General features: G+C 36.0%; 3 protein-coding genes and 2 long non-coding RNA genes across 5 annotated transcripts; 3 read left to right on the forward strand and 2 right to left on the reverse strand.

The window, feature by feature from the left end:
* The first annotated feature begins 4,348 nt into the window (after window positions 1-4,348).
* Window positions 4,349-53,452, forward strand: LOC129264222 (dipeptidyl peptidase 3-like). Its single transcript, XM_064102669.1, has 16 exons — window positions 4,349-5,053; window positions 8,733-8,822; window positions 10,277-10,414; window positions 12,805-12,879; window positions 15,551-15,650; window positions 16,149-16,267; window positions 22,085-22,215; window positions 23,644-23,702; window positions 26,584-26,778; window positions 33,165-33,271; window positions 38,164-38,319; window positions 41,455-41,579; window positions 44,131-44,251; window positions 47,112-47,291; window positions 48,765-48,930; window positions 50,959-53,452. The coding sequence occupies exons 1-16, from the start codon at window positions 4,784-4,786 to the stop codon at window positions 51,102-51,104; spliced, it is 2,178 nt and encodes a 725-aa protein (XP_063958739.1). The 5' UTR covers window positions 4,349-4,783; the 3' UTR covers window positions 51,105-53,452.
* A 4,588-nt stretch (window positions 53,453-58,040) lies between these two features.
* LOC135154780 (N-acylneuraminate-9-phosphatase-like) lies at window positions 58,041-62,409 on the reverse strand. Its single transcript, XM_064102670.1, has 2 exons — window positions 62,243-62,409; window positions 58,041-61,333 (listed from the first exon to the last, which is right to left on the reverse strand). Exons 1-2 carry the CDS (start codon window positions 62,321-62,323, stop codon window positions 60,701-60,703), a joined length of 714 nt encoding a protein of 237 aa, XP_063958740.1. The 5' UTR covers window positions 62,324-62,409; the 3' UTR covers window positions 58,041-60,700.
* Window positions 62,410-72,525: 10,116 nt separating this feature from the next.
* On the forward strand, window positions 72,526-96,944 carry LOC129264424 (DNA repair protein RAD51 homolog A). The gene is made up of 10 exons (XM_064102671.1): window positions 72,526-72,684; window positions 77,150-77,242; window positions 78,327-78,464; window positions 84,453-84,570; window positions 86,928-87,019; window positions 88,103-88,197; window positions 89,285-89,398; window positions 90,629-90,758; window positions 92,666-92,787; window positions 94,396-96,944. Exons 1-10 carry the CDS (start codon window positions 72,532-72,534, stop codon window positions 94,517-94,519), a joined length of 1,179 nt encoding a protein of 392 aa, XP_063958741.1. The 5' UTR covers window positions 72,526-72,531; the 3' UTR covers window positions 94,520-96,944.
* Window positions 96,945-100,708: 3,764 nt separating this feature from the next.
* Window positions 100,709-107,864, forward strand: LOC135154781 (uncharacterized). Its single transcript, XR_010294219.1, has 2 exons — window positions 100,709-100,986; window positions 105,391-107,864. It is a non-coding gene; the product is annotated as an uncharacterized LOC135154781 (long non-coding RNA).
* Window positions 107,865-117,075: 9,211 nt separating this feature from the next.
* Window positions 117,076-121,686, reverse strand: LOC135154782 (uncharacterized). The gene is made up of 3 exons (XR_010294220.1): window positions 121,208-121,686; window positions 120,469-120,526; window positions 117,076-119,529 (listed from the first exon to the last, which is right to left on the reverse strand). It is a non-coding gene; the product is annotated as an uncharacterized LOC135154782 (long non-coding RNA).
* Window positions 121,687-125,977: the final 4,291 nt, after the last annotated feature.

The following is a 125,977-nucleotide window of genomic DNA, read 5'->3' on the forward strand; positions in this document are numbered from 1 at the left end:
GGGCCATAAGACAAGTGTCTTCCAAAGCATTTTCCGTCTTTAGTCTGTACAATCAACAACTTGCCTACAACAGCAATGCCAAGACACCACCTAAGTGAAACAGATGTAGCCAGAGCCCTAGGGATGCTGGAAGCTGGCCTCAGTCAGCGAAGAGTAGCCAGAATGATGGGCGTGTCACACAGTGTCATTAGCAGAGCAAATCAAAGACACCGAGAGACAGGGCTATACTCCGAGAGACCCCGCAGTGGCCGACCAGTTTCGACAACCCCTAGAGATGATCGCTACTTGACGAATCTCAGCCTCCGCAACCGCTTTCACAGTGCACGCCGCCTCAACAATGACTTCGCTGCAGCAACTGGAATGATTGTTTCCACTCAAACAATCCGTAACCGACTTCACAGAGCCAATATGCATGCCAGACGGCCAGCTCAGTGTGTCCCACTCACCCCTGCTCACAGAAGAATTCGTCTCAACTGGGCCTGGGAGCATGTCAGATGGACCAGACAGCAATGGCGTAGAGTTCTGTTCACAGATGAGAGCAGATTTTCCCTTGACCACAATGATGGACGTTCGAGAGTCTGGAGGCGACCAGGAGAGAGATTTGCAGACCCCTGTATTGCAGAACATGACCGTTATGGGGGAGGCAGTGTCATGGTGTGGGGAGGCATCACCTACGCCAAACGTACTCGTCTCTACGTGGTCCCAGGGGGAGCAATGACAGGAGTGAGGTACAGGGATGAGGTCCTTGAACCTATAGTGGTGCCATTTGCAGAAAATGTGGGACAAAACATCATTTTCATGGATGACAATGCCCGTGCCCACCGAGCTAGGGTGGTGACCGAGTTCCTTGAGGGCCAGGGGATTGAGCGTATGGAGTGGCCAGCGAGGTCCCCGGACTTAAACCCGATAGAGCACGTCTGGGACATGATGGGGAGGAGTCTCGAGCAGCTCAAAGCCCATCCACTTGGACTGCAGCAGCTGGGTGTGGCTCTGGAGGCTGCATGGGATGCACTGGACGTCAGAGACATCAATCGCCTCATCAGCTCCATGAGACAGCGCTGTGAAGCCGTTATTGCTGCAGGAGGTGGTCACACTCGTTACTGAACTGCCTGAAAGACACTCAGACATTCGTTTTTACCACTTCATGTCGGTAGCTGATACCCCTCGGGGCCCACTTTTCAGGATGTGCAGTGATGCGAGAGACATTGTGCAACAACTGAAACCACCCATGCGTGAAATTGATTACAGCGTGTTTAAGGACATTTAGGACAGTTGTACTGAGGTATTTCCAGAAATAAAACACCTTGTATAAAATCTTTATGTACGTTTTAAAAAGTGGTCCTTAACTTTTTTTGAGTAGTGTATTAGAAGAGGTCGAGGGTCGCCAGTCATATTAGCAGAAGAGGTTCACCAGTCATAATAGTAGATGGGGTTCGCCAGTCATAATATTAGAAGAGGTCGAGGGTCGCCAGTCAAAATAGCAGAAGAGGTTCGCCAGTCATAATTAATAGTATAGATGGGGGTCGCTAGTCATAATATTAGAAGAGATCGAGGGTCGCCAGTCAAAATAGCAGAAGAGGTTCGCCGGTCATAATAGTAGATGAGGGTCGCTAGTCATGAACAAGATGCGTATGTAGCTGAATAAGCACTGCAAGCGCGAAGAGCGAGCAAAATTTTCTAATCTACATTAATTTCTAGCCTGATCGAAAAGGGACCTGTTAAGAACTGTTTGCAGTTAGCCATGAAGACGATAAATATTTCAAATAATGCGACCGTGGATCACGAGCTGAAAATTTTAGTAATTACGACCTAAAAAATGACATTCTAAGCACTTTTTGTATTCGTGAACAGGAAAGGTAGTATCACAAAACAATGCGAGCGCGAAACACCAGCAGAAAAAAAAATTGAGGTTTATAGACTTAAAAATGATATACGCTATTCATGTTTTGTAAATCATGAAAAATAATGATTGGTATAATTGGTTATATTTTTACCATAGTAAAACGAGAGCGAAACGCGAGCAAATTTTTTTTTGATATTCTGATATGAAAATTTGATAATTTACGCATGTTTTGAATAAAGAACCAGCTGCGTATTAGAACATCAGCGTGATTTATATTTAGACCTAGTATATGGGCATTCTAAATACATTTTTTATCATGAAAATGAATAATGCGAGCGCGAAGTGCAAGCTGAAAACGTTTAATATTCCAAACTGAAAAAAGGGTCAATTTAAGCATTATTTCAAGCACCGCATAGGAAAAATAATTGTAAAGTGAATATGGATCGCAGTTAATAAATGAGGCGAGCGCGGAGCACGAGCTGATGTTTGTTGGTTATTATTTTGACCAAGGACCGGAACATATAAGGACAGTTTGTCATCATGACTGTCTTCATATTCCTCTACCTAAGCGTGAGATGAAACTTGTCCATATATCCTGAAAAAGGGACAATTTAATTATATGGAATTCATGAAAAATTAATCTTATATATTAATCTAATGAGCCTAATGATATCGAGCGCGAAATTTGTTGATATATTAAGGTCTGAAATTGGACATTCTAAGAAATTCGTAATCCTGAATACTATAGGATGCATGGGTGAATATATTTTCAATAATATTAATGCAAGCGCAAATCGCGAGCCGAATGTCATTAAAATGGGATTTTGAGTATATAATAAAAATACAGAGGTATACATATCTCACCATTTAAAATACGAGCGCGCAGTGCTAGCTGATAGGTTTTGACAATCAGACCTGAAAAGGGAAAGGCATTTTGAGAACTTTATGGAATACACTTATTAGATAATAGCTACTTAACTAACCAAATAATACGAGCGCCCAGCGTGAGCTGAAAATGTTGACACTCAGACTATAACGGACGTTTTACACAACACTTTTTTAAAATCAATTCGTAAGTCCAAAAAAAATGAAAGCTCGTTGTCCGAGCTGAAATACATTTTGTATATTGACTGCAAAAAATAATAAGCAGCCTATTGAGCAAGATTATGTATCTCATCACATGCAATGCGAACGCGAAACGCGAGCAATGAAAAATTTTCCATACTTTTTCATTAAATTTTCCAAGGCATCCCCTCACCTTATTTTATTCACTCGTTTCCTCCTCTTTTTTTCCTCTTCCTTTTTCTCCTCTCTTCCCCCCTTTTTTGCTCCACCCCCTGGATCGGCCTATAAATGGCAACCCTCTGCTAATATTATGGCTGGCAATCTTCTTTTCCCGATATGACTGGTGACCCTACACTGTTAAAAAAATTATCCTTGAAATAAAAGAAGTTCCTGCAGCAGAGCCGCGAGAACACCTGTAATCTTACCAGATTGCGTAATCTTACAGGAAATTGGTATTTGGTGTATGGCCTTTTCCCCTTTTTAAACAGACCTGTTCTGTTAAATTGCAGAAAAATTCCTGTTTATGAATTTAAAGAATGATTCTGTTATTGCTTTCTGCAAAATCTTCTTTTTTTCCCTGTAAAATCTGGGTTTTTTAATAGTGTATATTCTTATTATATTGTAGGGTCAATTGGTCTCAATTGGGCAAACTGGCCCCAAATTCAATGGGGGACCAATTGATGTCTAATGAGGCCAATTGGTCCCAATGTGTCTTGGTCCCCAATGGAATTAAAATGGGACCCTGCAAATGCCCAATTGGTTTCTGACTCGTTTTAAGTGGACCCACTCACTGGGCCACTTGGTCCCGAATCGGTTTTAGTTGATGGGAACGATAGCCAATTGGTTTCAATTGGGACAACTAACCAATTGGTCCCAATGGGTACCCATAGTTTCATTTTTCATGCTTCCAAATTCAAACCAATTGCCAATTGATATTCAATTGGTATTTAATTTGGATATTCAATTGGACAATTTTGTCCTGGGATGGTAGTAAACGTTCGACCCTCTTATTTTATGTTTATTTTTTTAATGAATTTAAAATAAATGCCATTTTAACACACAAGTCTATGGTGAATGTTTTACGTGCTTGGCACCTATATGTAATATAGGGGAATCCCCTAGTGGATGGAATACCTGCCCAAACTCTTCAGTAGCAAACAATTTCTCACTTATATCAATATGCTCAGTCCTCAAGTGGTGCAAAAAAATTGATTTAATGGCTTAGCAAGGCTCTATTGGGTAAAGTAAGTAGGTCTGTGCATAATTATGTAAACTACAAGAATCATGATTACTTTTTGTCTTTAATTTTATTTTAAATACAAAATACTTCAATAATATTATTTAACATATTTTCTTGGAGGTTAAATTATCCATAAAAAATAGCAAAATTGAACAAACGAAGAAAAACCAACTCTACAATCTTTAAAAAAAAGTGCTCTGGGAGAAAATGGTCACAAAATCTGAGCGAAGTGTACCAGTGTTGCTTCCCTCTACGTTCGTTGGATGGAACTTGCATACCGGTACGGTACACATGTGAGTTGGGTACTAAGACAATCGAGACCGTGCAATCTTTGTTGACATTATTTGTTTGTTTATTTGTTCTAACAATTACCGGTTACACACATCATCTCATCTGTAATCTTCAGCACGCAACGTCCAAAATAATTATATCGCAAGAGTTACTATTTTAGACGTTCATCAAATTTCTCGAAATCGACTCAATCGGGCACACAAGTCAACGTACGGTACGGTACTTCGATCGACGCCAGCAGTTCCGGGGTGGTTGATTATCCGTTAATCGGCGCTATTCATCCTGTGTTTCATTTCCTGGAGTGCAGTGTTACTGTTACTTGTTAATGTTACTTATAGAGAGACATGGCAACCTCCCAGTTCATCATTCCAAACGAAGTACCTTTTGTGAATCTAGAATGCAAGACGGCATTCGAGTGTCTGTCGAGCAAGGAAAAAAAATATGCTCACTACATTGGGAAAGCGGCATGGAGTGGTGGCCTTATCTGTCTTTTCCAAACCAGTCCAGAGTCTCCATTGATATTTCTGCTATTGCAGAAACTGTTTAAAGGGCAACCAGTAAATGAATTGAAGTCAGCTGCCATAGAGAAAGGGATCATAAAAGATGAAGTAGAGGTACAGTATTCAGCCATTTGCATGATTAGTGTCAGTGATATTAACTTTACTCTTTAGTTAAATAAGGGCAGTTCTCCAACTTCCAGGGTAAACTGAGTGACATTCAGAAACAAATTTTTGCATTCAAACAAAGATATCACCAAAATTTGAATAGTTATTGGCAAAGAAATTGTAAATGACATTAGTTGCTGAAACCTACTTTTCAAAATAATAGCATTTGTTATTTTGATCCACTGAATTAATGAGATGAATATTCATAAACATGGTTACGGAGTGACGCAAAATGGACATGGATATTTGAGGAGAAAACATATTGCTCAAACTCTGAACTTTAAATTGCTATCACAATTTTGATTTATTGATTGGATTCTATGTTGTTCTAGCTTTAATATGCTGCATTACTTTTAAAAAAGTGTGTTGGTGTGTTATTTCATTAATTACGACTTAAAATGTAAACCCTTACCCGGTCATGGAGTGACGGTTACAGAGTGACATCAGAAATATCCACACACAGGCAACTTAAAATGGCTAAAGTGGCTAATTATGTTCCCCTTTTGTATTTATGAAATTCCATATGAGTTTTGATAGAAAAATTTGATCCAGATTTGAAATAGAGCCAATATAATTTTTTGGAAAATGTCCACTTTTGCTTGGAATTGCCCTTAAATTACTTGCAAAGTGCAACCACCTTTCAGATCACATGATCAAGATCAAGGGTCATTTAGGGTCCATGAACTTTATTCACGTTTTGGTATTGGAACTGAAATCGTGACCAGGGTTAAGTTTTTGAAATGTTAGATCTTTGATTGTAAATGGATATTGCATGTGCTACCGCTCATCAAGTATCAATCATTTTGCATGAGTTTTAGGTCACATGATCTAGGTCATAGGTCATTTAGGGTCAATGAACTCAGTTAAGGCGCCGCTTTTCGACGGCAGAATGGCGGCATCAACATTAAAATCTTAACCAAGATTAAGTTTTTTAAATGTCATCATAAGTTAGAAAACATATGGACTTAGTTCATGAGACTTAGACATAAGGGTAATTAAATATTGCTAAACATCCTGCCCGACTTTCGGGTCACCTGACCAAGGTCAAAGGTCATTTATTTAGCGTCAATTATCTTAGACCATGTCGGGGGAATCAATATCGAAATTTTAAACAAGGTTAAGTTTTTGAAATGTCATGATAACTTAGAAAGTGTATGGACCTAGTTCATGAAACTTAGACACAAATTGTCAACTTAATTTTTATGGATCTATAATAATAATGCAGTTCTTGTATAGCACATATCACATGTCATAACGTCCCAATGCGCTTTCAAACGACTTAGATATTATCTAGTCCATGAACTTTGGACATAAGAGCAATCAGTTATCCCTGAACTTCCAGTGAGTGTTTCAGGTCACATGACTAAGGTCAAAGATCATTAAGAGTCAACAAACTGGTAATGGGGATATTTGTGGAATTGTCATAACTTTAATGGATGTACATGTAGTTCATGAAACTTGGACATTAGATCAACCATGTATCCGTGAATATCGTGTGCGCATTTCAGATCACATGACCAAGATTAAAGGTAATTTTAAGGTCAATGAACTTTGGCCGTGTTGGGGGTATTGAATTTGCATCATACATGTATTTAAAAAGTTTATGGATCTAATTCATAAAACAAACATTTTTAAGTGTGGATGATTGTTTTGCACACGTCGCAGGTCACATGACATGGCACTAGGAAGCGGGGGTTTTCCCCAGGGGTGCTGTCGCCTGCGTGTATTATTTTCCATTGGCTGCACCCTTGGAATTCTTGTAGGTGTGTCAAATTAGAGAAATGTATTGAAAATGACCACCATTTTGTTTTGTTTTTGTTGAGGTTGAAACCCTTTATATTTGTCAAATTGTCAAATTTCTTGGACCAAAATGACCTTAAGGGGATGATCCAGGCTGGAGATATCTATATCTCAATAAATGCTGAAAAGTTGATTAAAATCCGATAACAAATAACAAAGTTATTGAATTTTAAAGAAATATATGCATAATTCCGGTGAAACAGTTCTAGGCATGTCTGCATGAATATTCATTAGATGGGCTGATGATGTCATATCCCCACGTGTTCTTTTGTATTTTATTATATGAAATTAGGTTTATTCAAAATTTTTCTATCAAGAACTAAAACAATTGGATTGACAGCTGATTAAGTGCATTAGTTGTTTATTGCCGTAACTTATTTCATCATAATGGAGACACATCATTTACACATGTATGAAAAAATGAAACAATTATGATTTCATGTAATAATATAAGAAAAAGGAAAGTGTGGCTATGACATCACATCAGTCCACCTAATGAATATTCATGATGATGTGCATAAACTGTTTTCACAAAATATTAATTAACTTTAAAATTCAATAACTTTGTTATTTGTTATCCAATTTTGATGAAATTTTCAGCATTTTGCTCTGTGAACTTTACTCTATTTATTTAGGTTAAAAATATTTTCAGCCCGAACCATCCTTTTAATTTCTTAGTGAAACTCTTTATTTTATTTTTCTTTTTGCTTGTCAAATTTCTTTGGACCAAAAAAAATCCTCATTGTATAGTGAAAACCTTTTTTTTGTCAAATTTACTTCAGCACCCCCAGCAAAAAAATAGTTCTCAGGGCCCTGTCACATGATCAAGGTCAAAGGTCATTTTGGGTCAATGGACATACATGTGTAGTATTTTATTATCATATGAATGTGTTTTTTAAAATAATTATTCAATAGCAGTTTTCAAAGTCAGCACTGCTGCTGTATCAAATTGCGTACTGCAGGCGAGACTGCCAGACGCATTCCATTTGTTTTTATAATTGTCACTTCTGTTTACCAATTATGCCACTTACATGTAGGTGCCTCAAATAAGCATAAATTTGCACATCATTCAATTTTTCTTAATGGGATTTTAAATTTCAATTTGGGCTTTCTTATCCTAGCAAAGATTACTTCATGAGTTGAAGGGGAAGATCACCCTAACGAAAAGTTTATTGTAAAATAACAGAAAAAGTGATATAAAATATTGGTGAAGGTTTGAGAAAAATCCATCAAAGAATAAAAGTTTCGCCTACATTACAAAATCTTGAAATCAATCAAAACACATGACCTGAAAGAATGATTCTTCTTCTTTACAATGATACCAAAACTTGAAATTTGATGAATATTTAGAGCAGCAATGACTGAATTTAAAGAGGTGTTTTGGTCCGCATCAAGCTCATTAAATATGCAAAATCTCTCTAGTCATGAATATCACTTGTCCCATAGACTTTGTTTACAAGTACTGCTTCCCCCTCCGCTCTCCCGGCACCCCTCCCACCACCCTTGCCGTTTTTTATTCTATCAAATTGTATTTCATGACAATATCTGCCCATTCAACCGAGAAATTGTATGTTAAACGGAATGAAAATTGAAAAAGCGTAACAACACCGCCTTTTTGTGGGATGAATTCAAGACTCGTGGCTGTATAAATGGAATTACTTTGCTCCTTGCACACGATGCAAAGTTGTCTTCGGAAAATACAAAAGGTAGTTTACTAATGTTGGTTTTTAGGTAGATGTCCCAGATAGTATGACTATGATATTCACAATAGAAGGGAATTATGATTATAATCTATCTAACACTGATAACCTGTCTTATTTTTTAATAGGCTGTCCTGACATTTGCTGCAGCCTTTTACTCTAATCTTGGAAACTACAAGTCATTTGGAGACACCAAGTTTGTTCCTAATCTTCCTCAGGTATGATCGAAATATGACAATTACTAGATGAGTTTTATTGTAACAATTTTTAACCACAAGAAAATGAATAAAAAGAAAACTAGCGTTTTCATATTAAAATTGGCAATTGAAGTACATGTACACTCCTTATTGAATATCAAGTTCATCTTGAGTGCAGATCTGTACTGCAAATTTACCCACCTATTTAGGCAAAATGCGTTTTCTTTGTCACACTCTTGTTACTGGTCCTTTATTTGATTTGAATTGATTTCATTTTCACATTCTAATGACAAAGGTATGTACAAGTATAATAACTTTTAACAAGCATAATTGATATAAATAACATAATTATTAACATAATAAACATAAATAATGATTTACATAAATAACATAACCTATTAATTACAATAGAATATATATTTTTTTGAATTCTTGAAACATGTATATAATCTACAGGTTGCATGGGCCTATTACTAACGGGAAACAAAAGGATATTCATTCAAGCCAATCCATTCTCATTTTTTGGGAAGTGGTGGATTAAGAAAATCAGAAATTGTAATATATTATTTCTCTGAGAGTCATAATTAAAGTATTTCTATGATTTTGATCGAATATTTTTGTTGAACCACAAAGACTGACATGAGCCCAGTTCAGAAAATAGAAGATCAACAATATCCAAAGTAGCATATTCTCGATACATAAACCTAACAGGCAAACAATCTGCTGAAGAGTGTCGAGTTTAAATAGCAACTTCATCTTATAGATTCTGAATGTCAAATCTCATTGTATCATGCTCCTCTTTGCAGCTAGCACATTCTGCGTTGATAGCTTCCAGTTGTGCGTTTTCAAGATTAGATTCAAAGATGATGAAATGGCTTTCAAAAGCCGCAAAATGCTTGTCAAAGGCACTAAACCATGCAGATGGGGCTCGGCTCTGCGGCTCACTCGAGGCTGCATTGCGATTGCCAGATCGATGGCAGTCCTCACCAGGAATCACTCTCGTCAGGATGAAGTAGAGCGGCGAAATCTTTCAGAGCTTCAAAGCGATTTTTTGTCTTTCTTATGAAGAGAGGTCAACCAATCACTCACTGAATCTGACTCTCCCATATTTTTCACACATTTCATGATCAGCGAGTCACTAAAAACGGGATATGATTGCAAAATTTATTTCTTTTAATCATTACGCTGACGACTTACACGTGAATGTTAAACTGGATACCGCCATCTTGAGTCTCCATCAGTTTTTGTTTCTGACGAGTAATTAAGCTAGTTCTTTTTTTTTGTATTGGAGACAACAGAGAGACTTGCTGAATGAAGATTGTTTTGTTTTATTGTTTATTTCCCATTTGAAATAGACTAGGAAGTTAAAATGAAAAAAAAGTAAGAAAAACTGGACTATACTTGTACCTTATACTATAGCATGGTTACAGATTATTCATTTTGAATGTTACATCTACTACTTCTTGATTTTCCAGGATAAGTTTGAAGCTGTTATTCATGCCAGCAAGGCCTATGCTGAGGATCCTAAAAGTATGCAGACACAATGGGATCGTTGTAAGCATTCATTGTACTCCGTAGAGAAAAGAGAACAACAACTAGGTCTTGGTGATGAGGTAAGTTTTAGATTATCTATTCTATCAGTAACTACAATAACAATTTAAATTCCAACACCTAATTTTATCTATAGAAACCTTGATCAAATCACAGTGATAAAATTATTAAATTACAGGAAAGTGATCTGATTGATATATAGCATCAATTCCAGTCACCTTTTAGCAAGAGCAGTGTCTGCATCGGGGGGGGGGGGGGGGGGGGGGGCCATATCCCGAGATATGGGTCTTGCTATAGACCAGTTCGTAGTTACTCATGGACAATTTTCGGTCTAATGACCTTTCATTTCTTTCATTAAGATAGGCAGATTTCAAAGCAAGATATTACGTATGCATGCCTTACATAGCAGGATAAAGAAATTGAATAGATCAGGTGACTAGAATTGCACATCAATGAACACTCTTTGAAGGTATTTATTGCATTTCTACTTTGAATGAATGCATATTAGAGGATATTGTACAATTTACTTGGCAAACTGTGAAATATACCAGTCATTTGTGGATGTGAATGAAAAACACAATTCAAAAGAATATATGAATAATCAAGACATCGAAGTTGGTGCTTATCTCATTAAATTTTAAACCACTTAAGTACAAATGACCTTCCTCTGATCATGCGCAGAGTGGAACTACGAACTGGCTTATTACAGGAAAGTGATCTGATTAATAGCCTAAATTCCAGTCACATTTAGCAAGAGCAGTGTCTGCATCCGAGGGGGGGGGGGGGGTACTCGTGTGCATAACGCATACGGGGAAGTGTCGCTCGAGTGGGTCGTTTTTTGACAAAATATCCCTCGACATGGATCTTGCTATTGCAAGAAATCCTTAGCCATGGGTCCTATTTTGGGGCTACTGTATGTTCAACTGATAATCCTTAGACATGGGTCCGTTTCTGAAAAAAAAAATACTTATAAGAAACCCCAGGAAAAGCCCTGGAGATGTCTGTGTTAGTGGCCGCCGAATGTTTAGCACATATACAAAAGGAAAAACAACATGTCATACATGTAGATATTGGCTTGGCATGCAACATATGTATTTAAATGAAATGTGTTTCATGCAATTACAGACTTCATATTTCATAATGTATATTTCTTTTTTAATGTGATGGTCTCATTGCTAAAAAAAGCAGAATTAATCTGGAATATACATGTATATGGGTCGATATCTTTTTTGGGAAATCCTTAGGCATTGGTCTCTATTTTGAGAAAAATCCTTTGACATGGGTACCTGTTCACAGTCAAATGACCCTTTGAAATGGGTAAGGGTTTCAAGCCCCGAGCCTCATTCAGGGACAAATTTGCTTTTAGCCCCCATCAGGGTGCTACATAACTTTTTAGAAGCACTTGCCCTATTGGGCAAGTGAATTTTTATATAATTGGAATATACTTGCCCGAAAACCTCTTTCACTTGCCTGAAAAAATCCTTGTAAAAAAAAAGTTTTACCTCTTAAAAGAAAGTTTTGTGGGATTACAAACCATTGACCTTTTTTTTTTCTGTTATGACATGAACTGATGTACCTTGTTATGCATTTCTTTTTCCAAAGTGATTTTATCTTGCCCGCCATGACCAAATTTAGGGTTGATAAATCTTATCGACCCTAATTTTGGTCATTCTACTCTGAGAATTTTGCTTGCCCAATTCGGGCAAGTAGTGGTGTTCTTTACTTCAAAACACTTGCCCGACTCTAACTTTTACTTGCCCCGGGCAATCGGGCAAGTGCTTATGTAGCACCCTGCCCATTCCCTCTGATTCTGCCTAGGAAGGTGATTATGAAGGTGAAGTGTAGAAGAGCCATGGTGTAGTGGTTCTGACTCTCGCCTTGTAAACAGAGGGTCATGTGTTCGAATCCCACCGCAGTCTAGCATCCTTTGGCAAGGCGTTAATCCACACTTTGCCACTCTCGACCCAGGTGCTAAATGGGTACCCGGTAGGGTGCGAAAGATATTGTATGTTTGAATTTGCCAGCGCCATAATGAGGCTGCGATGAATGCAAGGAATGCTCCCCAGGGAGTGGAAATTGTGCACTTTTTGTGCGGGTTTGAAATGAATTCAATGAAAGGGGTAATAATATGCTGTAAAGCGCTTTGAGCCGTTCTGGGAAAAGCGCTATATAAAAATTGGCTATTATCATCAATACATGTAGGTAGTGGTCGAAGTGGCTAGTGTAAATGTCATGATTGGTGTTTGATAAACACACTTTTGTTAATGGAATTATCATAATTACTAAAGAAGTTGAAGGGTTTTCTTTCACTATTCAAGATACAAGTGGGTATTCGATGAAGAACCCCTTCAACATATATTCAATACATTTAAAACTCCCTAGACATCTATTATGATTTTTATAAATCACAACAGTTTTATTTCCTTAAATTCATTATTTTTTTTCATTTTAGGGTATTACTACATACTTCTCAGACAACTGCACTCAGTCGGATGCAGAACTTGCAAAGAAGTTCATGATTTCAGAGGTATGTATGACTTCAATGATGGTTATGACATTGATTCCATAGTTCAATAGCATTCCTTTGTTATTTTCACTTGATTTTGGTACTACTCAGTATTACATTTCCTTCTAGAAATTCTTTCACTACTAAACTTGTCAATTCATTTGAGAGACAGGATTTTTTTAATGGCACCTTTTATATACTGTATTTTTGTGTGACAATATGTAATATTAGGAAGGAAGAAAATATTTCAAAATGCAAGGCTCAACAGTTTATAGTGGTTGCCCAGTGGCCCAGGGCCACCAGAAATTCACCAACCGTTATTGAAAAATGCCATGTTTTGGTGTCCCAAATTTCTCCCAATGTTGCACACATTTCATCAACACAGAGTTGGCACACTATGATATTTCAGGTGGTCGAGGGTAGTCTGCAGGCACAGACCCTGATTGAACTTTGATTAACAAGTGTGTCTCCACGCAAAGACTAGCACATACAAAACTTGCTGTTCAGTACACAAGGCATGGTTAGGCTGCAATCCAGACCCTTTACTCGAGTGAAAGGTTTGCACAGCAGACTAGGTCTAGGGCGTCTTCAAGTCATAAGAGCAGCATGCGCAGCCGGATAGGCTATGGGCAAGCAAAGCCCGCGCAGTGCAGTAAGCAACTCCAGGACCATGGAGCTGGGATGCAAAATCCCATAGAACTTTGAAAATCTATGTAAAATTTAAAATTTGCACCATTGAAATGCCCGTCTAAAGTCCATATTTGCTAAAATGTAGTGTATCCTGGTCATTTGCAAGCAATAAAAGGAGGAATTATCGCCTCTTGTTTGACTAAAAAAGATCAAGTTTCAAAGAATCATTACACATTCATTGCCTCATGTGCATTTCAGCCATTCCATTGTGACTCGCGTGATATTTACACAAAATTTCAACTTTAAAGGTTAATTACTTGAAAATCATATATTGTAGACTTGTTTTTCAAATTTATTTCAATCAAAGTATTGATAATAGACATTGTCCGACAAAAAAATTGAATTTACAGTGGTTTTTTATGAGATATTTCAATTCGTTTGTTTTGACTCGCCCGACGCCACACTATTGAAGAATCCTGACCTTCCTGTGTTTGTCTGTAATTTTCTCAGAAGTTACCCGTCAGAATTTCATAAAATATTCTGGAGAGTATTTTGAAACATTTGGAAATATGATGTTAAAGATCTATTAACGCCTGACTTTTTTATTTGAGTCGATTGCCATTTGAATATGTGACTCGCGTGACACAAGAGTGTGACTTGCGTGACAAGTATCATATTGGACTATAACGTCGCCTTCCTGCAGAAAGGCCGTTAACGTATATTGGCGCCAAAAAATATCAAATTTTGTTTTATTGCTGAAATGGAAAAAGCATGTCATGAACTTTCTTCTGGTACCATTCTCGAACCTAAATGTGACGTCATTATGACATAATAAGCAAAAACATTCCCACATGCTTTAGCACATAGACGAGTCCTTAGTCTGGGAACAAGACGCTTCTCGTTCAACGTGCATGTGCGCATAGACCAATTTGCGTTAGCGGCCTTTCTGCCGTCACTGGATCAGCGGCTTGCGTATTTTTCTACCCGGAAAAAGGGCGTAAGGTATTTCTTCTTAAGATTAGAAAGCGTTTAGAGTGTTATGAAAATAAAAACAAACGAAATATCAATGAAGAAAACATCTTGCTTTGTCAGAAACTATGAGAATTAGGACAGACAATAATACACAAAATAAGGTCAAAACATAATTTTCATTTTCTCTAAAATGTACTTTTTGTGCATGCGCGCTTTAACAGCCTTTCTGTGGGAAGGTGACGATAAGTTGAACAAATTATCATGATTTTATACAGTAAAATTGGCCAAATTTCATTCCAACAGAAAATGGTCGTTTGCATCCCATTTATCTTTAAAATAAAGGAATTTTAAAGTTAAGCTCTGATACATCTACTTACATGAAAGTTCACTTGTGGGACTAGATATGGTTTTCCCATATGTGTTATTAATAGCATTTAATGACATTTTTCTGAATAAAAATAATTATTCAGGCCTAAAAAATTGGCAACTGCCAAAAAATCCCAATCATTATCCTTCTAAAAATATCACTTGTTTTGTGATATGTGACTCGTATGACATACCCTAAATAAACCTTAATGTAACTCATGTGACAGCACTTTAGGGTCATTTTTTTCATAATTAAGGGGTTTACAGTTGGCAATCTTGTTTGCTGGTTTGATTTAGGACCTTATGCTCCTTTCTTTTTATCAACTACAAACTATACTTCCTAACACTTTTTAGTAAACTAAAATATGGATGTATTTTTGTAAGTCGTGTGACACACTTCGAGGGTGTTTTTAACTTGAAATATTTTCAAGCTGGGTAAAAAAAGTGCAAAAAACAATAATAGGTTGAAATGGCTATAAGATTAGACAGAATACAGGTATGTTTACAGACAACAGAACTCATTTTCATTGGTAGATGTTTTGGTGGCCCGGTTGCACCATCACCAAAAAGGTTAAATGTGGAGCCTTGTATACTGAAATTTAAATTTATGGAGTGCATAAAAGCTATTTTCCTAGGAATGTAGTTGATTTTAGGACATAGATATGTCACTTTTTGTTGTTGTAAAATTCAATTATTAAGGATTATTATGTATTGTTTGGAATAGGATATCAGTGCCTACAACACCCGTCTGATGAAAACTGTAGATGACACACAAAGAGTTACTTATGAAGTTAGGCTAGCCTCTGCACTAACCACGTCTGAAGGTGAGTAGCAGTTTTCATTTTTTTATTGAGGAAAAATGTATTTTGCTTTTGTCTTTTTTGTTATTATTTATGTATTTATTTATCAATTAACTAATCAATTAATTTATTTACTAAAATTTTAGTATTTATACAGGATAAAAACAATCACCACTTAGGCTGTTTTACATTATTGTCGTGTGACATAGTACCAGGGTTGAAAATACACGGGAGCGACGAGCGATTCCGCCCTCGTGTGCTTTGAAATCGCTCTCGCTCGCAACTGCCTGTAACTGCCAAGTACCTTATAAGTGATGTTTGAAAATATTGAGTGAAATTTTTGGGAAATTTTGGAGTATGGAAACTGCGTGCTTCAAAATAACCTGGTCTTGGACACGGACTCGTCATCGTGTCCGAGACCGAGTCATTCCAAGTCCGAGACCGGATGAGAGTCACACATCACTGTTAGAAACTGAGAAGTATCCTTTTTTTATTTCTTTTATTTTTTTGTTTATTTATCAGATGGAGAATGTGATATCAAGTTAGGCTCTTATGACTTTCAAGGAACAACCTTTAATGTCACAAGGGGCGATTATAGTCCCCTCATGGCTCGTGTTGCAGACAACCTCAATAGAGCAAAGGTAAGGTGAATTAAATATTTAGTTTAGTTGTAATTTAAATGAAGGATAGTGTTTTTAATATCAACATTTGTTTTTGGACGAGTTTTCAGATTTAACAATTTTCCTTGATTTTGATTGGCTGAGAAGCACAAATTCTATGGTGTCAGATAAATCATTCTTTGTTGAATAAAATCCGACAAGTCCTTTTTTTTAAGCGCTACCCAACCTCAACATACAAATTACAAAGTTGTCTTTGTCTTTGCCTGTTATTACACATGTTATTGTGAATACTGATATCTATAGAACAGAGAGAAGAGAACTAGCAAACAAATATACCAGGTATTCATTAAAAAGTTTAGGTGGAAATTATTTATCAGACGATGGAAAAGCAATCACTTATTTTTTTGCCGAGATCCAGAGGAAAAGTTTCAATTGCCATTCTATCCAAAGGTAGATATTTTCCACTGTTATATGACACAAACACCTATAAAAATGTAAAAAACTCCTCTTTGATCTATACTTCTAAATGATTTGGACCCAGTTTTGATGACCAAGTGCCAGAAGAATTCTTACCAATTACTGATTACCGTATTTACCGAAAAATAAACAGTGGCCGTGAATGAACCGCATCCTCAAATCAGGAAATGAAAAAAAAAAGAATTAGCAAATCAAAGTTAACAGCGATTTGAATAAGCCAATTCAACTGAATAATCATTGAAAGATCAGAAGATATTCTACTACTTTTTGAATTCTTAAAAAATGGTTACTATATTCTTTAACTTCATTTTTTGTCTCACCTGCATAGCAGAGTGAGACTATAGGCGCCGCTTTTCCGACGGCGACGGCGGCGGCGGCGTCAACACCAAATCTTAACCTGAGGTTAAGTTTTTTAAATGACAGCATAACTTAGAAAGTATATGGACCTAGTTCATGAAACTAGGCCATAAGGTTAATCAAGTATTACTGAACATCCTGCCTGAGTTTCATGTCACATGACCAAGGTCAAAGGTCATTTAGGGTCAATGAACTTAGACCATGTTGGGGGAATCAACATCAAAATCTTAACCTAAGGTTAAGTTTTTGAAATGTCATCATAACTTAGAAAATATATGGACCTAGTTCATGAAACTTATACATAAGGTTAATCAAGTATCACTGAACATCCTGCATGAGTTTCACATCACATGACCAAGGTCAAAGGTCATTTAGGGTCAATGAACTTTGGCCGAATTGGGGTATTTGTTGAATTACCATCATAACTTTGAAAGTTTATGGATCTGATTCATGAAACTTGGACATAATAGTAATCAAGTATTACTGAACATCCTGTGCAAGTTTCAGGTCACATGATCAAGGTCAAAGGTCATTTAGGGTCAATGAACTTTGGCCAAATTGGGGTATTTGTTGAATTACAGCCATAAATTTGAAAGTGTGTTGGTCTAGTTCATAAAACTTGGACATAATAGTAATCAAGTATCACTGAACATCCTGTGCGAGTTTCAGGTCACATGATCAAGGTCAAAGGTCATGTAAGGTCAAAGAACTTTGGCCACGTTGGGGGTATTTGTTGAATTGCCATCATATCTCTATAAGTGTATTGGTCTAGTTCATAAAACGTGGAAATAAGAGTAACCAAGTATCACTGAACATCTTGTGCGAGTTATAGTAGTTTTCAAAATCAGCACTGCTGCTATATTGAATCGCGTGATGCAGGTGAGACGGCCAGAGGCATTCCACTTGTTTTAAATATAAATCATTTTTTGTAGAATAAAGAAAAAAACCATGAAATGGTAGTATTGAATATCAAAGTTATAGTATAAATAGGGAAAAGTAAATAGTTCAACATTGAGAGAAAAAGGAGGAAAATCAATGAAGAATAAAGGACATTTTTATTGCCTATTTAAATTTATAAACGATTACGATAACGATCAATTACGATAACATGCAATCGTAGAGCATTTTCCATGCATATTTAGCTGTGAAAATGACAAGTTTTCATCACAAAACAACTATTTTTGTCTCGCCTGCATGGCAGAGCGAGAATATAGGCGCTGCTTTTCTAACAGCAGCTTGTCGTCAACATCAAATCTTAACCTAAGGTTAAGTTTTTGAAATGACATCATAACTTTCAAAGTATATGGACCTAGTTCATGAAACTTACTCATAAGTGTAATGAAGTATTACTGAACATCCTGCCTGAGTTTCAGGTCACATGACCAAGGTCAAAGGTCATTTAGGGTCAATGAACTTTGGCCATGTTTTGGGGGGTATTTGTTGAATTACCATCATAATTTTTAATGTTTATGGAGCTACATGTAGTGAATAAAACTCGGACATAAGAGTAATCAAGTATCACTGCACATCATGTGCAAGTTTCTGGTCACATTTAGGGTCAATGAACTTTGGCTATGTTGGGGGTATTTGTTGAATTACACAATTTGGAAAAAGTCTTGCAGACAATATACCATTAACACAAAAGAAATTTACGGATTTCATTCACCAACCAAACGCTAATTCTTTATTTTTAGTGCCAGTACATAGGAATGATATAATAGAAATAATGAACAACTTAAAAAAATATAAAAAAGCCGTTGTCACGATGCACAGTGGGCCAGAATGAGTTGAAAGTGCGCCAAAATTATATTCCGTGTTATATTTTTACTTTAACATGTTGATTAAGGGTAATTTTGGGCGTAGAATCGACTGAACATAATTTAAAGCCGATATAACGTCACTTTGATACCAAATTTTGATTGGCTACTTAAAACCTATCTGTGAAAAGACAAATTACGCTAAACAATGTGTAGTATATAAACTTTGTATTATGTGTTACTTTAAGATTGACCAGAGTGAATGTTGCTTTATGCTTCTCACATGCCTAAAAAGTGTGGATGAGATCCTCAAAATAATGTTATGGCATCAAAATGATCATTAGATTAAAAAAATACTTTAAAATCTGAAAAATGTTAACCGTGCTTTATCAAGCGGCGTAGACTTGGGTAAAACGCAGAGTATATAACACCACGAATGTTTTACTATGAGGAGGGTTTTTGGCTGAAATGATTCTACAAGTAACTTTTATCTCTGGAAGAGGGGGGGGGGGTAGCCCTAATATGCGTGATCAACCTTTATTTTGTTTGCATTAAGCCCGGAATTCATGTCATTTTCATGAAATGGAAGGGGAATCGTCCTCGCCGTGCAAAAAGTAACGGCAATGTACACCCCACACGGTGCGCTGCAATGACTGCGCGGTATAAAAATGACCGTTTTTGAACAGGTTTTGGGGGTGTTGTGTCAAGTAAAATCGGCTCTAACATGAAAACGGTCAAAAACGGGCAGCTAAATTTGGTATCGCCTTAAAGCTTAGACATCTAGCAAAATGATGATGATAGAATTTAAACGGAAATCCACGGAAATCCAAACGTTTCTAATGTAAATGCAAAAAACATGGATTATCATCCTATTTCGAGGAACAATTATCCTATAAACCTCCTGAAATGTGTCTTTTATCTAATTTGAACCCTTTCACACGAAAAAAAGAATATATCACGATTATGTGGGTGCCATTTCAGATTCCTACATGAAAAACCCCCTGTGAAATGGCCTGTTTTTCAACTAGGTTGTCATATGCATGGCATTTCGCAAAATGTCACATTTTACGATTTGAGGTAGAAAATTAACAACCTTTATGCAAATTCCCGAATGAAATATTTTGCTGAAGTATTCTTCAAAGTGTTGTCTTTCAGCTGGGCATGACAAAAATTAAAAATCTGAAATTGCCCAAAATGACTTTTGGCGCACTTTTGTTTCGCCCCGGCCCACTGTGCGATGGTATTGACAATATTTTATTAAAGAATGTTACAGAATATATTGTTGATCCATTAGTATACATGTACATATTTAATCTGTCTTCAAGAAATGGTGTCGTGCCTGACAATATGAAAATATCTAAGATAATACCAGTGCACAAAAAAAGAGAGAAGATTAATGTATGTAGCTATAGACCGATAGCTTTATTGCCCACTTTGTCTAAAGTTACGGAAAGGGTGATCTATCCAAGATTATTAAAATTTTTGAATGAATATAAAGTAATTTCTGATTTTCAAATTGGATTTCGCAAAAAATGTAGTACATCTCATGCCACACTCGCATTTATTGACAAAATATCTAAAGCTATTAATAACTTTGAACATACAATAGGTGTTTTTTTGGACCTCTTCAAGGCCTTAAAATCATGAAATACTTCTCTACAAACTTGAAAATTACGGAGTTCGTGGGAAGGCCTTGGAGTGGTTCAGAAACTACGTCACAAATCGTAAGCATAAATGAAAAAAATTATTCTCTACAAAATGTTAACTAGGTTGTTCCCCAAGGCAGCGTCCTGGACCCACTTTTATTTATAATCTATATTAATGACAGCTAGAACTCTTCTGAAATATTATCTTATGTCCTTTTTGCTGATGATTCAAATGTGCTCTAATCTCATCGTAACCCCGATATTTTACTTAATGTACTGAACACGGAGCTGGGTAAGTTGGTACAATGGATTAGGGCTAACAAATTTTGCGATGAATGTACAAAAAAACTAAATGCATGCTTTTTAGCAATTCTTTAGAAAAATTGCCATTTACTATTAAACTGGACAATATAGACATTGAAGTTATTACTACAACAAAATTTTTAGGTCTCATAATAGACAAATTATCTTGGAATACACACATTGACTTTATATGTCGTACATGCTTTATTCAACATTAATTTTACCATATCTAAATTATAGGACGGTTGTCTTTGGAAATACACACTCAACCTGCCTTGATAGAATAATTGCATTTACAAAAGAAGGCGCTGCGTGTTATTTTGAACTTGTCCTAGAGATCCCATACATATCACTTGTCTTTCAAAAATAAAATTCTAAAAATTAAAACTCTGTACCAATATAACCTAGGTCATGGAGCTATTAGCACATGGAGATCTGGCTCTCTTGTACACTTTGCCCCTTTCGCATCGCTAATCCCCTCACAGCAGGGTGGTCCATCAGGGCACTTTCAAATCATGATAATGGTAATTTTTGGTCAAAACATTGTGATTTGGCAAATGAAACCACTTTATCTGGAATCTGGGTGATTTTTACTTAGGATCGACCCATTTAATTTGATGTGGTTACAAAAGCATTCTGTTAAGGGACCATTTTCCAAAGAGTGGTCAAAATAGGCATTTTGGTCAAAAATTGGCCAAAATGGCCAAAACGGCGCAAGGACGGTCAATAAGAGTCACATTTTCTGAATCAGCACACAATTTTACCTGGATAAGCTTGTCAAACCTTCCCCACCAAAAATTCTGAATAAAGCCCCCTACATATACATGTATCTCCTAGACTATAACTTCATCTATATTTGTAGTGTTCACATACATGCTGGTGTTTTTCTCCCAAATACGGGTACTTGGCTTCAAAATCTCGTGTGATAACGATTGAGGAAATATAAAATAAAATGGTTAGATTTAAAGGGAATTTACTGTTTGAAGTTTGATCTTTATTTTATGCATATTTAGGAGGAAGTTATTATATGCCCTCCTCAACCACCCAAACTTCATTCTCGAGTGTAAGTTCTCTTTCTTACTAATGTTCGTAGCCACGTCTGGAGCTTTGAATATTGACTGCGCATGCGCAGGCGGGATCTCACGTAATAAATTCCTCTTAAATATTCATAAAATAAAGATCAAACTTTGAATGGTAAGTTCTCGTTTAATCTTACTATTATATGACATCATTTTAAGCATGGTAAATTCAATGTGCCCGATCATCTTACAACATGTGTTTTCTAAATGTTTGAACAGGATTTTGCAGCCAATGGTAACGAGAGTGGGATGATGGCTAACTATGTCAAGAGTTTCAGCAATGGTTCTATAGAAGCACACAAAGAAGGATCACGATATTGGATTAGAGACAAAGGACCTATTGTGGAAACGTAAGCTACAGAGACATACGATTGAGATATTATATTGATGTATTACTTTTTTGCAATGATATTGATCAATGTTTTTTTTTGTCTTGCCTGAACGAAGTTCAGCAGAGACCCGGGGAGCGTTTCATGAAAGGAGTTGTCGGACGTTTTATCCGACAAGTCCTATTTTATCCGACAGTTACCATAGTAACACTGCTTCTTAGCCAATCAAAATCAAGGAAAGTTGTCGGATCTGACATCTTGTCGGACAAAAATGTTGATGAAACGCTCCCCTGGTAATCACTTATCCTGTTAGTCTGTTGTTCTGTTGGTCTGTCAAAAAGGAATAAAGGTTAAAATATATGTTTTGGGCTTCTTACAGCCGACATATCTTTTAACTTGACTAAGCACACAATATGGGCGTCTTACAGCCGACATATCTTTTAACTTGACTAAGCACTCAATATATCATATTTTATATATTTGAGAAAATCATTCTTGAAATCAAACGAGTGCTATGATCTTAGGTGAAGCTGTATATATGCTGCCTACCTGAATACTCTGCCTATATTGATAAAGGCTTAACATTGATGCAAAACAGTACTTTAAATGTGGACTGTATCCAACTGAGTTCCAATTTTAACTGAGGCCAAAATGCACTGTCACTGAGTTTAAACCTGATCGTTGATCTAGAAAGTTCCACAGATCAATTGAGTTTAAACTTCCAGTTCATGTTCATTCATGACATAGATTTATTTCATTCCTTGCTGGGCTGCACTAGGCTGGTCCAGAGGAGTACTGGGCTGGGCAGTACTCTAGTCTAGGCATGGGTGTGTTATAGCACTCTCTGAACTGCAAACTTCCAGATCATCTCTCTGACATGGGCTTGGCTAAATTGTTCTTGTCAATTATAGATCTAGTCTATAAAACCTGGGTTGGACTTGGCTTGTTCCAGCTAGGACTAGGTTCTCCACTTTGTCTTGCATTGCCGCTGGGCTGGGCTGGCTTGGAGACAAATTCTCCGTCTGACTGGTGGCTGTGACAGTCCAATCACAATACTGCTGTCTTGCAGTGTGTCCTTGCAATACCCTTTCTGTAGGCTGTGTGACAGTGGTAGATTGGCACCCTTTTCCGCGCTGTAGATCTCATACGCTGTGCTTAGCGGCTTAATAATAATAAAGATTGATTTATTACGTGCATCATGGAAAAAGCTCTCTCTATGCGCTTCACTTTGTAATATTATGTCTTACAATGCAAAGTGCATAGAGAGAGATTTTCTATTAATAACATAGTATAAAACATAAGAATGCAAACTAGCTAACTAGGGCATTCTGCCTGTTCATACAGTTCCTTACATTTCAAATGGGAATTGGAGGCAGACAAGCTAATTTTGTTATAAAAAAATTACACACGTAAATGTCCTTGTTTTATCTTTTTCCTTGTTTTATCTAGATACATTGGTTTTATTGAGAGTTATCGTGATCCCTTTGGCGTAAGAGGAGAGTGGGAAGGTAAATTAGGTGTCATATTTTAATTATTATTTTTTGTTTAGTGTCGGGCATGGTAGGCTTTATTTCAGTGATTTGTACCGTTTTTACACACGACTCGGTTCGATTGTTGAATCCTCAAGCAGGGTCGAACGCTGCGAAGAGGGCAACTGTGATCACGTATTCTGAAACAAAAAAGGTGAGTTTGACACGGCCCGCGGATCACGAACGAAAGTAGAATAGACATCACAAATATATATATGCTGTGTAGAGGTCATGCGGATTCGACACGGCATTCTGTTCACACACATAAAAATAGGCGAGTCTGACTCGGGTCGCGGTTTGAAACCTAAGATTTTTGCGGATCGTAAGAGCCGTGTTCAACACGGCTTGCGGATCACACTGATCGCGTTTACACAATATAAATTTGCTGTGTTGAGCATGGCTCGCGTGTCGAACCCCCGAGCCGAGTCACTGTGTAAACACGGTACAATGACTCTTAAATCAACAAAGTGACCCCAGTCTTAGAAATGAATATTGAGATCAATATACACTTTTCATTTTACATCACATCTGCCCCTTCCTTTGTTATTCCTAAGTCCAGAAAACAGACCGGCATTAATTCTTTCCAATCTCTTGCCCCCCCCCCCCTTCCGTCTTTCGAACAAACTCCCATCATCTCTCCAAAACCTCTATTCTGTCGACCTTATGCCATTAACAGCGCTTTGCATCCTCTGAAAAAAGCGCTATATAAATCCAATTATTATTGTTAATACAGTCTTTTGTTATGTGTTATCATAGTCATAGGGAACAAGATGAACAACAGTCAGACTGCAGGTCCCAAGAAAGTGGCTTATTTCATCCAAGTGATATTCATGACTTGAGATGTTTTGCATATTTAATGAGCTTGATGCGGACCAAAACACCTCTTTTCATTCGGTCATTGCTGCTCTAATTGTGCATCGAATTTCATGAATTTGGTACCATTGTAAAGAAGAAGAATCATTCTTTCAGGTCATATGTTTGGATTTATTCAAAGATTTTGTAATATAGGTTAACATTTTGATCTAAAATATGCTACAAAATAAATATTTTCACCTGACAAAAGCTGCTATTTTCACACTTTATTTTTGTTTGAGCCCAAATGATTTTTATATCATGATAAAGCTGAATATATATGCTTTGAAATGATATAGGTTTCAAAATAAGAATTGGTTTAATCGGGTCAAGATCACACTTTTCATTTGCCAAGTACATAAAACAGTTTGAAAACAAGAATACTGCACTCTGATTGGTCAAAGAGACCACACAATGGCAAATTCCAACGGTCCCAGTGCCTGGGTTCGTGGGAAGGCCACACTTCCCATGTGGTAATCTCCTCAAATACCCCGCGCCTGTTGTTCTGTGAACCTTATCCAGCCAATCAGAACTCTGGATTTCTTGCAAGTACAAAATTTCAGAAATCTCGTCTTGTACCTTGGTGGGAAAAGTGTGATCTTGACCCGATTAAAAGGTGCCGCATATCAAGAGTGGCATTGTGAGAAAGTACAGAAGTTCAGCTTTATGATGATATAGATATCATTGAGGCTCAAAATAAAAAGTTTTGCACAATTTGCAAAAGAAAACAGAGGAAGAAAATTCAGTTTTGAGGCACATTTTCAGGCCAGAAATTTACTTATTTAACAAAACGTTGTATACAAAATAAATGACCAATATGAAAGAGTAACTTTTACTCTACCTGATGGTGCAATAATATTTCATTTAACTTGAGGTTAAAACAGGTAAATTCTTAGAGAAAGAAAATCTCACGAATCATGAGATTTTGCAAGGAGGAGGATTCAGCCGCGAGATGATTTGGATGAATCTGGCCTTTTTGCTCATTAGCATAGGGACCTGCGGTCTGACTGACAATAGACATAACACATTACCTTTACATACGAGCTCGTTTGAATACATTAACCTTTTGACCTTGAATTCAACCTTTTGTGTCCAATTATTTTTGGCTGATACGCCACATTCATAACAACCACTACCTTCTCAACAAAATATTACAAATCTGGATTTCTTGTTTGGTTTCTAGCTGTTCTAAAAGCTGGCATACATGATGCTTCCAGAAAATAATACAGTTCTACACATAAGATATGAATGATGGATGTTGCTTTGACAATTGCTGTGACAATTTTTGAAGAAAATTTCTTTCTATGCAATGCAGTGTTACTGGTGCCAGATATTACTGAATAAAGCTCACAATTTAGAAAGTAGAATTGTTTTCAACACTTATCTTTTACATTCTGATCCACAAATTTACATTATCAATATTCAACTCGGTCACGAATCTTTATATGAGGCCGCCATCAATTTCAAGCTTAACCGCTCACGATGGCTGTCTCCTGCGTTCATTAAGTATTATCATTGGTATGATTAAGTTAGGATTATGCTCACATCATTATTTTGTATATTCATCATGTATTATGATGACTATCTTGTTTATTTTATGGATTATTTTGTATGTTGCATATAATTATGTCACATTGATATTGTATTAGTTGAATGCAGAAATAAAAGCAAACAAACAATATTGAGGATTCTTTTAAGAATCTTATTTCTAATTTTAATCATTTCTATGAACACTTGTATACTTGTACATTGTATACAAACATATCTGTTGTTAATTTTGGGGGAACATTAGGAACTATTGTCACAAAAAATTGTGTGTCATTGGATGAGAACCGTGAGGTGCACAGCACTTTATGAAAATTTAGCTTTTTATGATGTCAATTACCCTATGTACCAAATATGAGCAAATTTTAGGATTTAGCCCAGTTGGATGAATTGACATGGAATGACCCTTTACCTTTCTGAGTGGATCATGGTTTTTGCAATCTTTTTTGTTTTGATAATTTAGGCTTTGTTGCTATGGTAAACAAAGAGATGAGTGCCAAGTTCACTGACCTGGTAGCGAATGCTGAGAATCTTCTTCCTCTTCTTCCATGGCCCAATGAATACGAGAAAGATACATTCCTACGACCTGACTTCACCTCCCTTGATGTATTGAGCTTTGCATCTTCAGGAATACCAGCAGGCATCAACATTCCAAATTGTGAGCGAGAATTTATTGTTAAAAACCAACATCTTAATGGGGCAATTCCCGTGAAATAATACTCTTTTTTTTCTCCAGTAGGCATTAACATTCCAAATTTTGAGCATTTATTTAATTACACATAAACATGTTAAAAGGGTGAATTCCATGAAATAATTTGCTTTTTTTCACCGGCAGGCATCAGCTTGCCAAATTGTGAGCATTTATGAAGAAATAATATAAATCTTTTAAAGGTCAAGTCCACCCCTGGAAAATGCTGACTTGAATAAATAAAGAAAAATCAAACTAGCATAGTGCTGAAAATTTCATCAAAATTGGTAGAATAAGAAAGTTATGACATTTTAAAGTTTTGCTTATTTTTCACAAAACAGTGATATATGCACAGCTAGGTGAGTCAGTCGATGATGTCCATCACTCACTATTTCTTTTGTTTTTTATTGTTTGAATTATTCAATTTTTCAATTTTGTAGATTTGACAATAAGGACCAACTTGACTGAACCATATAGTATTAAACAATGCTAATTCCACATGTTCAGGGAGGAATTAATCATTGTATCACTTGACAATGAGGAGAAAATTAGAATATTTCATATTTCATATAATAAAATACGAAAGAAATAGTGAGTGGATGACGTCATAGTCTCCTCATTTGCATACCAGCCAGGATGTGCATATAACTGTTTTGTGAAATTAAGCGAAACTTTAAAATGTCATAACTTTCTTATTTTACATCCGATTTTGATGAAATTTTCAGTGTTATGCTTGTTGGATTTTTCTCTTTTTATTCAAATCAACTTTTTGTTGGGGTGGACTTGTCCTTTAAAATTACACTTAGAGCCAATAGCAACCAATAGCCTTGAAAAGTGTCACCTAAAGTCCTTAACTTCTCAATCTAGCCTGATTCCTAACCCACAATGCAATATTCTGAGCAGTGAAGTCTTATGATATAGTCCATGTGAATAACACACTTGATAACTACTCAATGCAATTATTCTGCAATAATTATGTTACCAAGTAGTAGTAGAAGTACATTTCCCCTCAAAGCATTCCAGTTTCCCTTTATAGAAAGTAATAACACTTATTTATACTGAAATATACACTATGATATTAAAGTATACATCCAAAGAAAATTCACGAAAGTGATGATTATAGACAAATTATATATGAATGGAAAGGTCTTGTCTTTTTATACACAAATATGTCACTAAAAAGTCTTATTGATGTCGTGGAAATGCAAGAAATGAAATTATTAGAGACCATTCTAAGCCCCCCAGCCGCCCCCAGACCGACAGTTCACGCAGTGAAAACAGTCGAGAATAATGACGTCACACAATCATCGAGCTCATCATCCCTCTGTGCATAATACACTGAATCACCTTACTGACCTCTTCAATATCTTCCGAATTTACCGTTTTCTTCATGTAATGTGACATCCGAATTCTGTTTTCGACAACTTCAGACTATAAGGGAACAAGAACTGTGTTATTTTGCCCGTTTTTTATTGAATTGTGAACTGGAAAGATCGATTTTGTCCACTCGTCAGTCTTCGTTGTGTTACTCTACTAACTATTGAAAAACTCCAAGCTGCACGGTCCCATTCACTTGCTCCCGATGCATGTTGCAGGCTACGCTGTTTGATCCAGTCAAAAGTCAAGGTAAGCATGTTTGGAAACTGTACTTGTTCTGACGATGCATTCAGGTCAGATGACAGATACAGATCTGATATAAGTTTAGAATCATGCATTTTGGCAACTACTATTAAAATTAAAAAGTTTTTATTTTAGAAATAATGTTTTTGCACAATTCCACCCAAGGGCTCATTACATGCCGCCACGCACAGAAAAATCAAGCCATAGAAGTCGTGTGTTGTGGACCCAAGAAGTGAGATCCCAGACGCCTCCAGGCTAAGCACGCGCGACCCACTAGTTAGAAATCCACTGCCAAACGCGGTTCGTGGTGCGAGGTTAGTATACTTAATACGTGTGAGTGGCACAATTCCAGCAGATTTTTTCTTCAGATTTCTAAAACTGGTCAGGACTCAGGCAGGCGATTAAATTATTTAGGAGCACTGAGTGGTATGGACCATGGCTGAAAATCTGCTGTATCAGAGGAATGTTTAAGTTTTTATCATACACAGAATTATATCACCATGATGTCGATGTCATGAAGCCAGACAAATTTTCAGCAGTGATTACCCTGATTCCTGGCCAAAATCACTCACACGTATTGCGAGGTTAGTATTAGTATACTACTAGTACGTATTGCGAGGTTAGTATTAGTATACTAACCACGAACCGCGTTTGGCAGTGGATTTCTAACTAGTGGGTCGCGCGTGCTGGGATCTCACTTCTTGGGTCCACGACTTCTATGGCTTGAATTTTCTGTGCGCGGCGGCATGTAATGAACCCTTGGGTGGGCCAAAATTAGAGTCTGGTGTTTCTTTCTGATTAGAGTGTTGCTGCATATATGTATGCGTAATGCCTTCAACAATGAAGATAAATGCAATCTTTGTAATGACACAGAGACTCAGAGAGCACCGTACCTCAAGTGATGTTCGTGTAGTCTCCACTTCACTACTGGAGTACTGCTACAGCCTACACTACGCTACACACCTACCCGGGTAGGTGTGGCGTACATGTACGGTAGTGTAGCGGTAGTGAAGTGGAGTGGGGCCTACACAAACATCACTTGAGGTAGAGCACCAGTGTTCTGAGTGGAACTTTTCAGGTGTCTAAACCTACTATCATTTGTTGTTGACCGGGAATTACATGCCACCGCACGTCATCAATCATCACGATAATTAAATTCATACTTTGATTTGATTATTTAAACTATTTCTTTTTTTCTCTCTTCTACACACAGATCTGCACACTTGCTGACTCTGGTGACTTCTGGTCTCTGCTTGCTACCTCAATCTGGGAGATTCCATCATGTCCTTTTACTATGATTTGGGTATAGCCATTTTTTTCTTCACTCTTTCCAGGACCTACGGTTTGCAAGTTGTGGACTGATAATGATACAAAAGAAAATTTTTCTCTATCAATCTTGGAAACAACTTTGAGCACAGTTTTGGAGAGAACTAAGAAATTTGACTTGGACAGGAATACAGCTTGTCAAAAATAATAACACACAATTTAAACGAAAGAACAATTTTAATGTTACTAGGGCATTTTGCGAGAAATGTTATACTCAATCACACGTCCCAAATCAAGGGTAAGTCCTTTGATTAAAAATGTAGTTGAATTGCGATTGCAACTCGACCTTATTACGCTTGAATTTGAATTTAAGACTTACGCTTGATTTGCAATTGAAAATAAGTTTCTTGCAGTGCCCCATAATTATGTTTTGTTATCAGATATTTAACGTGCTGATTTTTCTCGAAAGGTATAATATATTTGTCCTTTTAAACGGTATTTGAATATGGGTACGCCTTTTATTTGTTTTCCACAATATTTATTGCATGTATGAACAGAAGTGAAATATTTATTGTGAAGCACTGTGAATGTTGTGTGATGGTTCATCATTTTTGTTATAAGACTGAAAGCCTGGTGGATGTGAGGAAGTGGCCTGGATGAAAGAAAAGTGAACATGTGTCCAATTACTGATTTGCATATTCTAAGACAATTTTGTTTCTGGATAAATTTTGCTATGCATTCCCTACATTAAGAGTAAAGGAGAAGTCCACGCAATCAAAAATTCATTTGAATTTAAAGAAAAATAACAAGATATTGCAGGAAATTTCATAAAAACTTTGATTCAAATTTATATAATTACTATTTTAACAGTTCCGTAAATATAACCTATTGTGATCAGATGAAGAGTTTCCTATCGTCAAATCTGCAAAGAATAAAAAAACAAAATGCCACAAAAAATAGAAACGAATGTGATGTGAGTGACAACTCTAATTTGCATATCATTGTTTTGTGTATATGACTGTTTTGAGTAAAAACAACAAGGGAAATTACTCTATTCAAATAATTTTTAGTTGATGTGGACTTGACTTTTAACTCTACCCCTCCCATCCCAAATAAGAGTAGAAATAATCTAATCAAGAACTTGAAAATCAAAAGCAGCAATTAAGAAGCAAGATTTGATAAATACAGGTCTGAATAGAATTTCACAAGAAAATAAAAAGAGAAAAAAAAAGATGGGTAGGGACGGGGAAGGAATTAAAAAAAAATACCCAGAAAAAAAAATCCGAGTTTCGAACCAGGGTCCTCGCACATGACAAAACAATGGCCAACGCATTTGGCCACAGACCATCGCCCTAACAGGAAGGGATTTTTAAGATATATGAAAGAAAGTCCGCTCGCCGCTGTTTCCTAATAATGCTTCGGCAATTCAACTGCAATTTCAGTCATTTCGCGATGGATATTGCCGTGTTTTTTTGTGGTTCCTGACTTTGCTACTTAATGAGATTTCATAATTTTTGTTCAGTCATAAAGAAGAATGTCTATGCTTTATATTGACTATAACGTTAATGTGACGCAAGTGTGATTTCTACGTGAAAATATGCTTTGTTTATTCACATATATTTCTTGGAAAAAAAAAAATTCTAAGCTAAATATCGGTTACCAAAATACGTTAAATGTGCACTTTTTTCACTGTTCAGTAAATTCAAACTTTTATCTATATAACAAGACCAATCTTAAGAGGAATAAACAATTCTAAGAGCAAAAAACGCTGATTGGAAAGATCGTCTCCAATGGGCTGCTGTCAGCTCAGCAGCTCACTGCTCATTGTGTGACGTCACTCAGCTGGAGCTCGCAAGAGGACCGGTGGAAGGCAGAAATATGGCATGAAAATAAATCATTTTTGAGAGCTGATTTCTGCAATCTCTGATCACTATTTTGAAAAGTGAAGTTATATATCTGATTAGTAATACTTCCCCTTTACAATGATGACCACATAAAGTCATTATAAAATACTTTTGATTCTTTGGATGTATACTTTAAGAGTAATCTCAAACAGGTTTATAAGAAAAGCTTTTATAACAATGAAAGACCACACTGTGTGGGTTAGTTTGTTCTCGTTTAAGGGGCAGTTCTTTAAAACTTCTGTGAATGTCAGAACCTTTTTTTTCCTGCCTGAACAAAGTTTGGAAGAGAACTAGTAGCCACTTTCTGTTAGTGCGTTGGTCTGTTGGTCCTTGAGTCTGTTAGTCTATTACAAAAATTTGCTCTCATTTCTTTATTTTACATCAATTATGTTCATGGTTGGTACATATGATCATTGGGCAATACCACATTTGAGCCTTGGAGATTGGTGGGGTCAAGGGTCATCTAGGGGGCAAAAGGTCAAATGATATGAGGTCATGTCCATCTTTTTTTTTTATAGTTTTTGTTCAACAACTTGCTCTTGTTTCTTTATTTCTGTATCAATTTTGTTCAGACTTGGTACATCTGATCCTTTTTAATACCATGTGTTTGTTAATGAGGATGATGGGGTCAAAGGTCATTTAGGAGTCAACAGGTCAAGTTTTTGTTCAAACTGTTCTCATTTCTTTATTTCTGCATCAATTATGTTTACTTGGTACATATGATTTTTTTTTGGTAATACCACTTGTGTTTTAATGAGGATTATGGGTTCAATGGTCGTCTAGGGGTCAAAAGGTCAAGTTTTTGTTCAACTGCTCTCATTTCTTTATTTCTGCATTAATTTTGATTACACTTGGTTCAAAGGATTCTTGGGTAATACCACATGTGAGCCCACGAGAATGATGGGGTCAAAGGCCATCTAGGGGTCAAAAGATCATATTGCATATTTTATTGAATGCGAAGTCAGGCGAGACTCATGGTTCGCGAACCACCTTATTTCCATTCGTACTTAACTTCAAGAACTGCTCAAGCCACCATAATTTGAGAGCAAATGTTCATATGAATTAGAAAATAGAGACAAACAATTTCAGGATTCAGGAAGGTCCCGTACATGTATATAGCATGTTGGGTTTACTCTCTTAATGGAATTGCCCTAAAATATATTTACTTTTTCTCATATCACATCTTATACAAGGATGATTATTACTTCCTGATTGAAAATAATGACTTTTAAGTATAATTTTTTTTTCATGGCTTTTCCAATCCTTTCTGCCTGGCAAATAAGTTGGTTTAAAGTTAATGTGGTTATAGCTTGACTTGAAAAAATGAATAGATGGTGAATTCCATAAAATAATCTACCATTTTGCACATCTGATCCCCACTTTTCTTCTTTCTTTCCTCACTTCAAGAACCGCTCAAGCGAAGATCATTTGGAAGTTTTACTACTTTCCATTTAACAGAGACAATGCAATTCAGAAAGGCCTTCTGATCCATCCAACTATAAATCATATTCTGATCCATCCAACTATAAATCATACATTTTGACAATACTTTTTTTTTTACTATAGATGATGATATCCGTCAGGATGAAGGCTTCAAGAATGTATCTCTTGGTAATGTTCTATCTGCTTATGGAAAAGAGCAGAAGGTCACCTTCTTAACAGATGAAGATAAGGTAAGTGACTTTCAAGGTTGTCAAAGCCAAAAGGTCTTGAACAATAATGATTAAAAATAAAAAATAAAATGAAAAATTGAAGTCCATGCCTTCTCTACGTTTGAGATACCATGAATTTTCATAATTAAACTGTGAAGCCAAACTACAAAGACTCATTTATCCTGGTCATTTTCTTTCACTATGTTAACCATAGTCGCTTTTTTGTCTCGCCTGCATAGCAGAGCGAGACTATAGGCGCTGCTTTTCTGACGGTGGCAGCGTCAACATTGAAATATTAATCTAAGGTCAAGTTTTTGAAATGTTATCATAACTTAAAAAGTATATAGACCTAGTTCATGAAACTTGGACATAAGGGTAATCCACTATTACTGAACATCCTGCCTGAGTTTTAGGTCACATGATCAAGGTCAAAGGTCATTTAGGGTCAATGACCTTAGACCATGTTGGGGGTAGGGATGCCGACCGTCCAGGTCTCTCCGTATTTTTTATGGATTGGCACATATCACTCCGCAAATACGGTGTACAAACAAATATTTCCGGTCAAAGAAAGGGAGTAAATACTCCTTTGCATAGATCGGCACTTCCGCAAACTCACGCACCATTCGCCCACTAATCACTAATACCATGAATGGACGGTCTACTGCCATCCTGTGCCGTACAAAAACATGTGGCTGCAGTAATTGTTGTTTCAACGTCATGCACACGGCTATGCATGGTGGGGGTAGTATGATGGCGGATAATCATGTTCGATATGCGCGCAATATCCATTCAAGCAAATAATTTGGTGGTTGAAGTTTGCGAAGTGTGAGCGCTGTACGGTCTGTACCTGTCATAAACGCCCGGCCTAGCAGACTAGGGCTTGGCCTAAGTGCGCTGGCCGTACATGTATATTGTTCGCGGTTCATGTGTGTGGTGCATGTCATGGTGGTGTTTGCTTGAAATGGGAGTGATAGTCCGGTTCAGATTTTTAAAAAAATGTGCTCAGAAAAAGTGCTTTAGGCATTTTGTGTTAATTAATGCTGATTTATCAATTGTTTTAAGGTAATTCAGGAGTGCTAAATCCAAAAAATGCTGTTTTCCAAACTTGATTCTGACGTTTTTATCCTCAAATCAGCAAAAACAAAATGGCAGCATTTTGAATGAAGTTTCCCATATTATACAATTTTTATAGGTGATTATATTTCAGAAATTGGGGGTCTATGCCTTATTTTTGATACCCAGGGTTGCAAACATAATGTATCTGATTGATTCGTCAGCCATCTTTAATTCCAAGATGGCTGCCATGATTCACAGCTGCTGATTGATAAATATGGCCAAATGTTTGATAATTTTGGGGCGAAGCTGGCATAATCACATTGAGTTATTTTTGACGTGTCTGCCATTTTTTCCTCGCTTGCATAGCAGAAGCAAGACATGGACGACGCTTTTCCGACGGCGGCGATGGCCATGGCGGCGGCGAGGTTAACATCAAGTCTTAACCAAGGTTAAGTTTTTGAAATTATATTACTTTTAGGGTATAGATGTGTATTTCATGAAACTTATGATTAAACAAAGTCTATTGAGACAGGTTATAGTTACAAAAGGTCGTCAAGGGTACCTGGAAATCCAACATAGCGTCCAAAACGGCAGTTGCTGTACCATCAACTCCAAAAATTAAAGTAAATCATCAAAATCAAAATCATCAAAAAGCTTTCAAGCCAAATAATGAATCAGGACATGTTTACAAGATAGTGAATGTGTCGGAGAATCCAAGATGACCTTCCAAAATTCTTCAACAGCGGATTGTAGCCTGGCTGTCCTTGAGGAATCCTGTCATCGTTGTCTACAAAATGGACCATTGTGTGCAGGAGTTGGTACCTGCTAAAATAAACAAAGATAAAGTAATCAGTTGAATGAACAGACATTGTACATTGAAGAAAAAAGTTTGGCCTGAGTCATATCTATTATTTTGTAAACTGTAGTTCACTGGCTCTGCTCCAGTCAAACCCGGTGCATCTATGAAGTTGCAACGTGCACACTGATAAGAAAATTTCAATGTAAAAAAAGATTAAGATATATCAATTTTTTAAATTAAATTTAATCTTGAATATTGTTGATTTGATGGAATTTTCCTTCCTAGAAATAGATATATTGAAAATATATACGAGTAAGATCTTTTACAATGTCATTATCTTATTACTGTGCACTTCCAAAGTTCATCAATACTCTAGTTTTACCTAATTTAAAAAAAAAAGATGTTTTATTGTTTTTCTCTCAAATTTAATTCATACAATGCAGTTTACAAAGTAACAATTGTAAAGAATAATTCGAACAAATTACTTTACAAAATACATTATGATGAGTGTGACTCACAAATATCAGAGAAAAAAAAACTTATAAAAGTATATGCGGTTGTACCTGCGCCCTCCTTACCCACCATCCCCCCTTTCCTCCGCAAACACCCACACTTCACACCCTCAAACACTCACACATCATACGCCCTTGCATACGTTGCCCGTGCTCCGTTTGAAACAAGAAAAACACCATAATTAATGAACATAAATAGTGTTGGCCCTCGATCAATCACAGGTTTCAAAATGATATGATTCTGGCTTTAAAAATAAACACAAATAGTGTCAAGGGAATTTCTGATATAAATGATTTGAAACATTCAAAAGAAGAGCAAAACTCATATATGATGTAGAAAACTTAATATATTACACCTATAAACAAATTTGTTACAACATATTAGAATTTACATAAAAATAAATAATACCTACTTTTATCTTGTTTCAAATTATTTGATTCTTATTGCTTATAATAGAATTTTGCTCAACAAAAACACTAACAAGTTCAAAGTCTTCAAAATGGGACATTGACATAAAATTTCAATCTTGAAATGAAATTAACTATAATCTATCTTTGCCTCTGTAATAATAATAAAAACTTTATGTTGATTTTGGTTATATTATGATTAAAAAATCAATGTTATAACTCAATAACTGACCTATTTCTGCTCATGACAGTGGGAAATCCTTGGGGTTCCTGGCAGCCAGTCCTCCTCTCAATACATTTCAACAGCTGGCTTGGTAACAAGGCCCATAGCTATTTGAAGGGCAGTGAATGCTTTCATCTCTGTAACTCTGGTCTCAGTCCACTTTCTCAACCATGAATGTGGCTGCAGCACACCCAACCCCAAACAAAAATAAATATCACATCAAATTTGCTTCATAGTATTGAAACAAAAAAGGGCAGATTACATACTATTTGATGCTATAATCAACAGCTGCCCTCACACGTGACGAAAATATAAACAGGTGCCCACAAATCATAATAGCAGAAAACATAAACATTCTACACATGCACAAACAAATTTAAATGGAATTAAATGAGCTGAAGTCTACTTTTCATAACCTTAAAAAGATAAATATAGTATAGACTATATTTTACTCAGTCTCAGCGAAAAAGAAATATTCAGTCAAAATAATTTATTTGGGTTCAGGCTCTGACGCGGGTGGAGCTTAGTATGGAGCGAAATTCGATTAAGTCGAGCATGCAGAGTGTAAGAAAAAGTTGCAACTGACAGGGAAAACACTCGCGAAAAAACTTTTTTATCTCTTTCCCGTCATCAAATTTCACTAATTTTTTTTTAACAGAGTAAACATGAAACATTGAGAAATCAGAAAATGAAATTTAAAATATTCATCAAACATTTGACCATTTATTAGTTTATCGATTTTCTAAGAGATTCAATCTGCGACTTGTCTCTCTTTTTGGTGTGAGCTGTCACATATGTATTCTTCTGTAGCTCTAAAAACCAGATCTGAAACCAATCTCTTTCTGTCATGCTGGAACCTATCTGCCTAGAGTTCAGATGTGAACCTTTTTATAATGGTTGGTCAAGACTCTACAGCTGTTAGTCAGCCTTGAGCCATTGACCAAAACATTCTGTATGTCATAACTTTACTCTGAAGTCTGAACTAGGGGAGTGGACCTTTTAGAGAGAAGAATTAATGTAGTGAATAAGAAACCCATAAAATGTGTGTGCGTCAGAAGTTTAGCTGGAAGAAGAATGAGTATTATAAATACTTTCCAAAGAAAGTTGGAATTGGTAAACATTACAACAAGGTTGATTATTTTATGGAAATGCTCCTTTGTGGTTAGCTTGTTTGGTTGTTAAACATTACTCTTGAAAATCAGCTATACATGTATATGATTGTTGATTGTTAAAGGGAAAGAATACTAATGGTAATGGCAAATAAATCCTACTGAAAACTAGTATCGTATTTCTATGCATGCCAAAAGGATGTGTGTGATATGATGCGACATTCCTCCCATGAATTCTAGTGATTTTTTTTTTGTGACTATGCGATACCCCGCGACTTAAAATGTGTGTGCGTCAGAAGTTTAGCTGGAAGAAGAATGAGTATTATAAATACTTTCCAAAGAAAGTTGGAATTGGTAAACATTACAATTTCCTGTTATACTTCCTGTATAAGTATTGATTAAGTATGGAATATGTGAGATATGTCTTATAATCACATAACAGTAGAGATTGTACAAGAGGCTAAATGGTTATTTATTGAATGTGAAATTTGTTGGCTATAATTTCTTACTGTACATTTGTGTGTGAAATGATACTTGATTTTGGATTTGCAGGAACTGCACAAGATGAATGGTTATTTATTGAGTGTGAAAAGGGGGTAATGTTGTGTTTGCGGTAATTGTCCAAGAAACTATAATCAGTAATCCCTGTGCTCTTTTATTTGCATTGTACAAGAAATTGAAGGATTATCTGTCAAGTGACATGGGTGATCTCTATGTTCTAGTATTTGCAGTAGTTGTACAAGAAACTATAGGGTTGTTAATCGAGTGTGAAATGGATCATCTCTATTTTCTTGTTGAATTTGCAGGAATTGTACAAGAAATTAAAGGGTCCATCCTTTGAGGTCCAGGTTGGTCTTCATGAGTTGCTTGGACATGGCAGTGGAAAGCTCTTTATGCAAGATAGCAAGGGAGAGGTCAATTTTGATAGAGAGAGTGTGAAGCATACAGAAACTGGTGAGAAGGTAAGCTTGGTTTTTGATTTACTTGCTCTACTAGCAAATGGTCTAATTCTTAGATCGTCTATTAAATGCACATTATAGCTGAAGTCATTTGGTCTACTGTATATTTGATCCAGTCGCTATTTGGTCAAATAATCACTTGGGCCCGTATTCTGAAGTCAGGTTTAACTTAGACCATGGTGTAACTCTGTGCTAAAATTATGGAGAGCCAAAAGTGTCAAATTTTTTAATTAAGTTGCATGTTTCTTATGTTTACTGTGCTCTTTCCTGATTCATCGGTGGTGAGGACAATCATCTATTTATACTTCCTAGACAATTATTAGACAATGATTTGAGAGCCAAATGAGCTGAAATATATCTCTACTGTTAGTGATTATGTAACAATTGGCTGTCCATACTTAAACCACAACTTTAAACCTGAGTTTATGTTAAACCCGACTTCAGAATACGGGCCTTGGTCTATTGTTCACTTATGTTAAGTTTCATTTAGTCTAATGCCCAGTACCGGCTGCACGGAAACGCTGTTAGTGGTAGTCCCGGGGAGCCACTTCCATTGACGAGTGGATACCATGCGTGGCCATGGGGTTTTGAAAAGCACCCTAAACAAGTATTTTCCATGTTTTGAAAATGCACCCTTAACAAGTATTGGCGTGTGAAACCCTACCCTTAACAAGTATTGAAAACAAAATGGTACCCTTGACTGGTATTCCCCGAATTGACCCCTTAAACAAGTACAACGATATCTTAATTGTTATGTCACGAACGTGTTCACAGACGTTGGCTTTACCTATACTTCGATTGGGTTTAGTACCACCTCACACACCTCGCTCAAATTGGACCCTAAACATGTAGTGTTCGGCAAATTGAGGCAACAAGTACATCCTTTATAAAGTATTTTAGTCTTTTTATACCGTCGCAAATAGGGCTGTAATTTTAGCGTGCGCAGACGGGCCGATCGTCTTGACTGTCCATCTGGATTATCCAGTCTGATACTGGTGGTTTATTCCACGTTCCTTTTCCCCTTGCGATGACCACTGTGCAGTAACAGTGCTTAATTTTGATACTCAATCTGTGAAATTAATAGTTTACCAATATCTCAATATGTTCAGAATATACCTGACACATAAATGATTTCATTTTCAAGAATTATTATTTCTTTCCTGAATTACAAAAAGTCTAACTTTAGTAGGTCAGGAACGTGTAACATTGACTGAAACTATTTTAAAAATTACAAAATTGTCAAGGTTTGGGAGATATCGGCTAAGTTTGCCCAATGTCATCAGTAACTCAATGTAATGCTTAACAGAAAATATAGGATAGGTTTATATTTTGTATAAAATTATTCCCCAGCCGCCTCCATGAACATGAAGCCGACCCTGCCCGCCCCTGATTTGTTAAAATCAAAGTAATGGCAATGTTTACAATAATTTTGAATCATGCAACTGCGATATTACCAGGGTCTCGTGATTCAGCGAATGGGTTCTATAACCCTTGCAAAAAAGCAAAACATAGGATTTTGTAATGACCTGGCCACGCGAGAAATTTCATGATTTTAGACTTTTGGCCATGCAATTTAAAGGGATGGTCCAGGCTGAATTTGGTACCCAGAGGCAAAATGTGGGCAGGGTCATTGTTGCCATGATAATTTCATTTATTTGTCAAATTTCCGTGTGAGCTCTATATATCACAATGATGGATGATGTGGGTTCGGGGGATACATGTGCTCGGCCGCGCGACCCGACGAGCATTTCTAGTTGACCCTTTACAAAAGCTTAATAGCTGACTTTCAAGCAATTTGTAAAGTGAAGTAAAAGTGCATCAAAATGGGGTATAAAAAAAGGTTGATTATTTTATGGAAATGCTCCTTTGTGGTTAGCTTGTTTGGTTGTTAAACATTACTCTTGAAAATCAGCTATACATGTATATGATTGTTGATTGTTAAAGGGAAAGAATACTAATGGTAATGGCAAATAAATCCTACTGAAAACTAGTATCGTATTTCTATGCATGCCAAAAGGATGTGTGTGATATGATGCGACATTCCTCCCATGAATTCTAGTGATTTTTTTTTTGTGACTATGCGATACCCCGCGACTTAAGTGATAGAGTCCTCAATGCTGACAAGCTCAGAATTAAATGACCAGGGGGGGGGGACTTACATTGACGAGTGGATACCATGCGCAACCAAAAAACATGTAAAAAGGATGTCTTTTTCAAGATAGGGCATGTTACATATGTAACGTAATAAGGGTGTCAAAAACACTGACATATTGAAAAAAGGGTATCTATTTGGCTAGGAGAGCTACGTGTTTAGGGTCAAATTTGCGAGGGTATAAAAAAAGACTAAAATGTTTTATAAAGGATGTACTTTTTGCCCCAACAGTATTTAGAGTCTGATTTGCGTGAGGTGTGGGAGGTGGCTTGGGGCTGTACTAAACCCAATGATGTAGGTAAAGGTAAAACCGACGTCCATGACATATAATTAAAATATCGCTGTACTTGTTTAGGGGTTCAATTCAGGCAATACTTGAGAAGGAGGGTATCGTTTTGTTTCCAATACTTGTTAAGGGTAGGGTTTCATACGCCAATACTTGTTAAGGGGTGCATTTTCAGAATATGGAAAATACTTGTTTAGGGTGCTTTTCGAGACCCCATGGTTGCGCATGGTATCCACTTGTCGATGGAAGTGGCCCCCCCCCCCCCCCCCCCCGGGTAAATGACAAAGTGCTTCCTTTACTTACACGTGTAAATTGGATTTTTATTATGTTAACTGTGTGTTGCTACTTGAAACTGAAATGAATACTGCGGAGAGACAAAGTTTGTTTTATTATAGTTGCTCAAATTAAGGGTGAATGTATTTTGATTTATTCAAGATATTATGTTTGAACTCAATATCATTCCAGGTGGGTGTTTCATAAAGCTGTTCGTAAGTTAAGAGCAACTTTAAGAACGACTGGTGACCCCTTCTTGCTGTAAGTGGTATATTGAATCAGCGATGGTTTACCGCGTAAGAAAGGATCACCAGTCGTTCTTAAAGTCGCTCTTAACTTACGAACAGCTTTATGAAACGGCCCCCTGCTGACAAACTAGTTGGAAGAATCAGTACAAGCCTTCTTTATTAACATTGCTTTAATGTAGATCTCATCGTGGTACATGCCAGGAGAGGTGTGGGATTCTAAGTTTCCTGTGATTGCATCACCCTACGAAGAATGTAGAGCAGAGTGTGTTGGAATTTATCTCTCTCTTTCGAGAGAGGCACTCAAGTAAGTACAACTTCACAGAACTTGAAGGACTTTACTAGGGTCTCAAATAAGAAAAGCTTTGCCACTCAATGATGATTGATTTTGTGGCACTAAAAGCATCAATTCAGGTACAACATTTGATGCTGTATTCCTTATTTTCCAAGTTATATTGATTTCCATCCACTATTCACATAGAGCCATTTGAAAAGGCCAATATACATTACTGCTCTAGGGCATGAGGTAGAAAAACATACACGAGGTACCTGTACATGTATAACAGTTCTAACATGCCTGATACATAGCCGAGGTCATATGGACTGTTTCCTTTATAACAGTTCTAACATGCCTGATACATAGCCGAGGTCATATGGACTGTTTCCTTTATAACAGTTCTAACATGCCTGATACATAGCCGAGGTCATATGGACTGTTTCCTTTATAACAGTTCTAACATGCCTGATACATAGCCGAGGTCATATGGACTGTTTCCATTATAACAGTTCTAACATGCCTGATACATAGCCGAGGTCATATGGACTGTTTCCTTTATAACAGTTCTAACATGCGTGATACATAGCCGAGGTCATGTAGACTCTTTCCATTATAACAGTTCTAACATGCGTGATACATAGCCGAGGTCATGTAGACTCTTTCCATTATAACAGTTGTAACATGCGTGATACATAGCCGAGGTCATGTAGACTCTTTCCATTATAACAGTTCTAACATGCCTGATACATAGCCGAGGTCATATGGACTGTTTCCTTTATAACAGTTCTAACATGCCTGATACATAGCCGAGGTCATATGGACTGTTTCCTTTATAACAGTTCTAACATGCGTGATACATAGCCGAGGTCATGTAGACTCTTTCCATTATAACAGTTCTAACATGCCTGATACATAGCCGAGGTCATGTAGACTCTTTCCATTATAACAATTCTAACATGTGTGATACATAGCCGAGGTCATGTAGACTCTTTCCATTATAACAGTTCTAACATGCGTGATACATAGCCGAGGTCATGTAGACTCTTTCCATTATAACAGTTCTAACATGCGTGATACATAGCCGAGGTCATGTAGACTCTTTCCATTATAACAGTTCTAACATGTGTGATACATAGCCGAGGTCATGTAGACTCTTTCCATTATAACAGTTCTAACATGCCTGATACATAGCCAAGGTCATATGGACTGTTTCCTTTATAACAGTTCTAACATGCCTGATACATAGCCGAGGTCATATGGACTGTTTCCTTTATAACAGTTCTAACATGCCTGATACATAGCCGAGGTCATATGGACTGTTTCCTTTATAACAGTTCTAACATGCCTGATACATAGCCGAGGTCATATGGACTGTTTCCTTTATAACAGTTCTAACATGCCTGATACATAGCCGAGGTCATATGGACTGTTTCCTTTATAACAGTTCTAAGCAGGTGATTTTTAAAACTTGTGATAATAGCTTTGCAAGTGATACCATTGGGAAGCGGAACTCTTCCAGATCTCAGAACACTATGAATTTTTGAAAATTGAGCAAACAAGTCATTAGTTATGCCCAATTATGTTTCCGCAATTGGTCATTAATATTTGACCATAGGTCATTCTTTTGTTTTACTTTGTTGTAAAAATTATACTATACAAAACCTGACATCATATTTTCAAACTTTTGTTATTCTAATGTTTTGTGTATTGCAGTTATGAAACTTGGCAGGATGTTATATTGTATTTTGCTTTTATGTATTTTTTTTTTCATGGTCAGGTCAATAATAATGAATTTATGAAATAACAAATCATAATTTGTGCATATTTTTCAAAATTTTTGCCTTGTCAATTACTGCAGATAGTTTTTGTTGAATGTGCTCTCTAATGCTATTTCAAAGTATGAAAATATATTTTTTGACCACTACGTAGTTAGGGTATTTTTTTTTTCCAAAGCTTTTTTTTCTAAGACTAGCCAAACGTGTTTAGGTTATTTTTTTTCCCCAAGCTTTTTCCCCGGGGCTTTTTCCTCCTAGTTTCTGAAAAGTGTTCAGGTTCTTCCTGATTGTGGTATTTTAACCCTAACTTCACTGGGGGTATGCAATACCCATGAATATAATTTTGTCTATATTTAAATATATTAGCAAGAAGACAAAACTTGTTTAGGAGTCATATTCTGGCGACAACTTGTTTTGGGCCAAAATGTGTTAATGAAGCTCCCAAAAAACTTGTTTAGGGGGTTATTTTGCACACAGAGAAAAACTCGTTTAGGGGGTGTTTGGAAATAATTTGGCCACGCGTGTTAATACATTTGACTGCCCCCCCCCCACCTGGGGTTGATGTAACCCTTACTGAATATCTCCATTTTCATTTTTTCACCCTTGGGTATCATTTTTCATGGAATCGCTGCAATGATATACCATTTAGTTGTTTTGAAATGGTTTTTAATTTTTTTTTTAATTATGTATCTTATTGATTATTCTGAGAGTAAAAGTACCAAGTGATATTCCAAATCTGTTTGTCAACTTGTTGAGTTTTGTATTAGTTTGTATATAATGCTGATGATTCTCAATCTTATGTTTAGGATCTTTGGACATGAAGGTTCTGCAGCAGAGGATATTCTCTATGTTAACTGGCTTAACATGGTCCGAGCTGGAATCCTTGGTCTAGAGTTCTATACACCAGAAACTAAAACATGGAGACAGGTACGTACAGGTTCTTAAAAAGCAAATGTTGCAAATACTTTTGTTGGTTTTATGGGGGTATAAAATTTATTTTTGCTATATAATAGATTTTTTATCTTGAAATAATTGACTTGTAAACTCCATGAAGATTGGGCAGAACCTTTCTTAAATTTAAGATATTGTATTAAATATATTGCAACATGCATACCGGTATTATAAAAACTCTAGAAATATATAATTTTTGTCTCTCCTGCATAGCAGAGCAAGACTATAGGCGCCGCTTTTCCTACGGTGGCATCGTCAACATTGAAATCTTAATCAAGGTTAAGTTTTTGAAATGTCATCATAACTTAGAAATTAAATGGAGCTAGTTCGTGAAACTTAGACATAAGGGTAATGATGTATCACTAAAGATCCTGCCTGAGTTTCAGGTCACATGACCAATGTCAAAGGTCACTTAGGGTCAACAAACTTTAGCCATGTTTGGCATGGGCGTCGATGCGCTTTCTATTCATTAGGGGGATGGCACTTTGTATTATTACGTATTACGGTGAATAGAACTTTCTGCGGATCGACACCATTAACATTTAGGGTATTTGTAGAATTGTCATCATAACTTACAAATTTTATGGATTTAGTTCATGAAACTTGGAAATAAGAGCAATCAATTATCCCTGAATATCCTGTGCATGTTTCAGGTCACATGACCAAGATCAAAGGTCATAGATGAACTTTGGCCTTGTTGGGGGTATCTAGTTTATGAAACACACATACGGGTAATCAAATACTGTAGAAGCTGTTATTTTCGCGTACAGAATTTTTCGCGAATCGCGGGGGTCCCAACATTTTCGCGGGTTGTTAAATTCGCGATCGGAAGATGTAGAAAACATTTCCACAGCATTTAACAGAAGCAAAACTAGTGCTAATCACGTGCAAATCACTTCTCTTCAAGGTTTCCATGCTGATGTGTCTCTTATACATAAATATGTACCTGTAAAAACAGTTACAAACTGTGGAAAAAGGTGGTTTAAATTTCAATTTTTTTACCTTTAGATCTGAAAATTCATCATGCCACAGTTTGATCTGTAATTTATAGGGTTAAGCAATCTTTAGAATTTGTGTTTTGTTCTATTAATTTTTCAAAAAGTTGGTAAAAGTGCAAAAATGTGGAATTTTGTGAACAGAATCTTCACCTGTAAAAGCTCTGGTCATGTGACTTATGAATATTAATGAGTATGCAAATAGCTGCCAATACGTGTGTAATATAGTCAATCAGATGACAAAAATATCAAATTATTTCGTGGAAAATACATTTTAATATTACAATGAGTGTATAGATATCGATAAAATAATGTTAGAAAATACTTAAGGCTCTGATTTTGTTTGAGAAATTAAAAAAAGTGAAATTCTAGCTAACTTTTTGAATCACTAACTGTACTTTCTAAGCCTTATTTTTTGTACATATAGAGGTGCATATCTCCATTTGGGCGTTGTGGCGTGCGCCTGTAATCCAAGCTGTGGGGAAGTTACAAATTGATGCAGAGGTTCGAGGTTCGATCCCTGGTCACGTCTTTCGGATGGTGACGTTAAAGGTCGGTCCCAGACGTAAATAATCATATCTGATTGATACACGTCTGACAAAACTCAAATACACACACATTTTCTCAGTCTACAGTATGTTTTCAATAGCAAAACTTTGCTGTTGGGGACATTGGCACTGACTAACAATTGTGTCAATATTTTCGCGTGTTGTTAAATTCGCGGCCGATCGGTAATTCGCGAAATTACAGCTTATACAGTATTCTTTTGCACATGTCTTAGGTCACATGATCATGGTCAAAAGTCATTTTGGGTCAATGAACATAGTATTTTATTATCATATGAATGTTTTTTTTTGTAAATTATTCAATAGCTGTTTTCAAAGTCAGCACTGCTGCTATATTGAATTGTGTAATGCAGAAAGAGACTGCCAGAGGCGTTCTACTTGTTATTCTTGGTACCTCTAATGAAAGTATTTTTGAAGAAAATGTTAGTGGTGTGCCCTTATTTTTGTTTCATGTCTTGCCTGCACACCAGAGCAAGACTATACACTGTAGGTGCCGCTTTTCCGAACGCGGCAACAGGGACAGCGATGGCGTCGACATCAAATCTTAACCGAAGGTTAAGTTTTTGAAATGACAACATAACTTTGAAAGTATATGGACCTAGTTCATGAAACTTGGCCATAAGGGTAATCAAGTATTATTGAACATCCTGCTTGAGTTTCAAGTCACATGACCGAGGTAAAAGGTCATTTAGGGTCAATGAACTTTGACCAAGTTGGGGGTATTTGTTGAGTTACCATAACTTTAAATGTTTTTGGATCTGATTCATAAAACTTGGACATAAGAGTAATCAAGTATCACTCAACATCCTTTGCAAGTTTCAGGTCACATGACTAAGGTCAAAGGTCATTTAAGGTCAATGAACTTTGGCCATGTGGGGGTATTTGTTGAATAACCATCATAATTGAAAGTTTATAGCGAGATGCGTTATCTTGCCAAGTCGACTTCTACAAACTTATCTGTCGACATGGCGAGAAACATTATCTCGCCATTTTAAACAATTATATGTCGACTTATAAGTCGACATGGGGAGATATATTATCTTGCCAATTTGATTTATAAAAAGTTATATGTCAACATGGCGAGATTTTCTATCTTGCCAAGTCGACTTATAAAAAGTTATATGTTAACATGGCTATATGTTAACATGGTGAGATATTTTATCTTGCCAAGTCGACTTATAAAAAGTTATATGTCAACATGGCGAGATTCCGGATTCTCGCTGGGACTTGTAACAGCTGATTTATTCTCTCTGTTTATATGTTGTTATTGATCAGGCTCACATGCAAGCACGCTTTGTTATCTTGAGAGTATTAGTAGAAGCAGGACAAGGCTTAGTAACTATCACCAGGACAACAGGGGATGATGGGAAGCCCGATGTCGTCATTCAAATTGACCGTAGTAAGATAGAGACAGTAGGAAAGGAGGCCATTGGGAATTTCCTCAGGAAACTACAGGTATGTAGTTTTTAATGATCTTTGTTGCATCTCAAGCTTTCATTTAATTGATTTTCCTCTTTGTGGATAGAATATATTTTGTATTGGTTAACCATGAGAATTCTTACAATCAGTTAATCACCTTCCAGTCCTTTCACTTTACATGAGAATAAAAATAAAATCTGCTTATGTAATGATAATATCAAGTGTCGGGGGAGGGGGGCTGTCAAATATATTGCTGTACACATGCATGACCAAAATAATGCGTTTAATGGGGTGATTTACTATCAATAACTGGGATACATTTCTTTAATCTATTGCTCTTCATCCACATGAATGGCTACACCGAAGACAATAACTCACAAATTCCTTGCGCGGCACGTCCAGTCACTCATGCAAAGAGACTCCATCATCTTTTCATTTCGCGCTCACCGAGTTGGGACGTCTCGTAGATAAGTGCTCTTATTTACCATCAATATCCCATAAGTCACTTTTCAACCAAACTTGGATGGTAAATGTACTTTGGGGACCTGCATGTTATGCTGCAGTCAGAGGTCACATGTTAAGGTCAAAGGTCATTTTCAGGTCAACGTTTATAAAGTTTATGTGCAAGACTGTCTTACGACACATAATTCAGCAACCGTAAGTCACTTTTATACCAAATTTGGATTGTAGATGTACTTAGGAGACCTGCATGTTATTGTGTTTGGAGGCCCGGGGGGGGAGGGGGGGGGGTACTCGACAAAAAAAGTGGTAGGTATGTGCTGCGGACTTATTGTAAAAGGAGGGTCCTCGGAACAGGCTTCGGAACTACAAATGTTTGTGAAAACGGGGGTCCTTGGAACGGGTCGCCTGCGTGTGCATCCCTATGGAACGGGCATACGTGTATGCAGCTAGCCCAGCGGCACGGGCGCCGGGTGCGCTCGCGCAGAGGCGATGGTCGGAGAGCGCTCTGCGGCCGCTTTTCACCAAAATTGCAGCTCATTGTGGCGGATCAATGCGACCGGAACGGCGTAACGAAAAATATGCGAAGCTTTGGAGCGGATTTCTTTCTTCTTTTCTCTCGATAATAAGAAAATGCTATGCTTCAGAGCGGCTTTCTTAGTTCTTTTTCTCAATAAGATGAAAATGATATGCCCTGGAACGGAAATTTGAGTGTAAAAATGGGGGTCCCCTCCGCGGCACATACCCACTATGCATTATATACTGAGTGCCCCCCGGTTCGGAGGTCACATGGTATGGTCAAGGTTCATTTTGAGGTCAACATTAAAGTTTACGTTAAAGACTCTTATGACAAGTGTTATCCCATCCCAGTCATTTCGCAATGAAGTTTTGATACAATTCTGTTGCGTGCCCTCGCAATAACAATATTTCTGGTTATAGTAGGCGAGACACAAAATCGCTTGTGCCTTGTCTTGAAGTGTCATTCCATTGGTTATTTAATAAGCATGCATACAGGAGTTTTGTAACCATTCAACATGTTTGTTTATATAGGTTTACAAGTCGACTGGAGATTATACTTCAGGCAAGGCCATGTTTAATGGTTACTCAGCTGTTAATGATGATTCTGTAGACCAGTTTCTGTCACTGCGTCAGACTGTCCTTGATCGCAAGCAACCCAGACGTATGTTTGTGCAATGCAATACTTCCATTGGAACAGGTAAAAGTGAATACATTTCATTATGTTAATATGTGATTAAATTTAAATTGTTTTGCTTAAAATCAGGGCTAACTTTGATTCTCGGTGCTATTCTTTATTAGTGTGTTGCTATTTTTGTCTCGCTTTCATAGCAGAGCGAGACTCTAGGCGCCACTTTTCCGATAGCAGATTTTTCTCTTTCCTCTAAAAACAAGTGTTTTATTTGGTTTGGATTCCCCTTTAACTTGGAAAGCATATGGACCTAGTTCATGAAACTTTGGACATATTTAATCAAGTATATGTATTACTGAATATCCTGCCTGAGTTTCAGGTCACATGACCAATGTCAAAGGTCATTATGGGTCAATGAACTTAGACCATGTCGGCGGAATCAACATCAAAATCTTAACCAAGATAAAGTTCTTGAAATGTCGTCATAACTTTGAAAGTTAATGGATCTAATTCATGAAACTAGGACACAAGTGTAATGGTGTATCACTGAACATGCTGCCTGAATTTCGGGTCATATGACCAAGGTCAATGGTCATTTAGGGGGAACAAATTTTGTTCATATTTTTACCATTATCATTTTATTCTGCATAATCAAACATATAAACAATATATATAAACAATAGGATGCTGGGAAAGGAAAAAGATTAACTAAATAACTATAATTTACATTTAGTGCAATCATTTTCAATTTGATAATCCCTATTCATTTTCTGATGCGATCATTTTCATGCAAATTTTACCAGTATATCCAGTGCATCGGTTGGTTGGGCGGAGGGACCATTAGGTCACAGTGATTAAGTTTGCTCTCCTCTTCCCTGGCCACCAACTGATGCACTGGGCAAACTGCTATCAAATATTGCACGTACCTGTATGATTTTTATGTCATTTTATGTAATGTTCGATATTGCTTTGTAAATTATCTTAAATATGTTTGAAGTGCCAAATAAATAATAAATAAATAAATAAATAAATAACCCGAAGGTCTTCCTTTCCAATCCATGTGACTTTACAAAAATAACATACATGATATACATAATGATCACAAAACATTAGAATCATACACAGTTTGATATTACAAAGGAATCTAGAGTTTAAAGATAAAAAGTAAATGTTGGTCATGTTGGGGTTATTTGTAAAATTGCCATCATAACTTTTTAACATTTTATGGATCTAGTTCATGAAACTTAGCTATAAGTGTAATCAAGTGTCTTTGAACATGTTGCCTGAGTTTCAGGTCACATGGTCAAAGTCGATTGTCATTAAAGAGAAATTCCAGTAGTTGCAGTAAACACTGATTTCATGAGAAAGTCTGTAAAACCAGGCTTAATTGTCAGTATATCATCGAGGATCTAGATCTGGTACAGTTACATAACTGAACTTTGTGAAATCTTGAAATCTACGCTGAAAAATGTTCAGACTGAACTTCCCCAACACAGATAAGCGCACGTGGGACAGTGTATAATTATTGCTTTGAGCGTCGGGCCCGACGCTCTACCCGAATCGTGTGCTTATTTGCTGATTTCTCAGCAATTACACAATTTCTTCCAGAATCCTTTGGCACATGCGTTTTATTTATACAAACAGACACTTTGGTGGTCATTTCATCGGATTCTGTACGAACTCATTTTGATATCGTTACCAAAACTAGCATTTACCTTTAAGGGTCAATTGACATAGTAGTTTGCTGTCATATGGATGTTGTTTTTTGTGAATAATTATTAAATAAATGTTTTTAAAGTCAACACTGCTGCTATATTGAATCATGTAATCCAGGCGAGACTGCCAGAGGCATTCCACTTGTTATTAGGGGTTTTGGAGTGGCAGAATGGTATTTTTTATAGGAATAGGGCAAGAAAACTTAACTTGATTAACAGAGCTAATATATAGTATGCTTCAAATAAAAACAAACAGAAGTTGGCAGATCTGACAACTTCCTTGTCAGATGACAAATGTTGATGAAATTTTTCCCAGATTTAAGCAGATCAGAGGAATTTATAATGAAACTGGACCCCTTTTGTCCCCTCTCTCCTTTCCTAGATGGTGAAGTTGTCCTCCATGAGTATGAATCATCAGCAGCAGGCATGATCCAGTCTTTCATTGACAGGTATAGTGAAGATGAGGTCGAGAGGAATGTCAGAGAACTATGGCAGAAAGACAGACAACACTTCCCTTCCATACAATAAATGTAACACTGATGCCTTCACAGATTCAGGGGATGCAAGGTACAGCAATGTGTAGGTAAATACCCTCGGAACAATTCCGTAAAATATGTACATCCAACCCCTTTTTTTCTGGGACCTTCCCGAAGTAATTTATGTCTGATTTCTAGGTTGTTATGCTCTGAAATTATCATGGCTTGAGTAGTTCATGTCGTGAAAGAAGAATTGAGAAAATCAGAAGTCAAAAATCAAAAGTGTTTATTATTTATTGTCCCTCAATATTAGTAGGTATGCCTCATATGCCTTATCATTCAAAAGCAGAACTGTAAATTGGTCTATCTAAAATATAGAGCTCTTTAAACCATAAGATGAAATGATAAAATGGTTTAACGAGAAGATAAGACCATTTTACCATAGTATGGCAAAAGTGTTCATGGTCTATCTACAAACGATACCATTTTACCATCTTTAAAGTAATTTTGTCTCAGAACAGCGATTTTCAAGACTGTTTTACCATTTGACGGCCTTACTGCCGATAACTGAAATAACAATAACTTGTTATCACTATATAAAGGCTTGCAAAGAAAATCTGTTAAATTTTGTTTTATTACCAGTAATTTATTAATGCAGGACTTTATAAGTGTCCTTTGAATCAGATTTAAGTACTTTTTAGTAGAACATTATTTTTGTTTGTTTACCCTGACAAAAAGTTTATTGTAAAAATAGAAAAAATAGAAAAATATATTGGTGAAGGTTTAAGGAAAGTCCATCAAAGATTAAAAAAGTTATATCTTTTTTTATATTTGTGACATGATATGCCAGCAGCTTCCTCTGTATCTTGAATTAAGAGTCAATGAAATGTAATTTCTCAGAATTTTTTTTATTTTTTTATTTACCTCCAGTATATAAAAAAAAAGTTATTTCACACCCTCTCCTAAAAGAAAGAAAAATTCCGTCTTCATGAATCATTAACTAGTTTAAGTTCATGCATTTTATATTACACAACATATGGGGCAGCTGCTTGTTTATGACATCACAAATATTTTCATGGTGAACTTCCCCCTTAAACATCCTGTGCATATGAATATTATTATTCCATGGCCTGTGTGAAAACAAAATCATTATTTTGACTGTTTGTGTGACTGTGTTATTCTATACATTTCAATTTGATTGATAAATGGCATTTTCTATATACACACACACACACAAGTGACAGTAAAAAGTAGTAAAATCTAAATAAATAATATGAATTCTGTAAAATGAAAATATAACCATCTTTGTCAGCTATTTTTTTTCTTTCTGTAACTTGCTCTGAAGTGCCTTGACCATCTAATTAAGATTGAAAGTGCACTATATAAATTCTATGTATTATTGGTATTATGTAGTTAATTAGTTATCCTGGATTTTATCAGACTATACACTTATTTCATTACAAAAATGTTAAAGATTTTGTTCGACTCGCTCACATTTCTTTATTTGTGCATCAATTGTGTTCAGTTAGTATAGTCACGTGTTGTATTACTGGACACTCATGATTCCGGACGCGCATATTACTGCGTTCAAAAATTTTTTTGTACCATAAGACTTCTGCAATTCAATTTCACAGAGCCACATAGAAAAAGATTGCAAAATCAAGGCGAAAAAAATCAAACTTTTACGTTATTTATCTCTAAAATGACAGAAAATGCTTAAAATATCATATAACATAGTTTTGCATTAATGATTGATATATTTTCTGACGGAAATATGGGCCTGATTTGCCGAATTTCAATCTCGTCCGCTCCTTCGATCGAATGATGAGGTGTGGTGTATTGTGGGTGATCGTCAACGGCTAGTTAGTCCTCAAGGTACCTGTGCGCGAGGTTTACCGTGAGTAGAGCCGTCGACGATTGGCAGCGCATCGATAGAAATTGATGAGCATCACAATACGAATAAGCATAATGTTGGAAAGTGTCATGGAAAAAATAGAATAAGTTATCAAACACGAATTTATTACCAACATCCGCTCAGATTCGATATGAAAAAAGCAAACAAAAGCTTAGAATTTATGCATGATGTGGTATATGAAGAAAAAATCACACAAATTCTTTCTCACATCATTATTATGAAGAATATCTTTAACCGTCCGGCGCGCGCCCAAAATCTTGATGTAATTTGTCATGCACGAAAATAACTGTTTTTCGTGGAGGGGTATGCGACAAGTGCGAGGCAAAGAAAAGGGTTGGTAAATATAAAATGATTTTATCATATTCATAATTTTCATAATATTTAGAATAGCAAGTGCAAATTTTTTTCTTGATTGTATTGTCTCTAGTTGTCATTTTTAAAGCACTGAAATAAAGGTGTCCGGTAATAGGATACACTGCCATATATATCATCTTGGGTGATTGTGTGATAATTTTTGAAGGTTTCCATGGTGGTTTGAACAATCGTGGAAGGAGTTTACAGCATACCATGTGTAAAGTCCTGGAAGGACCGAGATAAAATGTGGACAGAGATAGAAGGGAAATGGAAAGGCAAGAAAGAAGTTGAGAAGTAAAGTATTCTTTTTTTTGGAATGAGTGTTGGACTGTAAACCAGAAGGGGTGGAAAGCTAAGTTTCAGGCAGGGTGAGAGGCTTGAGTAGGAGGCTGGTTGGGTTGGAGAGGTGAGAAAGGCTGAGTAGATGAGAGAAGGCTGGCTTGAGTTGGCAAATGGAGTTGTATAGCAGGAGGGAAGATTCGAGGTTTCGGGCAGGTTGACTGTCTGTCTTCAGGAGTTTCCTAATAAGACCTACCCAACCAGCCTTCTACTCACGACGCTCACCCTGCCTACTACTCAGCTTTTCACTCCTGGTTACAATACAGTCCTAGCAGACTAAACTCATTCCAAAAACAATACTCTACTTCCCAACCTCCACTTTCTCACCTTCCATATCTCTATCCTCTTTTCTTAGTCCTTCCCGGGACTTTTCACATGGAGTACATAAACCAAATCCACAAAAGTATACTTGATCTTGGAAATTCATATGTATTACATCTTGTAATAAATGATGAGAAATACTGTTATATGGGCATTTTCACGGTAACTGACATTACACGGCACAATGTTTTCACACCTTTCATTGTGTGTATCTCTAAAACACCAAATGATGGGAGTTTGCTTTTGATAGAGTTAATAAAGTGAACCTTGCTGTATACTCTGATACTAAGTTTTCCTATGTAGCCTCATTTTTTTACGCATCAGCAAGCAAAAATGTGTCGGTAACTGACATTACGCAAAAGGACATGCAATTTCAGGGTGTTCATTAAAATTGAAATATCTCATGTCCCTGAGTAGATAGAGCAATAATTTGAATATGAAAATATACCTCCGTTACTAGGTTAAGATGTGTCAAAATATTAAACAATTCGTTTTTGTCTTTTGGGGGCTATGATAATTTTTCCACAACCATGCTGGTAACTGACATTACGGTAACTGACATTACACTTAATTTGCCATAGAGATAACACATGGAAGTCAAATGTGTGGAATCATTGCATTGTATCTTCTGTGCAGGGCTTCACATAAAAGTGAGCTTGATGTGGAAGTATACCCGAGTTTCTAGGAACATTTCAATGAAAAAACTTTTTCTTTTTCTTAATTCCTTTCTTTGATTTGAACATTTTTATCATTACTAGTCGGTAACTGACAATACACATTAACATTTACCAGTGCTATATGATTTTCAAAGGCATAATTTTCTTGGTACTTGTATGTAAGGCTTTTTTAAATCATAAAAGTTTCATAATACTTCACATTTTTAATTATCAAAAGATAAGAAATGTATGTTTTACTTACTGGGGGGGGGGGGGGGGTCATAGCAGCTACATGTTTTCCTATAGTAATTTAATATTGCATTGACTGTACACATGGATTTTTCTGACTATACACCCATAATATATTCATCAGTTTTATATTGACTTTTTAAACCTTTTCCTTCTCCAACCTCCCCCTCCCCTCAAAAAAGGCAAAATAAATAAGGGTCTCCTCCCCTAGGCAACACGTACCCCTCGTCCCCTCCCCCGAATCTCATGCAGCCATGTAGTTTTATTGATTTCTATTCTGGTCAGTGCAAGCAATGCTTGTTCATATCTGTCGGATTTCAATTCTCTTCATAATTTGTTAAATCATTTTCTTTGCTAATTTCTTTTTTAAGCTGTCAACAAAAAATAAACTCCAGCTTCTAAACTGAAACTGAACTATTTGTAAATTAGAAAAAAAAAACAGTTTTAGTAGATCCATGCAACATTGATCAGAACTGTCAAATTTCACTTTTCATCTATATTTGTAAACCAAAAAAAAATTGTATCACACATCCACACTACTAACAGGTATAAAAACCAGGAATTTACTTTTAGCGAGGCAATGCTCAAAAGAATCCTAGAAACTAAAAAAGGGACCCTGGAAATCCCCTTCATCACAATGTTAAGCTTAAAAAATGTTGCAGATTTAGGCAATAGGTTGGGAAAAGTACCCCCTCCCCCCCCCGAAAACCAAACAAAAAATTGTCTGATACTAACAATTAGGTACTTGGTAAGTGCATGTACTGTACAAAACAATTTCATAGTAATTTTTTTTTGCACGATGGGAATGCAACTTCCTTCATAATTTCATATAGTATTCCTTGTGAACTATACCTTTTAAAAGTCAATAGCAAGCTCCTTCTGGTGTGACTTTTAAAGTGAAAGACTTAAATAACAAGTATACAATATTTCTTCACCATAAAATTGACCACATATTTGCATTTCAATATTGGTACCAACGTTTTATCATGGTAACTGACATTACATCTCGGTAACTGACATTACATTTTCCACTTGGTAACTGACATTACATATATTTAATGGTACCCTATGGCTTCATTGTTAATTGGTAATCTTTAATTTTGGTGTAGAAGGGAGGGGTGTTACCTAGAGAGGAAATCTACCAAGTTTCATATAATATATCCTCTTTTCCAGGAAATGAGAAAAAAAAGTTCATGTTTTCGGTAACTGACATTACATACCATATCACATACTTCATCAATGTTTTTTTATCAGATGAATGAATTACTGGTGTTTCTTTCTGTGGGATTTTGAAAAGTGTTATAATAGCAAGCTAAATCACAGGCGAAAACATCATGATCAAACCTGTTCTTTAAAAATCTGTCAAAACAAAATATGTATCAATATACTATTTTCAACACTAATTTGTATCCATACTTTGGCAGCCATTTTGAAATAAAAAATGGCGGCCAGAGTCGGAAACAATTTTTGTCTCAGCAACTTCAGGTCTTGTTTTATTTAAAAACATAAAGCATTTGACATGAATATCAACTTGATTTTTTTGCCTCTGTGTCCATCTGTGGTGAAAATGCCCATATGATGATAAGTCCTAATCTCACATATTCAGTAATATATCAATACATAATCAATACTTCAACAGGAAGTGTAGCAGTTCCTTTAAAGTATTGCTGTATTCATTCTTCTTGTATGGGTTTCTTATTCACTACACATTCCCCCCTTCTCACTAACTGGTCCACTCCCCCAATTCAGAGTAAAATTATGACATACAGATTGTGATGGTCAGGTACTCAAGGTTGACCGACAGCAAGGTGTTTTGACCATTGACCGGACAGTTATGAAAAGTGTTCATTTCTCACCTCCATTCAGATTGGTCACGGAATAGGTGTTGAGATTAAATTAGAAATTAGAGATTAAGATTAAATTAGAAATTAAGCAGTTTTCATCATGAGTAAAGTCACCATTAGATTTACTCTTATTTACTGTTATCATTGCGACTGTTTCATACTCAATAAATATTTTGAACTGTATCCTTACATCTTGTCTTGTGCTTTCATTATAAGACTGGTTGAAAGTAAATGTGCAGCGATCAAGGCCCAAATTGCAACATAATACTATTGCAAATCATGAAAAAAAAAAGCATCTTGTCTTTTTTGTGTCTGAGCTCATGGTGTATTTCTTTACTACCAACTGGGATACATCCCGTTAATCTATGCTATTCATCCACGTGAATGGCTACACTGAAGACAAAAAAAAAATTCCTTGCGCGGCATTCATATGTTACAGGGGCCCTGCCGTTAATATGATGTGTAGATAAAATTTATTTATCAATATAATTTATTGTCACAAATAATTATGTCAGAAATATCAAATTCCGTTTGTATTCAGTCTTCTCCTATTCCATACAGAGATTGAATTTGATAACATAAATTGTTATTCACATGACGGTAAACTGTGGATTGACATATTATGACTGCAATTTGCAATGTTTTACAGTGATGTTAGAATGATTTTGTATAGGCAAAATGTGTGAATTTTGGTTTAAATTTGTGTTTCTTTGCCATTATACCCCCTCCCCTAACACACACATTCAAACATTTTTCACTTTTTTCAGGGCTTAAATTAATCCATCTGTTGCCCTATAGAGTAGCCTGGTATATTAGTTGTGCCCCTTTTCAATTTTTTATTTTTGTGCTGTTCCAAAAAAAAAAAAGTGCAATGCATGCAAAAAGGGGCCTTGCCCTAAAATAAAAAGAAAACAGAAATGTAAATTTTGGCATTTTATTATGTTTCAAAAATAATATCTATATATTAAAAAAATATAATGTTGTGGTCTGGTGCACCTTGAGTAAACTCTGAAAACCAATAACAATAGAAAGTAGAGTTGATTATAAAATTAAAATGTTTGTTTCCTGTTTGAATGTCAGACATATTGGTAATTACTGTGTGGCTGGATCTTTAAGCCAATTACTGAGTCATGGGGTGTGGTTCTATAATGTGGCTTTACGCGATGTCAATATTTCACCAACATGATTTCACACACCAGGCACTCATTCATGAACATTTTAGACGAGTACACAACATTCATTTAAAGGAACCATCAACCTTAAAATGTCACTGAAATCAAAGTAATAATATAAAACTTTAAAAAAAAAAGTTGAATACCAGTAAATTTAATTGCGTTAGAAAATTAATTATAGTTCTCAGTTTAAGACTACAAAATGTTGCCATTCTAAGTTTATTAATACAGGGCTCAAACAGAACAAAATACCTTTCGGAGATCTGAAAATTCAGATAAAAATGAATATGGCAATAATTCAAGAATACATGATGTGTACAATATCAGATACGGTATGCCATGAGTTGATAAACAAAAACTCAAACTGGAAAAAAATCAATAACAAATTGCAACCTGTTCACACTGGATTACCTGTCCAAATCAGGGGTCGGGGGAGGGGGGGGGGGAGCAACAAATTTCCCGGTCATAGGGGGCCAGATATGGCCTATAGAGCAAATTTTTTTTAAAGTTGCGAGCGAGCCAAAATTTTGAATTTTTTGTTACAAAAATCTAATTTTGGGATAAATTTTGACAAATTATCTTTCCTTTAAAAAATTGCCATTAATGAATGGAAAATAAATCCAGGAACCAATTGAGTCTTTCAGACTATAGTAATTACCAGTTGCGACACCAATGGGATGGTAATGAGACACGTAAAGATATTTCACGTCAAATGCTGATTCAAAGTAAAATTCAAACACATCTGGAAACATAAATTTCTATGGTACTGATCTGATACCGGTAATAGAGTGAACAGTCGACACTGTTTAAAAGTATACCTTAATTAATCCAGGGACGTCCCTCTCACGTCCCTGATTAATCTCAAAACAAAACATTTAATACATGCACCCAATTGGGTGCAGGGAATTCAGTAGTTCATAAACTTTGTCAGTGAAAATCATTGTTTTTTTTCATGAAGTGCTTCTCAAATGTCATGGGCAAATAACAGGGCAGCATACATTGTACTCACTGTACATAGTCCAGGGGATCATTTCATGAATTGCTAGATGTTAGGAGCTATGGCAAATCCTACATGTAGCATCTGATTTCCTTAGTACACATTTGTCAGTGAAATCACTAACAAAACTTTTCATGAAATACACCCCATATGTTAATTCACAATGAAATAATCACATCATGTACATGTAAGTTACCAGCATAAACATGTGTTGAATTAGTAAACCATTATGCTTTGATGGTGAGTGAAGGAATATTTAACCCTTCAACATTTACAACAAAGATTGGAGACTAATCCCTCAATATATTAAAGTAATGTTAAAAAAAAGAATCATTTTGTTGATGGTGGAAATCAATAGTAATATATTGCGTTGAGAAAAACAAATGTGTAAGTCTCCATCAAAATGTTCCATAAAAATTGTAGAGTTTAGCCCTGTCTGTCAGTCTGTTTTATCATAAGAAATAACCCTTCATTTTCATAATTTAAAAAAAATAATTAAAATAGTATACATGTATTGCATGCTGTGTGGAATTATTCTCTGCTTCATTATATACACAAGTTCCTGAGCAACGCCCGACTCCATGAAGGCCTCATATACATGCAGATAAAATATGCCACTTTTCTTTACAGCTTTATTTATAACATCACATATCAATTCACATCAAAAGTTATCATGATACCATCATTTTAGTATCTAGGCAAGAAAGTAAATTCATCATTTCCTCACTTTTTCAAGTACATGTAGGTTTGATTTGTCTCTCTGTCAATGTATCATTAGGTCTTTTCACTGATTAGACCGAATGTGTATGGACTAAATGGCTATTGAACCTATTGGCAATGAGACAATGTGGAAAGTGGACGAACTGATGGTAGACCAAATGATAGGAAACGAGTTGGTAATTGAATGAATTGGCATTAGACCAATTGGAAATAGACCCATTTGACTTGGGCGTTCAATTCTTTGAAATGAAATAAAAACATGCCATTCTTGAGAGCTAAACACAAAATTTGGCAAATTTTCAAATTGCACCAACCTCAAAATACAGCAACGGCACATCATTGCTTGCTTACATGCAGTGCAATTTAAATCAATTGCAATAAGATTTTTACATACTGTAAACAAATCTTTATAGACAGTTTTAATTTGTTATTTACTAAATTTTAGAAATCAACAAAACTCATGATCTTAAGAAGACGGGGGCTGAAAGGTCACGGAAGCTCCGCCCCCAAAAGATGTTTTGGAGGTCAAGCCTTTCACACGCAAAATTTGTTCCGTAATTTGAGTGAAACTTAACTGGAATTCACCTCCGGAGTGGATTTTGAATTTGTGATTAGCGTTTCGTGATTCTAATCATGTTCTAGTTTGGTTTCACACGTGCTAAAAATTCATCATTAGCCTTATTTTTCACTGGAATCATCATTCAAATTATGTTTTTTTTTTACTGTGTGAAAGGGCGGTCAGTTGGGTCATTATAAAACGTATTTAGCTTCAGTAAAATGAAAATACTCCTGTTTAACAACACCAGTCGATAGAAGTACAAAACTGCTTCACAGCCTGGTGGAAACTACATGTGAACATAAATTTCACTTTGAAAGAAGAATGGATGTGTGCTTGTACACTTTAGGTTACTTTATTCTTCCAATAAATTCTTCAATCTCCATAGCAAAATAACCATCTTTCCATCCTTCAATCTTCACAGCCTTATCACAAATTAGGAATGCAAAGGAAATGTCAAAATGCAATAAATAGCGAGATGGAATATTTGGAATGTCTTTAACTGAACATAAAGAAAAAAAAACATCACAAAGGAGGCTGAAGTTGTTGCAAAATGCTGTCTATTTCCAGAACAGACTTGATTATATAATCTGCTTTGACATAGTCTGAGCTTGGTTGTTTCCCGTAAGGATTAATCCACACTGTAGCGAGGACCTTGGCATTAACGCCACCCTGGATATCTGTCTCCTGGCTATCACCAACCATGATGCACTGTGAAGCTTCTACACCAAGTAGTTTACAAGATGTCTTGAAGATAGATGGATGTGGCTTTGGTTCGGGATGGTCTCCACTGATAACAATTTCATCAAAGAAATCTTCGGCCCCGATCTGATCAACTTTTTCTCGTTGAACTTTACTGTCTCCATTTGTTAAGAGAAGTAATTTATATTTCAACCGTAACTGCTTAAGAAGGGCCTTCACCTCTTCATCAAAATACAACCCCTCAAGCCGTAGTTTCTTCCAGAGTTGATAAACTCTTGAAGCCAACTCTTCGTTCTGGTTGGAATTTAGTGCAGTTTTCCACAGTCGGGTCCTCCATTCATCAATGGGAATCTTGTTTTCTGGATCTTTCTCTGCAGACTGTAACAACTTCCTGAAGTTTGAGACAATGCTTTCGGCATTACAGCTCGGAAATTCTTTCTGGATGAATCTTGTCACCTGCAGAGGATCAGATATGAAGTTGTAAAGTGAAGTTTAACATCTATTCACGAGCCACGAGGGTTGATTCAATTATCATGGTACAAAAGTCAACGGCAATGACGATGCAGATTTAATATTGTATTATCGTGCTTCATTTCCAGCATGAATTTAGGACCAGGCCTTTGCCTTGAAAAAACAAGGTTAAGTCCATTTTCTACAGAGCCTATACTCTGTAGTCTAGATAGGCCTAGCCTGGGTAACGTATAGTGAGTGATTGTATTACCGACCAGCCTTGACTTGTATTACCGAACACGCGCATCGTACGCGTCAGAAAATAATTTCATACGCTCAAAATTTTGCAACATCCTTCCAAAGACTCAAAGAGAACTTGAATAGAAAGATGACGAAAGATGGTCAAAAACACATTTTCAAAGTCTTATATTCTAAAAATAATAAAATATGGTCAAAATAGCTCATCAGTGATTTTGTTGTTTTCTCAACTTTTCCCATAGAAAACACACGTTCGGTAATATGATACCTTTTTCAAGTGACCAAAATATTTAACATGCGAAGAGGGGTCCGATTTGAAGCTAATATCGTAAAAAGGAAAAACGATTTCGGCAAAAATTTTACATACCGGTATTAATATTTTGTTGGTAATTGTGTATTTATGGTGAAAGTTTGGTGAATTTTATGAGAATAGTGTGTTTGATATGATTGAATTAGAGAAACCCAGCTGCAGCAAAACCTATGCCGGCCGCTCAGCCTCGGCGCCATCGCAGGGCATCGGCTAAGTCTGCGGGCCGCCCGGGCGCCGGGTAGCCATCATGGCATGCCCATGTTGGCGGCAAGATGCCGGTCCAAAATTCCAAAAAGGGTGTAACATTAGGCCTAGAATAACCTCTTATATACACAAATGAAACTTACCTGCACATAGGCATTAGCATCAGATTGTTTCGTCCATATTAAAGTATTATCTAGGTCGAAAATAATTGCCGCTATCCCCATTTTAAAGTGTTAATATTACTATTGAAGAGAGTAATCACACCAACGTGACGCGTACGCCGGAGGCTGAGCTAAGAACGTCTGTTCGTACCGTATATGGCAAGCCATTTGTCCCATAATGACGATAAACTCAGTTTATCATCGAAAAACTCAATCTATCCATGGATCCTACTATAGGGGCCTACAAGAGAAGGATCTACAGTATAAAGTATAATGCATAAACTAAGTTTTTCGCCGATAAACTAAGTTTATCGCTTGAAAAACTAGGTTTATCAAGAAAAACAAAGTTTTTCTACCGATGAACAGGGTTTTGTTTGATAAACTTAGTTTTCACTTGGAAATCAGAGTTTCTCGAAAAACTCTGTTTATCAATTGATACTTACTTTTTTTTATAAGTTTTTCTCTTAAAAAACTCAGTTTGTCGACTGCATAATAAACAGAGTTTTTCAAGCGATAAACTAGCTTTTTCAATTTCGATAAACTACGTTTTTCGAATTTGAAAGTTATATAGGGTTTATGTAATTGCCATGGTAACCAAATATAATAATGTAGAGCAGGTTGTATATTCCTGAAACAAAGTGCAATTATTTGATAAATGTTAATTCATATGGGCGCTATTCTAATTTGAAGATTGACTTTATTGTTAGCTATTTACATAGACACGAAAAGCAGAGGATATTGTTCCCAACTGGAATTATGATGATAAATATTACTATGCTATAGTCATATTTATCATCATAATAATAGTAATGCTATTTGAAGTTTTGAACCAGGATTTAATTTATGTGGGATATAATGGCCCGTATTTTGAAGTCAGGTTTAAGTTAGACCCAGGTTTAAAGTTGTGGTTTAAGTATGGATGGCCAATTGTTACATAAAGCACTAACAGTAGAGATATCATATTTCAGCTCATTTGGCTTTTAAATCATTCATAATTATCTAGGAAGTATAAATAGATGATTGTCTTCACCATCGATGAATCAGAAAAGAGCAGAGTAAACATAAGAAACGTACAACTTAATAAAAAAATTGATACGTTTGGCTTCCCATACTTAAACCACAACTTTAAACCTGAGTTTAAGTTAAACCCAACTTCAGAATACGGGCCTATATCTTTTATATACACCTAAGTTCAATATGTGTTACTATGTAATTTTACATCTGATCAAGTTTTCATTATAAAACCCACTTAACTCCAAAGAAGTATTTTGAATATTGGGTTTTATCACTATTGTGTATCCCTTTTCCCGCTGAACATTTATCTTTTGGAGATGGGTTCCATGACATTTGCTCTGACGACAATTGCTCCGCTGTAAATTCCACAAACTAATCTTATGACCAGCTTCATCCCCTAAACCTACACATTAATTGCAATCCTATAACCAGCTATCTTAGACAAAATTAAGCCCAGGGCAATTGTTGCAGGAGCAAATGTTGTGTCGCCTGGGCCTCGTCTCACAAAGACTTACGATTGATCCGATCAATCGTAACTCTATGGAAATCCACCAACGTCATAATTGCACAATGTCCTTCGTATATGCAAAGAGAAGCACGGTGAATTTTCAAGAAAACAATGAATGCAAGAATATAAATCATAGCTAGAAAATATTTTGAACAAACATGCATAATAGATGTTGACGTTGCTGGCAGTCCATAGTTGTGATTGATCAGATCAATTGTAACTCTTTGTAAATAGACGGGGCCCAGGTAATCAGATGGAGATGATTGGAGAGATGAAGATAAAATGTGGGGGGGGGGTGGAGATGATGAAAGGTGGGATGGCCCGGGCCCCGGGGGGATGGCCATATGAGGATGGAGTTAATGAGAGGGGTGGAGATGATGAGTGGATGGAGATGCTGAGAGGAGGGATGGGGATGATGCAAGGATTGATGGAGATGATGTGGGGAGGAGCAGGGGCGGATCCAGCCTTCGTCACTGCATGGGGGGGGGGGGGGCCGGAATTTTTTTCAGCCATATTTTCCCCGATCGGCCGCTCGAAGATGATTTTTTTTTTGTTTCTTTGAAGGGGGTAGTCCTATAAGTCACTTCTTAGCTTTATTCTTTAAATCAACATAAATATATAATATCATAATCCTTATTTCATAATGCGAGCGCGAAGCGAGAGCAAATTTTTTTTAAAATTAAATGTATTTTTTCCTAAAGTTTGAACATTCTGAAAAAATGATGTGCCTGCAATAATTACTATGAACGCGAAGTGCGAACAGAAATTTTTGATACACGTTTTGAACTGATCGGAAAGGTAGGCCTACCTGTTAAAGCTTTTTGCAGTTAGCCATGACGTTGCATATTTCAACAATCAAATAATGCGAGCGCGAAGCGCGAACTGTAAAATTTTGACATTTCTACATAAACAATAGAAAATTTTAATCAATTTTTGTAATCATGAACAGGATAGCTATATAACTAAATAATTGATGCGAGCGCGAAGCGCGAGCGGAAAATTGTAGTTTTAGACCTAGAACGGGACTCTATTTATTTTTTGTAAATCATGAAAAGGATGAGTAAGAGGGGATCTTCCTACATTATTAATGCGAGCGCAAAGCGCGAGCAGAAAATGTTTGTATACGTTTTGAACTGATCGAAAAGTGCCTTTTAAGGACTGCTTGCACTTAGCCATGAAGACGTTACATATTTCAACAATCAAATAATGCGAGCGCGAAGCGCGAGTGGAAAAAATCGAGATTTAGACCTAGAACAGGACACTCTATTCATGTTTGTAAATCATGAAAGGGGTGAGAAAGGGGGGATATTCCTACATTAATAATTCGAGCACAAAGGGCGAGCAGAAAATGAACCAAATGAACATGCGCGCGCGTGTTTCAGATTTAGACCTAGAATCTAGGCATTCTAAATACATCTTTAATCATTAAAATATTTGATATTCCGATCTGAAAAGGGGGGTCAATTTCAGCTTTATATTTCAAACACTTTGTAGGAAAATTGTAAGGTGGATATAAATCGCACTTGATAAAGAGCTGATATTTTTCATTATTACTTTGAGTTTGAGACATAGGACCGTTACATCCTTAGGACATGTTATCATATGAATATGATGACTATATATCTTCCTATTCATCTTGCTAAGCGCAAATTTAAACAAAAGGGACAATTTAATTATTAAATTGATATCTTATTTGTTAATCAATGCATAATGAGGGCGCAGAATCTCATGATATTTTGTCCTAAACACTGTACATTTCAAGTACTGTTTTATTATGAATAGGATTCATCAGTAATCAGTTGATATATTTTTAACCATTAATGCGAGCGCAAATCGCGAGCCGAAATTTTTGATAAACTGTCATGAAAAGGGGATTTTAAATAGTTTGATATATAATCGATATTGAGACATACATAACCCACCAATCAAAATGCAAGCATGGCAGCGCTAGCTGATACGTTTTGACAATCAGACCTGAAAAGGGATATTTTAAAAACTTTATGGAATACATGAAAATAATAGGTACCTGATAAATAAAAATTCGCGAGCGCGCAGCGAGAGCGGAAAATGTTAATATAAACTGACATTTTTACAGAGCACTTTTTAAAAATCAATTTGTAAATCAGTCAAATTAATGAAAGTTCGATTTCCGAGGAGAAATATGTTTTGTATATTGACTTCCAAATTTGATATTTAAGCTCCATGTTGAACAAGATATGTGAATCACTTAACAGGCAATGCGAGTGCGAAGCGCGAGCGAAAATTTTATATAGTGACATGAAATATTTTTTTTCCAAGTCTTCCTCTCATCTTATTTTATTCACTCGTCTTCCTCCTCTTCTTTTTTCTCTTTTCTTTTCCTTCCTTTTTTCTTTCTTTCCCTTTTTTTTTCTGATTTTGCTCCGCCAATAGGGGGGGGGGGGGGGGGGCGGGCCCCACGGGTCCCCACCTGGATCCGCCTATGGAGGAGGGATGGAGATGATATAAGGTTTATAGAGATGAGGGGGTTACAATTAAGAGACGAGGGGGGAGATGTTGAGGAGTGGTGAAGATGATGAGGAGTGGGGAGATGCATGAGAGGAATAGGATGATGAGGTGGATGGAGATGATGTGGAAGGGTTGGCATGAGGAAGCGTGGAGATGATGAGAGGAGGGATTGAGATGAAAGGTGGATGGAGATGCGAAAATGGTTGGAGATGACGGGAATGGAGATGATGAGGAGGGTGGAGATATAAGGGGGGAATAGAGATGAAAAGGGGGTGATTATCATCACAAACATCACCTCCAGCACCAACTTCATCATCATTATCATCGCCACCACCATCATCATCATTATCATGAGTCACTGATCATGACCATATCATAATCACCATCATATTACCCGGGGGCCACTTACACTGACGAGTGGATACCATGCGCGACCAAAAAAAAACACGTAAAAAGGATGTAAAAAAGATAGGGTACGTTACGTATGCGTATCGTGATAAGGGTGTCAAAAAATAATGAAAAAAGGGTATTTATTTTGCTAGGAAAGCTATACGTGTTTAGGGTCAAATTTGGGAGGATGATAAAACAAAATTAAAATGTTTTAATGTTAGGTGGGCCCCATAGAGATGTATACTAATTACGCTAATTAGTATACATCTCTATGGTGGGGCCGTACTAAACCAAATGGTGTGTAAAGGTAAAACCGACGACCGACGGACCCGTGACATTATAATAAAATATCGCTGTACTTGTTTAGGGGTTCATTTCAGGGAATACCTGTCAAGAGTATCGTTTTGTTTCAAATACTTGTTAAGGGTAGGGTTTCAGACGCCAATACTTGTTAAGGGGTGCATTTTCAGAATAATGGAAAATGCGTGTCAGTTTAGGGTGCTTTTCGAGACCCCATGGTTGCGCATGGTATCCACTCGTCAATGGAAGTGCCCCCCCCCCGGGTCATGAACACCAATTATATAGCGGAATATCAGAATTGCGAGACACGACAAACTGGAAAGCTGCCATAGCCAAGAAGTCATTGCAATTCCATGGCTTTTCCATGACCAAAATCACCTTTCCATGACTTTTCACCAATTTTTTCGAATTCCTTGACTTTCCATGACCACAAAATTTTCCAGGATTTTCCATGACTGTGGGAACCCTGCATATATTTCTGATCGACAGCTATAGTCGGCACCCATTATGCTTGATGCTACGTCCTGGGGAGTGTTTCATAAACATTTTTTGTCGGACAAGTTGTCAGATCTGACAACTTTCCTTAATTCTGATTGGCTCGAGGCACTGTTACGTAACTGTCGGATAAAACAGCAGTGGCATAACAGGCGGGGGGCAGGGGGGCAAGATGCCCCCCTGGCGGAGTTCACCGGGGAAATAAAAAAACGGGAAAAAGAAAGAAAGGGGGAGAAAGAAAGAAAGAAAGGGAAAGGGTAGGAAAAAAGGAAAGGGGAAAAGGAAAGGAAAAGAAAAACTAAGGAAAAACATGAAAATAGAAAACGGAAAACGGGAAAAGGAAGGAAAGAAAAACATGTGAGAAAGAACAATTCTCTTCGACAGTGGCGTACCGTGGGTCACGGCATTGGGGGGCACCAGCAAATATTTTGAGTCACTTAGAGAGCGCGCAAAGCGCGCTCAGTTGCCAGGTATACTGACATAATAGAGACATTTTAAGGACAGTGCCATTAAACGGATATGTATCTCACTGATCACATAATGCGAGCGCGAAGCGCGAGCTGAAATTTTTTAAAATTCAGACCTAAAAAGGGACATTATAAACAAATTTTTGTAATCATAATACGTACCTGTCTCACTAAACAAACAATGCGAGCGCAAAGCGCGAGCTGAAAGTTTTGTATATGTTGACCCCAAACAAGGACAGTTTAAGGACTATATTTTGGGAATCCAATAAGAGTATACATATCTCACCATAGTCATCTAATGCGAGTGCTAAGCGCTTGCTGACTTTGTTTGAATAATATACATCTAAACACATGAAGCACTTTTTGTAGTCATTATAATCATGATCATCATATGCATCTCGATCACTAGTCAAATATTAAGAGCGCGAAGCGCGAGCTGAAAATTTAGGAAATTTAGACCTGAAGAGGGGCATTCTAAGGCCTGCTTGTAGGAATTCACGAAAACCATGCTTATTTTACTAACCAAATGATGCGAGCGCGAAGCGCAAGATGAAATTTTTTAATATTCAGATCAGAAAAAGGGACATTTTAAGGTCTGATTTTAGGAATTCATGAAGAACATACATATCTCACCAATCCACGAATGCAAACGTAAGCACGGACAGGAAATGGTTTATATTAAGACCTTAAAATGGGGCAATCACTTTAATTAAAGGTCAAGTCCACCCCAGAAAATTGTTGATTTGAATCGATAGAGAAAAATCAAACAAACATAACGCTGAAAATTTCATCGAAATCAGATGTAAAACAAGAAAGTTATGACATTTTTAAGTTTCGCTTATTTTTCACAAAACAGTTAAATGCACAACTCAGCGATATGCAAATGAGAGAGTCGATGATGTCCATCACTCACTATTTCTTTTGTTTTTTATTGTTTGAATAATACAATATTTCAATATTTACAAATTTGACAAAAAGGACCAACTTAACTTAACCATAAACTGTTAAAATAATGACAATTCTACATGTTCAGGGAGAAATAAAACTTTGTTTCACTTGAAAAGGAGGAGAAATTTAGAATATTTCATATTCAATATAATAAAATACAAAAGAAATAGTGAGTGGGTGACGTCATCAGTCTGCCAATTTGCATACCGACCAGGATGTGCATATAACTGTTTTGTGAAATTAAGCGAAACTTTAAAATGCCATAACTTTCTTATTTTGCATCCGATTTTGATGAAATTTTCAGTGTTTTGCTTGTTGGATTTTTCTCCTTTTTTTCAAATCTACTTTTTGTTGGGGTGGACTTGTCCTTTAAGTAGTCATGAAAAAGAAGCATATGTCAATACATAAAACAATAATAATTTGAAGTGCGAGGAAATATATTTTGTGTATATTGACTTGAAAACGGGAGGTTTTAGTACAACAGGATTATATATCTTGTTAAACAGACAATGCGAGGACCAGGAACAATGAAGACATAGCCTAGGCCCTGCGCAAATTAGGCCTATGTTTCATAAATTTATGATTTTTTAATGTAATATAACATAACATAATTATAATATGATATAACATTATAATTAGCAATAATTTATTCTTTCCCCAGTATGTTTCTCTCCCTTTCTCCCTCTTTTTCTCTTTTCCCCCGTTTTTTTTTTGGCCAGCCGATTGGGGGGGGGGGGCACGTGCCCCCCATGCCCCCCCCCGTAGTTACGCCACTGCTCCTCGATACACAAATAAATACAATAGCATGATTAGCAAGACGGAAATAAATTAAAGATGACAAAAAGGCAAACAACAGCTGAAAATGAAGGTAGAATGGAATGAGTCAAAATATAAATTGGAAAATAAAGAAAAGGAACAAGACATTAACACTGCCGGGCTGCCGAGGATTGAAGATAACGAGCGGGAAGAAAGATGGATAATGTCGTATGAAAGTCTGTTATTACTTGCTAGATCTCCAAAGCTACCGGGGGCTCTATCCAAGAGCCCATGTAAAAATCAAATTTTGTGATAGATTTTGACATAATGTTAAAAAGATAATATCATATTCACCCTCCTCTCTTTCCTTTTTTCTCTCTTTTTTTGTACGCCACGGTGAACAGGATTTTTGTTATGATTGTGAGCATCAGGGCGAAGCTCTATATGCTCGAGTATGGCGCGCTTCTGGCAAGAAGTAGCTTAATATAGGTCCCGAGCGAGCGAAGCGAGCGAGATAAAAAAAATCACCTTTTCATGAGAATCTAACATAAAGATAGATTTTAACGTGATATTCAGAAAAATATAATACACTTTCCTTTCTTTCCTTATTTTTTGTTTGGTTGTAGAACTTTTGGGGGCCTTGGTCCAAACTCATCCATATAACAGTGCTTTATGGGTGGGGTCCAGGGCAGAGCCCCGGAACCTCTTGATATCAAATCCATTTTAAACCCGTTACAGATGGCCACTTATTTTAATCAAATTGCGTGTATATTTATATAGCTGTAACACAACACATAAATTCAATGCAGTTGTGTATCGTAATCATCCAAATATTGTGAAGGGCACACCAAAGCAAATGTGGGAAAATTTGTAAAAAGTCGCCAGCGAGCGAAGCGAGCCAGAAAAAAAAATGGCCTGTTAAAATGAAATTCTAATTATGTGATAGATTTTTACATCATTATAGCAAATATCATGTCATATATTTTTTTTTTCATTCATCTCATTTCGCTGCCTCCTTTATTTTCTTTTATTTCCCCTTGGCTGAGGAACCACCCCCGGTACGCCAGTCATTCAATGTAAAGCTTAATGCAGGAAGGGTCCATATAGGGGCCCGTTATAGAACCCATTAAAGGTTACAGATGAAGAGCCCCCACTGCACGGGAGATTGGAGATTTAGCAAGTTTATGATAGACTTTCATACGACATTATGCTATATACCATCCATTTTTCTTCCCGCTCGTTATCTCAATCCTCGGCAGCCCGGTAGTGTACGTTATCTTGTCCCTATTCTTTATTTTCCAATTTAGATTTTGGCTAATTCCATTCTGCCTTTATTTCCCGCTTTTGTTTGCCTTTTTGTCATCTTCAATTTATTTCCCTGTCTTACTAATCATGCTAATGTATTTGTATATCGGGGCGAATTTTTCTTTCTCACTTGTTCTTTTTTCCTTCCTTTTCCCGTTATCTTTCCGTTTTCCCTTTTTTTATGTATTTTCTTAGTTTTCTTTTCCCCTTCCCCTTTCCCCTTTTTTCTTTCCTTTCCCTTTCCCTTTCTTCCCCCCCCCTTTTTTTTCTTTTTCCCTTTTTTTTTAATTTTCCCGGTGAGCTCCGCCAGGGGGGGCAGCTTGCCCCCCCTGCCCCCCCGCCTGTTACGCCACTGCCTTTAAAGGGCTCTATAACGGGCCCCTATATGGACCCTTCCTGCATTAAGCTTTATGTTGAAGCACTGGCGTACCCGGGGGGGGGGGGGTACCACAGCCAAGGGAATATAAAAGAAAATAAAGGAGGCAGCGAAATGAGATGAATGAAAAAAAATATGTATATGACATGATATTTGTTATGATGTAAAAATCTATCACAATTACAATTTCATTTCAAAAGGCCATTTGCTATGTGTGCCCCCTCAAAATATTTGGATTATTACGGTACATAACCGCACTGGATTTATGTGTTGTGTGCCCTTGTGTGAAAGCTATATGAATATAAACGCAATTTGATTAAAATTAGTGGCCATCTGTAAGGTTTAAAATGGCTTTTATATCAAGAGGTTCTGGGGCGCACTGTTTTATGGATAAATTGGACCATGGCCCCCAAAGTTCTACAACTAACCACCCCCCCAAAAAAAAAAGAGGAAAGAAAGAAAAGCATGCAAGCCAAAGGAAAACTGTATTATATACTTTTTTTAATATATCACGTCCAAATCTTTCATGTTAGATTCTCATATGAAAAGGTTTTTTTTTTTTATCTCGCTCGCTTCGCTCTCTCGGGACTTAAAAGGAAAGAGAGAAGGATGAAATATGATATTATGTCAAAATCTATCACAAAATTTGATTTTTGCAATAAAATTATCAAAATTTTTGCTCGCTCGCATTTATATTTCTTTGTACGATACACCATACCACCCCCTCAAAATTTTTGCCTCATGACGCCATTGCCTGTTCCATGATATGACCGGGAAATTTTTGGCTCTTGCCCCCCCCCCCCCCCCCCCTCCCCGGCCACCAACCCCTGTTACGCCCCTGTAAAACAGGACTTGTCGGATACAAGTCCTTCATGAAACTCCCTTGCTTTGTTGTAGTTCCAATTTAGGGCCTAAGTTTTCATTTCAGATGGTAACCTTACAAGATACCATATTATATAAATACGGATGACTAATCGCCACTCCCAACATAACAACAAGAAGAGAAGTTATTTCATTTAGACGATTCCATTTTAATTATAGGGGTTATCTTGTAGATGATGATTATTATTATTATTTTTAACTTGGTTTAGCCATATCCATGAAAGTAATTTTTGAAAAAAATAATGAATATTTTTCACAGTTTTATTTCAGATAGTATTATTTCTATTTTTTTTTTTCTTAGAAAGACTTATAAAAATCTGATAGACCCTATGGGCAGGCGCCTATGCCCCGAAAATATTTGCAAGCTCCAGCTAGCTCCAGATATGCAGATCCAGCCAGCGCGCGTTCTACAAATTTTGGTAACTGCCCTGTAATTCACGGCATAATTAACCTCGCAAGACCGACGTATTTTCACACTTTCAAAGAGAAATCAGAGGTGATATTTAATGATTTATTAAACCTTGTTATTGTTTTCATTTGTGTTATGATCTTTCATTACTCTCAGCTTTCTTCACTTCTTCATTACTTTTAATCTTATTCACTTCTTGTGTCTGTCTGACGTGTTCACCAACCATTTTCTTGCCATCGGCATCGCACTGACTGGCCGCACAAGGGACAAGCAGCCTACGGTATATCGGTAGGGTGTCTGAAGCCACACTGAAAAGTGTCAGCATAAAACAGGCTGATTTAGGGGAAAATATGGCACATTTTTTCGGGGAAGTTCAGGCTACTAGAAAAATGTGATCTGAATTGATTATTAACTTGTGTTTGGCATGTATGGAAAGAGAAAATTCAGGGGCTTCTTTTGACAGTAAGGACAAGTTTATATATATGATCATTTTAAATAAGGAATAAAGGATCATTTACCGTAAGGGTACTAGTATTCAACCCGTTTGGAGAGTTTCCTCAAATATATAGAAATATAGAATTTACCTGAATTTCAGACCCGTCTTATTTCCAAGAGCAAATGCTGGTTATTCTTTTTCCGTTATTTTTTTCTTCAACCAGTTGACTGTGTGCGCGGGCGATCGAATTATACGGCGACGGATTTTAGTACTAGTATTCAACCCGTCGGCACTAGTATTCAACCTAGCGATGAAAGATGGCCCTGTCTCTCAATCTGCCCTTGTCCCATCCGACTATGGACTAGACCATTTGAGATGAGACCAAACAGGGAATTAATCAAAGCCAGAGACTTACATAGATCTAGATCTAATTTAGCAATCTAAACCCTTTTGAGATTTGCTATCAATCCTCACTAGGTTGAATACTAGTACCATTCAGTGCAAAAGGCCATCGCCGCATAATTCGATCCTCCGCGCATACAGTCGACAGATTGATAAAGAAAATACCGACAACAGATTACCCTGGACATAACAAAGGTATGAAATTAAGATAAATTCCCTATTTCTAAATATTTTGGGGAATATGTCAAAATCTTTGAATTATGCCGGGTTGAATACTAGTACCCATACGGTACTAGACTTAGACTTAGAGGTAAATTGCAACCCCTTATTTTTGTGTGTGTTGAGATTGCCATTTCTCCATGCGTTTTCTATGGGAAAATGAAATTTCTGTTTTGCACAATTTTTTTCACTTTGTCGCAATTTTTCATTGTGATCTGGTTTCCAAATCTTTATAAAAATCATACCATCAGATAGAGCATAAAAAATCCTATTCATTTATTGGACTCTAATTATGGACAGGTTTTTGGCATTAATAATAAATTTATAATTAACAGCTCTCGGAAGCTAAAAATTTGGATTTGTGTGTGTCCATTTCTTAACTACACAGTCTATGGCAGAGAAATGCTGAAAATTTACCTAATTTCATTCTTCTTTTTTGCAGCCAATAATTGGATTTTTTTCAAAAATGTTACATTTCTGTCAGTCTGAAGGTCATTTCTCTTCAAATTCACAAAGAAAATGTGATATTTTCTTGAAATAAGAAAAATAATTTTTTTCTCCAGACACCCTAAATTTTCTAATAGCGGTACCCCTCGGCTCTCCACGAAAAACAATTATTTTCGTGCGCGACAAATTATGATTCCAGACGCGCGTCGGACGGGTGAAGATATTAAACAAATACCGGTATATCAGGCTTTGAGAAAGTATAGTGGAATTATTTATCCGAGGTTGGTCTGACAACTACTAAATACTATTTTTCCCGAGGGGCGAAGCCCCGAAGGAAATAGTAATTAGTATGGCAGTGTATCCTATTACCGGACACCTTTATTTCAGTGCTTTAAAAATGAAAAACTAGAGGAAATACAATCAAGAAATATTTGCACTTGCTATTCCAAATATTATGAAAATTATGAATATGATAAAATTATTTCATATTTACCAACCGTTTTCTTTGCATCGCAATTGTCGCATACCCCTCCACGAAAAAGTTATTTTCGCGCGTGACAAATTACATCATGATTCCGGACGCGCGCCGGACGGGTAAAGATATTCTTCATTATAATGATGTAAGAAAGAATTTGTGTGAATTTTTCTTCATATATCATATCATGCATAAATTCTAAGCTTATGTTTTGTTTTTTTTCACATCAAATCTGAGCAGATGTTGGTAATAAATTTGTGTTTGATAAATTTTATTTTGACTTCTCAGCTGCATGTTCCATGCCCATGGCACTTTCCAATACTATGCTCGTTCGTATCGTAACGCTCATCAGGTTTGATGCGCTGTCGATCGATGGTCGACGGCTATAGTCACGGTAAACCTCGGGCACGGTATACCTCGAGTCTAGCCGTCGGCGATTAACCACAATACACCACACTTCATCATTCGATCGAAGGAGAGGACGGGACTGAAATTCGGCAAAATCAGGCCCATTTTTCCATCAGAAAATATATCAATTGTTAATGCAAAACTACGTTATATGATATTTAAATCATTTTCTGTCATTTTAGAGATAAATAAGGTAAAAATTGGATTTTTTCGCCTTGTTTTAGCAATCTTGTTCTATGAATTGCTCTGTGAAATTGAATTGCGGAAGTCTTACGGTACAAAATTGTTTTCGTACGCAGTACTATGCGCGTCCGGAATCATAATAGTGTCCGGTAATACAATACGTAACTGTACTATAGTTTTGCCAGCGCGCGCCAGTCCAACCGAGTATTAATAATTCCCACTACTCACTAGGCCTATATATTTCTATGCTTTCGAATGAAACGCCTGATATATTTGTTTTATATCCTACTTTTGATAATTTATAACCAAAATCTATGCGCTGAGCTTGCAAAGTCCGGTTACTTGCGTCAAATTACCTACTTTTCTCCGAGCCACCGCGCTCAGCGGAACGCAGATTAGTGCCTGCACCGACGCATCGCGGGATTTGCCCTGGAGTCTGGACTCGGGAGAGAGAGCTCGCTGGCCGGTGCGCCCGAGAGTTTAGCTAAATAACCAGTTTTCTGAAATAATGATGTCAGAAATATTGGTATAGCAAAAAATATATTGAGGTTTGACGTCACGCAACATCATAGTTGAAATATATTCGCTGACTCATTCATTATTGACCTGGGGGTGGTGGCTCAACTTGCCCCTAAAGGCCCTATGCTCAACTTACCCCGCCTTCCCCTATGCATACGGAGCGCTATTTTACTAAAGAACTTACGAAGATAAATTGTTTTATCACTCACTATTTGACGTCATTTTGGCAAGAAAGTGTTTGAGTTTAATTGCATCAATTGATAAAGTATAGACCTTAACACACATAATCAACTCATATAGCCTATTTCGTCAACAAGATTCTGTTCAATGTCAATGATGGGTCACTGAAAAGGCTTTCCTTTTTTTTGTAATTATAATTTTATATGAAGGCTCTCCTTTTTTTCCTTGTTGAGGTAACGTCATCTTTACCTCTGCCATAATTACCATTGCCATTTTTGTCTCTGCCATTTTACCTCTGCCATTTTTTATCTCTGCCATTATTACCTCTACTATTTTTGCACATCAAATTTGTGTACTAATTATTCGGGAGCGAGTTATTAGACAAGAACTCGCAAATCAAATACACGCATCCAGTTATCTTGTAAATAAGAAAATCAGGCAAGTATTTTCATAATTGGTAATACCCACCTCCAAAGAGACACTGCGGCAAAAAAAAAGTTTAATGGTCAAGTCCACCCCTGCAAAATGTTGATTTGAATAAATAGAGAAAAATCAAACTAGCATAACACTGAAAATTTCATCAAAATCAGATGTAAAATAAGAAAGTTATGGCATTTAAAGTTTCGCTTATTTTTGACAAAACAGTGATATGCACAACTCAGTGACATGCAAATGAGTCAGTTTATGATGTCCATCACTCACTATTTCTTTTGTTTTTTATTGTTTGAATTATACAATATTTCATTTTTTACAGATTTACTTGACAATGAGGAGAAAATTATAATATTTCATATGATAAAATACAACAGAAATAGTGAGTGGATGACGTCATCAATCTCCTCATTTGCATACGGACCAGGATGTGCATATAACTGTTTTGTTAAATAAAGCAAAACTTTAAAATGTCATTAACTTTCTTATTTTACATCCGATTTTGATGGAATTTTCAGTGTTTTGCTTGTTGGATTTTTCTCTTTTTATTCAATTTTTTTTGTTGGGGGTGGACTTGTCCTTTAAAGTAGACATGTGTACACGTATGGAGGTGCAGACCCTGAATTAAAAAGGTGAGACTGGATTTGCTAGAACAGCTTCCATTCTCTTTGTGGCCATTGACGGGATATGATCTTTCTTCTTTGTATGTTGTCAGCATACATGATCACACACAGAGACACTACAAGGGGTAGGAAGACTGGAGACTTCAGCGTGTTCAGAATTTGCTACCTGTAAAGATGTATCTTTTGTATTTTTTAAATTTTATTGAATGTTTTTAATGACTCCTTCAGGTTCATTCAAGAGTAACCATGGCAATGCAAATGCACAATGCTGAGCAGGAAGTTTCTGAGGAATTCGGACCACTAGGTATCAGCAGACTTGAAGTAAGCATCGACGGCTTTTAATATTATCATATCCCCCAAACTGTACTATTTTTCATTTTTTCCTTTTGAAATAAAGTCCTTAACTATCTTCATTAGGAGTAGGGTATCATTGGAATCCCCTGTGTATAAGCATCATTTTTAAAGATTAACTCTAGTACTGGTAACAACAGAAAATAAAATGTTCACATAATTGAAAAAAAAACTTAGAATTATAACATAAAAATATAATCAAATGATATCTGCCAAACCATTTTCAGGAAAAATGTAATAAGTACAGAGTAATGAGCAAATGAAGATCAGAACAATTACTTAAAAGTACAGATCTGTTTATAGTCTTAGCCCACATTTCATGTGAAAGCTACACCAGGAAAAGCAAGTGAAAAAAAATGAATGTAAATTTGAAGCAAGCCTGAATTCTAAAATAACTTTGTTGTAAATTTAATAGATTTTTTCATTATAACTTGAACTTAGCATGAAGTGCTTTGTAGGTGCATGTACATGCTGTTACCCCTGTCATAAAAAAATACATTCAATTATATAGTCTTTCAATTATTAGAATTATTGGAAAATTAAAGAACTTAAAAATTGTAAAAAAACTAGGACACACTTTGCAAGTAATTTCTGAATCCATGCTAGATTTTGTCCAGGATTATAAAATAAAAATCAATGATTTAGCTGCTTATTATGAAATCATAATTGCTCCGCATTAAATTCACCACACTAATCGAATGGCCAACTTCTATTCTGGGTTTAACACTATGCCCTAACATAAACCATGTTAACATAAAAATATAAACCCCCACAAAATCCTATTACAACCCTAACCCTACATCTTAGACGAAATTAAGCCTGGAGCAATTGTCGCATCGGCAAATGTCATGTCACCCATAATTCAGGTGAGACAGGAATAACCAGAGCTTTATTACCCAAGTGATTATTTATTATTTCAGATACAATGAATTCCATTTGATTCAACACTTAATCCTTAGAAGCAAATTTTCTACTTTCTTCAAAGCTTATTCCTACCTTTAAGCTTCCTTGAATTTTTTAAAGATGCATGTATTGTGAATTTTGTCTCCTGCAGAGTAGCGGAATAAGTTCCAATGATGTGAAGAAGCTAGAGGAAGCAGGCATGCACACTGTGGAATCAGTGGCTTATTCAACCAAGAAAGAACTATGTGCTGTTAAAGGTATCAGTGAGGCCAAGGCAGATAAGATCCTGGTAAGATGTTTGAGACATTGAATACAATTTGCAGAATATGAGTCCAGAGAGGGTGGGGTAGGGTGACTAGGGTCTGGGGTTAGGGGAGAGAGTGAAAGAATCAGGGCAGTATAGTTTGCAGTCAGTCGGCAAGCCCTGAAGCTTCTTTTATCCAAGTGATATTCATGACTAGAGGGTTTTTGCATTGTTAATGAGCTTGGTGCGGACCAAAACACCTCTTTTTATTCGGCCATTGCTGCTCTAAATATTGACCAAATTTCATGTTTTTGGTATCTTTGTAAAGAAGAAGAATCATTCTTTCAGGTCATGTGTTTGGATTTTTAAAAGGATTTTGTAATATAGGGGAAACTTTTGATCTAAAACATGAAACAAAATAATTATTTTCATGTAACAAAAGTTGTTGTTTTCAAACTTGATTTCTGTTTGAGCACAAATGATTTTTAGATTATGATAAAGCTGAAGAACTAAGCTTTAATATGCTATAATTTTTATAAGAAGATGTATTTTAGATGGGTCAGCAGCCAGCTTTTTATAGGCCAAGTACATTTAGCAGCTCAAAAATAAGAATACTGCGCTCTGATTGGTCATAGAGACCACACACCCATGCAAATTCCAATGTTCCCACACTGGGCCTCTGCAAGGTCACATTCACCATGTGGTAATCTCTTCAAATTACCCGCGCCTGTTTGTCTTGAAAACAGTATTCAGCCAATCAGAACTCTGGATTTTATGCTACTCAGAAATTTCAGAAATCTCGTCTTGCATTTTGGTGGAAAAAGCTGGCTGCTGACCCATCTAAAAGATGCCACATATCAAGAGTGACATTGTAAGAAAGCATAGAGTTTGAGCTTTCTGATGATATAAATGATGTTTGTGCCTAAAACACATGATGTTGCACAATTTGCAAGTGAAAACAGAGGAAGAAAATTCTGTTTGAGGCATCTTTTCAGGTCAAAAATTAACTTATTTATCAAAATATTTTATTCAAAAGAAATAACCAATATAAAAGCTTACAATTCTCTGACCATTCTTGTCTGACCATAAAGATCAAAATTAAAATCATATTAGTACCCAAATCATCTGAATCATTGATTCTGATTTTGAAGAATCCTAGACAAATAGATAAAGTTACTGATGTACAAATTGATGATTTGTACATGGTACAAAAATAATCAATATTAGAGCGTGATCGGTTCATCATGGACGGACATTTGATAGATTTAGGAAATTTTGAAGGCTTAGGAATAAGATGAACAAGGTTCCTTTGCGTTTTATAGAGAAGGGTAGGACAAAGTATGCTGAATGATAAAAAAAGTTTGTTGCCATGGTTACCTACAAACATAGATATCCAGTAAATGTGCCATATCACGGACGGACATGATAGAAATGTGGTTTTCAGAATTTTTGTACATTTTTATTGTTTCTATCTAAACAGCTTAACATTGACCAATAATTGTTAATGCAACTAACACTCAGGTATGTTAGCTTCTATGTTCAGCATATTGAATTCTTAACCAATATCAAACTTCTGAGAGAATTGCAAATATTTTCCATCACGGACGGACATCTCGGACGGACATCACGGACGGACACAATTAAAATACATTGGAAGTACCTTGTAAGAAGTTCTTATTACTTTTTTTTGGGAATGAATGCTATTTTATTGATGATTTGTACATTTTTAAATATGATTTAACAGTATTAGTTGCACAATCAAGTTGCTACAACTTGATTTAAGTTGTAGCAACTTGATTTCTATGCTAGACGCACAGTATAATCTAGACATATGATTGCTTTCAACACAGCTCTTGTCAAAATCAAATGTAAAGAATGTCCTAATGCATATTGTCTTCTTTTCAAATTATAGAATACTAGTAGGTACCAAATCAACATCTAGTTGATCAATGATCATATTGATACAACTATTTTTATGATATATCATGATGATACATGTTAATACATTTTTAGGCATTAATTTTCCAAGAGCAAAGATGTTTTTAGGTTCATTAACTAAATACAAAAGATTCAAAGGTTGCTGATCCTTATGCTTGTTTGGTGGATCAACTCATCAAGTATGACCACAACACTTGTCAGAGGCTCTCTTCAAATTCATCTTTTGTCCATATTAAAGTGGAGACACCCCATAACATCAACAGCCCTCATGTATTTAGGCTCTGACCGAATCCAAAATTGAAATTGATAATTCATATACCAATCAAAAGCTTATTATGCTTCTAAACACTGCAGTGCAAGCTTTAAAATAGTATGCATTTTAACAGTTTACCAGATAAGCAATTTGCTTAAAATTAGCTCCAAAATGGACTTCGAAAAAAGGTATTCTTGTCCTTTTCACAAGCCTCATGACCGTGATGTCATGTTCTGTTAGAATTATTGTGAATCCATAGGTTTGTACATGGAAAAATTGAAGATTTTTCTACTTATCAGATTATGCATTCTACTTTCTTCTTTTCCATCACTTTCTGCAAGCTTGAATAGATTAAATCTACAGCTTTGGACTTGTTCTTGCCATATTTTATTTCCTGCTTTTTTGACACACATGTACATGTACCTTTCCAACTCTATCTGCATTCCAATTATGTTTAACAATTTTTCCTGACAACAATTTAGCCCCAATAACATCCAAACAAAGATACCACAAAAGAATTGTGAAAGAGTTGTAGGTTTCCATCCATTTGAGTTCTGAATAATTCTCAGTGACATTTTTCACTGCAAATTGAAACTAAAGTTAAATTCATAATCTGCTCAGCAAAGTTTCCCATTTGCATGGATCATTCCACAGTATTAGCAGTATTTGCGTATATTGCTCACTTGTCCGTCCGTGATCATTTCTTATTGATTTATGATATGCGTAAAATGTATGGATTTTAGCTATGTTCAAATAAAATGATGTACAGTGTCTAGTGAAATACTTCTACACACTTTTATGTTTGTTTCTATTTGATAAAGAATAAAAAGCTGAATCCATACATATTATCCATATAAAAAACTGATCACGGACGGACATTAATTTCATCACGGACACATCTACCAGAAAAATTTACTTCCTATATTTTTTTTCTACCAATTTATGTTTGATGATAGATTAATGTTAAGAGTGCAAGAAAATCCAAACCAAATTGGAGTAACTTTGAAAACAACAAAACTAGAGTGAATTGAATTTGAATAAATTTACTTTGTCCGTCCGTGATGAAATTAATGTCCGTCCGTGATGATTTTGGATTGAGTTTATGATATGGATAAAATGTATGGATTTCAGCTATGTTCAAATAAAATAATGTACAGTGTTTAGTGAGATACCTCTACACCTTTTTATTTTTTATTTCTATTCTGATAAAGAATAAAAAAACTTTTCATCTTTTTTTTCATCACGGACGGAAATTTCAAAATGGAAATGTTAACACCTACCAAAAAAAATTAGTTCCCAATATTTTTTTCCTACTAATTTATGTTTGATAATAGATTAATGTTCAGAGTGCAAGAACATCCAAACCAAATTAGAGTAACTTTAAAAACAACAAAACTAGAGTGGATTTAATTTGAGTAAAAATGTCCGTCCGTGATGAGAGGTAATAGCACCCCCATGAATAAAATGGACTATTCCAGTACTTTCGGAATCATCAATCTTCATGAAACTAAGTTCTTTGAAACCTGAGATATCAAAGATTAATTTAAAAGCAATTTTGATAGAAATACCTTTAAAAAAAATTTTCACCTCAATGCTAACCCTTAACCGATCATGCTCATTACTCAAGAAGAAAGTGGTTAAATTCTTTGAGAAAGAAAGTCTCACAATTCACGAGATTTTGCAGGGACATGAATTCAGCCACGAGAGGACTTGGATAAATCTTGCTCATTGCTCATTAACACGGGCTTGCAGACTGACTGTTTGAGCATACCATATTGCTAATTTTGTTGAGAGCCTATTATTTTTATTATAAAAAAAAACAAGTCCACACATGAGGCAGCCATCAATTTCAAGTTTAACCGCTCACAATGGCGGTCTTCTGCATTTATTAATTAAAGGTCAAGTTCAACCCAGAAAAATGTTGATTTGGATAAATAGAGAAAATAGAGAAAAAATCAAACAAGCACAAAACTGAAAATTTCATCAAAATCGGAAGTTATGACATTTTAAATATTTTGCTTATTTTTCGCATAACAGTTATACAACGAAGTGATATGCAAATGAGGCAGCCGATGATGTCCCTCACTCACTATTTCTTTTGTTTTTAATTTTTTGAATTGTACAAAATTTTATTTTTACCAATGTGACAATAAGGACCAACTTGACTGAGCCATAAATTTTAATACAATGGTAATACTACATGTTCAGGAAGGAACAAAACATTGTTTTACAGGACAATGAGGAAAAATGAGAATATTTCATGTTTCATTTAATAAAACACAAAAGAAATAGTGAATGGGTTACGTTATCAGTCACCTCATTTGCGTGACAACCAGGATGTGCATATAACTGTTTTGGGGTGTTGTAGTAGGGGTGTTGTGGCTCAGTGGATAAGTCTCTGGACTTTGAACTACAGGGTCCGGGTTTCAATTCCCACCGCAGCACTAGCGTCCTTTGGCAAGGCTTTAATCTACATTTGCCACTCTCCACCCAGGTGTAGTAAATGGGTACCCGGTAGGAAGAAATTTCTTTAATGCTCGAGCGTCCAATCAGGATAGCCATGCTAAAGCCGAGATAATAGTATGCAGCGCTTAGAGACAAAGCGCTATGTAAATGTTGCATATTATTATCATTATTTTGTGAAATTAAGCGTAACTTCAGAATATCATAACTTTCTTATTTACATTACATGTACATCTAATATTGATGAAATTTTCAGTGTTACGTTTGTTAGATTTTTCTCTTTTTATTCAAATCAATTTTTTGTTGAGGTGGACTTGTGCTTTAATGTTGTTTTTCATTATTAAAAAGTAAAGTATATATATGCTCACATCAAATTTTTGTTTATTATGTACTATGATTATATTGTATATATTATGGATTATTTTGTATACAAACAATGAAAATACATTTGGTATTGTATTATTTTGAACGTAGTAATAAAAATAAAACAAACACATAGTTATAAAGAAGGCGTATAGCATTTTCATTTACTTGAATGTAGGATAAAAAGGCAATGTTCAATGCCTTGCTCACGGCCATTAGTGCCATGGCCAGGATAGAATTTCAAACTGGAATGTGTCTACATGTAGCAGGTGACTTAGACCACTCGGCCACGGCACCTCCACACTAACTAATTTGCTTCAAAACATGCTTTCAATTATCAAACTCAACTTGATTTTCCACCAATAGGAATGGACATTCTAATTTTTATTGAGACTTCCATTTCATTTAGAAGTTGTATTTTAGCTAATCTTGTTTGTTAGTTTTTGTATAAGCTAAGATGTTACATTCAAATACTTATGAGTATAAATTAGTACTATGCAATCTGCACCATTGATCTTTCAGAACCCCACCCTATCCTAAAATGAATAATAACATGATACAGGGTGCTACATAACTTTTTAGAAGCACTTGCCCGGTCGGGCAAGTATATTTTTAAATAGTTGGAATATACTTGCCCAAAAATCTATTTCACTTGCCCGAAAAAAATCATTGAAAAAAAAAATTACCTCTTCAAAACAAAGTTTTGCGGTTTTATAAACCATTGACCTTTTTCTCTCTTTTGACATGAACCGATCTACTTTGTCATTCTTTGTTCAAAGTGATTTTTATTTTGCCTGCCATGACAAAAATTAGGGTCAATATATCATATCGACTCTAATTTTGGTCATTCTACTGTGAGAATTTTGCTTGCACAATTCGGGCAAGTAGTTTTGGTCTTTACTTCAAAACACTTGCCCGACTCTAACTTTCACTTGCCCTGGGCAATCGGGCAAGTGCTTATGTAGCACCTTGATGATATTCTCTAAACTAAAACAAAACTCTATTCACTCAAACAGAATGAGGCTCAGAAGCTTGTTCCAATGGGTTTCACCACTGCTACTCAGTTCCATCAACAGAGGTCAGAGATTATTCAGGTCACAACTGGCTCGAAGGAACTTGATAAACTTCTGCAAGGTATGGAACACCATTTTTTTTACACTTGCAGGTAATTCTTGAGTTGAAACTGTTTGTTCAGGATTTATATGGTAGGTCCTGTTCACTGATAGGGTCCACTTTTTGTCAACCTAGGTGTCAAATTTTCAACCCATTTAAACATATTTTTTGTTTTTCAATAAATCTTCATGAAAAATTACTTCTGGACCTTAATCCATCTGCTAATGTATACCTCGTACTATACCCAATCTCCTGAACTTAAAGCAATATTTTTCACAAAAGTGGTAAGAGAATTTTTTAATGAAGGAATGGACTTGCATGTATGCCAATTCTTCTTTGAGTACTTAAAGCACATCATTTTTGCTACACAAGAAAATGAAGATCCAAATGTGAATGTTTTTTTGTGGAGATTTGCCAATTTTGCAATGCTTTTATGCCGTATTTTCAGTTAAAAATTATGAATGTGAGTTGCAAAAGTTTTGTTTATACTTTAATACAAGACCAGACGAAAAGACTATAATATGTCATTGGTAATGTACTCTTCCCACAGTGATGACTCACAGCGAATATTAGCTCAATTCTTTTACTGTTTGTAAAAGTACAGATTTGATACTTTTATAGGCAGGACGTGACAGATTGATTTGAACGGAAATCTAAACTAGTAAACTAGTACTTAAACAAACAGAACAAGCTTATTTGGCTGATTTTATGGTTGGACTAGAGATTAATGTTATTAATTTTGTTTTTGTTATTTTGTTGTGTTTGTTTGATGAGGGTATTGAGGGACTATAATTTACTGAAGTATGCAAAACAAAGTAAAATGTTGCGCAAGAATCTGTTTTATCTCATTATTTGTCCAATTTTTCAGTGTTTGTGTTGCTTTATAAGGGTTTGGCTTTGCATTTGGTTTGATTTTATTTTATTTACCAACAAAACAATACATATAAAATTACAACGTAATATAATACATGATAAAATAACATTGGATGGATCGTCCTACTCAGCTGCGCCATTACAGCACAACTGTTCTGCCGAGGGGTCCAGCAATATTAAATAAACAAGATGATGAAATGATGATGAAAATGAAATGATGAAAATCCATATTTTATTGTTCGAAATAGACATGAAATGAAATACTCCAAAAATTTGCTCTGCCCAATTGATCGTGGGCATGGCAGTCGCTGTGCAGCGCCAGATCAACAAGGCTCTATCCCTTTATGATGAAATTCATATCACAAAATAAATTCATTAACAAATTTGTATAACATAGAAGAAACACCAGTTATAGGGAGAAAGAACAGAAGACCAACATTAAAACAAAGAATGTTTGCGAATAATCTGGAAAATATTAGAAAATATAAAGTGAAGCATATCAAAACGTGTATAAATTTCTATTCACATTTGCTGTCATGTCCTGCCACTTCAAGGTTAGTTAACTGCACATTTCACATTTAGTAATAAACAAAAAGTTAAAAGCACATATTTTGTTCTTTTACCAATGCAGTTAACTGCAAACATATTACAAATCACTGTGAATTTATTGAACTATATTTGCTATAAAGGAACTCCTGATTGTGTAGCCTAATGAACTGTGCTTATAAATAATATCAAATGGATCCATTGTTGAGCACTATCACTAACAGGCTCCAAGCAAAAATGGCAGGACGTGACAAAATTGTGAACAACGATTAAGTCCTGCACAACTTCATCAATGTCAATGATTGGGCAATGATTTTTGGTACATAAACTCTCTATGTTCTACATGTATGTAATATTTTTGCATGGTTAATGATACCATTTAGTGTCAATGTCTTCTAAAAGCCCACAGACTTGATAACACTCAAATGTGAATGGAAAATGTCACGTCCTGCCTAAAAATCATACTTTAGAGGTTTCTGTTTATGTGAATTATATATGATATTCAAGGACATAAATGCCATTCTTGAGGTTGACAACATACATGTAAGTGCTCGCTTTGGCCACACTTAAACTATTTTTACACCCACACCCAAAGGAAACGGAGAATGAATCCAGTTTAAGCTAGTGGAGGTAGGACCTATTGGATTTAACTAACAACAATGATAGTTATAAATTCTCTAACTCATTTATTTTTGGGCATGGGGCTTATAAATGGAAAAAAAGTTAAAAGTGAACCCTAACCGTGAACAGGACAGGTAGGAACTTGATCATTTAAGGTTATGTCTTTACATGTACATTATATTTGGCCTTGTCCTCATTGCTTCAGATCTTGTTGATGCCTGATGGAAGAGCTTGATTGGTCTACTGACTACATATTTTGTAAAAATTAAAAAAAGTTCATTATGTTTTAAGATGTGAAATTGAAACTAATGATATGAATCCACTTTGGCCTTGTATAGGTGGTATAGAGACTGGTTCTATCACTGAAATCTTTGGAGAGTTCAGAACTGGAAAGACTCAACTCTGTCATACTATGGCTGTTACTTGTCAGGTAAAACTTGCTTTTCATTTACTAGAAAGGAGTCAATTTCATAGAAATGAGATAATAGAGAAGAGCATCAAAATCAGTTTGGAAATGAGAAATGTTTAAAAAAAAATTCTCTTTTCACTTTCTATGGTGATCCTCAAATTGGCAATGTTGCTTCAAAGTGACTGATGTAGCAGTACACCCTTCTCTATGTTTTGTACTCTAAATTTGTTAGTTACCCTAGTATCTCTCAAGAGTCAGTAGGCGGGTCCCCAAAAAGTTAATGAGTGTGATGCAGACCAAAACACCCCTTTTCATTCGGTCATTGTTGACCATCTGGTAGAGCTACATGAGGGTCACCTAACTTCCACACAGAATTTTGAAATTTTGACTAGAAAATTATTTATGCGACTAGAAAATTATTTATGCTAATTTTTGCAACCTTTATTCATAAATCACAAAATATGCCTTTTCTCCTTTATTTGTTGATCAATTTCAATTTTATTTGCTATATATGATAGCTCTAGGTGGGGATAAACAATTTATTTGCAGAATTTTGAAACTCATTAAATATGCTAATTTGTACATATTTTTCAAAACTCACAAAAAATGCTACTTATTTATTTGTTGACTGATTTTTATTTATTTATTTTTGTTCCATCTGAGAGCCACAGAAGTTTAACCAAGGTTCTAAACAGAATTCAGAAATTTTTTACTAGAAAAATTATTTATGCTAATTTATACAAAATTTATTCATAAATCACAAAAAATGCTTCTTATCGGTCATTTCTTCAGCAATTTCAATTCTGGTTCCTCAATTTAGGTCACCAATATAATTCATTACAGTGTCAACTTGGCTGAAATTATAAAGTGTGTTTAATTTCGTTCCAAGGTGCAGGATGAGCTCCACATCATTGAAGTGCTAGTTATCTTTCCTTTTTTAAAAAGAGTTTGTGTATAAAAATCAACCAGTAATAGTATCTGCTTAACAACACTGATGCAAGCTGATGCAACCTGACCAAGTATAGTTAGAACTCAAAGCCAATTCAAACATTTATTTTTAATCCATCTCTGATATTAATCCATCTTTGATATTTTGCCATTCAGCTTCCTATCGATATGGGTGGAGGAGAAGGAAAATGTTTGTACATAGATACAGAGGGTACATTCCGACCGGAGAGACTAATTGCTGTAGCAGATAGGTGAGTGTCAGAAGGTCACTGAGCCATTAGCCCTAACCAGACCAGGCTTTTTTATTATACGCCCGTCTCGACGGGATGTATTATGGTATCACACTCGGTGTCCGTCCGTCTGTCTGTCCGTCCGTCCGTTAACTTTTCCTTGTAGATGCGATAACTTCAGTTTAACTTAATCTAGGCTCGTATATTCATGATACTCATGATACTAGCATGAATCCCAGGAAGCCTATTGAGTTTAAGGTCAAAGGTGAAGTCGCCTCCTTCCACTTTTCTTGCTTAACTAACAACTCCATTTTCCGTGTTACAGGCGGGCATATTATGTGCTTGCCTTAGCGACACTCTTGTTTATTATTTTTTCTGCTATTTTTACCACAAACTTTTCCTCAGGGTGAACTTCCCCTTTAGCCAAAATCTTAAAGTGGGTTGTACATGTACATAACAAATAGCGAATAGGCATGAGTTTGATGGTACAAGATTTTGCACGAGGTGAAAGAAAGATTCTCAATTCAACAAGGCTACGCCTCGTTGAATTGAGGTGTCTCTTTCACTGAATGCGAAATTTCGCACCATTGCAAGATCTAGAATATTTGCTATTTTTGTTGTATAACTCTTCAGATGTAAGCTAAAATACGAAAAATAATTTATTTTTTTCTTATGTTTATCTTGCTGGCAAAATCCCTCTGCAGCAGCAATGCGCATTTAGCCAGCAAGCCCTACGCGTATTGCACCTACGTTTATTTACCAAGCGCAATGAATTGAATCGTATTATGACGTCTAGACTGTGCAATGGTACATTATGGACGGCACGTGTGCAACGGTACGAATGTTTGACATTCAGCCTCCCATTTGCTTGCGTACAACAAGCTAAGTAGGCATTGTTCAAAACAAAATATGGTCTGTTTCACAGAATTCGGGAAATACTCTGTGGATGGTCTTTGAGAGTGATTTAATACGTGACAAATGACATGATTTTGTACAGAAATCTTTTTAAATGAGATGAATGATTTATGACTGCTAAAAGAAAGATATAGAGCAAATGATTACTGTAAGTAACATTTTGATGATTATGTGTTGTTATGATTTTATTCAGATACAATCTATCAGGAAGTGATGTTTTGGACAATGTAGCATACGCTAGAGCCCATAACTCGGATCATCAGTCTCAACTTCTCCTTCAAGCTTCAGCTATGATGGCAGAATCAAGGTCAGAAAAACACCCCCATTTCAAGAACCCTCACCTGTCTATAAAGACCATATATTTGGTTTCCCTTGAATATAATAATAATAATAATAGTCAGTTATTGTATAGCGCATAACACTATGAATAAGGTCTGTGTGCGCTTCCAAAGGACTTGGATATTATTACACTGGCTTTAGCCCTGCAGCCTTTTTACAGCGCGGTGGCATTTCCAGGAATAAATTCCTGCCAGGTAACCATTCACCTTACCTGGGTTGAGTGCAGCACAATGTGGATAAATTTCTTGCTGAAGGAAACTACGCCATGGCTGGGATTTGAACCCTCGACCCTCTGCTTCAAAGTCCGGAGACTAATCCACTGGGCCACAACGCTCCTCGTTCCCCCATTTTAATTTTTATTGCAGGCAGTCCACCTGCTCACACAGATCAATTTTCATATTTCTGTTTGGTGGTCTTTATAGACAGGCTGAATAATTCATAAGGGTCATTCCATATCAAATCACCCAATGCATGGGTTTAATCCAACCATTTTTTATTTTGATCAAAATTGGTTTACTTGTTAAGTGTGATCCCACAGTCCCAACTTTCAAATTTTAGGTCAATCGGGTCAGGAGTTCACGAGATTCGGCCCGTTGAATTTTGAGATTTTCTGCACAATTGGGCGTGTTTGCCTACATTTGAACCGTCGTATCTCAAAAACCACTCGGCCAATCTTCACAAATTGGGTATTGATGGAAAGGGAATTAAATAAGGATTCCGAATCTGCCATCACTTTTATGATTGGAACATATTGAGGTGTTTTGACACTTTGACCTAAGTTTTGACCTTGAAATTGACTTTGTGGATCACGAGACCTTGACATTATTTTTCATGAAATGTAAGCCCCGATTTGTTCTTTACAATATATAAAAGTTTCAGAGACGCAATATTTTTTGTTAAGGAGCTAATAAAATTGAAAGTATGCATACCACCAGAAAAATTTATAATGAACAGTATTAAAACATGTACAGTATGTACATACTGACCCTAACCCTAGGAGACCTGCGTATTATGTTTCAGTCGGAGGTCACATGGTAAGGTCAAATGTCATAATGTCATAATTTTCTTATTTTACATCCGATTTTGTTACGCTTGTTGGATTGTTCTCATTTTATTAAAAACAACTTTTTGTTGGGGTGGACTTGTCCTTTAAGGATACATTTTTTGAAGTAAATGCATGATTTTCATTCATCATCAGGTATGCATTGCTGATAGTGGACAGTGCTACAGCACTTTATCGTACAGACTATTCAGGACGAGGTGAGCTAGCATCAAGACAGATGCATATGGGACGCTTTCTAAGGACGTTGCTCAGACTTGCTGATGAGGTAATGTTATGTGATAAGGCATATCTCACATATTCAGTAATATACCAGTACATAATCAATACTTAATACTTCTACAGGAAGTATCATAGGAAATCAAATGTTTACCAATTCCAACTTTCCTAAGAAAGTATTACTCATTCTTCTTCCAGCTAAACTTCTGACGCACACACATTTTATGGGTTTCTTATTCACTACATTTCATGTTCTCACTAAAAGGTCAACTCCCCCCAATTCTGAGTAAAGTTATGACGTGCAGATTGTTTTGGTCAAGCGTCCAAGGTTGACCATCACCTGTTTGGTTGTAAAGAGTCTGGGCCAGACCAACATAAAAGGTGTTCACTTCTGAACCAAATCAGATTGGAGATATAGATAACAGATTAGTTTTACAGAATAGAGATTGGAGTTTAGAGCTACAGAAAAGTATATTACATTAGTTTGCAGCATTTATATTATCTTCATCTTCAGAGTATAGTCACCATCAGACTTACTCATGTATTTGTCATTATCAAATAATCATCTTTAATAAATAAATGTATATATGACCTGTACATCCTGCATCGATTCGTCTCATTTAAGTCTGGTTGAAAGTAAAAGAGCAATAAGACCCAACGGCAACACAACAGTAATTTAATCTGCAACTTTTTTTTTTGGGGGGGGGAAGGAAGGGGATGAAGGTCAGCCAGTCAAATTAACAAAGATTTCTATTTCAGTCTGATGCAGTAAAATAAAGAATCTTCAGATCAGAAGTATTTTGTGATTTCTTTCTGTGGAAATATGTAAATAGAACTAATTTTAATATAACAAGCCAAATACAAGTTTCTCCAAACATAGCCATTTAATTCTCTGTCTTTGTTATTTGTAGGCTTTGGATATCAAAGGTTTAATATACATTGATTTGTTGTGAGATCAGGGGGCCGTTTCATAAAGCTATTCGTAAGTTAAGAGCGACTGGTGATCCTTTCTTACGCGCTAAACCATCGCCAATGAACATGTTGGTATATACTATTTACCACAAGAAATGATCACCAGTCGTTCTAACAGTCGCTCTCAACTTACGAACAGCTTTATGAAACACCCACCAGAATTTTAAAATACTTTGTAATAATTTTCTCCAATGCAAAATAAGCTAAGTCATTTCTATAAATATAAATTTGTGAATTAATTATAATTATGTGAATTTTCTAAACTTATGATTCTTATTAGAAGAATATTGCATGTTTATCAATTTGAGTGGAAAAAGCATATGGCTGTTTAAAAATGTTGCATTATATTGTAAATTGCCAATATAACATCAACAGAATCTTTCACATTTGGGCAATTCCATAAAATATGTATGCAGGACCCGTATTTGTGGGACCTTCCTGATAATGCTGTAAAATGATCATGGGTGGGTAGTTCATGAGATGAAGTGAGGATGGAGAAAAATTGAGGTCAAATGTACAAAAAAGAAGAGATTATTTGGAAGAGCCGTGGTGTAGTGGTTCTGACTCTCGCCTTGTAAACAGAGGGTCGTGTGTTCGAATCCCACCGCGGTCTAGCGTCCTTTGGCAAGGCGTTAATCCACACTTTGCCACTCTCGACCCAGGTGCTAAATGGGTACCCGGTAGGATGCGAAATATATTGTGTTTGATTTTGCCAGCGCCATAATGAGGCTGCAATGAATGCAAGGAATGCTCCCCAGGGAGTGGAAATTGTGCACTTTTTGTGCGGGATTGAAATGAATCCAATGACCGGGGTAATAATATGCTGTAACATGCTTTGAGCCATTCTGGAAAAAGCGCTTTATAAAAATTGGCTATTATTATTATTATTTTTTTATGGAATCATGTATATTGGAAATGCCCATTCATGAAAGCATCTTGCTATTGGTTTGACGTAAATGCATATATATCTCATGTTTATTTCAGTTTGGTGTTGCTGTGGTGATAACCAACCAGGTCGTTGCTCAAGTAGACGGTGCAGCGATGTTCACATCTGATCCTAAGAAACCAATAGGAGGTCACATCATGGCTCATGCTTCCACTACAAGGTTAATACTAAAGGCTGATTTCAATTTCCAACGATGCAATTTAGTATCTATGTGTGAGATGATTATGTTGATCTTTTTTTCCCCTTGAATATATATATAATTGAGTCGAAGTATAGCGGTGAAGGCTTGAAGCTACACTACACAAGATTTAATTATAATCCCATACATTCGTTGTTTCCTGTTAAATCATAGAATTAAAACAAGACTATTTGTGAGATATATTACAAATTTTCCACAAACTCTGAAACTTATATAGTTTTCTTGCCTTGATTTAACCCAGTAGTCAAATTCTTTATCACTTGTCATATTTTGTATATTCCTAATTGCAATGTTTATCTATAGTTTTTTTTAAAATACTTTGTGATTTAAACAATTTGGGTGATATTCTGATAACTCTAGGCCAGGGGGGAGGCCCCCTCAACAATTTGCACAATATTTTCGCTGCGCGAATTTTTTTTACCTTGCCGCTCATTTACTATATTCTTTCAGCTCTTGCGCATCTTTTTTAAGACCAAATTTGCGATGCCCGGGCAAGCGGTTCCAAACTCACGTAACATTTTGTATAAAGTGCATGTCAGACCACAAATTGCTCAAAACATGATTTCGTGAACAAAGTAAATGCAAATTGTGTTTACAACCAAAAATCATAAATGTATGATTATTTTGCTGGTCTGAATGGATTTATTTTATGCTATTTATGATCTCAAGAGTCCTTGACAAAGTTCATAGAAAAAACAATGAAAAACAAGGTCAAAAAAAAAAAGAAATACATAAGAAATTGCAAAAAACTAAATAATACATAAGAAATTGATCTGACATCGCAATTTTTTTCACGCACATTTGCTAAGAACACCACAGAGAGTTTCTACACCAAAAATTAGAACATTTGGAGCTTTATTTAGGGAGTTAGAGGAAAAAGTATGATTTTGCATGCTAATTACGCATCAATTAGCATAATTGGTTAATAGCAATTTGTATGAATATGATCTCCCAAAGTACCCTGGCCTAGATAGGGTTAAACCTTGGTTTAACCCTAGTCAAAATTGAAATATTTGTGACAGTTATAATGTAACAATTAATTGATTAAAATTCATTATATTTTGGTATTTTTCAATTTTTCCCATTTCAGGACGCAATGAATTTTTGGAAAACTTTTTTTTGAGGAAGGATAAGAAAATTGTTTAGTTGATGAATAAGTTGACAACTGGCACTCCATAAAAGTATGGTCTAAGTTAACCCAGATTTAACCATGGACCTACTACATCGTTGTGTTAGGTCCATGGTTTAACATAACGTCGCCTTCCCGCACAAAGGCTGTAAGCGTGCACTACGCGTCGCCTTCCCACGAAAGGGCTGTTAGCGCGGACTGCGCGTCGCCTTCCCGCACAAAAGCCGTTAGCACGTACTGTTCACTGCGCGATAACAGCCCTTTCGCGGGAAGGCGACGTGCAGTGCATGCTAACGGCCATTGTGCAGGAAGGAGACGCGCTAACGGCCTTTTGGCGGGAAGGCGACGATAATCATGGCAATAAGAATACCACCCTTTTTGTTCTGCACACAATTCATCTCTTTCTTTCTGTCTCCATTTTCTTCTATTGTATTTTCTAGGTTATATCTGAGGAAAGGTCGAGGTGAGACCAGGATATGTAAGATCTACGATTCCCCATGCCTTCCTGAAGCCGAGGCAATGTTTGCTATCAATGCTGACGGTATCGGTGACGCCAAGGACTGATCTTATCAATGCTATCACCGGAAAAGTTTATGAACTCTTTATTATCAGGGCCAACCTGAGATGGCCTACCTTGTATGGACATTGGTTTAGTTAATCTTGCTTCGATTAGATGAGATCATGGTGCACCATAGTGGTACATAGAGTCGGGACATTGGAACAATATCTATGAAGACTAGACTGGGAATATCCTGATCAGCCTGGATATCATTAATGTCATAATCTCATATTCCATGCTAATCTTCTCAATGTATCTTCTCCCATATTTTCTGTTGAGATTGAACTTCTGATTGAGCCATTTGTACATAGCTTGTACTACCAGAAGATTTCTTAAATATAGTGTATTGTATGAAAGGACATCAATTCATTTACTACTGATGCTTTGTTACATGTACTCTGTATAATACATTGTTCAGCAGATCATTTCTTGTTTTTGTGATCAATATCGTTACCCTAATAAGACGGGAGGAGGGGGGGGGGAGCCGATTCAGCCCCCCTCAACATTTTTAATGATAAATCCGCTGCGCAATTTTTTTTACCGCGTTGCTCACTGACTTTTTACCTTTTAACCCTAAATCTTCCGGGGTATTTTGATTCTTGTCATTCCCTGGGGGGGGGGGGCATTATGGCCCCCCCTTAAGACCTCACCCGCGGATTGCGCGATCACAACGAAAATTTGCATGATGGTAGAGAATGACGTAATCTACTCAGTTGCATTGGTAAATTTCACTGAATTTATATATTTTTATTTTATATGAATTAATTATGCTAATTTATTCATGAAATCATACTTTTTGCTCTGATTCACTAAATAAAGCTCCTAGAATGCTATTTTTTGGTGAAAATATTCTTTATAGCATTCCTAACAATTGTGAATGAAAAAAATTTTGGTACCAAGACCGATTTCTTATGTATTTTTATTGTTTTTTAAATTTCTTATGTATTTCTTTGTTTTCTATGGAAATCATTCCAGACTTAATTCTGATCATAAACAAGGCAAAATTAATTAAGTTTAATCAGTAAAAGTAGAAATAATGATACATTTATGAATTTTGGCTAAATACACAATTTGCATTTGATTTGTACATGAAATCACGTTTATGAGCAATTTTGGGTCTGACATGCACTTACATAATGTCGTAATTGCGTACCCGGGCGTCACAAATTTGGTCTCAAAATTTGCGTGAGTAAAAAGTCAGTGAGCGGCGAGGTTAAAAAATTTTGCGCAGCAGATATATCGCGAAAATTGTTGAGGGGGGGCCATTATGCCCCCCCCCCCCGGAAGAATTAGGGTTAAGTCTCGTCCAACTTTTGAGACCAAAATTGCAACTCCCAGGTTCACGGTTCTGAAATTACGCAACATTTTGTAAGTGTATGCTGACCCAAATAGATGTATCATTATTTCTCCTTGTACTGATTAAACTCAAATAATTTCATCTTATTTATGGTCAGAATAAAGTCCCAGTTAATTTCCATCGAAAAGTTAAGAATATCATTTACAATGTATCTATTCATTTCTTTTCATTCTCAAGTACCACACTTTTTAAAGATAAATGTTTAGAATACTTAGCAGTGAAAACCATGTTCATAAATGTTATAGATTATAATTACAAGAGATTCAAAGATAATTAGTACACTACTAACTGTTACCAAATGACATCAAATAAAAATACATATGCTTGAAGATCTTCCATATAAATATATACATCTGAAAGTCTGTATTTTATCAATGCGCTTTGCATTGGTATTAGTAGACATATAACACTGCTTCTGTGTTGGCATGAGCAATAGTTAGTGCAAATGCTAATTAATTTGTAACTAATTAAGTTCATTCCAACTGGAAGTTCCAATTGGACCAGGACCAAAATCCAGTTGAATCCAATTAGAGCAAAACCAATTGAAACCAGTTGGTCAACTGGTTTCAATAGGGAAATTGGAACAACTGGTTCCAATTGAAACCAGTTACCAATTGGTTCCAGTTAAAACCAATTTGGCAAAAGGAACCAGTTGCCAATTGGTTTCAATCGGTTCCACTTGAAACCAATTAGGCAACTGCATCTCAGTTGGTTCCAGTTTTTCCAATTTCCCTATTTAAACCAATAGAATCCAATCGGATTTCCAGTTACCCAACTGGTTCCACTTAGAAGTCATTTCCAGTTGGAAGACATTTCCAGTATCTCAACTGGTTCCAGTTAGGATTTCAAGTAGCCCAACAGGTTTCAATTGGAAATTGTTATATTCCAGTTAAAACCAATTGAAACCTATTGAAACCAGTTGGAAATCCAACTGGTTTCAATTGGATTTTGGTCCTGGGGCGTGCTAGCTAGCTGTCAATAATGATTTTTTTTTTGGTGTGAATTTGGTTTTTCTTTTGGTACTGTTATTAAAAGCAAGGATTTGTGGAATCCCTGATGTAAATATCCTCAAATTTGTTTATTGAATTCATTTATCTGTTGGAAGTTTTAATAAGAGAGAAATTAAACCTTTGACCCTATCAATAACGGGGGGGGGGGGCTTGGAGGCTCCTCTCAACATTTGGCACAATATTTTCGCTGTGCGAAATTTTTTACCTTTCTGCTCACTGACTTACTTTCAAGTCTTGCGGTTCCAAAATTACACAACATTTTGTAAGTGAGACACAAAATTGATCAAAAACACGATTTTGTGTACAAAGTCAATGCAAATCGTGTTTTCAACCAGAAACCATAAAATGTATGTTATTTTTACTTTTGTTGGTCTAAATGGATTTATTTTATGCTGTTTATGATCTTAAAAGAGTCGTTGACAAGGTTCATTGAAAAAACAATGAAAAAGAAAAGGTAAAAAAAACAAGGAAATACATAAGAAAATTGCAAAAAAACAGTATAATACATAAGAAATTGATCTGATATTGCAATTTCTTTCATCGCAAACAATTTCTACACCAAAAACTAGAAAAGGAAAAGTATGATTTTGCATACTAATTACGCATAAATTAGCATTATCAATTAATAGCAATTTTCATGAAATAAATTACTATACAGTTTTTTTTTTAAGAGACTGGGAAAAATTAATCTCACTGAAAATTTTTAGATTTGATTTTGAAGAAATCTATTTCTTGTCATCTCTCAAAAGGTTCATTAAAGGGGAATCCAACCCAAATAAAAACTTGTTATAAGGAAAAGAAAAAACAGACAAGTTGATAGGTGAAAGTTTGAACAATATTGGACAAACAACAAGAAAGTTATGAATTTTTAAAAGTTGTAAATATTGGTAATCACTATACCCATGGAGACTTCAAATTGGCCGCATATGGGATGCCATAGTGATGTAAGGCAAGGACTACTCTTTCATATACTCCAATACATATTATGGCTAGAATGTCATTTTCCCCAAAAGTTTTATTTTAAATCATATTTTTCTTTCATGAGGACATAAAACAATATACTACCTGGGCTATATTAAGATTTCTGCCCCAGGGGAATGGGTTCTTAGGAGAAAACCACAAATCCCTTATAATAAATTACATGGCCTATGTGAAAGTTGTCCTTGCCCCTTGTCATAATTTACTTACCCAGTTGCCAATTTGAAATCTACATATTAGTGATCTCAATTTTAAAGCAGATATAACTTTCTTATTGCTTGTCTGATTTCTTTCAAACTTTCACCATTCTGTTTGATTTATTTTTCTCCTTCCCAACACAACATTTTATGGCCAAGGCTGGATTCCCCTTTAATACATTACATTGGTATTCCTATGTGTTTATTAATTTTGCATTTTTTTTTTTTTGGGGGGGGGGGGGAATTTGTTTACTATGTTGAACACTCATGGCATTGTCCTCTTACATGTTTGTTGTGATTATCCTAAAATGCACATAATTAATATGGAACAAGTGCATTTCTATTTTGTATGAAGTCTCGTAAAGAAAATATTAGTGAGACTTCAAAGAAATCGAAAATTTTAGCCCGGCCCATTGACTTGTACACATTTCATAATCACTTTGCAAATTATCGAGAAGGCCGTCCCAGTCTCTTACACTAAGACCATATCAGAAGCCAAAACAATATATTATTGGAAAACTGAAGAACTAGAATACAACAATGCAAGTTTCATGCATTGATCGTGCTGCATTAAACACTTGAATTTGTAATTCTTGATTTATGGGTTTCATTGCGCTTCTCAATGACCCAAATTCTATCCATGTGGTCGGAGTTAGGTCAATCAAGTATTACTGAAAATCCTGCCCGAGTTTCAAGTCACATGACCAAGGTCAAAGGTCATTTAGGGTCAATGAACTTTGACCAAGTTGGGGGTATTTGTTGAATTACCATCATAACTTTGAAAGTGTATGGATCTGATTCATATTACCTGGACATAAGAGTAATCAAGTATCACTGAACATCATGTGCGAGTTTCAGGTCACATGACCAAGGTCAAAGGTCATTTGAGGTCAATGAACTTTGGCCATGTTGGAGGTAATTAAATTGCCGTCATAACTTTCAAAGTTTATGGATATAGTTTATGAAATGTGGAAATAGGGATATTCAAGTATCACAGACAAGTCTTAATTAGGTCACATGATTAAGGTCAAATATCATTTAGGGTCATGTATTGTATCATTATATGAATGGTGTTTTTTGTTAAATATTTTATAGTAGTTTTCAAAGTCAGCACTGCTGCTATATTGATTCGCGTAATTCAGGTGAGACTGCCAGAGGCGCTCCACTTGTTTATTTTATTTATATTTTATTTTGTTATTTTAGCCCAAACGCCATCTGGACCCTTGTTTTTTCTTTTAGCATGTTATTACGCTGCATGCCTATACTAAAGTCTAATTGCGATTTTGACCCCTTTACCATTTTGTCAAATAGTCAGGCAATACCCATTTTATCTAATATTCATTGGTCTAAAACCACTTAGTTATTATATGGTTAGATGAACTGTTTAGGAACCCAATTTTCTATTGAAAAAAATAACGAATAATGGTAGACGAAAAAGAAATTATAGACTATCTGGGCATTAGTTTCGGTGGGTATTAGATCAAGTGTATAGTGCAGTGTAGACCAAATGTCAAGTAGATCAAATTGATAGTAGGGTTATCCAATGCGAAGACTAGCTATCTGAGAACAAGAACAAACTGCGCTGCTTGTAGACCAAATGAAAATGAACCAAAACTGCAGAGGCAAAAATTACAGCTTAAAAAGGCAGGGGTTAACTGGTAGAGATGAAAATGGTAGAGCTATAAATGGCGGAGGAATAGCAGCTGTAAAATGAGACAGGTAAAAAGTAATTGTATACTGAGACCTACATCGATAAGTCAACAGTATTAAAGTAAGTATCACAAATTTTCAACTAAAATCATAAATTAATTCCTTGCGAGTTTTCTCAGAATAAAGTTATGATTTTTTGAAATTTGTTAAAAGTGCTCTAAGAAACGCGTTTTACCAAACAGCAAGGGATTACTCTAATGATTTAAGCTAAAAATATCGTTTTCTCACATAGAGGTGGATTGCCATTCCTATATTTAACAATCATGAGGGCGTTCAGGGCACTTTTTAGAAAGAAAAAAAATCATAACTTATAATTCTAAGGAAACTCGTCATGGCTTTAGTTGGAAATGTGGTTATTTATTTAATAGTCAAGAGCCGAACCTGGGGGGGGGGGTTAAATATATATCGCACATGTTCAATGAAATTCATGAACTAATAATCACTTTAATTGCTATTTTGGAAATAAAAGTAAGATTTTTGTTTAAGCATTTTTTGGGGGAAATGGTCATTCACTTTTCAGAGGTGAAATAATGGGGTGAAAAATAAAAAGTCATATCTTACGTAATAAAACAAAAGAAATAATGAGTAGGTCATGGCTACCCACGTTTGCATACCGAACAAGATGTGCTATATAGCCTAACTTTCATTTAAAATGAAGCGAAACTATGTAATAACTTTCATATTTCTAATCCAATTTTGATACAAACCAACTTTTTTTTTACGATGGACTTCCCTTTAACATTTTATCAAACCAAAGAAACATGCAGTATTCAGTTTTATTGAAACGACATTGACGGAGACAATCTCTCTGAATCCACTCACAATAATTAAATAGTCAAATTGACTGGTTGCCAAATAAAAAGAAGACCCCCGCCCTCACAAAACGACGAATGTACATCCTTGATAGGACTATTGTTGTTACGCACCGAGGCGAAATCTAGCGATTCATGGCGGGACATTTTGAAAAAAGCGGCTGTGTGGCAGAAGAGAGCATGAATTTCACCAACAGGACAAGTACGACAACTAAAAACTACTCACAGACGGGAATAAAACAATAAAATAACAACGAGAGAAGGATTTAAACAGCGGGCATGTGTTCTCAAACAAAACTGGGCATCCTTCTGGTTTTCTTTTCCTGATAATTATTACTGCGTACGATCGAGAGTAAAATGATGGGAACTTCAGGAAGCGATTTCTAACATAGGTTTGGTGATAATCAGGTAAGTATTATGATTATTTTAATGTCAAAAACACTGTTTTAAGGACGTCTTTAGAAGTTGCTCAAGTGGTGTTTTACAATCACCGAGATTCACTCTTACTATGTTCAAGTTTATTGTGCTCAGTAACCACTGTGTGGTGAATAAAGATTGGCAATGTTTTGTTTAATTTCTTTTGATCTAGTGAATAAATGCTTGACTTCGGGGCACAGTCAGTTTAATTTCTACGACAGTTATTATATGCCTTGGTTAAAAACTAAATTAAATCCTCATTTTTTTTCTTATCAAAATACAAATTCCATCGATAGGGGCCTCACGAAAATATGCTCAATTTTTTTCTTCAGCGCTTTGGTATGTTTGGTGAATACATAAAAATAACAACCCCAAGATTATAGAGAAAATGAATAAACTTTAGTAATTGTCTGTTTAAAAAATGACATCTTGATTTTTGTTGGGGTTTGTGTTGAATATTGCAGTAAAAAGGTTGTTTAATATTTCAAGGACGTTGTTTACGACCGTCACTCTAAGTTACTACTATTGTTTAAACTTTTAAAACAATTTGTTTAAATTTTAAGCAAGTTGTTTAAAAAATGAACAACTTGTTTAAAAATTTCATCAAGTTATCTTGAGTAAAAAAGCACACTTTAAAAAGTTTGAAGCGCGATCTAGCAGATTCTTCTGTATACTGACCTGAAAGCGGGCATTTCACGTGCCATTTTGATTTATTAAGAAGATATGTATAAGTTTATATCACTAAACAAATAATGCGAGCGCGAAGTTCGAGCTGATTTTTTTTTCATATCAAGATCTGTAAACGGCCCACATCTCATTTAAATTATTGCAAAAACAAAGCGCGAGATGAAAGACTTTGATAAATATCGACTTAATTTTTTTTAATTATAGACATGGATACGAGATATGTCCTATCTCATCGAAAAAAACATGCAGACGTGGAGCATATATACTGTACTGACCTTAATACGAATATTCTAGCACTCGGTCTTTGTATATCTATTCCAATAAAGGAATACCTACCTCAAAAGCAGTTTGTACAATTTTACAAATTCCTACAAATACGTATCTTAGTCAACAACAAACAAAATGCAGAGGGGGCAGAGCCAAGTACAAATAGAGGGGGGAGGGGCACATGGAGAAAGGGCACCTTTTCTTTCGAAAATGCATGGCACTATATCTTAACACGAAGAAGAAAAAAAATGACTTATCTACCCACTCACGTGACTCATGAAACTTTGAAGACCCAGAGTCCCAGACAAAGCCCAAAGTGAAATTGACAAATCATACCAGTCGAAAGCTTAATTAATATAAACTAATTAACACAGAAATTTCAGCTTAATGCATTTTCACCGCTTTCCAGCTGATTTTTTAAAATATATTCTGATGTGAAACTGCGTATAAATTTAAGCATATTGAATAAAGAACAAGCTGCTAATCTCAATAAACGCACGTGCTCGTGTTTCAGATTTAGACCTAGAATCTGGTCATTCTAAATATATTTTTTATCATGAAAATCAATAATGCAAGCGCGAAGCGCGAGCTGGAAATATTTGATATTCCGATCGTAAATAGGGTCCATTTAAAAACTAATTCAAGCACTGTATAGGAAAATTGTGAAGTGGATATCCGGATTGCACTTAATAAATTATTTTGAACTAGGACAAGGGCATTCTTAAGACATTTTCTCATCATATGAAAAATGATGACTATCTTCCTATAAGCGCGAGATAATGCTTGTCGACATTCCAAAAAAAAGGGACAATCTAATTATTAGCAATTTATGAAAATATTGTTATCTTATTTATTTATTAATGTAATGAACCCTGTGAAAGCGCGAGATTTGATGATATTAATGCCTGAAAACTGGACATTTTAAAACACTTTTGTAATTAGGAATAGAAAGCATGTGTTTATATATATATATAACATTTAATACGAGCGCAAATCGCGAGCAGAAAATAAAACGGACATTTACAGATCACTGTTTGTAATTTTGTAAATTTGTAAATCAAACAAAATAATGAAAGCTCAATGTCCGAGCTAAAATATGTTTTGTATATTGACTTCAAAACTTGACATTTTAAGCTCCATATCAGCCTATTCATTTAGCAAGATATGTCTCTCATCTGCAATGCGAGCGCAAATTTAATATTGTGATATAAAGATTTTTCGAAATTATTTTCCAGGGGAGCGTTTTATCAACAATTTCGTCCGACAAGTTGTCAGATCTGACATCTTTCCTTGAATCTGATTGGCTAAGAAGCACTGTTACTATGGTAACTGTCGGATAAAATGGGACTTTGTCGGAAATACTCCCCTGATATTCTCCTCACATTATTTCATTTACTCGTCTTCCTCCTCTTTTTCCTCTTCTTTCTCTTTTTTCCTCTTCTTTTTCTTCCCCCCTATTTCTCCCTTTTTTTTATCCGCCAATAGGGGAATGGGCCAGGCCCCTCGCCCCCTGGATCCGCCTATATAGATTTTTCAATTTCACTTTTTGGTCTGGTCTGGGTCTTCAAGGCACGTAGGATTATTCTTACAATTTTTCCCCCTTCATTTAGGAACACTTGTTCTCAAAGAAAAGGAATGCCATCAGAACATCAACAGAACAAACTAGAAAAGAAAAGGGGCATTTATTAAAAGTATATAAATAAGGGTATATTAAAATAGGGCATTTAATTCTACTCTCCCTTTTCCTACTTTTTTCTTATCTTCTATTCTTTACATTCGTTTTCTTTCCCTCTCTTTCGTCCTTTCCTTTTCCCTAATTCCCTTATCTTTCTCCCTCCTTTCTCCTTCTTTTTCTTCCCCCTCTCTATTTCTCTTCTCCTTTTTTTTTGTTGGGAAGGGGGGGGGGGGGGGAGTGCTCTAGCTCTGGTGCCTTGTGCATAGTTTCGTAAATTTTTTTAAAAAATATCAAAGTTACTTAGCTCCGCCTCTAGAAGTGAAGTCCACTTCAACAAAATTGGTTTGAATAAGCAGAAAAAAATGCAACAATCATAACGCTGAAAACTTGATTAAAATCGGATGTAAAATAAAAATGTTACGCCATTTTTAATTTTCGAATTTTCACAAAATAGTTATGCATATCCTTCTTGTAGACCAATGACGAAAAAGATGACGTCATGCACTCACTAGAATATTGTATTCTACTTTCAGTTTTATATGAAATAACAAATATTTAAATTCATTCCTCATTATAAAGCATATAAAATAAGTTTATTTCTCCATAGACATATACCATTGCTGTAATTGTGATTAAATGAAGAGCTTCCTTTTTGTCAAATGTGCAAAAAATAAAAATATTATATAATACATATAATGAAATATTAAATGAATAGTGTTCGTGTGATACCATCTCTCTCATATATTGCATATCACCGTGATGTGCATAAGTTAATTTTATTTAAAAAAATAAGCGATTGTTTGATGTCATCATTATATCAGCCATGTTCAGCTCACTGCAAAGTTAAGGCCTCCTCATGTTGGTGCCAAAAGGTGCTTGTCTTGTGCTGATGCAATTCACTTTATGCCAATGAACTTTGAGAGCTTGTCACTCCATTTCAGTGTTTGTCTACCCCGATTTTGTGATCCTATATAGCCATGGTCTCCATTCTGTGATGCGTTTGGTCCATCTATTATCATGAGATCTTTAAGGTGGCCAGCTCATCTCATCACCATTTCATTGTTTTAATTGCTTTGATTTAATATGTCTATATTACAGTCTATTACTCTAGTCTGGCTCCTAATCCATTGTATGGTTTTTCTGTCACGTTTTGATATCCGTACATCGTACATTCCACACTGTGTTGAGTGCATGGTTTTTAGTTTCTGTTCCATTTTCTTTGTTACAGACCAGGTTTCGGAACCATAGGTCATTGCCGGTAGAACACATTGATTAAAAACTGTTCTTTTAAGGTAAATTAGCATATTGCTCTTAATAATGTCACTGGAATTCCCCAAAGCGTTCCATCCAGCCCTTGCCCCTTTTAACTTCTTCCGTCAGTTCTTCATGATCCATTCTGATGTGTTGCCCAAGGTAGATATAGTGATCTACTCTTTCAAATTCAGAGTTATCCATTGTTATGCCCCGTGGCAATGTATTTTAATGTATCTTTAGTTTATTTTATTTTTATTTTATTTTTGTTTTACATTAGATTTTGACAAAAATTCATTGTGCTTGTTTATTTTGCTCATTTTATGCAAATTGCAAATTTATATATTCGAGTTGTCTTGAACAGCAAGTATGTGTGTCAACAGGAATCAACTTAATTGGTTGCATGGATTTTTCAGATTGATACGAGAGTAACGATGTTCGATGACATAAAGAAAAACGGAACATATATCAGAATTGTTTCATTTGTTTTCTGTTCTGTTTTGTTTTTCCATCAGCAAAGAATTAATCCGGAGTGGTCCAAGACTTTCAATAAGATCGATTGCCATCTGTTGCAAGTACACCCTAAGCCACAATTGGAAATGGAATAGAGATATATACACTCGACAAGACTACACATAACCATCCATGCGGCCTGGTCAGCGTAGAAATTCATGGAGTAGGAATTAGTTGTATAGGAGAAAGTGGCTTGGAACTTGAAAGGCATCCGCCCATGCATCTGCACGCAGCTATCTGATGGAGAATGGCCATGCAAGTCGACTGACTTCCTCCATGCACGAAATGACTCAATTTTAGTATGAGAAGGAGTAGGACGTGGATGGTCGACTTCTGTCGACGAGTATCCTGAAAATACCATGGTGGAAAGTTCTCCCGATGTAGTCCATCGTGGTGAGGAGATCAAGATCAAGTTGATCTTCCGCTTGCCTGAGGAACCCTGGGGAGGGAGCAGGGAAGGGAGGGGGGGGGGGGGTTCTAGAGCATATAAAGTAAAAAGGGTATAACAATTTCCAAACCCAAGAAGTAATCTCCAACTCTGGATACGTAAAAAGGGTATTATAAAGGCTAGAGAAAACATGAAAAATACTTGTTTAGGCGGGTATCGTTCCTTTGAGAAGGGATCTAATGAAGAATGTTTACTTTAGGGTCAATTTTGAAAGTCCATGGACGAGCATCCATCCATCCATTCCACCAACCATCCATCCATTCACCCATTTATTCATTCATCTATCCATCCACCCATCCATCCATTAATCTATCCGTCCATTCAAGACAGCCATCCATCCATTCATTAAAGGACAAGTCCACCCCAACAAAAAGTTGATTTGAATAAAAAGAGAAAAATCCAACAAGCATAACACTGAAAATTTCATCAAAATCGGATGTAAACTAAGAAAGTTATGACATTTTAAAGTTTCGCTTAATTTCACAAAACAATTATATGCACATCCTGGCTGGTATGCAAATGAGGAGACTATGACGTCATCCACTAACTATTTCTTTTGTATTTTATTATATGAAATATGAAATGTTCTTATATTCTCCTCATTGTCAAGTGATACAACAATTAATTCCTCTCTGAACTTGTGGAATTAGCATTGTTTAATATTATATGGTTCAGTCAAGTTGGTCCTTATTGTCAAATCTGTAAAAAATAAAATATTGTATAATTCAAACAATAACAAACAAAAGAAACAGTGAGTGATGGATTGTGCATTATCACATGTTTTGTGAAAAATAAGCGAAACTTTAAAATGTCATAACTTTCTTATTTTACATCCGATTTTGATGAAATTTTCAGAACTATGCTAGTTTGAGTTTTCTCTATTTATTCAAGTCAGCATTTTCCTGGGGTGGACTTGACCTTTAATATTCATGCGTGCTCGCATACATGCATTCATCTATCTATCTATCTATCTATCTATCCATCCATCCATCCATCCGTCCGTCCTCCGTCCGTCCATCGATTAATTAATTCATGTATGCTCGCATACATACATTCATCCGTCCATCCATCCATTTATTCATTCATTTATCCATCGATCCATCCATCCATCCATTCATTCATTCGTTCATTCACTCACTTAGCCATTCATTCATGCATTCACTTAGCCAATCATTCATCCATTCATTCACTCAGCCATTCATTGATTTGTGTATGACCACATTCATTCTTTTATTTATTCATCCATCCATCCAATCACTCATTTGTTCATACGAATGTCAAATGAACAAAAATTGTAATATATATATATTTATATTGTAATTTTTTTATGTTGTCTGATATTGATTACTTCCTCTCTTTGAGTTATGTTTATTCAGTTTACATCTTTTAGGGTGATTATCTTCATTCACTCTTGGTGCACAGGTTAGATGCAGAAGTGTAGAAAATGTGTAGACCATACAACCTCTCAGATGCAAATTCACATTACAGATTAAAAAAAAAGACTGCCGGTGATAAGGCAAATATTTCAATGGACCGTTTTGAAGTGAATTAATTTTATGGATATTTCTATCTCTTTTTTTTTTTTGGGGGGGGGGGGGGATTGGGGTGCTGGGACTAAGTAACGATATATTTCTGATATCTGCTTTTGATGAATTAGTCCATTCTGTACCGACCGCACAGAAACGTTGTAAGTCTAATAGAACGTTAACAGTAAGCCCAGTCACATCTTCCGGATTGTGAAGTCAAAACGCGTATTTCAATGTGTAAAGTATGTATTGTTGTAACATTAGGCTATGCTGCCACATTACCTGTTGTAACAGGGCCTCTGTGAACGCATTGTTACCTTAACAACGTTTCTGTGCGGTCAGTACTGGTAATTATCACCTGACAAACTTTAAAGTCTTCAAAAATAAGCTTTATAGAATTTGACAAATAAAAATGTTTCGTTGTATGCTTTTGATTGCTCCCATCTCCCCGAAGAATAAAATACGATAGTGCTATTTTACAAGTGCACCTGGTAAATCCGAACTATTAGTTGCTGTGTAAATGAAATATGGCCAAATTTTTTAAGAATTTGTTATTTTGCCTTGATGATAAATTAATAAATGATTGTGTTACAACTATTGGCGGTGATTCCGGGTGAAGGGAACATGCCCCCCTTCCCCTTTGATTTTTAAAATTTTGTACAGAAGTTTATTGGAGAGGGCTGTCGTCCATCCCTCCCCCCATATGGACCAAAAAAATCCCATGAAATCGCCGCCAATGGTTAAGCTCCTTTTGGCTACTTGTATTTATTCTGGTACAAAACTTTTTCCTCTCTGCCATTTCTCCCTCTCTTTCTTTCTGTCCATCCCTCACTTCCCCTCTGTCTCTTTCTTCCATTGTCTCTCTCCTCTCCTATCTCAACCCCCCCCTGCAGATCTTATTTGCTCATGAGCAAAGAAGATGATGATCTACCTCTGAAGGGATTTTCACATTTGGTTTTGCGACCGTTTGGTTATATTAAAATTTGCCCATGATCGTAATGGTCGAATGACTAATTTTGAAATCCCCTTAATGTATATTCTGCCTACCTCATTTTCTTACAGATTTTGAAAAATAAACTTAGTGAAATGCATCTTCACATGAATTAACTATATTCAAAACTTGAGCAAAACATCTTATATTAGATGTTACAAACTTTGGAAAACTCAAATTTGTCTAACTAAACATAACCTTTCACATTGCCAATTTGAAATAATACTCATTTTTGTTTTGTAAATTCCATATAATCTGTATGTATTGCATTTCTTAATGCATTGATGATAAATCAAAAATATGAACCAAATAGATGACAAAATACAGCACATCTTAAAAGACTATTCAAGCAAATTTAGAATATAGTTCAAAATAAAAATGTATTGAATAAAATTATTTTGATTTTGTGAAGTTCACTCTTCTAAAATATAAAAAAATTAAGATATTTTTAAATGTCGAACTGACAAGATTCTTGTAACTTATAAGCTGAAAATTGTTGTGGTTTTGCATTTCACTAATTTTATAAGATAATCACCTGCAAAATTGCCACTAACTTCAATATTTGGCTTATACAGTGCAGAAGGTAATTTGAATTGTGAGAGTCATTGAAAACGAGACGGAACTCGCCTACTCCTTATTACAAATGTTCAGTGATGTATCACTCGGTTAATTCATAACTTAAAATTTCATCTCCGCCTTTCTTCTCAAATCTTGGAAAAGATGGAAATTGCACCTGGAAAATGTAGGCCCAAGAAATTTTCTTTAAAAAAGAAATGGAAGAATACAATCAAGCATAAGCCTTCTAATTTTTGGTTTACCTTCTGCACATTGTACAACCTAAAAGCTGGCCGGTATTCTGAAAATCGTGTTTTCTTTGCATTACCTTTTCTATATTGCATGCCATTACAAATTTTTAAATGGTATTCATGGCTGCTTTATATACATTTTTTTGCATATTGCCTATATTCGATATGAAAAAAGGGAAGTACAATGAAAATAAGTCCAGGTTACTTAATATTCAATTTTAAGGAAAAGTACAGAAATTTAATAAATAATGACATTCTACATAAGTTAATAACGGGGTTGTAAAAATGACACGATTTTTCAGAATACAGGCCCTGTTGCATAAAAAATATAAAATAGTGATATGGATCCTAATCAAATGATTGGCTGAAATCGATCACATGATCAGTAATACATTTTAGCTAACAGGGAAAAATTGCCAAAATTGGTGCTACTAATGATCATATTTTCTATATAGCGCATATCACATCAACATTTCTCTATGCGCTAAGGAAAAAAAACGGTTCTTTTGACTGGTCATGGTGAAGAGATGGTTTATCAAATGGGAATTCATATCACTATCTTATAAAACAAATAATGCACATCATGTTGCTTGGGCATTAGAATAATTGCACACACTTGTTACTTTAGAAACATTCCAAACACTCTCAGCTCTGCCTTGAGGATATTGGAACTTCCAGTTACATTGTTTATGATTTTTTCTAATGCCCTCTATGATGTGTATTGTATAAGGTCATACCATCCAATGGTAGCTAACATGGAAACAGATGGCAAAATGACTATATAGTAGTTTTATGCAACAGGGCCCTTGGCACCCCACTCCCAATAAAAAAGGGAAAAGGGGTGTCAAAACGGATGAAAAAAGGGGGCAGGTTGAAATTGATAGTGGGGGGGGGGGGGCAGGCAGGTCAAATTGATAAGGGAGGGGAGGGATTTGTCACAGTATGTATAAAGATACACAAATGAGCCTAAAATAAGTTTTAATTTATAAGATTTTTAATTCATTTTTTCAAAGAAAGTGAACAAAAAAAAAATGACCAGCAGCCAAGAAGATTCATTCAAGTATACAGGATACCATAGCAGCTGACCTCTGAATTCAATGGGGCAAACCCCACCCCTCACAAAATGGCCAGCAGCCTTGTCCGAGCTGGGGTCTTCTTGACAAAATCACACAATATTTGACATCACCACTGAGAGACCTATTTTTCAGTGTACAGAGAAGGGCACTGGATACTGTTGTGCGTGGTATACAACTTGCTACAATGAAAGGGCTTTGTTAATGATTTTAATGATATTCTATGTAGCCAATAGTATGCAAGACCAATCAATCGATTTTCCAAGTGATTGTGTTCCCGGGGGCAACAGTTACTACTTTTTTTTTTTTTGGGGGGGGGGGAACTTAATTCATATTCATCTGAAATTTGCCTCAAGAAGCAATTTCTTTTAACCCCCCCTCGATCTTTCCAAACTACTCCCCTTCCTTGACGTAAGATTCTGTCTTTTAATCGCCTTTGTAGTCTTTTCATTCGCCCTTGAACAAAACAACCACCCTTCCTTACAACCATCTCCCCCTCCCCTCTCCCCAATTCAACACTAATAGCATTTAATCCACTGATTGTGCTCTATTCGTATACCTCCCTGTACTATCCATCCAGGGAAGCATTTCATGAAGATTTTTGTCAGTGATTTTTATCAAAAAATCCTTGCATCTGATTGGCTTAGAGCAAATCAGTGATAATCACTAACTCCCTGTATCTGTCTATTTTCAATCATTTCACATCCTTTCAACATTAACTATCCATGACTGACCCTACAGAGTTCTAATTTTCAATTTAATATTTTTTTAGTATTATTACTAATCATTTTCATTAAACAAGTCAATTTATATCACATTAAAAAAATAATTTTGGGTGCTTTTTTTTTTTTTGGGGGGGGGGGGCTTTTCTTTTCAAGAGCAAATGGAATATATTAAAAATATATTGCAAATAAATTAAATATACCCTTTTCCGTACATGATGCAATAGCGTTTCTATGAATTTCAATGAACACTGCATTTTGATCAAAATAGAAACCAATCGGGAAAATACTTGACTATTTTTTCCCCTGTCAAGCTAATTTATTCATTCACCATCATACAAGAACCAAATGTTTGCTTGCCTACTGTATCCATCATGCCACCATGAACTCTGAGTGATCAGGCGAGGCACCGACAATGAAAGATAGATCTAATGGGTTAGGACCTCAACATAGGCTTGTCCTGAGGGAGTACACTTCATATCCCACAATGGTTTATAATCCCCCATCAATCATTACAATACAATGCATGAACCCTAGTAGTGAAGCAAAATGTCAAATTTCAGAGAAGACATCCAATAAATTATTTTGAAAAAATCTTTCCATGGATATATTTAGCCAAATAGTCATCAAGAACCAATGACAACTCTCACAGACAGCACCCAATAAAATTGCCCAAAGTTGTTCCAGACTAGATGGAGGAAACCACTTCTTTAGCCAAAGGGTCACGGAGAGTTGGAACAGTCTACTAAAATATGCAATGTCAAATCTAACAGACAGCACCCAACAAAATTTCCCAAACTTGTTCCTTGCTGGATATAGGAAACCATGTGTTTAGCCACAGGGACAGTGTTGGAAAAATCTAACAATCACAGCCCTACACACAGACCAGAAGATGGATGAATGAACAACCTAGCATCACTTCATGTCATCAAGCTTCAGGACCTGGCTGAGAAACTTCTCTGACATGATCAGAGGAACCATAAGCAAGAAGAAGGAAATAATTCTATGATGGTCTGCAAATTATGCATTGTATGATCATTGCAAAGAAAATGAAAGACTCACAAGTCCCCATGAAAGATTTTTAGATGGCACAAGATCAAAGGATATTGAAATTCCGAATCATTGAGTGGAGGCCCTTCTCCCAAAATAACCGGCAATGATAAGCAGGTACATGCATAACTTAACCCTATCTAGCCCGGGGGGGGGGGGGGGGGGGGCTTTTAAAAAAAGACCTCATATTTAGATTACATCCAAGTATTTTACTTCATTCAGCCATATTTAAGCAAAATACTAACAAGTAACAACCATTTTGACATCATGATAAAGTTTGAGCCAAATAACGCGCAATGTATGTTATCATCTGAGCGCAGAATGTATGACTGCGCATATCACGTTTGTAAACTACGGTATATGCTAGCCAGACTTTGGTATGTGGCTGACTTATATTTAAGCCAAATACAATTGAATACCAAAGATGGATGTGTTTTTTTTGTGTTTTTTAAAGGCAAAATACTGAGTAAAATACTAGTACTTAAAATTCTGGCCTAAGTATCAAATTGAATACCGGCCCTAATCGACGACCAAGATCTGGGGGGGGGGGGTGGCTAAAAAGCCTTACCCCCCTGGCTATGCAATTTCAAAATAGCCCTGGCTATATAGGGTTAAACACAGTACACTGTAACTTCCCCTCACTTTAAGGGATTACATTTCTGAATACCTGAACATGATGAAGTTTCCTTTACACAGGAAATCTATTCAAAATTCTTTCCAGATAAAGAATGTTTCCTCAGAAAATGAATGTTGACAAACAATTTAAGAATCTGCCTTATCAGAATTCAAATAAGTGCATTGTGGTTTAATAATAGAGTTACAGACTAAGCCAGAAAATGTATCAGATGTACGTAGCTTCCCTTTTGGTGACAAGATCAGCATGCATGAGGAGAAAAATAGTCTTTATTGACTCTGACTCTATAATACCAAGACTTCACATTGCCTTTCATTTCATCAGATGCAAATAAATCTGGGAAAATCTCATAAACACAGGAAAATATCAACAAATGGCTGGAAAAGACACAAATGACCACCTGGAACTAGATCCACTGAGAATTCCTCTAATGCCACCACAAAGAGGCCGACACTCTCACAAGATATCGGCATTTGTGAATCCAAGAAGTGTGCGACTTGTATGAGGTTTTGAAGAGCTCTGGATATCATGCATATTAACCCTATCTAGGCCGGGGGGGGGGGGGGGCCCTCGGAGGCCCCCCCCTCAACGATTCGCGCAATATTTTTGCCGCGCAAAATTTTTTGACCATGCCGCTCGCTGACTTTTTACTCTTAAGTCTTGCGCAACTTTTGAGACCAATTTTGCGTCACCCGGGTACGTGGTTCCGAAATTAAGCAACATTATGTAAGTGCATGTCGGACAAAAAATTGCTCAAAAACGTGATTTTGTGTACAAAGTCAATGCAAATTGTGTTTTCAACCAAAAATCATAAATGTATGATTATTTTTAGTTTTGCTGGTCTAAATGTATTTATTTTATGCTTTTTATGATCTCAGAAGAGTCCCCAACAAATTTCATTGAAAAAACAATGAAAAACAAAAGGTTAAAAAAACAAAGAAATACGTAAGAAATTGCAAAAAACAATATAATACATAAGAAAATGATTTGATATCGCAATTTTGTTCAAGTACACTTGCTAAGAATACCACAAAGAGTTTCTATTCCAAAAATTAGAACATTTGGAGCTTGAGATAATAGTATGATTTCGCATACTAATTGCGCATAAATTAGCATAATTACTTAATAGCAATTCGCATGAAAAAAATTACTATACAATTGTGTAAATTATGTCCCAGGCAACCCGCATGCCAATTTTCGGCGTGATCGCGCGGTCGACGGCCGAGATCTAAAGGGGGGCCTGGGAGGCCCCCCCCCCCCCCCCCGGCCATATGAACTCTCAAAATACCCCGGCCTAGATAGGGTTAAAGCTGAAAGGAGCACCATTCCTTGTGGTCAGAGAGTGATTGAAGATTATCGCAACATTACCAGATTCCAAACACCAAATATAAAGATGTCACATGCAACTTAAACAAATTTCTGGAAGTCAGTATCCCTCTCTTCAAACATACGTTGCCAGTTCCTCCGTCTTCTCTTTGTGCAAAATAAATGGTTACCTGCGTCAATTTGGAGTGCAAACCAGTTTTTGATCGATCTTGACAAATGTCACCGAGCTCCAAAGCCATATTGGCTAAACCGCTCCATCAATATTTCAAATATCAATATGGGTCAACTTGAAACACTATACTGGCAAGGCTCTAGAAATCAAAATTTGACATTGCACTTCTAAAACAAGATTCCAGACTTACATATATTGCTTTAATTGAAGGAGATTTTTTTTTACACACCGTGGAAAAACCATTCAGGTGCATTATCCTCGTAAAAATGGGTGAAAAATTCATATCCGAAGTTGAAGATTTGGACAAACAAACCTATATTGAGAATCTACCTTATCATCACATATCTTAACATTCGTGCAGTCCACATTATCTCTTCTCATTCTGTGATTACATGATGGATACACACTCGGCACTCACACAACCCTTATGTTTCTGGTGCTGCCATCGGCTTTAGCACAAACATGAGGTTCATGAAGGTAAATGGTGAAATGACCGCGATAAAGTTTGAAAATAGTAATTCAAATTAGTCTGACCCCAAAAATAACACATACAGAAAAGGAGAATAAATATTTTGCAACATATTTTACATTGCTCTATCATTGCTCTGCTTTAAAAAAAATAACATGATCAAAGTCTGTATATATAAATACATATATAAAAATTTCTTATAAAAATTGTTTATCTTTTTATCAAATTATTAACTCAGTCATGGCAAATATCATGTTGCAACAATGTGAAACAAAGATATAGTTAGAACAGCTAGAACAGATAGTACTGGGAGGTATATAAAGAAAGACTATACCCCACAAAAGGATACAGGAATGGGAAGAAATAACAGTAAAGGTCAAGAGAAGGGATTGCAGTCATTAAAAGAAAAGAGAGAGAAAATCCTGATATGGGGAAAATTGCCACCCAATATTTTCACAAATGTTATTGCCCTCAGTACATAATTACTGGAAAACCGATTGCATTGTCTTGCATACTCTAGGCTACACAAAATATCATTGAAATCATTATCAACGCACTTACATTGTGGTAAGTTGTATACCATGCACAACAGTGTCCAGTGCCCTTCTCTGCATACTGAAAAATAGATCTCTCGGTAGTGACGTCACTAATTGTGTGATTCTGGCAGGAAGATCCCAGCTCAAACCAGACAGGAAGCCATGCTTGTAAGGTTTAGGGCCTACCACCATCAATCGAGGTCAGCTGCTACGGTCCTGCAACTTGAATAAATCTTCCAGGCTGCTGGTCTTACATAATTTTATAAAAAAATAAGTATAAAATCATGAATACAAAACAAGTATATAGTACAGACAAGCAAACATTATTGGGCAGGTCCAAGCTATCTGGCATTATATGTGACATAAGAGACAAATCAAAGGAGTGTTTCACAAAGATTTGAGTGTGACTAAAAAATTGCTCTTAATTTCCACTTGCATGTGGAAAGAAACAGATCACCATATTGATTGGATCACCCTCAGTAGATGCACTCTACTGTGTATGAATCAATGAGACTGCACATGAAATATCATATGCACATTAACAATTAGGCAGGACTTTCAGTCTATTCGTGAAACAGTTCGAAGAATCATTTTGCTAGATTTATAAAACTTTTCAAAAATCTAACACCATGACTATATACTCTGGATATAATGAAACAAAAAGAAAAACACATCACTAGCAGTCTAGCACTATATATTACTGGGACTAATGAAACAAAAATTGATATAAAATAGATGGATTCATGAGCTTCGTCACACCCATATGCAAGAGGTAAGTTTGAAGTTGAATCTTCACACATTTATTTTTTCATGAAAAAAAAATATTTTTGGGGTACAAAATGACCTCTGTGACTTTTTTCATCTCGGGACCAATTTAGTTAACTTCTTTCAATAACTATTGATCTGATATTTTGTCCAAAAACATTCTTTCCGAAACATGAGTTATCCTGCAATGAAGTGTACTTGGGTGTTTGTTGTGTTAATGACATAGTTGAATCCTTTGAAATATCACATTTCATTATCTATGCAGATGATACAAAAAATATTTTGTGAAATTAATATAAAAAAATAGACTGAATTAGCTTAGAACTGCTATTCCTGCATTTGAAATAGCCTTAATCTCTTATTTAGAATATGAAATAAAAAAAATTATCATAAACTCTTTTTGTATCATAATAAATTATGAAACTGGATAGAACATAGTAATGATATTCATGGAAAATAAGTGTATATCAAGCTATTGTGCTGCATTACGCACATATTCAAATGGGGGGGGGGGGATCTTTGTGTTCAAGGTGGACACAAGTGAACTTTCAAGCAGCCTGCAAAAAACTAATGTCAAAGAAACTCTTGTATCTATTTTTTTTTCTATTTAACTTTTCTCATCTAAAATTCTGACAGTATGAAGAAGAAGATACCGTATTTCTTTTTTCATTTTGAGGATCAAATTTGTTATTTTGGCTATTTACAGAGAAGCTTCCCTGGCAACTTATTGTTGCTTTGTGGGTGGCTGGTCACATGAAAAAGCAATTACAAATAAAATCAGAGAAAAGGACTGGGCTATTTGAGACATAATGAGGACTGGGGGGGGGCATGATAGGCTTGATGGCCCCCCTTCTGATCTCGGCCGCCGTTTGCGCATTCTTTACCGCATAAACTACAAGCCAGTATAAAAAAAAAGAATTCTGAAAATAATTTTTTATTCATTATGAATAATATATGCAAATTTATTCGTGTAAACCATTATTTGCATATTTAACACCAAATTTCACTTCAAATTTTCTCTTTTTTTCCAGATGTCATATTTGTAAACTAATTTAAAGGTTTCCTCAAAGAAAAATTGCGAAAGCCAATTTTTTCCTCATGTATTTCTTTGTTTTTAGAATTTATGTATTTCTTTGTTTTTTCATCTTTTGTTTTTCATTTTTTTTTTTAATGGAAATTATTACAGACCACTTAACAACTAAGTTAAACTCTATATTAATTAGGCAGACCAATTAGAATGAAAAATAATCACACTTTTATGAATTTCATCTCCCACAGACTTTGTACAGAAAGTATAAAAATTATCAATTTTTGGCATGACATTGTCTCGTAAAAAGTCACGTAGCGTCCCGATGCTATACCCGTAGGTCGCAAATTTGGTCTCAAAAGTTTTGCGAGACTTGAAAGAAAAAAGTCAAAAAATTTTGCGGAGCTACCTTTTGCGTTTCGGAAATATTGTGCAAAGCGTCGAGGGGGGCCATCATGGCCCCCTCCCAGTCCTAATAGGGTTAAGGGGTATCACATAATTGGTGCAGAGCCATCCAGAAGCAAGTTAAGAGTCTAGGGCGAAAGATTGAAGAGAACTTCGGCAACTCAAATAAATGATGACCCTGGGATGGGTTAAATTCGCGCTTTCCAATTTTTGATTTCATTAATCCAGTACAGTATTATTATTGTGTGCATAAAGTAAACAAGCCTTTACGTTCCCCTTTAAACAATTATTCTACGACAAGTAGATCCAGGGTAAAAAACCAGAGATAAAATTCATTCGAGGAAAACTCTGGAAAACCTTTGGGTCCACTTTTGCGGAATAGTAAACACAAAATAAACACAATTACTAACTTCATGTAAACCGAGTTAACTCCACAAAAACCTACAAGCCCTAATTACCACACCATATTTATTATAAACCTCATGATACTTGGAAATCATTTGTAACCTTGTGCACATATTTTCTCCTAGTAATCATGCTCTACATTCTATGCATCCATTAATCAAACAACAGATAATTCAGATAATTTGGAAAGTCAGCAAATAATTAGGGACAGTGATTTTCTGTTTACCAGTAAATCAAAACGAAAAATCTGTTTTGGTTCTATACTTTTAGGGAGAAAACTCACTGCAAAATGGAATTCGTGCTTTTTATGTGTCCATTTTCTCAAAAACAAATTTCATTCTCGATCAAGTTTGAAACAGAATAAAAGGTTTTAAGAAAGAGAAAAGGTCTTTTTTTTAAATTTAAACTGAAAATCACTGTTCAGAGATAATAGCTTGGACCTGCTCCTTTGAGATACACAAAAGTCATCATAAAATACCTAAAAATGGGTTCATGACAGTGTTGGAAAATTCACAAAATTGAACACTTTGGGGCGCTAATATTGTCTAAAAATAAATTTTCTACATACAGCAGAATGATGAGAAATGCTTTTGCAGCGTAAGTGCTTGTTGCAAAAAATGTAGCTCTTAATATGAAAGAAATAGCCCCAAAAAGTCAGCAATCACCCCCATTGTGGAAAAAAATAGCCCCTAAAAAATAACAAGTGGAATGCCTCTGGCGGTCTCACCTGCATCACGCAATTCAATATAGCAGCAGTGCTGTCTTTGAAAACTACTATCAAATAATTATTCACAAAAAACACCATTCATATGATACAATACTACGTTCATTGACATTTGACCTTGATCATGTGATCTAAAACTTGTCAGTGAAACTTGATTACCCCTATATCCACACTTTATACACTATATCTATAAACTTTGAAAGTTATGACAGCAATCTAATAATTACCTCTAAAATTACCAAAGTTCAATGACCTTAAATGACCTTTGACTTTGGTCATGTGACCTGAAACTTGCACAGATGTTCAGTGATACATGATTACTCCTATGTCCAAGTTTCATGAATCAGATCCATAAACTTATAAAGTTATAATGGTAATTCAACAGATACCCCCACTATGGCCAAAGTTCATTGACCCTAAATGACCTTTGACCTTAGTCATGTGACATGAAACTCAAGCAGGATGTTCAGTAATACTTGATAAACCTTGTCCAAGTTTCATGAACTAGGTCCATATATTTTCTAAGTTATGATGACATTTCAAAAACTTAACCTTAGGTTAAGATTTGGTGTTGACGCCGACGCCGCCGCCGTCGGAAAAGCGGCGGGTGCCTATAGTCTCACTCTGCTATGCAGGTGAGACAAAAACCATTTCCCATCCTGGTTCATAAGTAGCGAATGCAGATAGTCTTTTAAATCAGCATTTGGTTCGTTCAATTTGATTTACATGGTGGAAATTTCCATGTTAAGTACATAAGTGGAGCACCAAAAACAGAGCGTGTATAATGTCTGGTGTCAAAGTAACAGTCCCTGGTAGTCATCTCTCTCAGAGATAAGAAAAAGAGGTATTTACAAAACAGGTTCCTTTGTTGTATGTTTCAAAGGATATAACATTTGGTCTTTCTTTACAGGTGGATTACACATCATGTCCATGTATGTACCAACAAACGATCGCACCAGACATTCAGTGCAGATGAAGATGTCAAGATTGGTGTCACATCTTTAGCTCTGGAAGACTTTCCCAGATAGGGGGTGCATCCATGTTGTACACCGAGTGACATGACTGCAAGTATAAGGAGAAAGAACAAAACATTATTCGAAGTTCTAACAATATATCCTGTATAAAAATTGTACTGTGACACATCTACATAGGATTTAATACAATTTTGCATTTAGGACAAATGTACTACCGCTAGACTACACTGAAACAAAATTTAATTTGGGGATTTGCATCAATTCATTGACATCATCAAAAACATCTTGCTAATTAACTCGATTACATTGTATCTAGTTCTCATATGTGCATATTGCAGCATAAGGCATGATGTTTACACACATATATTTCCAACATTGAAAAATAATTTCTCCAAAATGTTTTCTGCTAAAAAGAGCCTCTTTGATGAAGAAGTACACTGTGTCATAACTGAAATCATACATCATCTAAAATCACTCTACCTAGTCATGGTTCATTTATCGGTACATCAATCTAAATCTGTAAAATCATGAAATATTGGCTGAAAATGATTACACTCAAGATCACAAACACAGATAAGCACAGGTGGTACAGTGTATCATCATTGCTTGGGAAAAAAAGAAGACCCAATGCCTGCCTGGAATGCCTTTTTATTCTGTCCATTTCTCACCAATTACACATTTTTCTACAAGAATCATCTGGTACATATTTGTTCCTTGTCAAATACATACAAACACTTGGGTGGTCATTTTATTGGATTCTGTTTGAACTCATTTATATGTTGTCACTAGAACTGGGCATTTATGTTTAAGCAAAGCTGGTTTAAGAACCAATCTCACTATATGTTGAGCTAACAATGTGATACGGATCATTCTTGTTATAAAGTCCAATTAGGTGTTATGGAAGGTGATCGCAATCGTGCTTGCAAACTAACACCAAACTTGAAATCACTCAATATTGCATTATTGGCATTCCATAATTAAGATTTATTTCAATGAACTGCAACTATCTTTATTTCCCTATACTCACTTTACATAGCACTGTCATCTATCAGCTGTGTAAGCCTCCTCTCAGCCATGAGGTAAAGCTGTGAACCAAAGAAAAGTAACAACTTAATTATTCCAGTCCTTGTAAGATGAAAAAGTAATCAAGTTTAAATAAAAAAGGTGATTGCAAAAGTAAACTTCACTGTACTGAAACCCGATACAATGCATACATGTAGCTCCTATCAATGGCTGACCAAAGAGTTACTACGGTGACAGACCACTCCCATCTACGTTTCATGGAAGACATACGATTGAAGGCAGTGACTGGATTTGGTTTATAATAATGTGAGGATAAGATTAGGTTCAGAATTATGATTAATCAAAATGAACAATTTTTTCAAAATTAAAGGAAAAATGAAATTATTTTATTTGAGAATAAAATCCAAAGTTCATTGGCCTAAAATAACATTTGACCATGACTTGAAAACATGCTATTCTTTTACTATCATTTGTAAAAGTTTCAGGTGAACTTTCATGACAGAATATAATTATTGATATCAAATATTAAACCATCTCACACAAAGAAATTGAATACTTTATCAAAGTGATTTGAGGCCCGACATTGCACAGCAGGTTGCCTCTATGGGGAATTAATCAGATTTTGGCCATTGTTAAATATGCCCTGATATTGCACCAAAAAAACATTTATAAAAAATAAGTATTTTTAATGCACTGCTACAATGCCCCATAGAGATAAAAATAATAAACATTGCACAACTTACCACTGGATCTCACAGCATATTTCTGATAATTTTCTTGACCTTTGACCGAGTTTGTCGAGTCCATCTTCCAGTGGTGACAAGACATTTGCTCCTGCAACAGTTGCTCCGAACTTCGTTTTATGTAAGATGTAGGGTTAGGTTTGCAATAGGGTCCTATGTTAGGTTTAGGGTAGGGTATAGCGTTAAACCCAGGGTTGAAGTTAGTCATTTGTTTAGTGTGTAGAATTTAAAACAAGAGCAATTGTTGCTGGAGCAAAAGTCATGGAATCCCTCCAGCACAACAATGACTTCTTCCTAACCTTGTCCATATTGCTTGCTTCATGTTAGGTGACTTCTGAGGACTTCCAGATAAACCCTTGATTTCAGGACTTTGCTCTCTTGGATAGCACTTTGTGCCTGCTGCAGAGAGAAAATGTTAATTCAAGACAAAATTTAATTCTTACTATTCAGTATTGAATTTGAAAAATGAAAGAAATCCTCTCAAAGTGATTGCGAAATTATGTTTAAAATGCATTGCCAATCCAAAATTTCACAATTTTGGATTTCAAGAATGTTTATGCTCTTCACAATCCCTTTCTTGTGCAGACAGAAGAGCTTCTTGTGCAAAGAAAAGTTTCTTGATACAGGTAACAGTATTATAAACTATAAATTCAGTTTTGACTTTCTGATATTGAATATAACAGATAGAGCTATCAATGGAACCCTGACTAAAAAGTTCTTGCATTCCCCTAACCCCTTTGTATACAGCTAAAAACCCCTTGATTAAGTATTCAACTTGGATTTGAATTAAATGAAGAGAGAAAGAAAATAAAAGCACAATTTAAAAAAGCTAAATGTTGTGTGAAAAAGTATGCTCTCTGCTGGCATTAAAACACAGATAGCGTTATGTGTACATGTACCTATTCGTGTCATGGCAATCACACCCGTTCATCTTGCTTTTAGTTTGTTAAGTATACACACCAAAAATGAACTTCAACTAGGACTAGTCCTGGCTCTCAAAAGGAACAAAGAAGAAGTTACAGCAGGGTTTGTGAAACCATGGTCATGGTGACAACAGAAAGGAGGCTTCAGTTTGGACAAATGCAAGAACTCCAAGCTGAAGACCCACAGTCGTTCAAAAGGTACCTGAGAATTACCCCAGTTATATTCATCTAGTACATCATCGAATCCAGAAGCAGTTTACATAGTTCGGAAGAACTATCACTGCATGCCTGAAGCTGGCCATGAGGTTCAGGTACATGCCAACTGCTGATACCTACATTTCATTGTCATTTGACTTCTGGACATCATCTGAATCAATATCCCCTTTCGTACCCGAGGTCTGCAGGGCCACTGCAGCTGAATACAAGGAAGTACTACCCTGCCCCCCTAACCCCAGTAGGATGGCTCGAAACAAAGGTGGAATATACCCCATGCTTTGGGAGCATTAGATGGCAAGCACATAGCCATCAAGAAACTAGATCACTCCGAAAGCCTTTATCACAATTATAAAGGTTTCACTAACATTGTCCTCATGGCACTGGTGAACAGTAAGTACAAGTTCATTTGGTTTGACACCAGAGGATTGGACCAATCCGACCAACAATCCGATGCGCAGATCTATAACAACTGCAAATGGGATGACAGCATCAAAGACGATAGCATTGGGTTCCCAGATCTATCACCAATCCTGAACGACTGCAGGACACTTTTAAATGTTTTCCATTACTTAAGGATGACATCTTTCTTATGAGAAACACAATGACAAGACCTTACAGGCATGCCAATGTCACACATCAGCAGAAGATCTTCAATTACCATCTCTCACAAAAGGAGATGAGTTGACAAGAACTTTCAATGATTGAGTGAAAGAACACTTCAAACTCCAAAGATTATGAGGACTATAGCCACTGCTTGTATTTCCTTCATAACCTTACGATAATGGGGAATGCCAATTTGGATTTTGGCCAGATGTATGCAGAAGATGAAGTCTACAACCTTGTTCCAGGGGCATGGAGGGATAAGCACAGATGGAAGAGGTAGGCCGAGCAGTTGAACGTGGTAACATCAACAATGTGGCAGAGAGGTAACAAAGAGAGGACCCAGCAACTTGCCTGTATTAGTGTTGCAAAATTCCCGTTAATTTTTGTGGTGGAAACTTTCCATGGGAATAAACAGGAATTTGTGGGAAGATTGGGAATTTCGGACAATCTTGGGGAATTTTCAAAAAACAACTACATTCACTTCTTTATACCTATAAACTATAACAGGTTCATGGAAGCAACACACCCCAACAGATTTGGTAGAGATACGTGGACGACACATTAGTAATCAATTGTGACCATATCTACAAATTCACCGATTATATCAACAACATTGACCAAAACTTCACTCTTGACGAAGAAGTTCAGAGGTCATTCAACTTCTGGGACACGATGGTCTGTGTAAACAATGATCCAATTATAATCCATCAGTGTTTACAGGAAACCAGCCTGTACTGAATCATATTTGAATATTTGAATTTGCTTATAGAGAAGGTAGAGGAGTAGACGATGCAATTTTGACATTTCTACATAATGTATATAATCACTTGGATTACGCAGGTAATTCTGTTAGATGCTTATTCATTGATTTTTCAAGTGCTTTCAATACAATTGTACTGCATATATTTGCTAACAAGCTTGTAGAGATGAAAGCACATCCTACCCTTATTTTATGGATTCAAGATTTTCAAACGAAAGACAACAATATGTTCACATGGGAAACGTAAACTCTCATGTCAGATCTATTAGTATTGGAGCGCCCCAAGGCTGTGTTCTTTCCCCAGTGTTATTTTCTATCTACACAAGTAATTGTAAGAGTGTATTGCCAAATTGCCACATCACAAAGTATGCCGATGATAGGGTAATTTTGGGCTATATATCAGATATAAGAAAAGAAAATGAGTATGTCAGTTGCGTAAATTGGTTTGTAGAGTGGTGTGAACGCCACTACCTCAAATTGAATGTCTGAAAGACAAAGGAAATGGTCATAGATTTCTGGAGAAATCCACAAGCAAGACAGCAGATTATTATTCAAGGGTCAGAAATTGAAAGAGTGCAAACTTATGAATATCTGGGAACAACTGTATGTGAATTTCTCAACCGGTCACCAAATGTCACCCTTTTTAGGAAAAAGTGCAATCAGAGAATGTATTTCCTGAGAATGATGAGAAAAATGCACGTAGATAAAACTATACTAATTCTCTTTTACAGATCACTAATTGAAAGTGTCGCTACATACAACATCATCTGCTATTTTTGTAATGCAACGCAGGCAGATATAAAAAAAAAAAGCTAGACAGAACAAGGGGAGTAGCCCAACGTATAATTGGATGCAATGATTTAGATTCGATGACCATTCTATATGAGGAAAGAGTAGTGGCTAAAGTAAAAAAGAATCATGAATTACCCCACCCATCCACTCCATTATAACTATAACTACAATAGGTAGAGTTTTCGCCTTTGCGTACCGAGATCTGCCCGAGCAAGGACGAGACAATCTTTCACCCCAAACTCGGTCCACCTCTTAAACGCTACTGCACAAAGATACTGATCAATTTGACAATTAGCCACCGAATGAGTGTATGCCCGGATTCTTGATTCTTTACACTTTAATCTCTATTCAGAAGTTATTATTGTTACAAGATTTTGACCATGTAAACCCTACGTTTAAATTATGTTTAAATTAAGTTTATTATTCCTGCTGACTTGTTGATTTATTCATATTTGTCATCTCATTTGTAAACTTCATTTCCTTGTAAGCATTATTTTGTATTTGTAATGCACCAGTGAAAGGCAAATTTCCCGTCAGGGGATAATAAAGTTATCAATTCAATAAGTAATAATCAACACCGCACTTACTTTATACTGACTCTTGTAACAGACTGGGTTTCTTTCAAGGTCATACCCATTAATGGTTGATTGTTGACAGCTACCAGCTTGTCTAATTTAGGAATTCTATTATGTAACATTTGTACAAGTCTTAAGAGGGTTTATAATCATGTTTACTCAATGTCAAAAAACTTGATAGCATGATAACAAAGATAGGATATCTAATTATGATTACAATATCTTGATAGATTTATCATTTCTTCTTCTTCTTTGATCTCTTTTTTTTTCTTTCTCTTAAACATAATAACTCTTGTATCTTTGTATCTTTCTGAATGACTTTCTGACAGTCTTTTGTTTTTTTTACCTTCTTCATTTGGTAAGATAGATATTCATTTTCTTTATAAACAAAATTTGTAACGCATTCAATCATCTTCATACAAATTCCTTTCAAGAACAAATTCCTTTTAAGGAACAAATTCCTTTATTCCTTTCAAGGACAGTTGACAACTTACAAAACCAACATTTCACACAGGAATTTAAAATATGGGAGTAGTCCCTTCATCGTTTGGGACTTAAATTTTCGTACTCGACCCTCAGTAGTACGAACTCTCGGTGGAATCGAACCCCAAAGTTCCTGGGGGTACCCTCGGTGAGCACTTCGAAGGAATGAGATATTGCTGAGCAAATTTTTGGACTCTCTTTACCGCCTTGGACGTGCGATGCGATTAACCAAAGAATCCGAAACCGGTGCATCGAATTCCGTTGCGCCTTTGTACAGGTCGCAATCAACAGGGAGGACCACTGCATCTTCAGGCCTTTCGACAGAGTTTAAATCAATGTCAGGGTCATAACTGTCGGCCCTGCCGGGCGATGTCCAGACGGATGTACAGATGGATGTGTTGTAGCATGGAGCTACTCC

Source organism: Lytechinus pictus, chromosome 7 (assembly GCF_037042905.1).
Source record: "Lytechinus pictus isolate F3 Inbred chromosome 7, Lp3.0, whole genome shotgun sequence".
Classification (NCBI taxonomy): Eukaryota; Metazoa; Echinodermata; class Echinoidea; order Temnopleuroida; family Toxopneustidae; genus Lytechinus; species Lytechinus pictus.

Excerpts from the sequence above, each read along its gene's own strand:
- LOC129264222 (XM_064102669.1), top strand. The coding sequence starts at position 4,784 with ATGGCAACCTCCCAGTTCATCATTCCAAACGAAGTACCTTTTGTGAAT. Across the intron at positions 10,415-12,804 it reads AACTAGGTCTTGGTGATGAG|GGTATTACTACATACTTCTC; the intron begins GTAAGTTTTAGA and ends TTTTCATTTTAG. Across the intron at positions 15,651-16,148 it reads TGCACTAACCACGTCTGAAG|ATGGAGAATGTGATATCAAG; the intron begins GTGAGTAGCAGT and ends TTTATTTATCAG.
- LOC135154780 (XM_064102670.1), bottom strand. The coding sequence starts at position 62,323 with ATGGGGATAGCGGCAATTATTTTCGACCTAGATAATACTTTAATATGG. Across the intron at positions 61,334-62,242 it reads ATGCTAATGCCTATGTGCAG|GTGACAAGATTCATCCAGAA; the intron begins GTAAGTTTCATT and ends GATCCTCTGCAG.
- LOC129264424 (XM_064102671.1), top strand. The coding sequence starts at position 72,532 with ATGCCCCGAAAATATTTGCAAGCTCCAGCTAGCTCCAGATATGCAGAT. Across the intron at positions 77,243-78,326 it reads TAGGTATCAGCAGACTTGAA|AGTAGCGGAATAAGTTCCAA; the intron begins GTAAGCATCGAC and ends TGTCTCCTGCAG. Across the intron at positions 89,399-90,628 it reads GCTATGATGGCAGAATCAAG|GTATGCATTGCTGATAGTGG; the intron begins GTCAGAAAAACA and ends ATTCATCATCAG.